General features: G+C 38.4%; 3 protein-coding genes and 1 long non-coding RNA gene across 16 annotated transcripts; 3 read left to right on the plus strand and 1 right to left on the minus strand.

Annotated features, from left to right (window-relative positions):
• Positions 1 to 3858: 3858 nt before the first annotated feature.
• Positions 3859 to 18922, plus strand: LOC308198764. 2 transcript variants are annotated; one of them, XR_013954184.1, is made up of 6 exons: positions 3859 to 4044; positions 9955 to 10031; positions 10595 to 10716; positions 13050 to 13245; positions 17810 to 17954; positions 18302 to 18922. It is a non-coding gene; the product is annotated as an uncharacterized lncRNA (long non-coding RNA). The 2 variants fall into 2 exon arrangements; XR_013954185.1 differs by lacking the exon at positions 18302 to 18922 and adding an exon at positions 18063 to 18278.
• ATP6V1G3 (ATPase H+ transporting V1 subunit G3) lies at positions 4546 to 15947 on the minus strand. The gene is made up of 3 exons (XM_080601756.1): positions 15706 to 15947; positions 8190 to 8290; positions 4546 to 4995 (listed from the first exon to the last, which is right to left on the minus strand). Exons 1-3 carry the CDS (start codon positions 15785 to 15787, stop codon positions 4822 to 4824), a joined length of 357 nt encoding a protein of 118 aa, XP_080457882.1. The 5' UTR covers positions 15788 to 15947; the 3' UTR covers positions 4546 to 4821.
• Positions 18923 to 20981: 2059 nt separating the features above from the next.
• On the plus strand, positions 20982 to 27588 carry LOC308198763 (uncharacterized protein). Its single transcript, XM_080601757.1, has 6 exons — positions 20982 to 21120; positions 21754 to 21915; positions 22272 to 22350; positions 24122 to 24246; positions 24355 to 24477; positions 26884 to 27588. The coding sequence occupies exons 2-6, from the start codon at positions 21910 to 21912 to the stop codon at positions 26890 to 26892; spliced, it is 342 nt and encodes a 113-aa protein (XP_080457883.1). The 5' UTR covers positions 20982 to 21120; positions 21754 to 21909; the 3' UTR covers positions 26893 to 27588.
• Positions 27589 to 36283: 8695 nt separating this feature from the next.
• On the plus strand, positions 36284 to 107306 carry PTPRC (protein tyrosine phosphatase receptor type C). 12 transcript variants are annotated; one of them, XM_080601746.1, is made up of 34 exons: positions 36284 to 36455; positions 43461 to 43565; positions 43893 to 44016; positions 75673 to 75768; positions 76591 to 76689; positions 77037 to 77063; positions 77526 to 77663; positions 78475 to 78561; positions 79917 to 79949; positions 80734 to 80967; positions 81459 to 81584; positions 82865 to 83005; positions 83916 to 84047; positions 85559 to 85714; positions 88614 to 88804; positions 91187 to 91247; positions 92576 to 92684; positions 93898 to 93929; positions 95080 to 95195; positions 95727 to 95817; positions 95913 to 95989; positions 96221 to 96257; positions 96685 to 96782; positions 97128 to 97253; positions 99113 to 99270; positions 99754 to 99889; positions 100589 to 100738; positions 101210 to 101300; positions 102299 to 102432; positions 103279 to 103413; positions 103741 to 103863; positions 104289 to 104467; positions 105133 to 105268; positions 106042 to 107306. In XM_080601746.1, the coding sequence occupies exons 3-34, from the start codon at positions 43944 to 43946 to the stop codon at positions 106312 to 106314; spliced, it is 3795 nt and encodes a 1264-aa protein (XP_080457872.1). In that variant the 5' UTR covers positions 36284 to 36455; positions 43461 to 43565; positions 43893 to 43943; the 3' UTR covers positions 106315 to 107306. The 12 variants fall into 12 exon arrangements, with proteins under 12 accessions (XP_080457872.1, XP_080457877.1, XP_080457868.1 ...); XM_080601742.1 differs by lacking the exons at positions 36284 to 36455; positions 43461 to 43565 and adding an exon at positions 43658 to 43807; XM_080601747.1 differs by lacking the exons at positions 36284 to 36455; positions 43461 to 43565 and adding an exon at positions 43658 to 43807 and having other exon boundaries at positions 76594 to 76689.
• The last annotated feature ends 36873 nt before the right edge of the window (positions 107307 to 144179 follow it).

Below are 144179 nucleotides of genomic sequence, written 5' to 3' on the forward strand. Positions count from 1 at the left end.
CTGCTCTTGTCCCTGAGCTGCCACCACATGTCATCTTGGCTTAATTTTAAGCATGAGTATGAATTATCCTGCTATCATCCCTGGGATTGCACAGGTATTTTTTAGTTTCTCTCAGGTAAGTGTGAATGGAAAGAAAACTGCCACAAAATGCTGAATCTATTTACCAAGGTGACACGTGCATAGTTCAGCTATACTTATCTTATATAACTGCTTCTGTTTTTTATGTATCAATCTATTTCCTACAATCAGTGCCATAGGATTGTAAAATAAATATTTATGTAGACTGTAAAGAGCAGGCTATACAAATTAGACAACCTTGCTGATTTGTTTTATACTAGTGTTATTTGGTTTGTTAAAAATGAATTGAATTCTAAATACTGTATTTTATTTTTTTTTAATCAGAGTTTATTTAATGCTAACTATTGAGATCAGTTTTCTGGCATGACATTTAATTTTAACCAAACTAGTTTCCTTTGGAGCACAGCTCTACTCAAAATTTCTGTGTTTCCAAAAGCGGTATGGAAATTTGGTAGCAGTTTGGAATATGATGTGCTTGTAAATAAATCAAATATTTTGGGCAAAAGGGGACTTTCAGGAATCACCCTGGGTCAGGTAATTCTGTTGTGGCATATCTTTCATAAAAGCAATGAGGAATCTCAGTAAGTTAATAGGCTTGCAAGTCATCAGATTTTCCACATGCAGTCATGTCCTGTAAGTGCAATGGAGTGCATTAATAGTCCTCCGATGTAACATTTTCCAAGTGTTTTGTAGTAATACTGGTTGGGTCATGTACTTCTAACAAGCGTTAACATTCCTCAGGGAAGACTCAGAGTCTGAAGTGCCTTATTCTACCATAAAATGAGGAATAATCAAATCTGTGAGGGACAGGCGGCTGTGAACTTGGCAGGAATATATGACACTGGTGTATTCTGTAGCAGGCATTTCCTCTTTTCCTGTGACGAGCTGGAGAAAATCATTTTGAAGTATATGCATTGTATATATTAAAGAATCACATAATATTACATAGCATTCATGCTTCCTACTTAATCAACACATGCCTGTGGTGGGTTCCTGGGACAGAATTGGGCTGCAATTGCTGCTGGCACCCCCAAAATCTTTGCCTGGTTCAGATCGTAGCTGCCTGCTGCCTCAGTGCTTTGGTGACATGACAAGATAGTGCTCTGCTGATGGCCAGGACTAGATACAAATGCGAGTACAGCGCTTATCTCATGTAAAGCTTAAGATAATCAATTCCCACCTCTCCTCAATGAAGAAGGCTGTCTTCTTAGCTAGTGATCCATTGCTACCCAAAAAATTATGACTATTTGTCCTAGGTCTGAAGCACAGGTGAGACAGGTAGGGCTTCTTATGCACCAAGAAGGAGCATGTTGAAGAGCTTATTCTAATTGCAGAGCATGTTGCTGTGAGGGTCATGCGTTGTTCTTGTACCCCACCACTTGTGCATATAGTGATGGTTGCCCTGTTTGGTGGAGAGCGCAAAACGAACCTCATGGGCCTGCCCAGAGATGTATTCCTGCAGGCTGCCGGTAGCCCTACTGCTGGGAGACTTTTCTTACAGCTCTGGAAGCTGGCAGAGCCCCCAGTGACAGTGGTCTGACAGCATTTTCAACTAAACTGAGAGACAGGGAGAAGTTTCCAGGAAATGCTTGGGCTTGTGGCTGTTGAGTTAAGCTCATCCCATTTCTGATCATTTTGAGATTTTTCATCTTCACTGATAAGTAAGTAGTACCAGGAAAAATGCATTCCTGGCATCCTGACAGAGAAAGTATTGATGGTAGGGATGTTTGCTTATTTTTAATGCATTTAAGAGCATTCTTAAATTAAATCTCTTTGCTTCTATATTTTCTTTTTCTTTGGAGTGGAACGATTGTTTACCATTATCCTGAATGCTTGAATGTTGCATACAAGATATTTTGCGCACTTGTAAACTCAGCAGACATTTTCTTGGCACCTCAATATCCTATTGATGCAGCTGGTACTTTACACTCTTCATCAAAAAAAAAAAAAGTATCTTGCCAACTTACACGAAGTCTAACTTGGCCTTTTACCTCTGCACAGCTAAAAGTGGCACTACAACCACCCTATCCCCATCCAGAAGTAGGAATGAATGTAGGAAGAGCAAATGCACAGAGTGCTCAAAGCTCTCAGATTTCTCTCTCAACATCAAACAATTTTATCGCGGGTACACGGGGGGTAGCAAGCTGCAGGTAGGTCACTGCAGCACTCGCAGTGTAGCTGTGTGAGAGCTGGCGCTGAAGTAAGTGGCTAGGCCGACAGTCGCGGCCTAGTTCTGCCTGCGAGGGACAGCGTGCTTTAGAGATGTAAATAAGAAATGCGTGTGGCCTCTAGGACCAGACGGGTAAAAAGCAGCCCTGAAAGGAGGACAGAAGCTTCACACAAGAAGCAATTGGCAACGAAGGACAGGTTTTGGCAAGACTGAGAGAAAGGGAGGGTGTCACAGATAAGTGATAACTGGCAGAAGGGGCGCTGAGGTAGCGCAGAGGGCAAGTGGAGCAGTCGTGGTCACTGCAAGGAGTGCTTGAGAGACGTCGGTGCCCGCCTTGAAGGGTGCTAACAGAGGACCTTGCTGGACTGACTGCTAAGTGTCTGAGAAGAGAAGAAGAAACAACTGAGAATTTGTTTAAGAAATAACTCTTCCTGCTTCCAAAATGCTGGTACAACTGTGTAAAGCAGGGAGAGGGGAAGGTATCAAAGGAATGTCATTTCTTTGCTATCTAGTGATGTCCCCTCTGAGAACCACTGTAGGGCCTTGGGCCTGCTTTCTAGCCACTGGAGGAGTTTTCATTTTAGATTTCCACCATAAAGAAAAGCAGAAAGTACTGCTATCTAATTATGTTAAAGATAATGCATCTTGATAACTACAGTCATTGATTCCACACCTCAAACTTTAACTTTTCAAAGAAATTCTCTCTTCTTCCTCAGTCCTTGGTTCGTCATAGCCAAAATTTGAATCAGTTTCCCAGTCAATAACTTCTTTCAGTTTTGCAAAATCTGAGTATTTGTCAGTAACCGCTGAGAAGTCAAACCTAAGCCTTTTTTCTTATACTGAGTATTCCCTTTGTGTGGAGAATACTCCCCTGGTATGGAGTTCAGGCTGTGTTTCAGCTTATTCCTTTAAACATGTTCACTTTTTATAGTGTTCGTTTAAGTTCACAGAAAATATATGCTTCACAGTTGACCACTACGCTGGGTCTGCAGCCACAACGCAAGTCAGAGGCGTGTGTGCCTGGGCAGCCCCAGCTGCACTGCGCGATGCAGAAGGGTGCCGGCCCTGGGACTGGGGTTCCTTCATCCCCTCAGTAAATCAAACCCTATCACAACATGATTCAAAGCACTCCTAAAGAAATGAGCCTTTCAGCTGATGTCAATAGGATTTCTAGTCTCTTTCCCATTCCTCCACATCCTTGTGTCTCCAGAGAATATAATCAAGCACAGGAGACAGTAACAATCAGGGCTTTGAGACTGTGTAGCATCAGGCACAGCCTTGAGGAGTCATGTTTGCTGACATTAAGTTGACTACAGCTTTATGGTCATTTTACACATGACAGCATGTCAGCTGTGTAAACCTCTCTGGAACAGGAGATTGCCTATGACTAGCTGCTGTGAAATTGAAATGATTTGTCTGTGTCTATGTGGACTGAAAATCATGGCTATTGTTTGCTAGTCATTGCAGTTTCTCAAGCTTGTTTGCTAATTCAGTATAATTCTGTAGTGAAGACGAGGCATTAACGAGGTTCATGGTGCAGGTTCTTTAACCTGCCCCCCCCCCCCCCCCCCCCCCCCCCCCCCCTTCATCAGTGCCTCCCGTCAGCCTTCCGTCAGATTTAACAGGCTTCCCCTTGGAAGCAACCAGATCATATTATATTTTCTTAACCTCAGAAGTATTTATTCCAAGGGAAATCTGTGCCATTGTGGAGGGAATTACTACTGAAGGTTGAGGTTGCTTTGGGTAACAGAAGTGCCCTGAGTGACCTGAATTCCATCAACTTCTTGTGGATTAAGGTAGTGTAGCAGTGGTGAAGCTTGAGCCACTGGATTCCTGTGCTTTTGGTCTAACTGAATAGATAATGATGGGCATGCTAGAGTGCACCTTGAACCAAGGCAATGTTATAAATCATGATTACTCCTGTTCTCATTTTTCAGCCTTAAAAAAGCCATATAAAGCTTGTGATGTATTTAAACAATAGGATGATACTTGGAGTATGGCTTTTGAACGTGATTCTGTACAAGTCAGCTATATATTGCTTTAAATTAGGGTTAAACAGTTGACAGTGTTCTGACCTCTTCTTTCTGACCAAAAGTGACAGTTCCTATATATTCCATAATCTGGCTGCTCCATGTGTCACAAGGAAAACAGAAATGCTTTATTTCTTATTTTTGTGGAGTTCTATTTCACATGACTAGGAGTACACTAAAGATTGGATAAACAGATTTTATGCAACAACACATCTAGTACAGAACATATTATATGAGAAAAAGAAAGAAAGACTCCCACTGAAAAGCTGCTGGTGTCAAATAATCGTTTATTCTGCAGTTATTGACTTGCCCCCGTTCAAATGACAGGGGCTTAGCTACCACCAGGAAAAAACAATATTCCAACAAATGCTTGTGAAACCCTGTATAATTCTTGTCACATCAAAAACCTTTCTGGAACTGTGCACTTTTGGCTTTAGTGTTCTTTCTCTCACAAATACAGACACAATAAAGGAGGAAATATCTATGGTTATCAAGAAAGAAGCCAACTTTTTACAAACATCTTTCTCCGGCACATAGCTGATCTTAAGCTGCATGTCGGAAGTTTGGGTGGACTTCAGGGTTGATGTCGTATATCATGTTCAAAAGCTTTTTCATCATGCTCTCCTTGTTCTTGTGGTAGCTGCTGGTGAGTTTTTGGATGGTTTCTGTTGTTTGCTCTTCTATTTTAGCAGAGAGGTTACCTTGGGAGCCCATTACCTGAAAAGCAGAAGCCCTCTAAGCAAAAAAGGCATTGTATATGGCTGTGTTTATTGTACTTCTCTTTATCATCTAGCATAAACATAATGCAAACATGTCACAGTGTTTTCTAACAGTAAGGGTATGATCTAGGTTGAACCGTACACATAAAAACAGGATTCAAGGGAACTCTTTCATATGCTCATTAGCAATGGGTATCTCCCCATGAAATGCAAGTTTCCTAGCTCACTGTGGGAACAACGTTGTACATGTTTTGTCTTTTATACCATTTATTTTAATTTGTTTTCTATTTTAATGACTAGTCAACTAAGTTTTAGCACTAGTGTGCTTCATTTGGCCTCACTGAGAATAAATGTGAGCACCGCTAAGGAGCAAAACATGGGAAAGCCTTCCTGAAAATGTATAATTAGAGTTTCAGAGTATTTGAAGAGTCTTCAGCAGCTACTGATGTATAACCCTCAACAGGCCTCAGACAAGGTCTTTTAATGTTACATTTTCTTATCTGGCAAAATACCAGACAGCTTCTGGCACAGTTAATATCAGGACATTCGCTTAGAATTTAATTGACTCTAGACTCGCTGAACATTTTAGCAAGGTTATGTTATAAACAGATGCACACGTTCCAAATCCATGGCTTTGTTCCTTCCTCCCCCACTGCTCCAACATCCCTTGCATTCTTCCCTTGTGGAAAAGTCCTTCAGATAGCAAGAGAGAAATTTGTTTTCAGCTAGAGAATTCCACGGAGGAGAGCAGAAGACGTTTCTGCACACAAAGTAAGAAAGGAATAAATAACGTATTCTTCTTATTGCTGCCACAGTTTTCTGGCATGGACTAGCAGCTGAACTAACCTGTGGTGGTAGTGGGGTACCTAGAGGCTGACCACAGACAAAGGGAGGGGTCATTAGCTTTATTTTCCATGTGATTTCAGCCCAACTTAGCACTTGACAGAAGGAAAAGCAGCTGAACGAAGATCTCCTTTTGCACAAATCACCTTTGCAATTATCTGTACCTGCAAATGTGGTATGAAGTTTGTCTGCACTCCAGATGCAAACTATTTTACGATTTGGAAGATATACAGGATGTAGACACAATAGTAAACACTGGGAAAAGAAGATTGTTTTCTATAGTAACTATTTTTAGCTGGCATTTTATTTTAGCTTTTCGACAAGTTGTAAGGGTCTCATGTGGGAAAGATTGCACAGCTTAAACTGGATTTATGAAGTTGATTTTTTTTCCATTGGGCAAAATAACTTTCTAGAGATCCCAGATGGTTGCGTGTTATCCAGCTACTAAATACTTTCGCAAAACCTCAAGGAGATTATTCTAATTTGAAGAAGATCCTCTGTAGACTGGGAACTTGCTCTCCTGGTCCATGCTAATACTGTAATCTGAGATTGATGATTCTTACTCTTCTTTATTTATTTATTTATTCTTTTTTCTGCTTCTGATTTTGAAGATCTTTTTCTTGTCAGCATACAGGCAACGTTCTGCTTAGTCTGTGATTTCTGCTGACCTTGAAGGTCTGTCCCTTATCTTGCCTATACTGGTCTTATGTTAGTGTCATTCCAAAGTTGGCAAAACATTACACATACACAAACCACAAATTCAGAGCCAGGGTTCACATCTCCAGAGTTCAGTGACCTCGGACCCCAAATACAAACACTATGAGCACTATCAAAATCAGCTTGAGCTCTGGGTTTAAATTTTATATGTTAAAAAAAAATCTTTCTAGCTGTCTCTAACCTCAAACTAATCATTATTTTTTGTTGCCATTGTTCGTTCTGGACTGAAGTGGAACTTCTCATGGTATGAGAGAAATTACCCCAGTAAGGATATGGCAACACAGAAAGAAGAGAAGTAACATGTATTTGTGTCTGAATACCTGAACCAGCAAAGTGAAGTGGGTATCAGACTTCACTGGCTTAGCTGGAACTCATGCCTGCCTTCCAGGCGCAGGTTAATAATGATGACATTTGTCTGGGGTAGATAAATGTTCGACATAATGGGGTCAGGGAACATGAGGGAGGACTGCAGTGATCAGTACAGATAGCAGCATACTGTCGTTTGAGGAGCAATATGTGCTCTGGCCTGCTTGTGTACTGCACTCAGTTGACAAACAATGGCCTTTTCTTGCAGCTTTGGTTATTTGTGATGAAAAAATTGAATTTGCACCAAAGAAAGGCTTTTTTCTCTTCTGCTATTCCAGACCTAAAGCAAGAAGTTCATTTTGACTGAAAAGGTGAATAAATTGTAGGCGTATTTTTACTTTATTTTAGTATCAGTAAAAATATGATATTGTATGTCTGAGACAACACCACCTGGCCTGGCAGTGTGATGGTGTGTCTGGTGGCTGACAGTGTTTGTTGGAGACGGTGTATGTATATCCTTAAGGCTTATGATCTCTGCTGGAGAATGTTTTATGTGAAGTGTGACTGAAATAGCAGGTTTATAAAGCAGTGTTCATTTGGCCTCCTTGGCTTTTCTTTTCTTTTCTGTTTTTGCACATGTAGTTTTCTTGCCTTTGCAAAGAAAAAAAAAAAGCAGAAAAAAACAAAACAACACAAGAACAAAAATGTAAGAGGGAGGTCACCAAGTAAAAGAGAATGGTTTGTGAATCTTCATGAAAATACTAAGGAAGACAGCAAGATGGCATAAATGTATAAAATGAACTGCAATTCAGATACGAAAATATTATCCAGACCACTTTTACTATGAAGATATGAAAAGCTTGCATGATTTCTGTTCATCAAAGGTGCAGTGTTGTATGCAGACAAAAAGCTAAAGTGGAACAGAAATAGAAAGAAGGATTTTAAATCATCACTATTACTGAAACATCCACCTTATTTCAACCTCCAGTTTCAGGGCAGAATCGAGATCTGTCTGGAATTGAAGGAGAACCTGAAGGCATTTTACTTGAGGGAGTTAATGTCTTCAAAAGGGCAAGCGTGAACCAAATACAGAATCTAGACAATTTTAGTGTTAAAATCCACAGTACCAGGTACAAATGCATTCCACACCAGTGAAAAAGTCAAAATGAAGCATATGCACGTCACAGGAGATGCCTGTGTGACAGCTGGGTTCAATCAGTGTGGTCAGGTTAGTTTGTGAAGTGTCCAGGTAATGCTGTTTGAAACAATTTGTTTTACTAGTCAGCATATTGACACTGCAAAAGCCCATGCAAGTTTCTTACTTACATTTGTTTGCTTATTCCTAAATTCCTTCTCCCTCTGCAGCCGGTAGTGGTCTATCTCAGCAATGGCTTCTTCTTTGGCCTGCTTCAGCCTCTTTCCCTTTCCTAATGGAGGGGAGAAACACGGATTTACTTCACAGGTGTCACTTCATCCCAAGAGGTGAATCTCTCAATATTACTCAGAGGTATTCCCCAGCAAAATATACTCAGAGGTATTTCTACCTGGTGTAGAAGTTTCCTGGTCAAAGTTGTGAGCAAAGTGAACAGCAGTGCTGTTTGCCTGGAATTGTCTGAAGGGGCAAAGTGGGCTAGTAGGGCACTTTGTGCGTGAGAGCCAGTCTCACCAGCACCCATCTTCTGAGCCCAGCTCCCTGGGCATCAAAATGAAAAGTGTGTTGGTTTGCTAACAACAGAAGTCTTTTTGCAACTATGCATTTCCTTATAACAGAAATGATTTTTTTTTTTTTATCACAGCTTTGTGTTTAAATAAATATCTATCTTTCCTTCATCAGCAATAGTAGCAGCCAGATAACAGATTTTAGTTGTCAGTGATTGGAAAAGACTTTATTCTGTAAGTTTTTCTGTATTGATTGGCTGCCAGGATCCCTTCATCCCGCACCAACTGGATGCTGTTTAGAGCTGGCAGATTTCCAGCATGCTGCGAGGTACATCTTAACCACTATCAAACTGAGTTGCAACCTTCAGGCTCTGTCCTCTTCTCCCCCACCCTGTTTCCCTAACATCTGCTAAACGCAGAGGTGAATGATTAAGAGGAAAAGGAAGCTGATGGTATTATTTCTACTAATGTGTAGAAAATCTGAAAGTGATTATATATATATATATATAATTTTATTTTTAAAAAGGATGGTGATCTTGCATCCTTATGGAAGTGGCATTTTAGGCTGTAGTGGAAACTAGACTCTTCTTTCTGGAAAGGCTTGTGTTTGCAAACTTAATTTTGTGCACTGATAATAGTTACTTTGTCTTAGGTAAAATCCTAAGGGTATGTAAAATTAAACCCATGTAAATCATTGCAGGGCCAGGCCCAGGTACATCCTGGGTCTCGCAGGGATGTTACACAAAGGATAAAAGCAGAAGGATTGATGGGCATGCAATACTGAAGTTCTTACGCAAAGCAAGTGCTGAACATGCCGTAACAAACTCACGGTGATAAGCCTGTCTGCCTGCTTTATAGAAACTCAATAAAGTCATGTGGATCTTCACAGGGCTCTGCTACTTTGTGAGGAAAAAGTCACAAACTGTAAAAACCCTTGCGTTGAATGTTGATGCGTTATATTTGAGGCTGCTGGGCTGATGCTGATTTGTGTTGTTGGTCTCTTTCCTCTGTACAACCTGAACTTTGGGAGCAAGAGAGGATATGCCTGCTCCCTCACCAGGGGAAAGGGCTCCAGAGGCTAAAAAAGCTATTGCTTAGTTGTGTAAATTAGGACATCACCAGAATGAGAGCGTGAAGACTGGACAACTGAAAAAGGCACCTCAATTTAGTGCATGAAACACCCTGATATTTATCTGTTAATTTATTTATTGGAACCACTTACTTGATGTCACTGAGCAATATGAATACTTTCAGAAAGTTGTTAAAAACAGTACCTTTTCTGAAATCCTAAACGTTATTCTCCAACTAAGCTAGGGAGAGGAGCATTAGTATTTCTGATTTGTTTTTCCATGCTGCTATGTCAGATTGGCTACACCTGTACTGGGCTTCTGAAGCCTTATCAGGTGTGACGTGGGGTATTCTGCTTCCCCAGGCGGGGCACAACAGCAAAGCCAAATCTTTGAGGAAGACGATTGCTGGTGATACCTCTGTGATTCAGCAAAATCCCAGGTAAAATTCCTGATCCTGCAGTAAGTTTTTTGCCCAGCTGGAGGCCCCTTCTAAAGCTATTATTTGCAGATCAGTGAGCAGAAGCTGAGGGATGCCTGAAACACGGATTTCCATTAGAAGCGTTGATTCCTGGCCCATTGACTCTTGTGGCTGTACTGATTGTGGAACCTGAGGAGAAGTGAGAGGTGATCGTGTAACGGCATTTTACAGCAAGGAGGAGTATGGTAGGGAGCTCAACAGATTTTCTGACAGTTCATCAGTAGGGAGTGTTCTTTTGTGTAGTTTATTGCTTATCTCAGAGTTCTCCTGCCACCAAGGCAATCTAATTTGTACAGGGGCCAGTGATGCAGGTTGAAACCTAGCACACACCTTCCCAAAGTTTGTATTTGTTTGATAAAAGCTGATTCCCTCAGCTTCTGTCTCTTGCTGTATGAAGTCTTGGGACCAGTATGCATGAACTGACTGATACATGTAAATGCCTGACGTCAGTCTGGACAGCAACGTTTAAAACTATGTTTAGGTTCGTGTTTTGAAGTTGTTCTTGTTCTCATCTCCAAATTTAGAGCTGACTGGCCTTTTATAGAGTTTTCCTTGAGAGAAGGAGCTGGGAGGAGATTCTCTGGAGCTGTAATTGGAGGGAGTGACTACAATCAAGCTCTGCCAATTTCACCATCTGAAGAACTAGGTCTCTGTAGCAAATTACATTATTTCAAAATCAGTGGGATTTTAATTTCAAATTCCATCTGGGGGTCCATCTGTAGTAAATATGTTGCATATTTGGCCACAGGATAGATAAATAAGTCCATTTAAAATGCACACAATAGAAAGAGATTAACTGTAAAACAACAGTTCATCTGCCTCTCACAAAGTAGCTAGTGAACAAAAAGTATACATACACATACGTGTCAGATCTTGACAGTGCACTGGAGTAAGCACAATACATAGGGTGTCACTGTAGGGTGGCAGCCATTTCTTTTTTTCCACGATGCCTTTAGGATTGGCACAGCAGGAACCTGCTGCTTCCTATTTAATTAAGTGGAAAAGCTGTGAGTAAATTACTGCTAGTTCAACAACGTTGTGGACAGAATCAGCAACTGCCAACATATGCGACAGTGCATATGCTGCACCTGATTAAGTTAAGCAGAAACTAGAGCTTAACCTGCTGTTTCACTAGAGGCAAACCAAAATTAATTAATCAGTCTGTTATTAACCACTTGTCTGCTAACTTAGTTGTGCAATAAGGGATTGCCTTTTCAAAGTCTTACTGATCTTCTGGACAGGATTCTCTGTATCAAAGAGCTGAGCTGAAATTAAAGCTTATATCCTTACAGGTTGCAGAGCACTGAAATTCAGCCAAGATCATACAAAAAGAGGGCTAGAAGTACAGGAGGATGGACAAAACAATGTGACCCTGAGAGATTTACTCCAGGATTAAAAAGAAGAGGTGCGGAAAACTCCAAGTTTGAGGAGACTTTTGCCCCAAGGGCTAGGATCACTATTGCCTGCTTGTCTTTTCTTCCTGTGCTTGAAGATGGGGAGCAGCAAATCAGCTGTGCTGCTCAGGTTTCCTGTCCATGGGTATGGTAGCTGAGCGGGAGGGAAGGGGACAGTCAGGAGGCTTCTAGGAATCACGTCAAATTGGCTTAATCTTAATCATTTTACTCTCTGGAGCAAGCCAGTGCTGTACTAGATATTGTCTTATCTAACCTGTGGGAAAGCATTATTAGCATGGAGAAAGGTAATATTCTTTGTAGGTACTGCTGTGATGTTAAGGAACTAGCTCAGGTTAAGTTCAAAATGATCAGTTTTGTTACTATTTTTTTAAGGTCCTGCAAAAGAAAGAAAATATTTCTGAAAATTTTGCATTCTAATTTGCTTAAACACGAAGTTATCTTACTTTCCCAGAACTGAGTTGCTAAAACTGGCTTTCTGTTTTCAAACAGAACATCTAGGTTTCTAGCTAAATTTCTGCACAGAATTAATGTCATATGCGTAAGTTGTCAAAATTTAATGACATTTTCTTTAAATAGGACCATTTCTGTTGTTTTTAAGAGTACTAAATTGCTAAATGAGATTTAGGAATGTTCATTTTGGGCAGACGTTTGCAATTTTAATGAAAATACAATAGAAACAGCTGATCAGTGCATGTATAGCTTTTTTGCTAGATGAAATGTGTCCTGGATGTTATCCAAGTGAGCGTGATGGATGTAATTGATGCAATTCTTTTTTTTTTTTAATATCTTACTTTGTTTAATAGCTGTTTTTTAACCTGACTTCCTGAAAGTTTTCATCCGAACTTTCACTTTTATTAGCAATTAGAAATTCAAGCCAAAATATAAAAAATCTATAGGAAACTGAGTTTTGCTAAATCCAGTGTTCACGATACATTTGTTTCCCTTGTTTTACCCAAAAGGATTTTCAGGAATTGACATCTTGGCTCTGATAATGTGAAGCTATTTCTGGGATCCAAATTATGCTTAAAGAAAAAACGATAGACAAAGCAGTGCAGTATACAAAAGGATGGAGAACTGCAGGCTCTTTTTGTTCATGTTTAATCAATTTGGTAGTTTCAGCCTTGCATATGGGCATTTACCAACAAACTATTAATAAATTGTCAGGTGTAAATGACATCAGCCAGTGATATGGTAAAGAATATTGCAAGGCCAGGTAAAGGGCATTGAGCAAGAAGTGTGAACAGGCGTGTACAGAAGAGCTGTAGCACTATACTTCCGCTTCACTTTATGAATATAAATAGAGTTCTATTGTCGATTTTTCAGTTGTGCGAAGTGGATTTTGCATTACAACAGCTGCTTGTGTCAGTAACTAGGTCCATTATGTGTTTATATACAGTATTAGGCGTGTCCATGCTACCTTTTGATCTGGTTATGTGAATATCAGCTGTAAACACTGAAGGTCTTGCATAAGGATGGTTTTGGTAATCACATTTCCTTGAAAATGACTTTTCCTGGTTGTGTCCCACAAACGACCTGCCTTTCTTCTTCCTTCTCACGTTACAAGGTAAATAGAATAACCTGACACCGTGGGACAGCGCTGGTGCTCAAGGGCTGTTTGCAGTGACAGCGGAGGTCATGCTTACAGCTCGGCGGGGCAGGACCGCGTGCTGCAGGCTGGACAGGTTCAGCGCTTTCACCTGCAGCCCAGAATTGTGTGTGCCCAGCCCTGAGCAGGAGCTGCTGATCTGAACTGGTACGAGGTGGGTCTGGGCTGCTGTTTGCTGAGTGAAGCAGCATCTCCTCGCCTCGTTCCTCCAAATGGTGTATGCAGGTTCACCAACGACAGTGGATTGCAATGCATTTCCTTTTATTTTAGATTCTGTGCTCAATCTGAAACAAACGAGGCAATACCTTACATTGACACAACTGCAGAATCGCTCTGGGGAAGAGGCTGCTGAAATTATGCTAGCTTGGCACAACAGGCTTTGGCCCTAAGAACCCCTTTAGTCCCTGTCCCAAGTTATTTAAGCCATGCTGGTTTAGTTAGGTCTGTCAGGTGGCGCAGTGACGCTACCGTGAAAGACTGAAGTGAAGGACAAGGAAAACTTCTGCCAGTACACTGGGATCAGTCTGATGTGTGAGAGCAGAGGCAAGGAACAGAGAAGAAAGTCATACAGATGAAATACTTTTACTCTGTTTTTACTGATGACAGAATTTTTAATAATTGGTTTTCTGTAGCTACTGAGTAACTTCTACCTCAGCACTGCAACACTGGTAGGCGCAGGCAATGGCTCAATTCAGGCTTCTGGCTCAGGGGCTGGGAGATAGGTTACCTGAAGGAAGTCCTGTGCTTATCATGTGTGCTGTGCGTAGGGTTGAGGTGGTGACAGGGGAGTGGGTTTGCCATCAGAGCAGAGTAAGTGCACCTGGAGCTCGTGCCTGGATTCAGCACGATGCTCTCATTATCAGTCATCATTTATGTGTCATTATCATACTTTGCATTTGGGGTTTCTTAGTTTATAAACCTTTTAAAGTCTGTTTCAGAAAAGGCTGAAGTGACTGTTTTGGATTAAAAAATATAAAATTAGGTAAGCAGCATCAAGCTATCATAGCTAAAGGCCTGATTCTGCAGTCCCTGTTCAGACCTAACTCACATTCCCTCCATGAGGCTGTGCCTTCCCAGATCATATGCTTTCTTGCTTCTTGGTCTGGGGAACTATTCATTTCCTCTGCCCTACATAAGAAGGGAGGCAATGTCCTACTGAGAGCACCTCAGCTGGCTGCATAAGGGCTGAATTGCCCCCTCATAATTCCTTGCTTTCAAGCTAGCAGCAACACCCCCGAACACCCTCTTTTTGTGAACTTTCTGTTTTATGAAGATGGGAAAACTTTCTTTCTCTGTTGCTTTTGCATGGCTACAAAGTGCAGGCAGTGGCTGGATGCTTAGGAAAGAGGTATTGCTTTATTTTTTGCGTGCTGCTGTACAAATTAACATGTTATACAATTAATGAGCACAGCAATGCTGACTGTACATAGAAGGGATATACAAACTACACAAATAATTTTTCTTTAGCTTCTATTTCTTCCTTAAAAACAAAATCCTTCACCATAGTCTCTTGCAGCACGTGATACCTTCATGCGTTTTAGTTGAGTTTGGAGGATGATGTTGTTTCCTGCTGCTGGTTTCTAAATCAAGATGTCTCCATGAAACAGTGTTAACGTTTCATGGTTAATGCAGGCCACTGACTTGTGTGGTCGGTATCTACGCTCAGGAGACATTATGGTGACTCTATTTTGTATTAAATCAATGAGAGATAAGTGCAGAAAATGAATGAAATATATAACAGTAAGACTGCCAGATGAATTATTTCTTTTATTTAGATTATTAGCAGATTCAACTACATTTTTTCCCATTTTATTGGGATGTTAATTTCCTTTTACTATTTGTTGTTACTACTTTTTGCTTATATTTGACTAGAATAAAAATGTTTGCTTAGATACCCAAGAATAATAAATTCATACTTTACACTGGGCATTTAGGCATTCAGCAAAAAAGGTGATTGTTTTAAAATTAACATTTGATTGCTCAGTGTTTGCTTATTGTTTGTAATAAGACTTATAGCAATGACCACAGTACTGACTTTTCTTAGGATTGTAGTGAGACTTTAATTATTTTTACTCTGAAGTCTCCATTTGTTTCCATGTATTTCTTCTTGAAGCCCAGCTGAGATTAAAAGGCAAGTTACTAGTTTTCATAAGTAAAGAGGAACACTGAAAATATTATGTAAAGAGAAATACAGAGTTTGGAGTCTGGTTCTCCAGAGCTGGCAGCCAGAGGTGTGCAGATTTCTAGTTTAAATGCCTAAAAAAGGATGTAATGACATTATTGGCATTGAGAAAAAGCAATAATAAATCTAGGTGACAGGACGAATATAACAAAGAAAACCTTGTTCAGTGTAAAGAGGCACGTGCATGCACGCACACACAAGCACACGTGTGCACAATTTGAAGCATGCTATGCACCTTCAGGCTTGGTTAAATGCCTGACTGCAGTCAAGGCACTGCACTAATGCGAGTGGGAGGAAAGTGGCACAGAAGAAAGAATAGGAGCAGCCCATCTGTGCTGTGTACAGATGAAATAATGCTGTTTTTCCATGAGCCACTGTATTTCTGAAGAGCTTACAGTAGAAAAATACAGTAAAAACAGGCCAGATGCTTACTTTTTTTGGCTTCCTCCAGCTTGTCCTTGGCACGTTTTTCTGCCTGCAGAAGCTGCTGGATTCCTTGAGACTGGCTGGTCATGCTGGTTGCTGGGGCTGGTGCCCTTTTGCAGGGACTGGAGCTCAGAGGGAGCTTTATACAGCTGCCAAACCCTTCCCTGTGTTTTCGGTCTGTCAGTTATTACAACAGCCTTCCAGATTGCACCAAACCAGCCTGCTCTGTCCGGATTGCTTCTGGGCACAAAGGGCTGCTGGTGTAACCGGAGAAATGCGGTGGCTGGGCTTACAGGGACGCTCCCTCCTTCTCAGGGTCACCGAAGCGTCCGATTAACGCTTTGGGAAAGAGGAGAATAACACTCCAAGTGTCTTGTAGTTTTATTGGGATTTTTTAAAATCTTCTAATGCTGAAGCAGAATGTGGTTAACCTTGTGAGAGGAACTGGGGAAACAATTTTGTTTCTTGAAACTTGCTTTTAATAAAACTTCCCATAACCTGAAGAATCAGATTCAGGCAGTCTGAATTGTTTTGATTGAACACACTGGACTGGTAGGCTTTTGTTTGGTGTTACTTCTTGAAGGTATTTGTTTTGTTTTGTTTTTGTTTTTTTTTTTTCTCCCATCAGGGACTACAGTTTAAATAAGCGTGTGGTGGACGAGGTGTGCTCCAAGCTGTAATCTTCCACGGCACAGCTGAGTGCTGTGGCGGATAGCCGTGGGAGTTAGCTCTAAGATCCAGGCTCCGGGATGGTGCAGGTCTTGGTCTAGGTCTTCCTCTCAAGCCCTGCTAACATGTGCAGCGGTCAAACAAGCGTGTGTGTGGTTGTAGGTGCACATCCTGTTCCCTAGGGCGGGCATGTGTCTTGCGTGCTACTGCGAATGAGCAGCACAATCATAGTTTTATTTTTAGGATTCAAACTAATCTCACTGACAAAGGTACTTTGGGCATTACGCAGGAGGGGAACATGTCAAAAATTGGAATGAAAACAGATCAAGCAATCTGTGATGTCCTGTTTGCTTGCTGCAGGGCTCTTACCTGCCCCTTGTGAGGAAACGCGTATTGCTGTTACGAAGGCTTTTTTCCTCCTAGTGGCTGCGGGCCTGAGGGAGAATGGGGGGAGAAACCTCTTGCCCTATTACTGCCTTCAGCTGCATGCCAAATAAGAGTAGTACTAAGGCTTTGAGAAGTTAGTTTGTTTTCTGATTCGTGATACTGTGGAGTCAAATTCCAGCCAGGCTCACTCTCGGCAAGATGCTCATTTCTTACAGCGCGTTACTTGCCAGGCTTCTTCCTTCATCCAGAAACTGCGAGATGCCTCCCCCTGTCTAGCACTGACATCAGAGATCGGCTCTAGCTGCAAGAGAGCAGACATGGCACTATTTTTAGCGGGTTTTAATGCATAGCTTTCAAGTTTATTTTATTTAGGAATAGAAAAGGAAGTTCTGATCAGTTGTACAGAAAAAGTGCAAGCTACAGGGTTGGGAAGCCCGGCGTGCTGCTGGGGCTAAGCTCCAAGTGTTCTGACCAGCAAAGAAAAGCAGAAGTAGAAAACGAAAGTAAAAAAAGGAAAAAAAATAAAAGATACTTGGTTTACTTGGGGCAGGAAATTTGGGCTCAGAACTTGAAAGCAAGTTACTTCAAAATTTAATAGGAAGCAGAGCAGAGATGTCATCAGGCTTGTCACAGACATCAGAAGTATATTCAAGGCAAAGGGTCTTGTCAGGCAAATCTCTGTGCTCCAAGAAATGTACCAAAGCTGCTAGCAAACTAGGCTGTTTCAGAGTCTCTGGACGTGTCGGGGTGAGACACTTTGATTCCTCCAAGCAGTTCTCAATGCTGTAATTATGTTACCTGGACCTCAGTAATGATCTAGATTTTGTTATTTACAACCTGCTAATTTTAATATTTCACAGAAAATAGTTCTGTGATGAATTTTTATGGAAAAATAGCACACCCTTGAACTGATTACTAAGTTATTCCACAGTTCAAAAATTCATATATTTCTCAAGCAGATCGTATGAGCTGCAGATGTCACATTCATGTATTTCAATGCTTTTTTTTTTTTTTTTCTGAATCAAAGAATCTCAGTTTATAATTTGCCTTGTAGTCAGTTTTCAGGTCTTGGCTCCGGGCAAGCGGGCTGGGGCAGCGCACGGTGGCACGCCGTCCTGGCATCACTCCTGACACGGCAGTACTGGAACGTCTCCTCGCGGGGGAAGAAGATGGTTTACTTTGGCTGGTGCTTATACAAGGTTTGTTAGGCTCCACACAAATGCTGCCACTTAGAACTCATTTTGAAGCCTGTCTGGTGATGATGTCAGGCTATTTTGACATGGCACCTCTGTGTATCCCACTTCTAGGATAATTCATTAAAATAAAGTAAGTTAAGCTACGGACTGACCAAACAGACTCCTACTTCATCACCCAAGTAAACGAGTAACTTTTCTGTGCTGCAGTCACTGGCTTTCTTTCCAAGTCAGCTCCAAACTCATTTAATTAGAGAAGAGAAGCTGATGGGATGACTGGTGATGGGAGGAGAGGTGTTAGCAGAGGGAGGGAGGGCAGAGAGTTTTCTAAGATGCCTCCCTTTCCTTCTCAGCATCTCGTCCGCCTGTCTCATGCCCAGAGTTTTCTGAGCCTTCTCTGGTTATTGCCACCAACAGAAAGGGAGAACAGGCTCAGTTCTGCCATTCTCACTCCCCCAGAGTGAAACTGCGGAGCTGGAAAATGAAGAGTCTTGCAAAGGATGAGAGCCCTGCAGAGAGCCCCCTGCTCATCCTCAGTTCAGCCAGCAGAGGCACTTTAAGTCAGGCGGTTCTGGTTCAGACTGAGCCGTGCAGCTGCTGTCTTCTGCCTGCAGTAGGGAGGTCAGGGCCAGTGGGGTAATTCACCCCAGGCAGTTCGTATTATTTTATTTGGAAAAAGGCCGCTTGCTGTTGTTCCGATTGAGCTTTACTTAGCATGAAAGTAACAACTTCTCAGTGCATCTACCACCGAGCAGTCGAAGCAGTCGAGGCCTGTGGCCTCCTTTTATTGTGGTTTGTGTGCAGAGGCTGTCCTGTATGTAGGGTGGGGGCAGGCAGCTTGCGCTGAAACATGTTTCAGCTGAACGTCTCCCATGTGTTGTCTCTGTGGCTGTATTTCCCTAAGCACGCATATTTTGTAATCGTTTTTTAAATTATAAAAAGTATTATTTCCAAATAGAGCTGCTATGACTACTAAGCAGTGTGCTTTGTTCAGGCTGCGGCTTCAAAGCAGCGACGCTGGTTCAAGGAGAAAGCGTTAAATCAGCAGCGCGCCAGGCAGGACAGCTGCCGCAGGTGCTTTTGTGTGTCAGCATGCGTGCCTTTCGTTTCGTTGCTCGAGAAAGGCCTCAGTACGGAAAAGCACTGTGCACACCTACGTAGCTTCCTACACCGCAGTGAGGACTGCTCCTCTAAAAATGGAGCACCTTCAAATGGACTAAGTTCTGCCATGGCACGCAGGTCTGCTGCTTCTGTCAGCATTCATGTCAAATAGACTTTAAAAGACTTTGTGCATAACTTAAACTGTATGCATTGGCGACCATCATATGCCTCTCAAAATCGTGCCCTTTTCTGTCATAATTAGACAACTATATTTGAAGAAAAATAATTTTTAACTTTGTATGGAAGTTGTGGTTATATCTGCAACCTGGGATTCTCGCTACAGCAGTTTCTAACAGTGACGTTCTTGCTCTGCTATTAGTGCAGTTGACTTCGGCAGCCTGAGTTTCACCCAGAGGCCTGAACAGCAGGGGAGCAAATAGGTAAGCAAAGACGAATAAATATTAATGTACTGCCAGAAGCAGGTTGCTGCCATAGTGTCTGGGCAAGCTCTTGGCCTGCTGGCCAAGTCTATTGACACAGACCCCGCTTCAGCTGCCATGGCAGCCTGCGTACCTTATGTTGAGCATCCACCTGTAAACCAGCTCACAGTTTTTCCTAAATTTGGCCTGTGCAGTCTAGATATGGGTAATTATGCTTGCTTCTGTAGTTGGTTCAGCATTCAGAGAATGACAGTGTTAACTATTTAATTAGTTTTTCTAAAAATCTCTCTAACTGCAAGGAGAACAATGAAATGTCTGCATTTTCTGTTAGTCATGTGATTATTCAGGTACAGTGAGCTTTTTTTTTTTTTTAAAGCAAGTATAGTCTTCAAAATGTCCAGGTTAATTTATAACTTGACTATCAATATGATTGTGATTACTTCCTATTCTCAGTGTATGGTGTATTCACCCTAGCCAGCAGCTAGGTACTCCCTCAGAGCAGGACGGGGGAGCAAACTGAAAGAGCAAAAGTGAGAAAACTTGTGGGTCAAAGTAAAGACAGTTGAAAAAGTGAGGCACAAGGAAAAAAAAAAAAAGGCAAAGTACAAAACCGTGGTGATGCAAAGACAAATCAGTCACCACCTCCCACAACCAGAGTGATTGCCATCTAGCCTCAGAGTAATGGCTACTGTGGACAGAGCAGTGCCCCAGTCTCATTGCTGAGCCTTGTGTTACATGGCATAAAGTACCCTTGGGTCATTTTGGACCTGCTGTCCCAGCTGGGTCCCCTCCCAGCCTCCTGCCCCCTTCAGCCGGCTCCTCGTGGGGGCAGAGTGAGCAGCAGAGGAAGCCTTGACACCCTGCAAGCGCTAGGTGTGTTATCAACACTGGTTTGGCCACAAATCCAAAACACGGCAACATGCAGGCTGCTAGGAAAAAAAATAACTCCCAGTCAGACCTGGCTTCAAATCATGTGTTCCTCCCTTCCCCCCACCCCCTTTCCTAGTGCTGTTCTCCACTATTTTCTTAACACCCTTTGGCACACAGAGCATGCCTCTTCTCTTACCACATCCTCTTGATGACTTTATAGCATTGCTGCTTTTCCAAAGAGGTTTGCAGCCTCATCAGTGCACTTGTGCAGGCAGGCTTGGAGTAGAGGGGAAGTGGGGGGTCATGAAAGTATATTTTTAACTGTGTAGGCTAACCAACAACTTGCATCCATGTCACAGCTCAACATTCACTTGAAGAAAGTGACTGTAGTATATCAGAAAATTTCAGTGCTGTCTAGAATTAGATTTACTGAGCTCAACAGAGACATCACAAAGTAAATAATTCAGCTTTGCTTGCAGCCTAGCTGAACTTATAATCTGCTGTCCTGTACTTATATGCTGCTGCTTCTTATATAGCTCAAAGGACTTCTAACCAATTTGCTGACCTTTGACTAAAACTTTAATTTTATACTCAGTCATCTCATTATTTCATTCCCGCTCTGAGTAATACCAGTTTAAACTGAAAATGAATAAAGGGAATAAGAAGAATTCCCATTCTTCAAGTGAAAATATTAATACTACAATAGGAAAAAAAGAAGCCTTTATTTTTAGTCTTCATAAAGCAAGTGAACATTTGGAAAGGTAAGGCACAAAACCTGGGGTGGAAAAATGCTGAATATTGGCAATCTGTATTTAAAACCAGAATAGACATTGCCTAGTCATAAAATTTCCTGATGTTATTCCTGATACTTTTAAGAGGGAGATGTGGTATTTTTCTCCTTATTTTTGTAACACCTGCTTTTGAATTAGTGTTCCTGAAAGGAGAAATGGATGCATGCAGTTATGCTGGTACACATATAGGTTCACATGCATGTGTCTGTACGTTTAGATTTAAAATCTCCATTTCTTCACCTTTCCATGCTTTCCAAGGTTTTCAGTTTAATAATAATAATAAAACCTTACACCCTCTTCATAAAAAAAAAAAAAAAGAACTAATTTTAGCCTGTTCACCACTTTACATCATGTCTCTGGTACTTCTATTCTACATGTCTTTTATTTCTCATGTGACTTTGAGAATAGCAAGTCTTGCATGTCAGTCAGTTCTTCATCTTGGGGAAAGGACTATTCTCGTCAAGGCACGGTGCAGTAAACTTGATTTTTTTTTTTCTTCAGTTCTGTGGTAACTTACAGGGGTTTGAGTTTTGCTTCACAGAAAGTAATTCTGCTGGTGAGGGTCTTTGTATGTTTTATGTATTTCATTTTTCCCCTTTACAGACTTGGAGGAAAGGTCAAAAATCACCATTAGTTTTGCTTTTCTTTCCAAACACTTCACTTGCAAGTAATTTCAGAGCTCAGCTAAACTAAGCAGTTACAGCATGTTGAACAAGTCCTGGCTCTCAGTGTCAGACTTCTTTAAAAGTTGGATGATTTATGCTGGTGAGTGCAGAAAGTAAAAAATGTGAGCAACGCAAAAGGTCTACGTGCGACACACATTGTTTTCCTTGCTGGAAAATGCAGTGAGGAATTTTGCTGCTTTAACTAGTAAGGGCATGCATCTAAGACTACTGATACAAGGTGGGTTTTTTTGTGTGTGTGTGGTTTTTTTTTTTGGTGGTTGTTGTTTGTTTTGTGTTTTTCATTTGTATTTTCAGGACAGGCACTGCAAAAATCACATCCGATTTTTTTCTGCAATCCAATTCTGGTGAATATTTTAGGCTCTGGCACAATGCATCATTAAGCAGTCTGTTTCTAATCCAGTAGGATCATTTTTTAAAACGTTACTTTACAAGTAGTATCTTTTAGGATGCAAATACAAAGGCAGAATTTGTGAAGAAAAAAACATGGGAGCTGCAATCAGAAAACTAGAACGAGGTAATGCTTCAAGCTTACAGAAAAGGAGCATTGTGTATGGGTTGTGAGGCCTTGTGCATAGAAGGAAGCCATCGTCAGTGGATCCAAAGGCCAACGTGTAGATTATTTGCTCTCACTGAAATGCAGGAGACGACAGGTCCATCAGAAAAGCCAGGGCCCTGGAAGAGCTCCCTGCTCCTGGAGCTGCTTGTTTGTTGGTACCGGAGCTGTGAGCAAAACCTGAGATGAGGGAGCGAGATAGGGGTTAGGGGCCTGTCCTGAGGCCTCCTCCGAAAGAAGGTTGCAGCTGGCAGGAGACAGCTTCAGAGAAGCTGCGGCCCTCATAACACCTTTACAGAGGAAGGGTGAGACTGGCCTCTAAATTCAGGTTTTGGCCCAGTGTTTCGTGAGACCTGTCCTTCACATGAGATAGTCATGATCCAGAGACTGGTCAAAGATGATGTGCATTGTTGTGCTGGAAAGGTTCATTTCTGGTAGGAATTATGCTTTTAATAGCAGGGGCTGCCATGGAAGAGCTCCTCATACATGTCTGTCGGAGCTCCTGTGTGGAGGAGCTGGCTCTGTATTTCTGTAGTTATTGCAGAAAGGTTTTGTGGGTCAAATTTCACCTGGAAGGTGCAAAGAACAAGGAGGAACAAAGTATTGTGCAGGAGGAACATTTTGGGAGTTCCTTGTTGACTCATAGCAAGAATTTTCAGGCCCTGCAGAGAACCACGAGATTTCTGGTAACACACAGTGTTTCAAAGGGGAATGTTCTGACCAGAGATGTGTGCTGGTTCAAAGTCATCATGAGGGAAGGGTGGATGAATTTTTCTCTACTGGACAAAAAATATAATTAGACTATTACGAAAGCAGAAAACTATTCTCTGTATCTCTGTCTGATAATATTGTGAATATTTGCATTGCTCTTTTTTGACACTACAGGGGAACAGCAGAAGCAGTGTGGATTAAACCTTTTCTCATAGAGCATCGCACTGGCTATAATAGAAGTGTTTCAAAAGAAAATCCATTGCTTTGAAAAACCTCAAAAGATGCATAAAAAAAAAGGGAAGCTTCATGCTTGTAACTATGGATGAAAGGCTACACAATATTGGTTTTCAAAATCCTCTTGAAATTAAATTAAATCCATTGAAATTCTTCAGTAAAGGCCTAAAATGTAATAGCTTTTATTCTGTCAACATGCCCCACTGGATCTTTTCCTTCCAAGCCACCTGAGCTCCTCCTCTTAATAGCAGAGGTGATTGTAGATATGTGTCCTAGAATTCAAAATATTAGAGCAGTTCAGCTGTGCTTGTTACTTCTCCTCTTTTTCCAGGTAGGGATGAACACCTTATGCCAACGTACTGATACTCTCTGAAATTATTATTTTTTTTTACCTCCTTCTGGCCACTCTACTCCTTCTTGCCTACAGAACAAAGATGACTGGCTTTAGGAAGGAACCTGTGATAATAGAGCAGCACCTGCATGTTGTAGGTATCAGCTGTTCTCTGCTCAGCACTGGCTGTCCACAGCTGTGTGCTCAGAACATCCTTTGGACAGCCTTCTGCACGCACATGCATGCAGCACCGCCAGCTCTTTCACTTGCCTGTGCAGCCATGTTTTTATGAATCCCACCAGGGAAAGAGAGAGAGAGAGAGAGAACGGTGATGAAAAGGCAGGACTTTCTCCTTGTGAACTGCAGCAATTGGGCGGGGGCGGGGGGGGGGGGGGGAGGAAAGCAATCACCTGTGTACATCAAATAACTATTATGTTACATTTTCAATCTCTTTAGATGCTGTGCAAGCTGACTCTAGTAGCAACAGATTTGATATACTTTTCATAATGTGCACATTATGTCCTACATACTTCAGGGAAAAAAACAAGGAACATGCATTATTATGCTTTGAAGCATTACAGGTAGAGCGCTCATTTCCCTGTAACGGTGCACTACAAATTACTACTGTCATTGTAATATCTTTGATATTGGTGTCTTCTTCTGACCATCTCACATTTCTGTTTTTGCAGTTCTGTAGTTTGTGGAACACTTGCTCTTTCAGCATTGATGATACTGAAGAAATAACAAGGCTCTGCAGTGTAGAAAGTTGTGTCAATAGGTATGCGAATTACAGGGTGGGAGGAGAGCTGACGGTAAGACGTTCAGAAACCTGACACTTTACAGTAACTTTGACTTCCTCTCGACAAATTTTAGCTGTTTTGAAGCTTGCAGATTAAAAAAATAAAGGGATGACTTAGTTGTGGGAACATTTCCCCTCCCCAGACAGTATCTGATAGCCTTGTACCAAGAAACCAAAGGCTTGTGTGAAAATGAACTCAAACCTGTGGCCAGAGGTATTTTGTGCTGGTATTGGTCTCAAAAATCTTAATAACATCTTAACACAGATTCTTTGATAGGGAGATGTGTTTATTAAAAAAAAAAAAAAAAAGACTTGAAAAATAATTTTGCAAGGGAAACCTTCACAGTTCTCTGCAGGAACATGACTTGAGAATCCTGAACCCTACCAGCATTTGAGGGTGAAAGATATTTTAGCTCATTGTCTGTCAGAACTTTGGTTGAGCTCTGAAGGAGCAGAATATTGGTGCAGCAAAAAGGCATCCTTAATCCCTGGAAACTAAAACCATAGGTGCTATGGCATGACAGGACCTCCACCACATGGTCTATGGACAGGCTGTCTGTATCCTAGTCTAGAGAGGATGCAGAGATGGCCCAGTCCTTTTCTGTACAGAATAATGTCTTTCATGTTGTGTAACAGCTGCAGGCAGCAGTAGGGAACAAGCAGTGTATCCACGTGGCTGTAATGAATTATTTCTGGTGTTCAAAGGACATAAAGTTGGAAAACTGCTTCGTACATTTAGTTTCTAAATCCTTCCTAGAGGTAGTGTTCTGTGGTTCCCACTAGTATCTGTATGGGAAAGTGGAAAGGCCTGAGAGGCTGTATTTCCTCCTGTGAAATCAGAGTTCAGTGAAATGTTTTCAGGCCTGTACTTTTCAATAATATTACTAAATCATGGTCTCTGTCACAAAAACCTTTAAGTGGCAGGCCTTGACATGTGAACAAAGAAATACCTGACTATTGGGAAATGGCTGGAAGATTTGTGTTTACTGCAATTATTGCACAAGTTCTTAGTGCACAGGGTTTTAGTAGAAGGTGAGTGGCAGTAGGCTCTGCACTTGGGGAAGCCCTCATATTAAAAGGAATGTTTAAAATCAGAAATATTTGAAATTCCCATAAGAATGAAATGATTTTGGTGAAAACAAGGTAGTCAGGGTCACTCTGGAGAATCATAAACAAAAACCTTTGATTCACTTTTGAAATCACAAAGTAAAAATTGTCTTCATAGACTGCTCATTCCAGAGGTGGCTATGTATTTAATTATTTTTGATTTTTAGCAAAATGCCATAAAAATTGAAAGAATTTCTAAGTTTGAACACGGTGTGCCTAGGTCTCTGTATTCATTGAACGCTGATGATCTTTAAAGTATCCATCAATGTTACCTTATCTTTCCTTCTTTGTACAACTTGGTTATTATATTGGTCTGTTATCTTAAATCATACACCAGGATTAAAAGATGAGTTTTGGAAGCCTTTTTTTTTCTTCCGCCTCACAGTCTGTGGTATCTTGACCTTCCTCTGCTGTCTGTATATTATTTGTGGTATCATTATTGATAAAATAATGGTATCAGAAATATATACTTATGGAAATTTAAAAAAGAACTGAAAATATTTTTATCTTGAAATCACCATTTCAGATAGACAGGAAATATCTATGTTTTTCTATTTAAAAAAACCCACCAGAGCAAATTGAAGTTTAAGGGAAGAAATGAAAAGAGCGGTACTAATTATGGGAGACTAGGTTCTAAGCAAGAAAAAAAAAACACAAACGAAAACAACAAACATTAGGGTTACCCCAAACAAACTTCATGCACAATTTTGCAAATGCTTGGTGGACTGCTTTCAGTTATAGCTCTGTATGCAAATCTATAAGCTCTAGGTATTAACAGAAAGCTGACTTCAGTTACTGATTCATAACCATCTTCAGAATTCACCATCCAAGTGCCCACAAGAAATAATAACACTTCAGCTTGCTAGTATTTCAGAGCCAACTTGTTAATTATGCAGAGAATGATTAAGGAAATTTTATTTTATTTTATTTATTTTTTTTGTCAGCAGTGTTGGTATTCGCGATTACAGAACCTTGATTTTTCATAGAATGCATATGTTGGGTATGATGTATAGAAAAAAATTTGTACTTTTATATTTTCAACCTTCAAGTAGGCAGCATATTTTTAAACAATGTGAAGCATTCAGATAATGTCATTAATTTAGTGGGATTGATGATTATTAATATTTTTTAATTATTTAGGGTAGTTTTCAAAATGAATCTAATTTTTGATTAAAATTTCTCTTTTGTGGTTGCTAAAGGAGATAGGTGGGAATGAATGCAGATGTTGGGTAACATTGTCTTACTTTTTAGTGTTCTTGCCACATTGGAAAATGTTGCTGGACTGAAATACAAAATATGTTATTGTGCATAGGCTGAATGATACTGCTGTGCTTACACCAGTGAGAAGAGAATCCCTTGATGAAATCTACAGAGCTGCTATACAGAAAGATTGGACACTTGCTGTACCATGGTTGGCAGTGTGATTTTAATTTTTTTTCCTCCAGTTCTTACTGGCAGTTACAGATAGGAAAGAAACCTCAGTGGAAGTGTGATTGTTCATATGTATGCCGGCTGATGAAAGCAGTCCTTCTCCTTGCTGCAATAACAATTTTAAGGTCTCTCCCCCCTCTTCCTGGAGCATTCTAGGGATAAGCCCAGAAATAATAAGAAACATGAAATGTTGGATGCAGAAGTATTTATGTATAAACCAGAAGTAGATTTTTTTTAAAAAGTAAAACCAAAGATAAGATGCAATGATCGCTTTGAATTGCCTAACTAGACACTCCTGCTTATCTGCATCTTTTATCTTCTCTAAACTGTTCTTCATGAAATACAGTTTTAATATATTCACAAAGTTGATTTAAAATATGCAGGAATAAGAAACCACAGAGAACATTCAGGGAGCTATTAGCTAATGATACCAGAGAACATGCAGGATCCAGTGTGTTATAACTAGAAACAAGAAGGGACAGGCTTTTTAATCTGGATGGTTTTATGTGGAATTAAGCATGTGTGTATTTATGTCCATATAAGTGTCTTTATATACATACAAATAAATATATAAATGTCAACAATAGTGTGAAAAGTTCAAAGCTACTCAAATACAATGTAGTAGATCTTTAGTGTTTATTGGGTGCATTTTAAATGCAATTTTTCTTTCCATATGGACTGTATTTTCAGTCTCCTTTTCTTTCTTTTCACCTCATTGGCATATTCATTTTCTCTGTATAGAAGACCAGCAGGAGGTCTGTAGAATAACTCTTTTAGTAAGGACTACAGGCTTTGGCCTATAGTTTTAGTGTGGATGAAAGAAATAATTGATTTCTTTGAAAAAACAATGAAAATCAGGAACATTTTGTTCAATACTACTGCAGTATTTGCAGTAATTGCCTTGTACTGTTTGTAAGTCTTTCCACTTTATGTAAATACATTAACTTCTGAAAATATCCCTTATAGCTGTGAGGTGGGGCCTTTTGAAGGAGGTGTTCTTTTGAAGGTTTGTGGGTCTCTTAAACACACGTGTTTTTTTTCTTCAAAGTAAATCTTGTAGTTTCCCTGTCACAAATCCTTCTTGCTAGGAATTCTGCTTGAAGAACTGTTTGAATTTCAGTATAAGGTATTTCAAACAAATACATCTAATGCCTCGATACATTTTTATGGCCAGGCAGTGGACCCTAATAAGAAAGAAAACCTCTGATAGTTTGAAATGTACTCCTAGCAACCCTTTGCAGAAAAAAAAAAAAAAGAATTAAAAAAAAATGCGTTTATAGTTACTTCTGGAAACTAAGGAGAGGAAGGTAAAAGTAAACTTCATATTTTTGAAGCCATTAAAAAACAAGCAACAAAATCCCCAACCTTTAGGAACAAACTGTCCCCTCTTCCTTCCCCCTCCCCACCAAATACTTGAAACTTTTCTGGTTTAGATTTATGCATTGGTGTTGTAGAGTTAGAATAACGTAGGCTGGCAGGGATCTCATAACATCATCTGTTTGTATTCCTTGCTCAGAGCGGAGCTTGTCTCCATGTTAGTTGATTATGGCCTTTTCTAATAGAGTTTTCACTCTCTCTGAGAATGTATGCTCCCACAGCCATAGCGAGCATCTCCTTCTACTGAATGATCATCCTTGTGATTTTTTTTTGTTGTTCTTAATGTGCAGTCATAATTTTCCGCAATGCAATTGGTGCTTGTTGCTCCTTGTTCTTTCACTGCACACCTTTGAGAAGAGTCAGACTGTCTTCTCTGTAACCACCAACCAGGTAGCCACTACAGCAGTAAGATCTCCTTTTAGCTTTTTTTTTTTTTAATCCAGATCAACATCAACAAACTTAGTTTTCTCGTTTTCTGTTTGCTAAACATGTGCTCAGGTTTCTATACTTTTATAATCATAGAATATCTCAAGTTGGACGGGTCTTACAAGGATCATTAAGTCCAACACCTGGCTCCACACAAGACCACCCCAAAATCAGACCATGTGTCTGAGAGCTTTGTCCAAATGCTTCTTGAACTCTGTCAGGCTCGCTGCTGTGACCACTGCCCTGAGGAGCCTGTTCCAGTGCCCGACCACCCCCTCAATGAAGAACCTTTCCCTAACACCCAGCCTGACCCTCCCCTGTCCCAGCTCCATGCCGTTCCCTCGGGTCCTGTCGCTGTCCCCAGAGAGCAGAGCTCAGCGCCTGCCCCTCCGCTCCCCTCGTGAGGGAGCTGCAGGCCGCCATGAGGCCTCCCCTCGGCCTGCTCTGCTCGGGGCTGAACAGACCACGTCACCTCAGCCGCTCCTCATACACCTTCCCTTCTAGGCCCTTCACCATCTTTGTTGCCCTCCTTTGGACACTCTCAAATAGTTTTGTGTGTTATATTGTGGCACAGAACACTGAACACAGGGCTTGAGGTGAGGCCACAGTGGTGCAGAGTAGGGTGCACCGGGGTAGAGTATATAAATGTGGTAAATGAGAGGTACAAAACTCTGTGACAGAAAACATGCAGTGTCATATCATAGGTTTATATCCTGACTCCTAAATAGAGGAAATAATTCATTATAAGCATGTCTGTCTTTATCAACTTAATATGTAAAGTGAGTAACACTTGTATTTATGGTTTCTGTTTTGGAAAAAAAAATTACTCTTCTGGCAGATTATGTTAATTGCAGTAGATTCTGTGTTGATACGGGGCATGTCTTACACATCACACAGGAGTGAGGCCCTAAGGTTTGAAAGTATTTAGCTCTGAACTATACCTAATGGTGGCTGTTTTGTTTGATATGGTTTTGAGAAGTCTGATATGCTAAAATGCAAAGGTTTGTTTGTAGGCTGCAAACCTGGAAAGAGAAAAGGTATTTTTAAAAGTTGGAACTGAAGACAAAGAATATCATAATCTCAAGACAGCTTCAGAATAAAAACTAGAATTTTTGCACAGTATCTCTATGTAGCTGGAGATATAAGGAAATACAAACACCAACTTGGATTTAAAGCACTTCTATATAAAACAGTTAAGGGAATATAGGGAATATGGAGATTATTAAGGGAATATGTAGATTACTTGAAAGCTTTTTCTGGTTTGTATTTAATTGTTACAAGATTCCGGGTTGCTATGGCTCAAAGACACATCTCATTTCTAAGAAAAACAGAAGTGAACTTTCTTGAAGTCAAACCTCAGTTTTCCAGTCAGGGTCTCCAGGAAGTAGAATCGTAAATCTGGAACATTGTAAGATTTTTCTCCTGTCATTCAAGGTCTAGCTACAAATCTAAGTTACCAAGTTACTTGCTAGATATTTTTTTTCCTGGTTATTAGACCCTAGAACCTTGAAGACATGACCCTTTAAATGCTATGTGTGGTAATTTTAGCAGGAAATATGAACGTTATCCATGCTGGGCTGGTCAGTGTGAGTTGCTTAAAACAAGTATCTGATGAAAGATTTTTACTTTTTAACAGACAAATGGAACATGCAAAAAATCCTCTTATCCTGATAAGCCTTCCATCTAAAAAATAACAACTATTTTGCAATTTCATACGTGTATACATGCTCATTTATACATTCCTGTGTATACCTATACACATTTTCATGATCCTGTATATCATTGTCCATTTGTATCACTGCTTGGAACTTGCCAAATGCATGTAGAGCAGTGAGTGTATAGTACAGCCATCTGACACCTAGCAGGAGGTGAACATAATGAAGCACGTCATACCAGCACTTGTGCTTCCTCTGCTGAGATTATTACAAGCATTTTACTTTCATTTGGAGTGCTTTGAGTGATCACACTGCTTACTTTGTGACCTATTCTTCTCTGCTTTTCTCCTCCCCCTTCCCTTCCATGCACATTTGCACTGTTAGCTAGAACATGAGTGCGGCATGGAGCTGGATTAATCAAAGTGTGCATTTCTCTGAAAAGTTGTATAATTACAGGACACCAGGTGAAAAATGAAAGATGCTGTCAGTGCTTGATCACTGTTTAGAAGAAGGACAACATTGGTCTTGCTACTAGTAATATATCTTCTAAAGATGAAAATGTTTAAATTATACCAAAGGATGCTGCAGATATAACCATAAAGCAACAGTTCCAGCTTTCTAAATACAGAAAACCTCACACCCCTTAGCTGATAAGGGAAGGAGGGAGGTACTCATTGTGTATACAGTAGGTAGATCAAGTGTATGGTTAAACTACAAACCAAAACACAATGAGATATAACAGTTTCTCCTATGGAGACAGGCTGAGGAAGTGGAGGCTGTTCAGCCTGCGGAAGAGGGCTCCAGGGAGAACTTATAGTGGCCTTCCAGTACCTAAAAAGGGTCTTATAGGAAAGCTATGGAGGGACTCTTTGTTAGGGATTGTAGTGATAGGACTAGGAGTAATGATTTAAAACTAAAACAGTGTAGGTTTAGATGTTAAGAATAAATTCTTTTCTACGAGGATGGTGAGACACTGGAACAGGTTGCCCAAAGAAGCTATGAATGCCCCATCCCTGGAAATGTTCAAGGCCAGGTTGGATGGGGCTGTGAGCAACCTGGTCTGGTGGGAGGTGTCCCTGTTCATGGCAGGGGGTTGGAATTAGATGATCTTTAAGGTCCCTTCCAGTCCAAACCACTCTGTGATTCTGTGACTTCTCATTGACTGCACTGCTGAAAAGTGGTATTAGGGTATTTCATTCTGTACAGCATGTTCAACTCCTCTCTTGTTGACTGGAAGACATCAACTAGCTGAAAGAGCAGCCAGAGGCCAAGCAGAGTAACAGCCATCCCCCAGCACTTGGACTGGACAGATCTTCAAGTTTCTGCACACTTCTGCAACTCCACCACCACCCCAGAGCTGGGTACAATGGTCCTGTAGGACCTGGGAGTCAGTGTCTTGTATGCTGTAGTTCAGTGTAAACTTGAAATAGTTTTGAGGTATCTCGACAAGAGATAAGAAGCCACATTATCAAAGTAGAAGAACATGAAGCAACTGATGGAAAAAAATTGCTGAATTTGGGTAGCGATTAACTGTCACTGTTCTTTTCCACTTCCATTGAAAAAGTGCTGGCTCTTGGGGCACTTCAGATACGAAGCCAGATTGGTGAAAATGAGTTTTGTACTTCTGATGTACAAAATGAAATCTGAGATATTAATTAGATCCTCCTGAAAGGAGCAATCTTTTTGTCCAAACAGTCCAAAGATAAGAAGGCAGATGCTGACATGAAGCATTTCAATATGTTAAATGAAGGCTGGGGAGTAGGGGGCTGGATGTCAGAACTGCTATAGTTTACTGCCAGAGTATTTCTTAGCAGGAACCAGCAGTGGGCTGCATCAAAATGCCTTAGCTGTTCTCCAGAAAGTCCATCTGCAGAGAGGTTGACTACAGAGACCATGTGAGCAATTGTGCCTTCACAGATGTAGCTTGGATTTCACTTAGCCAGAAAAGTTCTGAATTTCATTAGACCTCTGTTACAAACTTTGCAGCTCTGCCCCATTGCTAGGCCTTGCTCGTTATCATACAGGAACCAGAAAGTGAAACTGCTTTGGAAGGCTGACAGCAGCGTAGCTTTGCAGGCCAAGCTGAAGCAGAATCAGAAAGCAGAATTTTCATTGTTGTTCAGTTACATTGACTTCAGCTATAGCATATTTGAGCCTAATAGTTGTAATCAAATGGTCTTGATAACCTTGCTGCCAGTCTTTTGTGGAGAAATTGACAGCAAAGACATGAAGTGCATCTTAAGATGCAGTTAAACAAAACTTGCTTCCAGTACACAAACTATTGACAAACAGCATAAAAAGCAGTATCAACAGTAAAGTAGTTTAAGGGGGTATTTGTTGGATGCAAGATAGAAGTTCTGTTTAACAGGGCTTTCAGTTTTTGCTTTTCCTTTTGAGCTTTCGCTTGCTAAATAAGCACTTTTAAGGGGTTTTGAAGGTTGGCATAAATGATTATAAAATCAGATTTACAGAGTCTGGTTATTGTAGATCATGCAAACCAAACTAGTTTATTCCTTAAATAATTTGAATATTAACGAAAGCATAAAACTCTTTAAAAGAAATAAGTGAAGATGCATCACCTTCAGAATTCATGTTTGGATGGCTGTACAAAGAATACTTGCATTTTCAGCCTGTTCAACTTTCCAATACTGTCCTAGGACATACATCAAAACTAAATTTTCTCAAAACGCTTTTTCTACTTCCCATTGCCCTTTGGAGCAGAGCAAACACCACTGTGGAAGCAGCAGAAAAGGGCCCTTCCCATCTCATTTTGGCACTTCTCTTTTCTCACCCTGCTTGTGTTCCTCATGTGAACAGAAGGGAAAGAAGACTTAACTCCCCCTCCTCTCCGCCTTGCCCCTAACTCAAGGGTTTGACTGGAGCTTGGTTTCCTTGGTACTGGTATTGGGTGCTTTCACTGTCCAAATATTTTAGTAGCATGCAAAAGACTTTATTTGCAGCTAGAAGTATAAGTCTGACCTAAAGGATTATGATTTAAGAAGACAAACACTCTCTGAACAATAGTGAGAAAATTAGCATGGTAAGACTTTATGGGTCAGAGACCATGGAGGACAGGCTGGTCTTACTTTGTTCACTGTCTTTGTCTTTAAATTATATTCCTGTTTACAGCAGAAGAAGAAAAGGAAAATGAATACCAAATTAGTTGCTTTCCTTATAAAAACTCCTTTGTGAATCTGTGTTTTTTGCATAGGTGTCGGTCTCCTCTCCCTAAAATGTTGGTGTGCTGACTGAGAGGGTAAACTCTGTCAGAAGCTTCTGCTCTTTAGAATGAGTTTCGATGGATCAGTGTGGAGCAACTCGCTGAAAACCAGCAAACTGAAAACGAAGCTGATACCTTTCTCGCTCTACCGTTATCTGAAGAAAAAACTCAATTTTTTTGTTTACCAGTTTACAGGCCTGATAGACTGACTACTCCAGGAACTATCTATATTTAGCTAACAAGTTTTACATAAGAAGAGTTTTAAATAACGCCTCTGCATTTTAATTCAGGATTTCATGAACTCTAAAGCGGATCTTCTTTCAGAAGATGACAGAGCCTCTTTCCAAATAATTGTGGCCCAGAGTTTCATTTGCAATATTTCCTAACTTACTAAATATAGGAAATAACACTTGCTGTAAGGCAGAAAGAGGATGTGAAAATATTTTAAGCTTGTCTTTGGAGGGAGAGCACATTACCTCAGTTTGTCTGCCAGCCTGAGCTTGGTATGCGAAAACTTAGATATTCTTGCCATGCCAGTATTTATATTACTAAAACTACATCAATTGAAAGAAAAAAGAAAACAAGTGATAGTAGGTCAATATTTGTTTGTTTTTTGACAAACTAGAATTTTGGTTGTTTATATGTGAGCATAAATTATAAAATTAGCTGTCATAAAATTTTAATATTTCTATATTTCTTTGTGAGACATGGAAGTTTTTTTTTTCTTCCCTATGACTCATAGAAACTGATACTATTTTATTCCCATTGTGATGCAGTAGTTTATATACTGAGAATTCCTAGTGTTTTGGGAGTATCATGGCATGAACTGTTTCAGTGTGATGAATTACGAGCTTTTCCTGCTCTTCCTTCATCATCCTCTTTTGGCTTTTTTGGCCATTCTATTACACTATGTGCAATAAACGTACTGTATGCCTTTATAAGGGTCCAGCAATATGTTTCTTGAAGTTTTCTGACATGGTTAAAATAGCCAATTTGTGCTAAATATTTTTGAGTGTTTATTACAGAACGTCCTACACTGAAATAGAAATAGGGTATGAATCAAAAATAGTAATGAAACAAGTCTTTTTATTTCAGAGTGTTTAATTTCCCAGTGCTGTCTTTCCTCTTACCTGTCTTTAAATCATTCTGCATTTCCTTGGCTCTCAGCCACAATTTCTCTTGCACAAGAGCCTGCTGTTTACCTTGCTGTTGCTTTAAAAGTATGTGTTTCCATTATTTCTGCACCTCTGTCAGCTGACTTTAATTACGCCCATTAACAAGAAATGATAAAGAAGCATTTGAAATTGCATAAATGACCTTACAGAATACTCATTTTAATCCATTTAATTAAGTTGAAATGCTTAATTGAGCCTCTCTCACTTTTGCTCAGATTTATCTTCTGAAGTTCTCATTCAGACTAGAACCAGTCTACCCAATTGTGATGATTTTCAAATAAATTTCTGAGTACTGTAGAAGTTTGGAGAATGCCAAACGAATATGTGATCTAAAAAAAAATCAAGCAGACCATCTCAAATTAGTAGGTCCTAACTGTAGATCATAGTTTCCCCTAAATAATCTAGTATTATCTTCATTTTTTTCTCTTCCACTCTCATTTTTATTTGCAATAACTGCCTTCCGTGTCCCAGGACAGTATCATTCTTGATTAAAAGAAAGTATAAAGTCAGTATGGATGTAGCAGAGAAAAGGCTGATAATTTGGTAAATTTGGATTTAAAGTAACTGTTATTGCAGAGTCTTTACCAGCGTGAAATATTTTGACCAAGAAGCACGTATAACGTGTGGCAAATAACCTTTTTTTTTTTTCCCAAACTACAGCATTCCATCCCACATGTTTAATACCTCTGTCCCCACCTCATCCCCATTTCTTCTTACCTGTATTGTGAAACTGCGTATTTATTTATTTATTTATTTTAACATCATTGACTCATTCTGGGTCAGTCAGGGGAAGACGTGATAAGATCAGATTTTTAGCCTTTCTACTAAAGGAGCAAATAATCAAGGCGTGTACTTTCCCAAGACTGTGAATAGAAAATGTTGCTGGGACAATACTTTAAATATATTTTTAAAAAACGTGTTTCAGGATGCAGATTCATGAGATTTTCAGTGTTACAGAAATCTTTATATGCTACAGAAAGCTGTCAGAAAGGTTAATCTCTGCTTATAGTTCACTTTTTAAAAATATTTCAAGATTTATAATTATTTTTCTTTAAAGAAAATTTCAATTTACTGCATGTATTAATTACTGTGTTGTTCTTGTGATGTGAGGATAAACAAAGACAACCAATGTATCTTTAGATAGTCATGTTTTTGAGTATCCTCATTAGGAACTTGCTACATTTTGTGTTGGCTTAGTGTGTGTGTGTGTGTGTGTGTGCATGCGCATGCATGCGTAAACATACCTAAAATGAAGAGCTTACAGGCAGGGAAACTGAGGCAGGGAGCTGTGGCGTGGACCCTGATGTGCAAAGTAAGTCTGTGGGATCAGTCTGGCTTTCTAACTATTTCAAATTCAAAGATGCATATTATGAGTTAAGATTATAGAAATCTTCTGGACTCTTTTAGGTTTACAACGGTAGCTTCTTGACGAGTCACTGAGGAAGAAGTAATGCCTGCCACATGCTTGTCTTTGGAGACATGTATCTAAACCATTTGGACAGCCCCAGAGAGAAAAATCATGTCAGAACTTGGAGAATGGTAAGAGACGGGCTATCAGAAGATGGCCAGCAGCATTACTGCAAGCAGACCAGCCTTCTAGGTAAATATTTGTGGTTTATGCTTATAACTACCTTGCTGAGAGGCTTTTTTCTGTTTCTATACCATAATGACTGCAATCAGCTGTGGGAATACATTTTTATCCACAAAATGATCACAGTTTAGATGTTACAAAGGCATTTGGTATAGTCATCTGGTATCTTATTGAAAAGATGAACACAAATACTCTTGGATATGAGCACTGTCACCTGACATTGCAAAAACACGAGGAGGATTTGCCAGCCCTAGCTAATAGTATACGACAACGAATCTGGCATCCTAGGTGGGGAGCGGTCTGTGTGGAACAAGAACATAGTGCTAGGCTACTTGGAAGAAGCTGAAAAAATGAACAGAGAACTCACAGAAGGAAAGCTAATCTACTTCTTCAAGATACAGGCTAACCAGCAGTTACTCAGAGGTATCATTTTGTAGAAAGGCAGCCTAAAACACAGGTTCAGTAATCCACCCTGACACTGGTCCTGGCTTTCTCCAGCCAGAACCACACTGAAAATAAGAAGAAAAAAAATCCCCACTCTGCTTCAGAATAAACAGGCATCTCTTTAAGTATGCTACGGAGCACACAGGAGACAATGTCCAAGAGATAAGGGAACATCCAGTGAACTGCGATAAAGTATGTGACTGCTTTTTTGAAACCAAAATGGAAATAGTTTGGGAAAGATTGTTTCTATAGGCTTTTTTCTTTCTTTTTTTTTGGGGGGGGGTGGGGGGGGGTGGCTGGTGTTACTATTGCTTTGACTCATGTTCTGTCAGGCTTTCAGTAAACATGGCACAACTATGACTTTCCGTATGTAGCAGGTAAGACAGCATTTCCTGCAGAGTATCATGGATTATATATAATATATATATTTATATATCTGTATATTATTTTATATATAAATTTATATTTATGTACATTAGTTTATGTGTTTATATATAACATAATTTGGGAAAATTAACAGCACAGAGTTCAATACGGAGTCGTCCATGGGTAGCAAATATTTAAATAATTGTTCTGTCCCTCCTATTTATTTTCCCTTTCAAACTGGATGATGGAAGGATAAGAAGAAATCCTTTACGCCATGCATAAAAATGTTTATTTGATGTTATCTGCATAACTTGTAATGAACTCATTCATAGTGCAATGTCTGAAAGCTATAAAGCTAAATTCTGAGCTGTTCTCAGAATCTAGCCCTCCTTCAAAACCAGGAGGAGGAGCAGATGTTCAGCGAAAATCTGATGCAGTGCTTATGGGTACACTGGCACTGTCTAAGGGAGCAAATTCTAAAGGGGCGTGTTAAACAGAGCTATTCAAGAACACCCATTTCAGAATAGCTATGCCTAGTGTTTTCCCAGAATGATTTTAGGTGTAAGAAAGAAGCAAGTGCCTGGCAATTCTGAGAGCTTATCATAAATGTGTTGCTCGTTTTGGGCCAGATTGTGAATTGTGCCTCAGGGATACCAAAATCTGATCTCTGTCCTGAACAGGTATAATACAGATCATGCAGACAACATATGAAATGAAGATGTCAAATCATCATTGCCTGAGGGTTGATAGTAGCATAGCAGTACGCCTGCACAAAGAGATGCATTGTTTACTCTTGAGCTTAAAATAATTTGATCTAATATGACATATTAAGTAAAAATGTCTTCTTTCTTCAAGAAATGTTCCTTGGCAATCGCAAGCAAGCTTGAAAAAGTATGTGCAAAATAGATTCTTTAGCAAATACTCAACACAAATTTAAAAGTAGTATAACATATATTCTTTAGCATGGACAATGTTTTCACAGTTATCCCATCAAATTGATTTTACAGGATGAAATGCATTATGGAGGTGGTTCCCTTGATTTAAACAGAGTTGCCCTTGGGATGAATTTGTCCTGTGTCTCATAGTGTTTGCAAAGGTGTGTGACTTCAGATTTTGTGGAACTGCTTAATTCTGATGTGCAGCCATGGTTAATGTGAATGTAACAGAGTTGAGTCATATGAAATGACTTCCATGCAAGGAAAATTATGCAAAACAAAGAAAGTGTGCTTAACCTGTCATTTAAATCCAAGTGATGAATGGAGTATCTAGAGAATTTCATTTTTATTGAATTATGTCCTCTTTGCTTAACACTTTGAGGCCTCTGGACCAAAAAAGAAAACAAAGGTGGGTTCTCAAAAATAGAGTTTCATGAGAAAATTAATTTATACAACATTCTGTAAACACATTAGCATAAAGTAGCATCAGGTTATGTAACTATGGAGAACACCACCTCCTAAATTAAAATAACCATGCCCTAGTTAAAATTCTTTCGAATGAATGCTAAAGTGACACCACACTGCATTTGAAAATCTGGACTTGGAAGTGGTATAGGGTGAAGACGATGAATGCCCCATCACTATTTGGCTAAACTTTCAGGAAAACAAATACAGGGTGAAACCTAGCAGTATGAAATCATATGGAGAACAAAAAAAATGTGGTTTCAGGGTGCACTGGTAGCTTTTGGTCACTGTCCTGTTTTTGTACACAGCAAGCACCAGGAGTGACAGCTTTTGGATGGCACAGGCCCTGTAGGTGCATAGTGTGCATGTTGAGTCTGACTATTATTTTATACTTGATGGCACATACAGTGTCCCACAGTCTTTTGGGGGCATCCAATGACAATCCAACCTGAGACAAATTTATTTTGTCTGCGGCTGTATGAAAACCCTGCTCATACCCTGGTTACTATTACTCCTGGCCTTCACTCGCTCTTTGTTTTCCCTATCTCTACCTGTTGTACCAGGTGAAGATAGGGAACAGTTCTGGGAACACTCTGTGGGGGTTGACATGTGAAGTTTCAAAGTCCCCTGCGTGGATGAAGTGTTTGTGCTCTCTCTGCCTCTCGGGTAAATAGTGGTGGTTTTTATGGCGAGACTCTACTTTCCTCTGCCCTTCATGGGAGTAGGAACCAGCTCCTCCCCAAAGAATAGTAGGGGATTTTGAAGCTGCTTAAGCATGTGATGGAACTATTCAGGGGCAGGATGTGACATGACGCACACTCAATCTTTCTTTCTCTTTCTCTCTCTCTCTCGCCCTCCCTCATGTTATTTAGAAGGGAGAAAATAAAGCAGAATTCTGTACTGACAAGAGCAAGATGCCACACACGCCCTGAACCACCTCCTAGTAAAGCTATTGTAAAGCAGGAAGCTACGGAGCAGTTTGTGTGACCTGCATGGGTACATTTTACTCCCCCATTATTGCTCATGCTTGTCCTGTCTTAGATGTATTTGAAAACCGTGGTCTCTTTTTGCCTGTTGCCCACTCCAGTCTAATTCACTGCCTTCCTCCCTGACTTCATTCCTTGTGACTTCTGCATAAGCAGGTACAGCCCAAACTTTCCATTCGGTTTTGTTTGAAAGTGGGTGAAATGCACAGGGAAAGGAAATCTGCTTACCCATGCCATCAGGCACAGCCAGATGAATTTTCCCTTCCTTGCTTTTGCCTGCACAGTGTGATAAGACATGGCCGAGCAGGACAACTGCTATTTGATGATGCCTTCAGAAGTCAAAAATGTGAAATGCCTTGTGTAGCAGTGTTGAGGATCACACCATGCCTGGTGCACTCTAATCTGATGCTTTTGTGCTTGCCACAGCACAGCTTAAAAACAAGACCTTTAGAAACACCTCTTGGTAGAAAGGATGTTGTCAACAACTGGGGAGGCTATGAGAGAGCTTGGTCTCTTTCAGCAACCTCTGAGATTGTCTGGGACCTGGTCAGGGCTTTTGCACCATCTAGGATCAGTCTCTGAGTAACCGCAGTGTTTTTTGCTGATGCTTTATGAGAAGTTGTGCAGGAGGCACTTGCAGCAAGGACAAAATGTTTTAATTCTTTCTACTTTGAATTCCCCTTATTTCCTCTGTATGTCAAGGACTTGATTCTTTACTAATTTTTGACATAAAACAGGAGGCCAGAGTGACAAACAATATCTTGATGTCTGTAGATGCATATTAGTAATTACTGCTGTGAGCTGTGGGAGGTTCGTATTTATCTATTCCTTTGTCACCACCTATGATTTATAGCACAAAACTTTATTTAAAACTGTAAGAAAATATGAATGACTTCAGTGTACCTTTTTGCAATGCATTTGTGATCTTTTCCAAAGGTTTTGGGTATAATCTGAAGGGAAAATTATTAGCACTTCACTCTATTTTATTTTATTTTTTTAGATTTTTTTTCAGTTGTGACACAATTGCCCTTTGAACTGGTGTATAACTGTACAGACATTTATGCTAATTTAACACCTGTACTGCATAGTGAGGTAGGTAAATCAGACAATGAAAGATTTACTTGGCCTAGAATAGTTCAGTTAGAAGGGACCTTCATCCAGTCCAACTGCCCGAGCGCTTCAGGACTAGCCAAAAGTTAAAAGCACGTCATTGAGGGCATTATCCAAAAGCCTCTGGGCAGGTCTGGGGCATCAACCACCTGGCTAGGAAGCCTGTTCCAGTGTCTGACCCTCCTCACAGTAAAGACATTTTTACTGATGTCCAGTCTGAACCTCCCCTAGTGCTGCTTTGTGCCATTCCTGTGTGTCCTGTTATCTGTTCCCAGGAAGCAGAGGCTGCCACCTCCCTCTCTGCTTCCTCACCTCAGAAGGTGGCAGAGAGCAGTGATGTTGCCCCTCAGCCTCCTTTTCTCCAGACTGGGCAACTCAATTATCCTCAGCCTCTCCTCGTAGAACTTCTCACAGGCTTTTTGTTTGTTTTTACCACTTCATAACTTACAGAAGAAGGAGACTTATGCTTCTGTGCTATTTTAAATGTCATTTTAGAAATCCTTAATAGTAAAATTGATGGTTCTGGCTTTGATCCTTTCTGGCTCAGGGGAAGTGTACCTCTATAGTTATATACTGACATAATCATTTGGCTGATTAAAAGTTAAGGCACTGTCCTGAGAAGGGGTTTATTTTAGAAGACCATTGCTTAATCTGCAAGTAAATAAATCCTCTACCACCCCCCAAAATCTGGATTTATCTTTGGGAAGAAGCCTGCAGTCTGTGTAAGGGAAGATTTCAGAGGTTCTAGTAGCCTTAAACATATTTGTGATTCGTTCTGTCTGAGCCATGAAATAAGAGATGGAGTATAATATATTTGTGTAGCCATAATATATTAATCTACAGAAGGTTGCAGACTGATTCTATATTTCTGCTTAGATGCAAACTTTCTTTTGTGTAACTTCTAGCTTTGTGTATGTGTTTGATAATTACTGCTTTCAAAGGCTTATTATGAGGGGAGAAAACTTGAGAGAGTTTGCTCCTTGTCACACACTTCCTTCCTCCTTCTTAGACCAGGTACACAGCTGTTTTAAGGACTTGGTGAGTAAAATGGACATGGCAAGCTTCAGTAAAATATCAGCTTATTAATTAGAGTCTTTGAAATGCAGTGTTTTAGTACCATGATATCCTTTATTTCTCCTCCAGATGTCCAAACAGACAAATGTCAAATAGGCAGACTACTGAGATTTTTATTTTAAATGCATTGCAAGCAGATGGAATATTAAAACATCTGAGACTAACCTAAAATCAAAGGCACTACGTATTTTTTGTGAAGGGTGTTTGTTCTCCCTCAGGTACAGGGCAATCGTTAAACTCCTTGCGAAACAATGCCCACTGAAATAGATTTGCTGAATGAAGGGTCTGCTCTGGGAAAGATTTTTCTTTGCACATCACTAAGACTTGGTATATGGTTTGAATCAGTGAATCATGTATGAGTTTCATTTGTAACCTTACTCAGTAATTTTAACAGCTGATGATGGTTTATAGTTCCTCAGCTATTAAATGAGAGTAATAATAATATGCAATAATGGTATGATGGCTAGAGTGTGTGATGTTATCATTAAGTAATAATGCGATATGTTGCAATTTTTAAATGATGTGAAGGCTTTTTAAATATCACACAGCCAGGAAAGGTCCACTGTGAAGGAATTTTTCTTGAGGAGACAGCTGGAGAAGTCAAGCAGAGGTTGTGTACAGCTGCTGGGGAATGTCAGGTAGAAATGGAGCCTGGTTCTTGTTGAGAGCCTTTGCACAAAATTCTCCATTGGCTGCAATGTACTATATTCATCAGCTGGGACTCTTCAGTAGTATGGTTTCATCCAGAATAACAGGGACTAAGATGTCAGTGATGCAGACAGTATATGGCTATATTCCAAGTTCAACTTACAACTCTAGGATGATGGAGTTATGTATCAAAACTGGTGTCTCTGGGGTGTCAGACTTACATGAGTTTTGTTCTGAACACATTTACAATATCATTATTGTACTGTTTAATGGAAGCTAAGATTTTGGCCTGTGTTATAGGACTTCACTCAATGTTGGATGTGTAGAAGTTGGATTTAATTTTATGAGGAATTTGATTCACTTATATTATCTAAATTATTATGTGAATATGTGCAACATTTTCAAGTATGATGCTTTAGGAAGTCTCTGAAGTATTTATGACATGAGCAATAAACACAATGACATGAACAATAAACACAAAAATTTGTGGGACCAGATGATCTTAGAGGTCTTTTCCAACCTTAATGATTCTGTGATTCTAAATACATACTCTTCCTTTTTAATTTCATGACAGCATTCTGGTGGATCTTTTAAAAACTTTGAAGCCTCTAATAAGAAAAAGCAATTCCAACATTTATTCCCTTTGTAAGCTACCATGTAATGGGCATTTGTTATCCAGTTATCGAATCTTAGCTCAATGAATATAGTGGGGTAAATGCCTTTGGTCTACCTTGCATCTACTCCAGGAAAGGGACCGCAATCCTCTGGCACTGTCATGGTAGAGAATTGCACGGAGAATACCAAATTAAGAACTGACCATCTCAGAAAGCAGAATTAGATGACCTCTATCCATTTGTTAGATACTACTGTCATGCCTAGAATTGCATTCTTGCAGAAAGATTCAGAAATATATCTTTTTATGAAGGCCTGTTGCCAGAGCAAGGGTTTTGTTCACCGATTGTTTGGGTTTCTCTTTCTCTCAACAGAAATCTCAAGAGTCCACAAATGAGAGGTCTCAATGAAATGTATACAGTAGAAAAGTGAATACGAAGAAAAAGAATGACTGTTTGTTGGGTCCAGTCCTTTGAAAAGTTAAGTCTTATTAGTCCCCCAGTAGAAATGGCTGAAAACAACCTGTTTCATTTGAATTAAGGAAGCTGAGCATTACTGCAGCAACTTAAGAAAAACCCTGTTGACTTCCTGGAAACTGAAAGAATTTTTTTTGAAGAAGTAGTTGTCTCTGACATCACTAAACTGCATAGCAAGTTTGTGAGTGGTTAGTTTGGGGGTAACAGAGGAAGCGACTCCTTCACAGATAAGCAGGCAGTGTAATGTATGTGCCTGGTTATTTTCCTTTTTGGTTCAAGTTTTGCTGAGAAATTATTTTGCAGACAGATAACTTCTATTTTGCTTTCCAGTGAGAGACACATGCTACTTCACAAGGATACGCCTGATTTCCAGAAATAACCATGTTTTTGTGGCTTAAACTCCTGGCATTTGGCGTTGTCCTCCTGTGTCAGGATCAGGATGCTTTTGTCAGAGGTAGGTAGCAACTGATATTTCATTCTCTAATTTTGATCCCATAATGTCCTCTGTAGAACTAAAACAGATTCAAAACTTTGTAAAGTGGAGAAATAAGATCTTTATTCAGCAACTAGAATGCAATTATTTGCAATGGTGTCAGAACCTGGATCAAGAAGATTGGTGGGTAACGTACACGGCTAAAATGTCTTCAGCGTGGTCATTTCGTTCGTGATTTTTTTAAGAACAGCTTAAAAAAGATTTGTAGTTGCATTTAAAAATGAATACATTCAGATCTCTTAGGTGAAAGTGTTCAGTATAACCTTTATGTTTGTTTTCATCTCACAATGCAGTACTTTGTCTTCTGTGTTTAAAACCTTCAAAAAAAAAATCTTCCCATCCATTTAAGCTGCTCCCTGATCTTAGAATCTACTTATAGTTCCTCAAATTTTGATTTGTACTGCAGTGGGGTGAAGAAAAAAATCTCAACATTGTAAGTTAATTTCTATATCTGGGAAATTACTTTTATAATTAATTAGTTTATAAAAACTGCTTCTTAAAAATCTTTCAGAATTGTAGATATAGATATTAGCCCACTGCAGGTGAATTTGTCACAGATACTGTAAGTAGCAAGAAAAACAATTAATTTTGAGGTAGTACTCTATAGAAAGGTAATAACTTTATGGACCTATGTTTAAGAAGACATTTTTGTAAAAAGAATGTATAGCGTTTTATATTCATGTACCTGCCATCAGTTTAGTTAGTTAACGTAATTAGGGATTATAGCAGACACAAAGGGTTTTTTTTTTCCGTTAAGTAATGTTCACCTTAAAAGTGGCTAATAACATGTATTCTGAAATGGTAGTAGATTATATGCAGCACTGAAACCTCTTCTCACATACGTATGTATGTTTTTTTTATCATCATGTCACTGTAGAAACTCCAGGTTTATAGTGATGCGAACAGGAAAATTATCTGCCTTTAGTTGATTACTAGCAAAGAAGAACCTTTAAAGTCCAAGCATTAGTTTTTTTTTATCCTTCAAAGTACCTGAAGAGAACCAGCGCTGAATAAATCTGGTTAGTAGATTACATTATAAGAAAAGTGAATGCCGTACAGTAAAGGAAAAGCGCAAAGTCTTTTTCTTTTTTTCTTTTTCTTTTTTTCTTTTTTCTTTTTCTTTTTTTTTATTTTTTTCTTTTTTTCTTTTTCTTTTTCTTTTTCTTTTTCTTTTTCTTTTTCTTTTTCTTTTTCTTTTTCTTTTTCTTTTTCTTTTTCTTTTTCTTTTTCTTTTTCTTTTTCTTTTTCTTTTTCTTTTTCTTTTTCTTTTTCTTTTTCTTTTTCTTTTTCTTTTTCTTTTTCTTTTTCTGAATCTGAATCTGAATCTGAATCTGAATCTGAATCTGAATCTGAATCTGAATCTGAATCTGAATCTGAATCTGAATCTGCTGTCCTACTTTCTATTTTATAAGTCTTTTTCTAAGACTTCCCACTGGTCCCTTTTCTTCAGGTGGGCAGGTTAGTGTCTGCTCTCTCACAGCTACCTCCACAGTCAGTTGATGTGTTAGCTAACAGAGAGGGCTGGAAGACTTAAAGAGGGTTAGCAGTATTTTATTTCAAATAGTAATTATTTTCTTGGTCTGCACACAGCAGTCTAGCTTGAGCGAGTTCCTCTCTGTGTGTTTTTTTTTTTTTTTTAACTAATCGAAGAGCATCAAAGAAATGATGTCTTAATTCTTCATTAGGACACTTAAAGCAATTAACAGTCTGATGCTACAGTGTCAAGTACTCAACCTCATAGACCTTGTTTTCACCGTGTAGTTTGGCACATGCACTTGTGAGAATACAGAGCTCCTCTCCTTCTGTCTGGTATTACACTTTACATTTATGACCCATCTGCGTAACTTCCTCTTTTCGTTGAATTTTGATGTGGGACCCCTTTATATAAATAATGGTCAGAGTGGGAAGGGTAGGAGCAGGTGTCTCAGAGAGGTTGATTCTTCCATCAGGGTGACAGAACCATTATATCTCATCTTTGCTGCACAGATTACTCTGCCTGGTGGCTAGGGACTACTGTGCAGTCTTCTCTGAAGGAATTTGTTATTGGAGGATAAATGTTAGGAAATGTTGGCGTAGGCTTTGGTTTTATGGCAAGAACAATTTTCAGGCACTTATTAGTAAGAGTTGGGTGTGCTTTGGGACTTGTTTTCGTATTAGTATTTTACTCCGAGAGCATTGTAAGCATTTGCATTGCTGAAGTATCCCACTAAACTCATCAGTGCTTTGTGCGCTATTTATTAGTCTTTCATCTTCACCTGCGTGGAATAGCTAGAATAGCTAGCTTTCTGAAAATCTTTAGTAGACAGCTGCATGCTTCTTTAAAATCTTCAGTGTGAAATTGATAATATAATACTTTCAAATATCTAGGCCGACTTGCTTTTCGAAAAAGTAATGCTAACATAACTGATGCAATGCAACAACAATGTTGTCTTTGTAACAACAGCAGAACAAAACAATCAAAGCAACAATAAAAAATCCTTTACTCCCATTAAATAATAATAATAATAAAGAAAGCAAAATAAATGCTTGCAGGACTAGCACTTTTTTCCCATTTGCTTCTTCATTTAGGTTTCTCCCCTACAAAAGTATTAGCAATTTGACAGCTTTCAAAAAGCTTCCCCTACTGCTGTGCCACTTCCTTTATTTCAGGAAGTTAAAAAATTGCTTGGTAGTTTTTGGTGTGACTTTTTTATTCTCCAAGTAAAAAGTATTGAGCTTCAGCAGGCATGCAGAAATCTGAGGCAATGGAGTCTCTGTTCCCAACAGCTGTGGAGGTTTCCACCTAGAAGTGTTATGTTTTCTTTGCACAGTCATCAGCTTCTGTATAGATCATGCTATGGTTCTGACTTTCTGTGAAAAGGTCTATTCCTTTGGAAAATGTCTGGCAGATCTAATTTTTAAGTGGCAGAACTTTGTAATATTGGCTCATTTTCTGTGTACAGTAAAGGATAAGGGGAATTGTGCAGGCAGGAGGATAGGCATTAGGGTAAAAGCAAGTGAAGTCTGGTGTCTCCAGAACACCCCCTCTGAGGTTTTCCTCTTACAGGCACCCCACTGCACGTTTCCTTTAGGACTGTATAGTATTCTTTATTTCAGTGGTGAACTTGAGGCTTTCTGAAATACATATCTCAGAGTCCTGTGGACAGGGACCTGTTAATAACTTGAAATAAATTACCTGCTTTTCACATCTTGCATACTTCAAATACTTACTTCAAGATCAAGAGTTGATGTCTGCATGGGGCTGCAGGCAGTCCTGTTCACTTCCTGGGCTGTCTGAGATGCAAACTGGAAAAGCTCTAAACAGGAAACCATTCAGTTTGATTATGGTGGAGTACCTAAGCAGGATGCTCATGTTAATCAGAGCACAGTACCACACCAGCATGGCTACATGGTTTCTGAGCAAGAATTAGCTACAGACTTTGACCAAATGTGTAATTCTTCTTCACCTGTTCACCTGGTCCTACACAAACAGAATAAGCTGATGGCTGCGTTGTTGTGGGATATTGATTGGTAACTGCAGTTAGGGCAAGAGATATCGGTTCAAAGCTAATGGGTCTTTCTTACATAGTATGGAAATGATGTTTGCTAGTCATTTTGTGTTCACTCACATCCGTGTATTGACATACAGAGAATGTTTTACCACTGTAAACCTAAAGCCACAAAGCTGCCATGCAGAGACTCATTCTAGAGAAAATCCTACTCTCAGTGGCAGGGTGTATTGGAACCATTTCTTCTAGTTTTAGTTTTTCTTTGGTGAACATAAGTTTATATGTTTTGATTCTGAATAACATATCAATAGTGAATGGGTTAGAAAAATCATGTATATAATGAGGCAGAAGAATCAAGGGGAGGAAACAGGATGAAGTGACTTTTCAAAATACTTCTTGTATTAGGAATCAAGTTATATTTGTCTGACTTCAGTTGCCTATCTGCAAAGCTGTCTGCCTCCCTGAGAGTGCGTGCGTGCATTAAACAAGTAGGCAACCTCCACACTGAAACTGTGAATGCATTCTATATAGCGCATGGAAATTATCCTGTTCTCTTTTTCTGTGCAGATGCATTGTGGCATGCTCTGTACCATTCTGGAAGCAAGCAAAGGAGAACAGCAGGCCGTGAAAATATTCTGTCTTCTGTTTATATTCTTGGTCTACTTTTAAGAGTTACTATTAACAGGCATATATCTGGCCAACCAGGCAGGCAGAGCAAATTAACCAACACTGAGCTGTCTGCTGTGTTGGTGTGACTTTTCTTCATACTCATTTAACTACCTTGTTTAGCATTAGCTCAAGTGTCTCCGTATTACCCTGCATTTTGCAGAACACACGTACCCCGAGTCTTGCTGCTGTTACTCCCCCTAGTTGCGGTGGCTGTTCCTCCCATGCTGCTGGCCCTGGGGGTGAAGACTGCAGTGCGCCGGGGTGGCTGCAGCAATGACACCCAAGACAGCTGTGCAAAGAGGCAATGCAGGAAGGTGTCATGTGCTGGGCAAGGCTTGCTAGCATGTGAATGCCTTTCAAACCCTAGCAAGAACCGCTGTGTATTATGGGAACGTTAACAGATTAGCTAGGGTTGGACAGGATGCCCATGGGCTTCTCAGAACTGAACTGTCCTTGAGCTGGCTGCTGAGGTTGGGACTGCCAGCCCTGCCTGGGAAGCAGTGGTTGTCCCTGAGCTCTGCTGCTTTCTGCATTGTGTGGAGTTGTCTGTTGTTTGTGTTTATTCATCTTTAATTGTATATAACTAGAAGTCAAACAGTTATTTCTTTTAGGCAAACTTATGAAGTACAGAACATCAAAAAACATTTTGGGAGGTAATTGTCTACTCTCTTCAAGGCAAAGATTAGGCTCTGAATTCCTTCTGTGCAATCACTGGTAAAAAGTCTCAAAGTGGCAAAACTGACTTCCCCCTGTAAATATCGAGATTAAAGTAATCTAAACAGTAGTGAAAGCTTTATTTTTTTCCTTTTTTTTTTTTTCCCCTGCAACGTTACTGTTCTCAGACTGCTGCACTGTGTGTCCTGATACATTTCCAGGCTATCCATACACTTGTAAACAGATCATGTTCAATGCGGTTTCGGTAACATTTACAGCATTTTATCTATTTCTAGGCTTCCTTCTGTTTCAAATAAAGCAGTTTGGGGCCCTCAGTGCCAGGATTTTAGAACCTAGCTGTGAGCTGTGCCAGCGTATATTATCCATAGCGCTGCAGATAGCTAACAAAATCCAATCCTTTTCTGTTCTTTTATGCTGCTGCTTTGCGGTACTTCCACAATAAGATCTTCCACTTATTCCTTCTGTGTCAGTGCCTCCTCAGGTAGCCTGCTTGCTTACTTTTCAATTCTCTGCTTTCAAAGACTTCTGTTACAACCTTTTTGTTCTTCATTCATAATCCCACTGCCCTGCACAGAGCTCTAGAGGTATATTTTGTTGTGCATGAATAATTTTTGTTGTTGCAAAAATGTGGACACCACGGAGCAATATTTTTAATTGCCTTTGCAAATATATTTTTTCCCCTGACAAAAAAAATAAAATAAAATAAAATAAAACTAGCTGTGTCTAATAGAAAAATGAAGCCATACAAAGATGCTTTCTGTACAGCATATAAGCAAATAGCTTTTTGTTATATGAAGCTTATACTTCTTATACAACCTGACAGATTTTATACTCAGGAAAATGTAGTACAATACAGAATCTCAGCTGAGATGGTACAAAAGCATACGACTAGTTAAGCCTTTCCAGCTAATCATATACATTGCTGAGGCTATGAGTGGAATATTTAATGTGTTGTTATCTCCTGAACTGTTTCTGGGTGTATGTGAGTTAAAATGTATGTAGGTGGAGAAAAGAGTAAGATAAATGGCAGAACACATTCAAGCTTTTAGAATAAGATGTAAGAGACAGAAATCATTTGTAGTCTAGGCTGTCTCAGAAACTCATGGTATGAAGTGTTGTCTTCATTTTTCCAGATCTGTTACATCATCTATAAAGTTGAGGGTACTAATGATTATCATATTGCAACATACAAAGTCATAATTCCTTAAATATTCGGAGGGATGCTTGTCCCTTGCAGCCTGTAAGTTACCCCAAATTAATCTGAATAAACTTTAGAGTGCATTAGAATATTTTGAATAGTGTATCTGAGCAGAGAAAATGAAAAGCATGAAACAAATGACTTGTGCATAAAGTTCTGATCTGTTCTCCGTTCTAAAGCACAGGTGTTGTTAACAGGGAGTTGATACTTTTGTGCTAAATAAGAGCAACCCATACTGTGCTTAGCATCCGCAAATCTCTAAAAATTCTCTAAAATAAGGTCATGTCCAATGTAGTCTCCATTTTAACCACTGCTGGGTGAAAGAACAGAAGTCAGCGAGCCCTTGAGAGACAGAAACAGAGCTGCCAGCTTTTTCTTCCATTGTCTGCAGATGAGGTGAGATCAACATGTGCCAAATGGACCATAGTTGCAAAAGGCTTCACCTTACAAAGCATCCTCCCCACCTAGGGGTAAATACTATACTGAGTCTTTCTAGCAACTTAGGTGTTTTAGAAGTTGTAGTAGTAACATTTATAAATGTAAGTCAACTCTCCTAGAGAAGTGCTGGCCAAGCTGAATCCATTTAAAAACATATGCTTGCAAAACAGAAGGAAAGATGGCCGATATTGCTGCAATTCAATTTATCTTCTGAGATACAACTCAGATATCTTAAAACACATCTTTTGTTTTAATGAGTTTTGGTTAGAGTATCTGGAGGATTTCTCTATTCATAATATCACTCCTGGAAGCATTCAAATGATAATAAAACATTTATTTTTTAAATGGTATGCAAATTTCTTACTTGGTTCATGATGGCGGTAGTAGAATATAGCCCTAGGTCTCTTGTAAGCAATATAAAAGCTCCCCCATCCCAATAATATTTCCCGTGTGTGTGAATTTGTATGCCTGCACAATGTATCCGTGTATGCGAGCAGAGAGATCAAGTTTGCGATACTTGAGTCTGCCCATTATGTACACGAAATGGTTTGGCCTTGTTTGCAGTTTCATTAATGCTTCTGTGCTCAACTGTGCTGGCTCAACAGAACTGAAAGACTTTTCTACATCCTCCACACCTGCAGTCTGGTGTTCTAGTCTGGAGTATGAAATGTGGTTGAGGTTTGGGGAAAGATGTGAAATAGCAATAAGAATTACACATTAGTGCGACTCAGTGGCATAATGCGACAGTAGCATTTCTGGTTTTGCAGCTCTAGTCTGCTAATCAAAGGACATAGAAAAATGTTTCTAAGAGCTGCACAATGCACTCGTTTTCACTCTGAGAAAACATTAGGAATTAATAAGTGCTTAACCTAGGGTCCACTTGAGCTGATATATACTTAGCAGAATGACAAAATAGCTCTGAGTTCAGAAGCTTTGCAGTGGAATTGTGCTGAATATGAGGGATGCAGTTCAAGCAGATGAACGTGAGATCTGTAAGTAACTGTGTTTAGTTTGTGTTTTAATGTTGGGAAGAGAGCTGTTTATGTGTGAGTAATTCTGCTCGAGATGTCAACAAGTGTATTATCATTGCAGGAGTGTGCCTTAAATGGCAAGGGAAAGATTGCCTGCAAACCACAGGTTCTAAAAAACACTCTCCACTGAGCAATGAGGACATCTTAAAAGTAGCACGCATGTCAGATACGCCATTTTCAGCTGCTCTCTCTGCAGTCGATGCTCTTGGTTTCTCTTCGCAACAGAACTGCTGCTTACCTAAGTTTTGCCTCAGTGGTGATGTCAGTGGAAAGTCTGCAAAGGCAAGCCTTTGAAACTTTTAAAAGTGTTACAGGGTTTATTTTATCTTTGTGGTTTATACTGTGTTTTTTTGAATTTTCTTTGGCTTTATATTAAAATAAGAAAAAAAATATATATATATATTTTAAACCTACCTGAAGTCCTTAAACTTTAAGTGCTGTTTTCCTGTTTGCTTCCCTGAGAAAGCTGCCTGGAGGAGACACCCCTGGTTTTCACTGTCAGTTCCAAAACACTTGAGAGCAGTTTTTTCATAGTAGAAAATCTTCAGATTTTCAGAAGACCTCTACGTGTTGGTCACTGAGATAATGTGAAAAATTTGAGAGTGCAGCTGCAAGTTAGTCTTTTCTGAGAGTTTTGCTGCAGCTGTGAATACTGAACACTTGGAAAGTCAGGAGGGAGCTGCCAGTGTGTGTGTGTGAGACAGTCTGACCTGTGTGTATAGTAGGGCTAATGACCTCAGGCATGATCAAGCATTCCTCTTGGGCCAGGTGCTGTACTAACAGAGGATGAAGGACAGCCTTGTCTACAAAGAGTTTGATCTGATTCTGCACAGCATGGATGTTTCTTAAAAAGGAATGGTACAGAGGAAAGACAGATGAGGGGAAAAAGCAATAGTAGCACACGTGCCCAGCCAAACACCTTGCCCAATCCCATGTTATTTCTTTTTCTGAGAAAGGAACGTACAACACCTTATACAGAGGAACACATAACTGAATAAATTATTCGCTGGATCCAAAACAAACTCTCCTGCACAGATCCATGTATTGCAATTCTCACACTTTGCTCTTACAACTTCTTTACATGACAACAACTGATGCAGCTTTTTTATGGCAGATTATTCTTAATGATAAAATAGCCAAAGGTGAAAACTTCTGCTGCTCTAAAGCTCTTTTCTTGCTAGATAGAAATAATAAAATCAGTTCACATATGAAGGCACTATATTTGTTGGTAATGATTATTTTCTCCAGCTGTTTAATCCTTTCATTAACAAATTGTATTCTCTAACCAGTGAGTGAAATACGGAAAATAAACGACAGAATGCATGGATGATGTGTTACAAACACACACTCATACTTTTGTTTGGGAGAGCGTATAATTTCACCCCTCTGATACTCAATTCTTGTAACAGCTCATCCTCTGTAGATATAGTATCTAATGTGAATAACATCTGCATGTGAAAAAGAGGGACCACATTTCATGTTCTGTTCAGTTTCAAAATTTTTTACATTATGTTCAGCATTCTTATATCTGAGTGCTCATAAACAGTAACAACAATAGTTAAATGAATTCTGAGTTGTCATTGCCCTTAAATACTTATTTAGATTAGAAAAAAAAAATGACAATTTTTTTCTCTTGAAAAAAACTAAGGAAGAAGAAATACAGAGGTTGCTTTCAGGGGTGCAGAGAATGGCATCGTATTTCTTGGATATCACGTCGTGAACTTTGTAGACATGAGCTCTGGAATTGCCTCTAATTAATTCAAGTTTAGCCTGGATCCGTAGTGCAGTATAGAATAGTTTTGAAATACTTATTGAGCTCCACAGAGGTGGTTTGCGTGTGTGAAATTGGTTGTGAGTTGGAATTCCCCAGGGTATAAGGACTTTCAGGTTCTAGATCGCTGCAAGTTTGAGTAAAAAGATTTTGTTGTGAAATGCTGAGGGCTTCGAATGGCTGGGGTTGCTGTTAAAATAGCCGATCATAAGATATGGCTGTCAGTAGACTTCCAAATGAAACTGATGTAATATATTTTTAATAATACTGTCTTTCTGTAAAATCTGAGCTCCATCTGTTATGTCAGGCTATCCTTGTGACAATGTGCAACATAGGTAGCAGGAAACAGGTACACAGCCCTGCATCCTGCTTAAAAATCACTTAAAATCTTAATGGCAGCCTTTGAAAAGCTCTGCAGTGATTGATAGGGTGATAAATCTTCTATGTTATGGTTGATATCAGATCTTCACGGTGTTAGTGGATGTAATTATCTTCTTTTTAGAGTTTTTTTTTTTTTCCTGTAGTTATAAGCATATAATGTTCAGAAAGCAGTTCTAATGAGATATGAAGCTAAGTGATGAAACTGGTTTAAGAGAAGAGGTTGGATGCTGAGACTGAGATTGCAGCGGGGAACAGAGCAGCTGGAAGGAGCAGGGGAAAGACCTGAAAAACTGATAGCCAAGCCAAGACGGGGTATGGGAAAAGATGGGTCTGTGGTAGGAATCAGAAGCCTAAGGAATTGGGTCTAACTAGATGAGAAAACAAGATAGCTCTGTTTTGATAGAAAACATGACTTGAGCAAAGACAAGCCAGAAAAGATATACGGGACTGGAAGTAAGGAAGTAAGAAAAATTGTTTGTCTCTATGTTGTACTCAGCGAAAGTCTGAGTTTCACCACTCTTTTGCTGTAAGCAAATACCTCATTGATGAAAGTCTTCTAGTACTGTCCTGCATAGAGGATGAAAACATACTAATGCTATCAGTACTCCCCTAACTCCAGAGGCAGACCTGAGCAAGGAGATATATACAAGTCTCAACCTTGCTGATAAAGCCTGGGAGGAGTACTATTGTGCCCTCTCATAGCGTGTTTTTTTTGTGTGTGTGTGTGTGTTCTGTTTTGTTTTTGGTGGGTGGAGGATGTTTTTAAAAACAAAAATTCACACATACAGAGTGACGTTAAAGTTGTAAAGCCAAGCACTCACAGCTTTCAGGACTCAGCCTTCTCTGTATGTCTTACGGCAGTTTTTACTGTCACACGATTTTCCCCCTACAGGATTCCCTTCTCTGTGTAGAGAATGAAAATATATTCAGACAACATATTTGTCTGTGTTGTTCAATTCATAGTTCAGGCCATATTTATTGACTCTCTATTCAAAACCTTTTCTGCAGCTAGAAATAATAGATTCCTCTTGAGATTTTCAATGGTGTTCGTCATCTGTGTCTCAGTGCTGTACAAAAATGGATTTCGATGTTCGGGATGATAAAATGATCCAAAGAGAAAGCTCAATCTGAGACCTAGCAAGGACTATACTCCTTTAACGCATCCTTTCTGTTAATTTGCTGTTTTGAAGGCTCACCATTTCTGTAAAGTAGGTTGGTGTAATGAAAATAAGAACCTGTTAAATGCAGAACAGTTATTAACGGCTGCTGCATGGAAAATTTAGCATAAGTAGGTTTTGTAGTATCATAAGAATTCTGTGGCGAGCTGGTATATAATCCTCTTACCTAAAACAAAATTTTACTACTTAGGTATGAGACCTCCTTTTTTTTTGTGTTCCCATGGCTCATGCATAGCATTAGCTCTGCAGGCAGAAGGTATCTTCACTGCACGCTCTGCGGTGCTTCTAGGCAGTGCTGGACAAACAGAGCAATCTGTGGTCACAGACTAAAAGATCTCAGCGATGTCTGTAGGTTTTAGGAAAGAGAAAGAACCAAGGCTTTACAAGCTAAGGCTAAGACAATACTAATGGACATTTGCCAATTCGTGAATAATTACCATTGCTTCCCAAACAATGTCTTCTGAAACAGTTTGTGTGCGTAGGACTGTCATATAAAATAGTCATTATGCCTGTGAAAGTCACATCTATCTGAAACTTTCTAGAGTGTATTTCTGTGTTGAAATCCTTCTGGTAATGTTGTAAAACAAGCAAATTGAGATTTTTTCATAGCTACTCTTTGACGATCGTTTGGTGGTTGTTTTTTTTTTTTTTTTTTGCTAAGACATCTAGCGAGGTCTGGTAACACATCCAGTTCTTTGCAGTAGTGTAATGTCAATCCTGCACCTCTTGACCCAGCACAACATGCTGGCGGCTGTCTTTTCCTACTTATTTCTGAGGAGTGTGATTATCTCTATTGTATTTATGACCAATGAAACTGACTTGTGTATTGTTAATGTTTTCATCATTTTTGTATTGTTTTCTATTATTGTTTATCAAAATGGAAATGGCATTTGTTGTTGTTACATACTTGACAAATGACCTGAAATATTTTGAGGTATTCCTGCTTCCTGCAAAAAGGACTGAAACATTGTAAAGTGTATTTCCATTCAGTGGGGCATAGAAATGACATGGAAGCAGCAGGAAGATGCTTCAGAAAAACCACCACAGTTTAAAATCAAATCAGTCTCTAGTATGTTTTGTGTTTTAGCCTTTGTTTTTATATATTTAATCAGCACCAACACTTGCAAAGTTGAAAGATGTTAGAGAATACAGGTGCAAAATATTGTGTAGAAATAGTTGTTATCTTTGCTCAGGTGTAAGAGAGGTTTGAAGATAAAAAAGAAAAACTGTTTTTTTTTTCTTTTTGACTATTTCAATTCTTTCAAAGTTAAGACATCTAGCAAATTTTGTGTTACTGCTGTAATGCCAAAGTAAGAATTAAGTATTAAAAAATATTTTGGCCTCTCTGGATCAGGTTAACATACTTGCAGCATAAACTGATTTCTGTCAGGTTTCTTTGTATTGTTATTGTTGAAGCTGACAGAAGCTTTCCTGATGGGTATACTGGAATTCCTGAGGATCACTTAGGCTCCTAATTCCCTTATCTGTTTTGGAACTATAAGCCTTTGAAATGTCTTACTATGAATGTGCTGACATATTGATACCTTGTACTAACAATTGCAATCCTGATGTCAAAACAAACACTAGAGGTGTTTTTTTGTTGTTTTTGTTTTTGTTTTTTTTTCCCCCTAAGAAATAAGTGGAATTCTTTCATATGCAGTGAGTAAATAAGTATTGAGGCCACAATCACTATTTTACATGTTAGTGTGAAGAGAATAAAAATCTAATGACTAAGCTCCAACATTTTAGTGGTAGGACAAAGAAAGCATTTTTATTTATTTATTTATTTTTCTTTCTCCAAGGTAGCACTTGGAACCTGTTGCTCCCTAGTGACCTCATACTTTCCGAAATCCAGCTCTTAGCTTTTCCGACTAGTTACCCACTTACTGACTGATTTGCTGCTTGGTCACTTGTCTCCTGTCACTGACTTCAGAGCTAGGGAAGATCTGGGCCCACAGTGGAAGAATATGAAAAGATTGTAATTCTGAGCACAGTTAAAGTTATGGAAATAATGTCCTTCGTTTTCTCAGTGATTAAATCAGATTCATTTTCAGGGACAAACACTAACGCTCTTGAACTGATTCATCAAGATAGGTAGCATCTTTGTCTCTCTATGAGTATGGAAAATTACCTGACCTTTGATGGATATTTTGATAAACACAGACACACAGACCTATGCTTAGTTTCCAGGAAGTGTAGGCAGAATACTATCATTCTTCCACTTAAAGATTAAAGACAATTCTTACAGGGGAGGGGGAGGAATTCTTGCTCGAAGAAGTTGCTGAGAATGTCTCTCTTCTCTATGGAGTAAGCATATGTGCAGAATGAATGCAAAGGGGAAGAAACAATATCTAGTTAAGAAAAATGCATCCTTTTTCCAGGCAGGAAGGCATTTCTTTCATATTAATAATTGTTGTAATGATTATAGTCTCCCTTCTGCAAATTCTTACCTGGAGAAGCTTTCAAACGATGTGTATGAGAGGCTAACTGAGGAAAAAATAGCTTGTCTTTAAGATAAATATTACTAAGACTTTGGCAATTTCACTTATTTAAGTTCTGTGACTTTGAGAAAGCAAAGGGTTATTCACTACCTTAAATTTAAGAGGCAATTTCAGTGGGGTTCTTTAGAGTGAAGGTAAAATACTTCAGTGTCAGGCTAAATGCACAAGGTTTGATCCCTTATATATATTCATACAGCAGTCACTCAGTATTCCCAAACTTTTAATGGGCTGATAGTTCTTTATAGTGTGTAGTTTTACACAGAAGTAAGTAGAAACACAGTAACTTTTCCTAAATGCTGAAGGGTTCAGAACAGATTTCTGTGTTCAGGAATGTACTTCAGCGTCAAGTATTTCCTATGTATACAAGTGATTTTGAGTGAAACAATGTCATTGATTGTCATTTTAATCTCATAGGTGAGACAAAGAAATTGAATTAATTTCTTTAAGACAATCACGAATCACGGAAAATTTTCTTTACATTATTAGCTTGTGAAATGCTTGTGTCAGAAGGTATTGTGTGTATTTGCAGAAAGCAGACTGCATGTTTATTGTACTAAGTTGTGCTAAATAGTAAGTATTAGAGGAAATGCAAAAGAAAGTGCCTTGGGCCCTGTTCATCCTCACAAATTGTCACCTTGTGGAGTTGATATAAAATGTTTCTGCTTCAGAAATGGACTTCGGTGAACCTTCTTAAATATCTTGCTGTTACACAGAGCTCAAAACGCATTAGTTAAGCAAAGTCATTATTCCCAGGTTAAATGGAAACAGCTCCAGAGAGCTGACGTCCACAATGTCATCTGGGAAGTTGCTGGACAAAAAGAAATACTCTGTAACTTTTGCAGAGTAAGAAAAAGCAAAAAGAGGAGGGGAAATGAGGACACAAGAAGAACATTTTTAAATTAAAAATGGATACAAGAATGTAGCCTGAAAATCAGCAAGGGCTAGCGGGGAATGATGTAAGGGTAAATCCCTCTTCCTGAGAGAACATTGCTGTCAGCTTCAATGGAAAATTTCTGTCTACTTTCAGGCAGGGGCATTAAATTGAAGCACAAAATAACGTGCTGCTTGGACAGTTGGGTAAGATCAAAGAGTGGTAACTTTTATGTGTTCTGGAGCACAAGCAAGTTAGAGAGAAATGAGTAAATTAAGAGCAGGAAAATAACAATAATGCAAACAATGCTGGCCATTTTGCAGCACCAGTCCATTTAGCAGCTGCACTTAATTTCATGTTCTGGAATAACTGTGGTACTGCAGGAGGTGAACGCCAACAGGAATTAGTATGGTCAGGACTATAATGATAGGTCTTAACAATATGGATTTCTATTAAAGTTACTATCTAATATCTTTGTAAAACAAATGCAAAATCAAAACAGTTCAGCCATGCTGGTGCAGCAGACTCCTAATCTGTGCTTTAGGTTGGAGTGCCACATCTCTTTGAGTCCTGTCCGCATGTCAGTCTGTGTGCACATAATGGCATTTTCACTGGAGGTGGGAGTTGTTACTGTGTGCACGTGGTTGCAGTGTTGGTGCAGTTTAGAGACAGATGAGAAGTCTCACTACAGGAAACGTGATCGTTAGGGAAATGATCTGTCACAAAATTCATTGTAATGATATGTTTCAGAACAAAAAGTGCTTCAAAGCTTTTGCTCAAAAACAAACTCAAAACCAAATCTGTGTGACTTCTTCTCATACTGAGACAGGAGATTTCACTCATAATGAAGAATACTGGGAATGACTGACAGTGCCTGATGCTGAGTATTTGAAGTGTTGGATGTTGGTTTCTTGTCTGCACATTCCACTTAGAAGCTTCACAATGCAGTTGCTGAAGAAGAAATCGGTTTGACTGCAAATAGTTCCTAGCTTGGTCTCTCCGCTTATTGTCTTTTTAATAAGGTGCTTTTCATATACCTGCTGTTATAAAAACTGGAACACTTTGAGAATTTCAGTTCTTTGATGATTCTTTGCCTAAAAAGGATTAGATTTAATATGATTTAAATGTCCAGTGTTTACAGACTTACTAGTGCATGTTTTTGATATTGCTTTTGATACATTTATTAACGTGATTGAATTGGCAAGCACCAGCCAAGCTCATGCCTTCTTTGCATCTGAAGCCTTGCTATGAGGAAAATAGAGGAAGTAAAAAAGATTCCTTAGAATTTCTCAACTAGGACAGGAGTTCTCTGCACAGTACAGGAAAAAAAAATAAAATAAAAAAGACTTGAACATCATACCATACAGATTCCGCAGATCTGGGGGAATTTTGAAGATTCTCTTGAGATACAAGGGTTGTTCATATTCTGCAAAATCCATATCCTGCCGCTTTGTTGGCTCACAAGGACACATCCAGGTCTGTTGCATTAGCTCTGTACTGTCAGCAGGCTAATAATTAATCAGAATGAACTCTCTGTATTTCTTTATATAAATATATCCTTCTTTATATGGCACTTACGATCTGCCTATCAGGCAAATTCATTGAAATCAACTTTTTTTTTTTATGTTTTCTAATATTTATAAATCTTTTTATGTTTTCTAATATTTATAAATCTGTTAAGCAGAGAGAAACAGTTGTTTTCTAAAATTAAAGAAAGCATTTTTATTGCTACAGATTTTTTTCCAAAAACTCAGTAATAATTCAAACTATTAAATTAAAAAAGAATCCTTAAAATGATAAGGTAGATAGGAAATATGATGTGAAATACCTAGGTGTAAACATCTGTGGATCTCTTCTGCAGGTAGAAAATGCTCCAAGCTTCTCATTGCAGCCTGGCCCTGTGACTGTCGGGGGACATCCAGGCACATGGCACTGCTCCCTTCCTTCCTGCAGGTTTAGGCTTCCTCATGTAGCAGCCAGGGCATGGCAGATGGACCCTTTGCTCTCTGGTATGCTTGATCTGGACCTGCAATCTTGGAAGCGTTTTTGGATTTGTTGGTATAGGGATAGACTATTGGCTTTTTTGATGCTAGATTTTCTTTTAGGAAAGATCTCTGCATAAAGCTTGTGCATGTTGTCTTCAGAAAGTTAGCGTCAGAGCTGAATGATGTGGTGTTCACCCAAAAGTTCTTGAAGAGGCTTGTGAATGTGAACTTAAAATAAAACCAAAAAAGAACCGCCTTATCATTAACATCAGTTGTTAGAGTGGAGCTCGGTGGGGTAGTCAGTGTACTCCAGAAATCATCTTTTTGAGGGTGGCTCTTTGCACTTTAGATCAATGAACCTTCAGTAGTTAGTTAAAGAATACTTGAAATGTAGTATGGCATGGAAGGAGGAAAAAAAGAAAGAAAGAAAGAAAAAAAACCACAGATTCTATTAAAAATCTTTAGTCCAGCTTGTTGTACAGTGGTGGTTTAACTGATGGGCAGCTAAGTACCACCAAGTTGCTCTCTCTCTCCCTCTCCTCAGAAGGACAGGGAGAGAAAATACAATGAAAAAAGAAAAGCTCCTGGTTTGAGATGACGAGCAGTTTAATGAAAGGAAAAAAAGCAAAGGCTGTATGGTAGCAAAAGAAGAAAAAAAAAGTCTCTACTTCCCATTAGCAAGTGATGTTCTGCAGCTTCTTGGGAAGCAAGGACCTCAATGCGCATCACAGTTGCTCTGAAACACCTTGATAATGAGTGTCCACCCTTCTCCCCCAGATATATTTTCTAGTGTGGCATCATACAGTAGGGGATATCCTTTTGGTCAGTTTAGGGCAGCTGTCCTGACCATGTCCACTCCTCACCTCCTGCCCACCCCTAGCCTACTGGCCTCTGGGGGCTGGGGGGTGGAATTGGAGAGGGAGCCTTGATGCCGTGCCAGCACTGCTCAGCAGCAGCCGGAACATGGGTGTGACATCAGTGATATTCTGGCCACAAGTGCAAAGCACAGCACCGTATGGGCTGCTGTGGGGAAAGGTAACTCCGTCCCAGCCAGTCCCAGCACACATACGCAAAGGAAGTTGTGGAAAGAGTGAATAATGAAAAATTAGCTAATTTCATTTCGCTGAGGTTGTTTCCAGTCAGAGCTGGAAAGAAAATAGTGATAGTAAAAAACATTCATGTAATATTCAAACGCCAATCTCTTTCTCAAACAGCTGTCCCACTGATAAAAGTTTCATGTAAAGGTTTAAGGAACAATACAATGGGAAAAAGTGATTGTATGACCAGACACCTGGGATGGATACTGGATAACAGGCTATTTAGCAGTGCTGTCATAGTTTGTGCTGACTGGAAGCTGAATAGATGAAGGAAAATATAATACGTTCATTTTAGAAATACTATTGAACTGGTATATTTACTTTTGACTGAAATGAATTTTCTCAAAATCAGGTCTCACAAGGTGTTTCTGGAGAGGGAACAAACCCACAAATGTGAATAGGTATTTCCGGCAATAGCGTGTACTGTAAATGGTACAGCAATCCTAAAACCTGTCTGTAAGCCTTTGACTGGAAGAACCATCTCTTGGCAATGATTAACTGCATTTGTAGCCAGCTAGAAAAAGCAAGTAGATTGAGGTGAATATTTCAGTGTCACTTTTAGGGGTGGTATATAGTTGAAAAGAATCACATATTGAATACATTTTAATCTTTGCTAGTGGGTTGTATGCGTTTTTTTAATTAATTTCCCTATATCTAGTTTTCACAGGCCTACTTATTATTTCAGTGGCCTTCTGTAAGGAGGTGCAGCTCTTTATCCCTGTTGGCAGTGTGTGCTGGCGATGGTGTGGAGGTGGTCTGTCATGGCTAGGTGTGTTATCTGATGTACCAACTTGCAGAAGCAATAGCAAAACTATGAGAGAAAAAAGTACATCAGGTGTTTGTACTGGGCAACTCAAATAGCCCTAGTCCAGGACAGTCTTGGGATTTTCTGAGTAGAGTGTTATGCTCATAGAAGTTAAAGCACAAACCACCTTATTTGTTAGATGATGACTGTCTCGTACTGTGGTGTACCATGAGGCTTGTGTCATTGGAGAGGCTGCTTATGTACTGCTTTGTAGCTAAAAATGAAAGTTGAGTCATTAGGACAATTGCACTTTCTGGTAGTTTAGTTTTGTAGGATTCTGTGTTTTCAAACGATGTAGGCTGAAGTGTTAATATTTTTGTATATTGCTGCTATTCACCTTACTTACCTCAGTGAGGAAGTTTACTCATTTGTGTGTTGACAAGCAGCCTTGCCACGGGAACGGGAAGGCGCTTGCTTAAAATGCAAGCTGAGAGCTGGTTTGCTAAATAGAGACCAGCACACTGCAAAAAGGAGATAAAATTAAGACACCCACATCCTGTGATACCATATAGTTCTTGTAGGCTGCCATTTACCAGGAAATGAAAAGAAGTCCATTAGTTCCAAACACAGTCAAAACACCAAAGTGCTTATATTATGCTTGATTTCCTTTATACAGTTGAAAGCGTGCCTTGTGAGCTAGATCTTCTGATGCAACTCAGACTCTTCCTGGTGGTGTCAGAGGAAGAGCAAAATACAGCTCTGGCCACTTGCCTGCCATTTTAGTTCTGCAAATGAAAATAACTACATTACTGTAATTTGTAGTTAATGCATCTGTTCATGTACATCTACAACCATTATTTGCTGTTATTTCCTCTCTCAGTTCTTGTCCCTGTTCAAAAGACCACCACCACCACCAAAACAAAAAAACACCATAAAATATCCAGCCTTAAACCATTAAAAGATTTGAACTGTGTTCTCTTTCTGGAGCATGTACACATTTCTTAAGTCACAGACAAGGTGGAAGTGAACATTTCCTTCTTCGTTCTGTGGTTGGCAGGAACAAAGCTAGGAATTTAAATTTTTATTTATCTTTAACAATAGAGGGTTAAATGGGTGAATTTGGAAATTCCTTTGAAATTAAGTAGGTTATCTTTTGAAAAGAAACATAAATTTTCATTAAGCTTGCTAGTCTACCTGAAGTCAAACAGTATTCCCCTGGTGAAATCCGGTTAAGACTAGGAAGATAATCAGGGTGACATAGTCATGTCACAGGCTTGCTGAACAATCAGATTTAAACAACTTTATAGAAGGCTGAGCCAATCTCTTTGATCTTGTCATCTCTAAATCTCAGGATTTTTGGTCAAGTGGGAAGACGGAGAGAAAACTTTCAAGGCACCCCTTGAATATGCAATATGCATATTCAAAATATGCAATCTAGATTGAAATTCTGAAGCAACTGCAAGGTTGTAGTGAGACTTGTGTATCAAACAGTCAGCATTTAGGCTACGGAGACTGAACACATCTCTAAGATTGGAATATTTGGGCTGTGGAGGCAGAGACCAGTTTCCTGGAGCTTGACGTAAGCAGTTGCATGATGGCAAGAAAACTGTGCCAGGCAGGATGAGCCTTGCCCGTAACACTGGGGACCATTGCAGTTTAGAGGCAGGACACTGAAACTGTTCCAGAAGAGGCAGAGAATTAGGAACTATCTGGGGGGAGAGAGAGAAAAAAAAATGCTAGAAGTAACCAAACACTTCTTGTGCAATTTTAGGCTTCCCAGCTGACAGTACCATTGTCTGGTGCATGTGCACAAAGCATCAGAGCTTTGCTGGACCTACAGCTGTCCCCAAACCCCTCTTTTAGACCACTAGTATATTAGCATGTCATCATAAGCTGTTGTGTCAGCAGTATACATGGCCTGGACAGGAACACACAAAAACATATTGTTGGACGAAGTTACTACTAGAGACTAAGCCCATTTAACTACAATTTTGTTGTATTGAAGTGCTTAAATAATTTTTCTTCCATTTCCTAGAGAGGTGGTGAGTTGAAATGCATTTTATTTACTTTATGATAGTTCAAAATCTCTGCCAAACTAACAGATGAAGACCAAGCAAAACTCCAAGCTGACTGATGGGTAACCACCAAAACTGACCTCTCAGTTTTGTCCCCTAGGGACAGAGGAAGAAAGTTCACACACAAGACAAAAGGAACCCTCCCATAGTTTAGCCACTCAAATCCAAACTGAAGCTGACTTATACTGAAATGGGTGTTTAACCATCTAGCCGACTAATGACTCATAGCCAAATAGAACATGACTACAGGGCACAGCAAAGCAAGACAGACAAATCCCTGAATACAGCTAGCTGCATAAGCAGGATCATTAACACTACATTTGGTAATGTAGTACCAAAGCTCATTAGCATCGATGTGGTAAAAGATGGTTTTCATTGGCAATTGCTAGTACCTTAAAATTGTAAGACAAAACATGCTTGGCTATGAAGCCATTGTACTACCTTTGCACAAGTAAAAGCACCTGCACTCCTGGCTGGAGAGCAGATGCTCTGGCAAGAGGCCTACATTCCTCACGTAATGTAGACCCATGCTCACGGGGGGAACGGTGTGGTCAAACAGACTGCAATTGGTCTCATTTGAGAAGTTCCCCATGAGCACTGGGATCCCGCTCAGCCATCAGCCCCTCACCTCTGCACAGCCATCTCCTTCACTGCAGCCTGATTCCCAGTCACCCATGAGAAGGCTGAGGGGATGTCAGCTGGTGTAAGAGGTGTTAGGGATCCTACTGTTGTTTCTTGAGTTCTTTGGAGAATGCTTTCATAATAGTTCAATTTCTGTTCTCATTCATTAGAGAACCATATTCCCTTGGGGCAGTTATCTACCCCAGGCATCTGCCAAAATGAAAGGACAGCCTTTAATTCAGTTTTTTCTATACCTTCTATGTTACACTGGGCAGAGCGTCATCCATTCTTTACCATGGAATTTGTTACAAACCCATTCTGTACAAAACGGGAACCCAAAGATAGAGTTTTACTTTTGAATAGATTTTTCAGACTTTCTGGGTGTGAAGCTAATCTTGAAAGTCCAAACTGAGTAGCTGCAGCTTTCTCAAGGCTTCAGGTGTAATGGTCTCAATTGCTGTGCTGATGTTGGGCACCATTACAAACTGTTATAATTTCAATTTGAATGAAATTACCTTGAAATTTTCAGTTTGCATCACAAAGTGTTATAAAAATAGACAAATTATTGAAGTTTGGCAGTGGGTCCTGTAGATCATGATGGGTTTTGATTGTAGTTCAGTTTATCCAAGCATTCACGTCTGGTGCAGATGAGCCCACAGAAAGCCAGGCAATTCCACGCTGGAACTGGTCTAAGTGCACCAAGCAGCAGGCAGAGGAAAGGCTCACATGCCTTCCCTAACCAGCAGAGCTGAATGCTGAATTCAGCCCTGACAGTCCCTGATACCCATTTGTATTTGTTGCAGGGGTGATAGTAGGGATCTGTCCCGTGCTTATACCACAACCTTTGTAGCACTCCTCATTCAGAACATCGTCTTAATTTAAACTATGGGCTTACTTCCTACTGAAGGCATTGATGAATTTGGGTGTGGAAGTGAACATTTACCAGAATTTTTTGTCTTTTTTTGCTTTGTTCATATAATCATGTTTCTGTGGCTGTAGGGATGCTCAGTAAACTCTGCAAGTGTCTTAATCTACACACTGAAAAAATTCTGATACATTCCCTTAGCTAAAAAGAAAAAAGCAGTTAATTTTACCAGGTCAAGTGGTCATAAATTCATCACTATTTCAACCAAATGCTGGAAAATTATAGACCTTCAAAGAATAGAATCTTACCCACATTTGCACATTCTGTGTCTTTCTGTGTCAGCTTTTCCATCTGTCCTCACAGGAGACATTATACATGCTACTTCCACAGTGCTCTGTCTGCGTGTATGTCTGTATACAAACTGATACCCATTTTCCTGCTCACATAGCTTTTCTGACCTCCCACTTCCAAGTGGGAGTTGTACTTGCTATTGTAAGATGTTTAGTTGCCACTACATACATCGTTCTTTTTATTAGACATCAGAAACGTTTACAGGTCTGCTTAATTTCCTGGCCTGTGCATTTCTGTGTCTAAATCAAGAGTTTAAATTATCTGGAGCATGTAATTGGATGTTCTCTTGGCTTTGGCCTGAGGGCTTTTTCTCTGGGTCCCTATACTTTGAAAAGTCAATAAAACTCTTTTCCTAAATCACTTTTTGTCCAGCATTCTTTACCTAGTACCTTTGATTTTAATTTTCTTTCCCAGACCACTCACTTAGCGTTTTTAGGTTACAAAATTGTAGTAAAGAAACAAACAAAAAAGCAAAGATTTATGAAACGCTAATAAAAATTACTTGCTACATACAAAAGAAAGAAACAGAGACTGTGTTTCTGTTGCTTTGAATTGTTTAAAGAAGTACTGAAATTAGTCTCGTTCAGATCCTCAGAAATGTGAGCTTTACATTTCACAGGTTCTTTGCTAGAATACTGAGCACCGCTAGCCCTGTGAGCCCAGTGGAGTCATTCTGAGCCTGTATTTTCATCTCCTGACATCTTCAGCACACAGTCTTTTAGAAAAGGATGGCCAGCGCAGAACTGAAAGCAAAATCAGATGAACTATTCCACCCACTCACCCCCACCCCCTTCTTATGATTCCCAGATAGATTGGTAGGTTAAAGTTGGGGCTAACATCTCATGATTGCTTTAATTAAAATAGCAAAAAAGAGCAAGAAAAAAAAGGTCAGGTTTAAAATGCACATAACTGCCCAGGGTTGGGCACCAAATTTGATAATCTGATGTTTCAAAAGAAAAAAAAAAAGAGGGAAAGGGGATTGAGAAATCCCTTTCACTCAAAGTTTTTACTGACTCTAGGAGGAGTTGTGGGTGCTCAGCACTGCTGTGTAAGCTGTTCATCACCGTTGCTTCTGCTGCGACATGAATCACAGGTCCATTCTCCTGAGTGTTGGCTCAGCTTTCCTGAAGGGGCAGAGCAATCCAGATTTTGACATAATGTGAGATTTTGTACGTACATGCATGGCGTTCTGGGGAGTTCAAGATTGAGTTGTTTCACTCTTTGCAGTCTCACGGCTCTCCCTGTTTGTGCCATTAGACAGGTCAGAGCATATTTATTTTTTATAGCGCTGTCAGGTTTGACTGCAAACTTTATGATTTTTAATGAAAATGATTTTCTGACCACAATATGCCAGTTTAGTAGGATAGTGCCATTGTCTCCACTTTGCAGATGATGTTATAGAGGCACAGAGATGGAGGCTATGTCCGACTGCTCACACAGTAGTAAAACTGAAGCAGTGTCTATGTAATCACCAAGCAGGGCACAGACCCAACTGTACTCACGCTAGCTGAGTACAAGATGGATTTCAGGTTATCCATCAAACATTGGAAGTTCTGACTAATTTAAATACTAGTAAATGTCTGCTTTCACATTAAAAAAATAAAAATGATTCCCTATTATTTTACATAGGGAACATATATAACTAATTTTTAACTGACAGTTTTTCTAAAAGATATTGATATGCTTCAATGAATAATTTACTTTTCAAATTATTTTCTGTGTGTGTAACGGTGGTAAAATCTGATCCTTAAAGGATGCTTCCTATTAACATTATGCGTAACTATTTTACTGTACTTTAAATTGTAATCTAACAAGTGTACAATTGACTTATGTTGATCAGTGAATGCTATTAGTCATAATACTTTATGAACAACAAAAAAGGTATTCAGTAGTGTCTTTGATGAATGGTATTCATTTGACTTTGCTGGTCATTTCTGGCCTGAATGTCTGTAGGAAAAAAAAAAAAAAAAAAAAAGAAAAAAAGAAAAAGTGAGGATACTCACCAAGTAAAATCACTCTCCCTTGAAACACAGTTTGCGGGCTGCAGCTGGCAGCCCTGGGTGGGCAAGGGAGCTGCCCAGCAGGCAGAGTTGGCATGGGAATGGTTCTCCACTGAGCCAGATGAACTTTTATCTCTCTGTACTCTCTATCCTTTTAAGAAACAGAAGCTAGATGTATATTAACCAATTCTGTTAGGATCTTCTATTAATGCTGCCAGAAATTTGGGTCATGGGAGGTGACTGAGAGTAGAAGGATAGTTTGGGGCACTGCTGATCAGCGATGTCTCACTGGGACGTTGGCTCATGGGGCACAGGAACTGCTGAGGGTCCTGTTAAGCTAGGAGCAGGAAAACAAATGCCAGATCACTGGAAAAAATGAATTTTTAGTGGTGGCTTTTCAGTAGGAACATCTTTATTCTGTTTCATGCATCTCTTCTAAGTTAAGGATCTTGTAAACACCTGGGACAAGTTTTCTGTTTCTTTTTTTTTTCCTTTGTAAAACTAAAAATATTTTTTTCCTTTTTTCCATTACGTCTAAATGAAAACTTTGCAGGCATAACTTCTTGTACACAATCTCCACAGAACATAGCACCAAGCAGTTATATTTGTGATTGACAAATGTTGATATTCCTGCATTATAAATAAAATTAAATTAGTAGGAAGCAACCTTGCCTTGAAAGTTAGTCTCCCATCTAAAATTCTTTATTGGCTCTGAATACAACACACTTCTAAAGTTTAAAAAAATAAAATTAAAGGAAATGTTATTGTGTCTTTTCACAGCCTGTGAGCTTTCTTTCCAGTTTTGATTGTACTTTGATCCTATTTTGTAGGAGAGCTGAGTGTTTGCAATCCAGGTGATGCCAGTTGGAGACATAAATGTTCAGAGCACCTGAAAATTATTTGTTTATCTCTGTAAGCTACACTCCTCCCTCAGAACCCCTAGGACAGTTAGCCCACTATATTTGTTTGGGTCTTTAACACAGAAACTGCTCAGAGAAAAATATTATTACGTAGAGTGAAAACTCATAGATGGGTATAATTTCTTGAAAGAAATGTTCGTTTATTTTTAAAAATTGCTAGCTGCATTTTTTTTTTAATTCACTGATTAAAACTCACTGATTTTACCTCACTGAAATAATAGTTCTTGTAGATACAGAGCTGTTGATCGAAGTACTTCCTGATAACAGACCTATAACAAATGGGAGATTTATGATTTTGGTTGATTTTACATTATCAGCGGCTCAAATGCTGCAATTCATACAGTATGAATTTAAACTGTTTATGGTTTGTCATTTGAGCTGATTAGGGAAAGTTTAGAGAAACATTTCCAGGACCCATTCATTTTTTACTGCTGGCAAAATTATGTAAAAAGCAATTTGTAGTCAGGAGATGTCTGCAATACAGCATAACACTTTTATCTTGAAGCAGCTCAGAGGTGGATAGAGAAGTAAGTCAGATATTTAAATAAGCCAAGGTCCAATGAGATAGTCCAAGATAAAGAAGTTTTGCCCTTAGCTCGCACTCTCGCCAGTAGTCAGCCAGTTCTCAGTTGCAGCTTCTTTTTGTGGTCAAAAATCTTGGGAACTGATCTGCCTTCAACTATGCTGAATACATAGAACTAGTAGAGGAGGCAATTGCAAAAACATGGGCACAGAAATTGAGAAGAGAGTGTAATTGTTGCATGTCCTTCCTTTCTTCTGTTTGCCATAAACAGTATGCACTCAGCAATTCCAGAACCAGCCTGTCTGTATCATTAAGCTGACAGTTTGGATCAAGTGTTTCTTTCTGCTCATGGTAGATTTGGAGCTAGAAGAGTCATACCTGAGGTTAGGTACTGCTGCTTGATATACGGTAAGTTTAGCACATGTACTCTGGCTCTTGGCTCTGTACATGCACAAACACTGAAAATATACAAAAGGCAAAGCAACATTAGCACATTTTTTCTTTTGCACGTATCACAAAATTACCAAGCAAGTATGACAGCCAATCTTACATTCCTCATGTATAGGTGTTTCTTAATGACTGTGGATGGTAGCCAACGTTTCACAGCTGAATTAACTGTTACATCAGGATTTGATATTCTCCCCTCTTACAGACAATTCACATCATTTCACATTCTCCCTGCAAAGCAGCCTTGACTGTATCATATTAATGAATTTGTACAACTAAAAATAATTATAAATGCAAATTTGGTGAAAAGGAGTTTAATAGGGAAATTTCATGACTGCACTAGAGAAGTTGTGGTTTAGCACTGAGATAGGTCTGATTGCTTGAGCATGTGGGTGCTATGGTAACACAGTTTCACCATTTGGAAGTGCTTAAGCTCTAAACCACAGTATGCTGCACCCTCTTCCTTTTGAGTAGGGTTCTGTAGAAGAAAAACAGAAGTAAACAGCATGAGAGAAACCACAGAGCAGCAAAGGCGTTGTTAGCTGTAGTCGAACAAGTGGGTTACTGTAGTTAAAGTATTCCTATGAAGACTGAGGATGTCATTTAAAATACAGTGCAATTGATAGAAATGCCTTTCTTCTGCTTGATAAATTCTTGATATTTCTAAATTTTTATTTTAAGTTTGCAAGAAGTGTGTACTTGGCAAAATGAATTGGAATTGGTGCCTTTGGTTCATGTTCTACTCTAGGTTTATGGTTTTGTGAAATTTCAGATATCATTCGTAACAAATGTTGCTTCCATAAATGTAATATTCCTTGAGGGAAATTTCTGTTTTTCTCTGCATTTTTATTTTTCTCTAGGAAAATTAAACTCTTACATTGTGTAAGTGGAATCAGAAAACTCTGGTTTTGAAATTATTTTTGAAATTTAATTTCAGGTTAGCTGAGAAAATATTTCAGCATTCGTATGCTTTTCTTCTTATTGTTTCCTTAAGACAGGCTCTGTATAACAGCAGAGTTGACAAACTTTGATGTTTGTCCTTACCCCTCTTTCCTAAGTCTGCAACATTGCGGAACACAGTATTGAATTCTTGTATCTGCCAGCTATAAATTTTTCTTAATTCCATCTCCTGCCCTCATACTAGTTATCCCAAATTTCTAGTTATCCCAAATTTCTGGTGAAAATAAATGTTGCGAATATGTCCCGTGGGAATATAATTTATAATATTTGCTTAGTTTTAATCCTCAGCTGCTGTAAATTCATATCATTCCTATGACTGCTGTACAGCTATTGAGTTTTTCATCAGTTAGGATTATAGATTATTTTGAAGTGCTTTCGTTGATAAATCTGCAATGAAAAAGTACTAGGCACTTTTTTTTAGGACCATCTGAAATGTCCCAGCTAGAAACTGAAAAGTTTCTACATGTTAATCCTAAATGAGTATTTATTTATTTTTAACTCAGGACATGCAAAATTTCACATATTTTTTGTGTGTGAACCTCACGTGGCTTTCTTTTAATCAATTTTCAAAAAGCAGCAGTTTGTCCAGAAAACAGAAACACTTTTTTCTTCCCCAAACACAAAGATAATGATAAAGACTAAAGTTTAGTTCTGTACTCTGTGTTTATGAAAGCACTTCAGCACACGTGATCCTTATAAAATCTGAGGGGTCTTCTGTGGTATAGAGTTACTCAGACATTGAAGTGTTTTCAAGCCTATTCATAGGTTTGCCCAGATTTATTTATAAAGTAGCAAAGGATCCCTTCATTTTGTGTTTGCTGCAAAAAGTAGCAGTAACATCTCTAGCCCTGATGCTCGTTTACTTTAAGGTCCTTTTAGCTGGTTCTGGCAGCAGAAAGGAGCCTTAAAATAGGTGTGAATTATATCCCACTTGAAGTTTAAAAATAAAGAATGGAGGTTGGAAGCATTTTGTGTAGTTGCCTTACTCACGCTTTACCTCCCACCAGGAACTGTTTTGTTTTTTTTTTTTTTTTTTTTTTTCAATTTAGCATTGGCTTGCAGTGGAGCTGACTAATGTCTGTGCTGTTTGCTAGAAGACCCCCTCAAAGAGCTTTACTCCATCTGAACAAGGAGACCACATCCTGTTGCTTTCAGCGCAGATGTGAAGAGCCCTGACCCTGCTGAGGCAGAGCAGTACTGTTCAGCTGTAAAAGGAGGGTAGACCAATTCTGGACCTACACAGGCTGCTTAGTGTGAAGTCCTGCTTGGTGGGGGATGCTGGGGTCTGTCCAATATGCCAGAGGGTGAGGAGGTCCTGGGAAAAGGGCAGCAGCTCTGCAGAATCACAAAGCGCTTTTCCTGGGAGAGAAACCTGGCAGGCAATAGTCTGCAGACATGAGGCTGAGAGGAAGAATGACTTCCTCTGCCCCTCCCTTGGTCTAGCAAAGTCACGCAGAGTGCAGCTGGTTGTGAAGAGCCAATAGGTATGGTACCATGCTAGGTAAAACGCTAAATATGCTATTAGCAGAAAGGGACCATCTTTCTCCTCATTCTTCTGTGTTGTGTGCAGTATGGGATGCAGTACTGCAGCACTTGTGTGCACGGAGGAGAAGCTGCCTGAAATACCTGCCTGCAAGCTCAGTCCCCTGCCTAGACCAGCAGGAAATAGAAAACTGGGTCCATTTTACCCACTGTGCAATGTAAGAAGCAGAATGTAGTTAAAAGGCATGTTCCCTGTCATCAGTTAAGACATTTTTGCCTATAAAAACATGTTAATGTTTTTAGGCTTTTAATGCAGATTCTCCAGTTTCACTATCTTGTCAGTTGGAGTTTCCTTGAATAACACACAAGCACAGGAAGTATGTGCTGGTGCTTCCTTCTGCTTCAGAAGATCATACCCTGGACTTACTTGAAACACAGTATCTTTTAACATATCCTAGGCCTGAATTGTCTGCTCTTGGGTTGCTTGGTCCTTCCAAATGGAAAGTGTTTTCACTTTATTCTCTTTCCTTAGAGAACAGCAGCAAACATTAACTTCTTATAAGGGTGCAACCATGGTTCACTGCAGCAGGTGCAGAGTCATGACTGTGTCAGTGATATAGCTGCTCCTGGACCTCCAAATGTGCCTTACAGCTTGTTTTGCTTGGAGATTAAGATGTTTGGCTTTTTCTTTTTCTTTTTTTTTTTTATTATTATTTTCGGTCTGATTGCTTTCATAGTTCTTCCATCTACTCTTCTTGTTGAACATTGAAGGGCTTCTTCAAAATATAATAGTCCCATATTTCAATCTCAGGGTCTGCATGCCTTCAAGCTTTCAGGAGAAAGGATGGTTAGCTCATCCAAGTTAGGAGTATTCCTTTGAGAACCTGTCATCTCATCTCAAACCTTTCTTTTAAGCAGCAGTTGCACTTTGTCTGCCAACCAACAGAGAGACATTAGAGAGAAGAAAAGCATTTAGCCAAGCTGTCTATTTGCTGGTTGTATGTGCCGGTGGTATCTTTTTGCAGGGCACTCGACCGAGGCCAGAACTGCTCCAACACTACTGGTAGGTCTTGGCTTTTGGGTAAGTCAGTAGGAACCAGCCAGTGGCGAAATCAAGAGAAGGTGAAGGGAAGCTTGCATACACCTTCTGTATTAGCAACTTTTTACGTACTTCAATTCTTGCACTTGGAATGTCTGAGACTATCCTATGTATATTATCTTAAAATGGCTTATGGCTGGGTGCAGTTTAAGATGCAAGGAAATAGGCCAACTTGCTTAGTTGGTAATCATCAGGCTTTTATACTGCACATAATGTTTTCTGGGGGCTGAACATCCTTATTAAAGATATTCTCAGATTTGAACCTTTAAGTTTCCAGGTATGTGTTTTAGAATTTAAGCATGAGCAGACAGCCATGACTTCGCAGTTAACTTTGTTACCCAGAGGTTAGATCTGACATATTTGATAGCTGTGGGACATTTTGGGAAAACTAAATTCATTTTAGCAACGTGTCTATTAATACTGGAGAAATACAGTCCGGTGTGTTGGGATCCTTCTTTTATTTTTTTTCCCCTTTGTTTTATCAAATATCCCTGTATAAGATTATATGGGGAAATGTGTCTTGCTGTTTCTGCAATACCTTTGCTGTTTGAGAGGGTTTTTTTTTTAGTGTTCTGGTGCCACCTACTGAATTCTTATTAACTGCATCCTATTTCATTGCTATGAAAATTATATAATATCATTGAATCACAGAAGAACAGGATAATTATAAACTGCTTAGAATGGCACAAAACTGCCATGAAGTTCTGTTAAAATGTCGGTTATTTAGAGGAAAAAAAGGTAAGGGTGATCTAGGATGGTTATTTTCCGAACTGTTTTAAGAGCTGACCCAGGTGTGAGCATGAGGATTGGATCAGACGATCTCTTCTGGTCCCTTCCAACCTCAACAGTTTTGTGATCATACGTGGCATGTGGTATCTGTCACCATGAGCAAGCAATAAACATCACACTGTATTTAAACTAGATGCTTACAGAAAGCTAATTTTGGGCTTGAGGTATCATTTATGTGCTGAAGTAAGATCTGGGAAGGAGAGGGAATTACTGATTTTTCAGCTGGTAAGCAGGTTGAAGAAAGAAAAATCATATTATGAAACTGAAAGTGACCAACTGCCAGCTTTCAAACACCGAATTTTAAAAATATAAGAAGATACTTTGAGATTGAATTGATTATGGCAAATATGATTACACATGTTAGCTTTACGTGGTTCTTTGGCAGCTTAATGCGTATAGTTAGATTATACAACTCCTGTTAACAAATTTCCAGTCCTTACCTGAGATTTCAGACACTGAAGTGATATACGAAGATCATCTGTACTTTTGTTTCTTATTTGTAACAGGAAAATAGGGGAGGAGAACTAGTAGAAAAAGGGCAAGAAAGGAAGAGACATGAGTGAATGAAAGTTTGTGGACAATTACAGTATGTGAACAAGTGGAATTTTTCTCCTTTTGAAAGCCTGGCAATAGTGTTAGAGAAAGATGTCTTCAGGAAGCAGCATGGCTTTCAAAATTCGTATTTCAAAGTGGAAGATTCTAATCCTCTAAATGAGTAAAAGATACAGTGATGAGAACAAACTTCTGTTTTGATGGTGGACACTCTTACGAGTTGTCCTTATTCTCCTGGTTCCAGACAATTGCCATTTATTTTTGTCTCCCTTTATCCTGAGAGAAATTTCACATTACTCAAATTAAGAATGTTTTGGGTCAGGATTTCAAAACCGAGTGTAAAAGTGAGGCTTATTTTTATAGCTGTGAAAAGGGCGCAACTCCCAGCTGAAATCAGGCAGTAGTTTATGAGTGGTTAACCTGGAGACAGAGTTCTCTAGAGGGATTCTTACTATCAGCAGGATGGTCCAGGAAGCGTGCTGGGATTTAGAGAAGAATATTAGGTAAAGTAAAGGTCTTTTAGGAATACCGAGCCTTGGATTACTGGCTTTTGTATAGTGAGGATTACAGACAGGTAAGATTTTTCTTGAGAAGAGAATTAGTGTTGGTGTCTCTTCTTGCTAATAAAGTCATTCTTCATTCATCAAAATCATGCTCTATTTGTTGATGTTACTTGTACACGCTGCTGTGTGATGAAGAGAAAGATTTTGAGGGTTTTAGTTTTGCTATTGCAAAATGCATCGATAAGTATGAAAGTGCCATTTAAGTACCCTCCAGCCTCACCTGTCCTAAGAAGCATGGTTTAGAGGAAGTCATACAAACTACTACCCTTTTTCTGATGTAGATGGGCTTCTCACCTTCATGCATTGCTCACTCAGTGGTATTTTTTCCTCACTAAACTGCAGGAAATGAAAATGGGACATCTTCCAGCTCTCCCCCCTCCCTTACATCTCCTCCACCTGCACGTTCCACGTCACTCTCACCTCCAAGCACCACTAAAGGTAATACTGAAAACTGGGACCACGGCACTGCTACTCTTCTGTTTCAGCTGAAGTGACATCTATTTCTATCAAATATTAACTCCATCACTGTTAAAGCAATCTGGTGATTTAGGTTGTGTGAGGCCAATTATACTGCAGCAAAATTTGTTAATATGATGAAGACATATGTAGTTTTATTTATTTATTTATTTATTTAAATAAAAGGTGGAAATTTGAAGCATGCGTTTTAAAGAAAGAAATTACAATTCCAGCTACAACATGCTGTTGTTATGGGTTCATGTTTTCCTTATGGACACCCCTTGCCCTTGAGCTCCCAGCTGAGAATTTCACACTGAGCTCTCACAGTGGTACTTACCTGCAGTTACCTCAGGTGCCACAGCGGTATCTGAGGATCTCTGGAAAGAAGGTCCTTCCCAGATCAATAGCATGAAACAAAACAGCCCCAATCAGGTTGTACTTTCTGCAAGTTGCGTGTTAACTCACCCCCTTTAGCTGGTGTTTTCAAACACCTGAAGTCAGTACATCCCCCTACCTTGCTAAAGGAGTGTCAAATCTCATTGCCACAAAGGCATCCCAGAGAAATTGATAGGAATTTGGTACTTCATGGTTTTGCAGATCTGATTGTAAGCCATGCTCTTGGGATAAATCCAAGCAGGTGTGTTACACGGTCTGTGCAGGAACTGGAGAGCAATGCAAACTTGTTCTTGCCAGTGCTAGAGGGAGGCATTTGATTCAGAAGACAACTGGTAGTCTTTCTGCTTGCAATGAGCTTCTCGTGTTCACACATTGCTCACCCAATGATATTTTTTCCTCACTGTTTAGCAGGAGATGAAAATCTGGCACCTGCCAGCTCTCCCCCCTCCCTTACGTCTCCTCCACCTGCACGCTCCACGTCACTCTCACCTCCAAGCACCTCTGAAGGTAACCGTGAAGTCAGGACCGTGGCACTGCTGCTCTTCTGTTTCAGCTGAACCAGCATCTGCTGCAGCCGTCCTGAAACTATGTCCATCCTTCAGGATGCACAGCAGACTCCCTGCTCAAGGAAATGGGACTTCTAATATGGAAAATAACAGCCTACATATATACTTGATGTTTTGGGGGTCTAGTAGTTGCTACTTATCTTTAAATATTACTTTAAAATAAGTAATTCCCCGGGGAAATCTCAGCTGATAGGAGGAAAGAATGTTTCTTTTTAAAAAAAAATCTGATATGGTTGTGTGTGATTCCTTGAAAATGTAATTTACACATTTTCTCTTTGTCTTTTCCAGGAGTTCAGGAAATGGCAACAACAACTGGTAAGAAACTTTTAATTTACATTAAGAAATTCACAGACACTTTTTTCTGGTTGTTTCTTCTTTCCTGTGTATAGTTGTCTTGTGTAATGTGTGCAATACATATAATGCTTTTTCATTCAGCCCAGTGAAATGAAATACTCTGTTTTAAGAGGGAAGAATATCAAACCAGTTTGGTTCTGAGTCATGTACTTGAGTGTAATTTAAAACCTAGCATTTATTATGGAAGATGTGCAGTCCGTGCCGTAACGGGTTATACTTACTGGATGTTCGGTTGCCACCTGTTGTTCTCCCTTACACCACGACCCTTGTGCATTCAGCGTACCTTTGATTGCTCAAAACTCACAGTGCCTCAGTGCAAGAGAGCTCCCAGTGGGGCCATCCTGTGCTGTTTGCAGTTTTGCTTCTTTCTGTGAGTGGGCGACCTCCAAAACACTAATGAAACCGCTGTACCTCTTGCCACAGGTGGCTTCCCCTCAGACAGCACACACCTCTCCATGCACACAGGCTCCGACCCAGCCACGGCACCCAGCAACTCACCACGCAGCAGCCCTGCCGCCCTCACCACACGCACTCCCACTGACTTCAGTCATGCTTCATCAGGTTTGCCGACTTCTTTTAGGTGCCACACACTGCCCTCTGAGCTGTAGGGGAAAACTGAGTAATTTAGCCTCAGGGTAGCATTTTCCAGTTTGTGGTTCATCAAATGGAATAGGTACCTGCGATTCAGCATTTGGCCAGAGCCAAATTAATTATTTTCAGGATCTGGTATCTGATGGCCAAGTCTTGTAGTTACCTCATTAGTATCAAAACTCCTACTAGTGTCAACGAGGTTGTTTGCCAAAGCAAGAATGGGAACGGACCTAAGAGAATAGAGAAACCTGCCTGAGGCTTATAAGCAGGGAGATAAATAATAAGATATAGTAAGTGATATAATGAGCAACGTATCTTATCTGGCAAATAAGCATTACTGGATTGCTTGTTTCTGAAAAAAACCAGGCACTGTTCATAATTGTACTGTACTGTCAGAACATAGCAGAATGTTTTTGTTCCTAGTTCACAATTACTAAGGTAATTCTTATTCTACTCTATTCTATGCTGTTGACTCCAACGCAGATTATGCCTAAAAAAAAAAAAAAGAAAAAGAAAAAAAAAATGTCCCTGTACATTTCAAAGATCATTAGTAAATGGTATATTCCTAAAAGTTTGCTGTCTCTTTATATAAAGTATTTTCTCATTTTCTGGATATATGAACATGATCTTTTTTTTCAGCACTCTTCTCTAACTTACAAAAACTCTGGAAGGAAAAAAAGGGGATGGAGGGAGTGTAGTGTAAGACATTACTGATGATGTAGCCATATGAAATAGTGAATTTTACTTTTTTAATGTTGATGTATTGTTTATTTCCTTACAGATGATAACAAACCAATATCCTTGCACAGCACCACCTCACCAGCCAGCATGCCAGCAAGCACTGGGATCATCCCCAGTCACACAATAGGTGACAAACTTGCACACAGTTGTCACAATTATGATACTGCAACCACAGAAAATGTGTTAGAATGGGGGAAATAATCTTGATATGTATTTTTTAAGTCATACAAATTAGGTATGCAAGTAGGCATACAACTGCATTAAACTTAAGGTGTTTTTTTAAGGAATATTATTAATAATTTAAGAGTAGGATTAGAGACACCAAATTTACTGCTTGTCAAGGAAATGAAAAATATAAACTATTTCCATGGAGTGGAATAGTAGGAAAGTAAATCTGTCCAGTTACTCGGTCAATATTACTCCCCTCGATACTCATAGAAGTTTGCTCAAGCAGCAAAAACATGAGATTACATCCAGCGACCTGTGCACTTCTGTTTTCCAATGGCTTCCCTGTTGTTTCACTCAGCATTAATATTTTCTTGGGACCTAATATATGAAGCATTTACACATATCGTTGTTGCAATTGTGCTGTAAGGAATTATTCAGGTCATTGAAGTGTGTGTGTGTTTGAGTAAAGTAGATCCAGGTGTTTGACTCTTATTATCTTCATAACTGCTCTTCAAGTAGCTGTAGGCTGCCATTAGCTGTCTTCTTTCACAGACTGAGCTTAGCTTCTACCTGTGGGTCTCCTGCCCTGAGCCATCTTGGCAACTCTCCATAGCCCCTCTTAGCTTACCCTCTCATTAGGGGCAATGCTCAGCCATCTGGTTCCTAGGCCAGAGGGAGGAGACAAATCCAAGGCATTTCTTCTGTGAAGAAAATTAGATATGTCTCTTTTGATAGTACTCATACCTTAGTATATTTTAAATAATTGGTTGCAGGTTGAAGTTCTTTGCGCAAGCTTCTGTACAGATTTTCTAAATACCAGCTCTTAATTTCTTCTGGATATTCCAGTCTAACAATAGCTGTAAAACGATCTGTACTCTTGAATTAGTCTGTTTCCAGATACAAGAGTAACTATGCATAAAGTAGATAAATTTTATTTCTTTAGTGACATTGGAAACTGTTCGCTTAGGCATTCCATAGCATTCGTATCCCAGTAAACTGCTGTAGCTTATCTGTGAGAACATGTGATTTTGGAATATTCTTGTGTAATTTTTTATGTTGAAATGTTATGAAAAAATACTTTGGTATCATTGGAGAATGACGAAATGCACATGATTAAAATAGCTTGTAGAAAAGTTGGTATGTATGTTGCTGATATTCTCCCTTTTTCAAATATGAATAGGGTGCTGAATATAATTACTTGTAATGTGTTGAATGAAGAGTACCAGTTTAGACAGTACCAGTTGTCTTCCTCTAATGCTCTGTGAAAATCATACTTGCTGAAGTACACCTTCATTTTGTTTTCTTTTCTTATAGTAAGTCCCTCAGTGACAACTGAAGAATGTAGTGGTAAGAACCGAACCCCTTATTTATCTCAGCCCTGATATTTGAACAAATACTAAACTCAGGGAAAACTGATCACCAAAACAAATGAGTTACCATTTCAATTTACTTTATAAACTGTCTCATGCTTCTGTAAGATTTGCATTAAAGTTATTAACAGTTCTGGTCTTCTCATCTTCATTTAGAGTTCTGTTGAATTGCCTTTGAACTACGCTATTGATGTAAGGGCTGCAGAAGAGATCTGCTTTCATTCAACTAGGCCCTCTCTAATTTTTCCCCATAATGCTGATAATCACATGCTGCAAAGTGCAGTTCATAACTATAGTAAATCCAAAGCTTGGATATTGGTTTCTCTCTCTTCAAAATCGGAGAGCTGTCCCCTCTCCAGTTTTCAGAAGTGGCTTTTATTGTTTCATGGTCATGAAATATTTTAAATGAGAAAATATAAAATTTCTGGAGAAACAAAGGATTTAATGTTTCAAAATAAAATATTTCACTTTGAATTGACATTTTAAATTAAAAAAAAACCCACATAGTTCTAGAATGTTAACCTTTTTAATTATTTGGTTTTCCTTACTAGAGAATGATTTAAAAGAATATTTTCCTAAGGAAATTTTCTGTTTTAACAGAAGTATTTTTAAGGTAAAAGTAAAATAAAAATAAAGCAAGCAATTTTGCTCTGTTTACTGATTCTTAAAACACATATTGTGCTGAGGATACCATAAAACACAGAAGAGTTCTTAAAAATTGACATAAAATTATTATTTGTTTCTTTATCCTTCTTCTTTAGATGATGATGTTTCCTACGATATAGGAAATATACCAAATGAGACTAACAAGGTTAAAGTTACGCTGAGAAATCCCAAGGAGAACAGAAAATATGTTATATTGTTCGATGATACACAAGAGATACCAGTGAATGCCAGCACGTACACATCAGAACTAGACAGATGCCATAAGTATCAACTTATATCAAGATTTAAAAACTGCAGTGAAAAAACTATTCCTATGCCTATTCTACCTGGTAGGTATAGAAGAGTTTTACTAATTTTAAATTCTTTTTTTTTTTTTTTTTTTTAACATGCAGTGATACAGCTTTTGTGGATTTCATAATCTATTCTTGTCTTTACAGAGATTAAGGCAGGTTTTCGTGTAAGATATGTAATTTCCTCATTGTAAAGGAAAAGTCAACTTCATCTGCATTGGCCTTATGCAGCATGGCTAGCAATAACAAGGATAGCCAGCACTTGAAAGCTACTATTTATGTTGGATGTTGTGTTCACCAAAGTTACTGCTTTTGTTGAATTAAAATTTTCACTTATGATTTGAATGCATTGTTTTTGTCTCATGAATACTTTTTAAATTTCAGCTTCTTGTTTAATTCTTTGCATATCATTCTGTGCCAATCATATCTTAATACTGCAGAACAAATTAACAAATATAAAAGAACAAATTGATATTTAAAGAATCAGTATAGCTAATGTCACATTGATATTTAATATTAATCCATTCTAGATAAAAGCAAGTGTTCTTTAGAAGAGAAGATTGTTGAAAGCACGTATGCAGAGTTATGTTTCAAAGACAATACCTCAGGTACAGATTGTGCACGTGCCTGTGAGAATGCGACTGTTAGCTGTGAAGGTAAGACACTTCTAACATAATTTTAAATGCTAATTTATTTATTAATGTAATAATAAATACATTAATATTAATATATATGTTGTCTTTGGATGAGACTGGGAGATTTAAATTAATCATGCCAGTGTGAGGGAGGAGATGTTCAGAATTTCTGGGGTGGTCAGGTTAGGGACTACCATTACACACACCGCAGAAGATCTGGCGTAGAGTTCAAGCCCAGAGAGCTCATTCCCTGAGTTTACCAGCTTCACAAATTGCAGACTTTTGGAGATATTGAGCTCCTGCTTGAAGGCCTGAAGGGGAGCTGAGAGCTTGGAAATCTGAGGGTTTCCTGTGAGCTGCTCCCTTGCAGACTAAGTGGGCAGCTGGCTTTGCAGGCTCCTGGATAGCAGAGTACAGGCACTCTGGCACTCTGCTCTTGGAGCTTGCCAGCCTTGGAGACTGAGAAAACATTGGCTTAAAGGCAAATAGTGTGGTAAAGAAGATATGCATGCTCCATATCCTTACGTCCTAGAAAAATGCCCGATGAATGTTCTCTTCAATGTTTTTATCAATGACCTGGACACAGGAGTTGAGTGCACACTAAGTAAGTTTGCAGATGTTACTAAACTGGAGGAGCTGTCAGTTGCCTTGATGGTAGAGAGGTCCTGCAGAGAGATCATGATAGATTAGAGCACTGGACAATCACCAACTGTATGAAACTTAATAAGAGCAAATGATGGATTCTGCACCTGGGGTGGTGTAATCCGAGATGTATGTATAGTCTGGGGGACAAGTTGCTGCAGTGCAACCCTCCAGAGAGGGATCTGGGGTTTTGCTTGATGGTAAGCTCAATACAAGTCAGCAATGTGACCTGGTCACCAAAAGGGCCAACCGTATTGTGGGGTGTGTTAAGCAAAATACAGCTAATCGCTAGAAAGAAGTGATTGTTCCACTCTGCCTAGCATTGGTGTGGCCTCACCTTGAGTCCTGTGTGCAGCTTTGGGGTCCACAATATAAAAGGGATATAAAAATAGGAGTGTTAGTGATGGAAAGTAAAGATCTATGCAAATTGAATTGATATAAAAGAACCTAGATCTCAGTCACTTGGGTTCACTAGGTCATACACTTTTCTGTTTGGGATATTCTGGTAGTGTACTAAAAATGATGTTGAATAAATATAGTAGAGCAAATCCCAGTTAAGATGGTATAATATATTTTTAGATATGATTTGATATACTTTTAGATGTATAATTTTAGAGTTGTGAAAAATATTGATAATATATTTGTGTCTATTGTTCCAGGAAATGATATGAAATTTAATGGATCTTGCATACTAATTAACAAGTTATTACCCAACTCTACTTACAATTGCAATCTTATAGTACACTATTTTGAAACAGTGTTTGTCAACAAATCCTTCACTATAGGAACGGAATATGATGGCAAGTATAATGCTTAATTTTGCTTTGCATTCCACAAATTTCTAGAAACACCCATTACAAATCCGACTGTCTGTGCTTCCTGGAGGATGAAGATAAATTTTGAGCAGTATGCTCAGCCAGTCTCAGGTTCTCCTCCAGCTCTTATCACCCCATCTCCTGTCCTTGTGGTAGTTCTTTGACCACAATCACAGTTGTCCTTTCTCCCTCCAACCCCAGACTCAGACCTGCAGTCTCAAGCCTTCCTCTCCTTCCCTAAGAGACTGTGACTTTTTATTTTTAAGGATGAGAAAGTGGCAAAATGTAAGCAAGTTTCAATGAAGATGAAGACTAAAAGAAAAAAAAAAAAAAACAAAAAAAACCTGCAGCCCTAGAGAAAAAGAAGTATCAAATTCTTGCTTGTGAAGAAAGATGATAGAATAATTGCAAAGAATGCGTCCAGATAAAATGATAAAATATTATACAGCATTGTCCTTGGAAATGGCTTAGCATTATTTTATAAATTAAACAGAAAATCACCTTAAATCAAGTAACCTGCAAAGAAAATTTCAGGATAGAAATTTAAAGTTGGTTAAAATTATAAGGAAATCAAAACAATGTATAATAATTGGAAATGTTGAAGAATTTTAGTAAGATGTGATGTTGCTGTATTCACCTATATCCTGAATCGATTAAATTTATGAAATTAATCTAATTTGATGCTGTTAGATGTACTCTATAATTGTGTATAATTTCTTTAAATGAAATAGACTATGCAAAATCTTACGTTATTGCTATCTTGCTTTAATATCCAATGAAACTGAGTTTAAATAAAGTAGATATAAAAAGGAATATTTTGCATTTTAATTCTAACTTTTCCCTCCCATCCCTTTTTTTTTTAAAAACAAAACAAAACAACAACAAAAAAAAACAGCTCCAGGAGCACCAGAAAATCTTACAGTAGAAATTTCTGTCGAAAATGTAACAGTTAAATGGAGACCACCCAGCAACACTTCAGTGAATCTTATACGTGGCTATAGGGTAAACTGCAATGGCACTGTTAACAGTAAGTGTATCCTCTCTTGGTACAGAATAATTCCTCACATGTTTTAATATTTACTGGGCACCAAGCGTGATGCAGTGTCCAAACATTTTGGAATTTCTTAAAAATGTCCAGTAAAAACACTAAATTATTATTGTTGTTGTTCTACAAACCTTTTTTAAAAGTTTCTTTACTTTGAGGTTGCTCCAATTCAATGATGTGGTTATTCAGTTTATCATTTCAGGGCATCGCTGTCATCCTTCATTTCTCAAGTATCTTGTATTAAAATGTGACAAGATCGTCAGTTGCCTGATCAGTTTTTCAGTTTTTAGAAAGGTGTTGTCTACCTCAGAAAATGCACCTATAGCTTGACAATTTATTCTCAGAGAAGATATATTCTCATCGAACAGTTTTAATTTTTCACAAATCAGAAGTTTGTGGGGAAGTGGAAGAATTTTTCTAGGTGAAAACTTTTTTTTTTTTTGTTGTTTTCTCTTTAGAAATTTTAAGGACAATTAATACAACAACTTCTTTTAGTTATCTTCCCTTAGGATTTTTCTTCCCTGTTTCAGCTTAACATAGTAAGCTTGGTGGGTTCTAGTAACGCAACACTGAACCTATTTATTCCTCCAAGAATGACAACAGGAATTGAATTTCTAAGAAGGACTATTATGGATCTGTGTACACTTACTGAAATGGCAGGAAGAGCAGAAAGGGAGCTGCCTTCTGTGTAACATTAATGTATGTAAAAGTCAGGGGATCCTAAGTACAGAGGGTGGCATATTCATGCTTACAGAGGTAAAGCCAGGTACTTGTCTTCTACTAAGCAGTCTCTCCTTTCATATGTGCTGCTTCTGTGGTTGGTCTGGCTTGGCCAATGTAGGAGACCTAGGTAGTATGCTTGGCTGTGAGGAGGTCTCATCTGAAGCAGCTGTGCTTCATGGAAACATCAAAAAGCCATTGCTCCTCAGTTCCCTAGGCCACCAAAGCCCCAGTTGCAGTGTTGGTAGTAGCTTTGCTCATGTTGCTCCTTGGGCAATACCTTTCTGTCCTGCTTGCCACCAATGAAAGCAGATGGCATCTCCTGCATCATTACCAGAACAAGCTTGTCCAGTATGCAGAGTGACTTCAGACATTTATCTAGTGACCTCTTCCCAAGCTTTACAGAGTTTTCACTTTTTTTTTTTTTACAGAATTTCATGATACCCGAAAGTATCAGCCTCTCTTTGTCTATGTGCCTCATGTTAGTTTTTAATTATGCTTGTTTTAATGACATACTGAGGATGTAAAACAAAACAAAACAAACAAACAAACTCAACTTCCTACTTGTTCATTTGAGGAATATATATATTCTTCTTCCTGAGCCTTCCATTAGCATTAATGAGCAAGACAAACCAACCAAGCCTCCTTAGGACAAAGTAATTAAAATGGAAGTATACAACAGTGGTTTTAGGTAACTCTGACGAGGTGAAAGAGTTTCTGTGCTCCTAACATACATATCTGTATCTCTTTTTTTTTTTTTTTTTTTTTTTAAGGGACAGATAACACAACTGCGTTTACTTGTGATAAATTAAAACCTTATGCCAAATTTAATGTGTCTGTAGCTGCATATATACATAGCAGAAATCCTGGGAATAATAGGGAAATTGAGGGAAAATACACCGAAACCAGTTCTACAACAGAACCAGGAGGTAAGTCTTGTTTGCTAGCTGTTATGGACAAGGTTGACCCTAACACAGGAAATATGTACTTTCTTATTGCACTTTACATTTTTATATATGTTATTACTACTACTCAATAAACTGATTAACATTAGATTTTTTTTACTAACATTTGTATCATTAATGTTTCATTTCTAATCATTTAGTTTTAATCTATTTTTAATTTATTCATTTACTGTTTTTATCTATACTAAATTTTTCAAAAAAATTCTGCGTTCATTTGGAATTCTTTAGAAGACTTAAGAAAGCTTTATGTCTTCATGTAAAGAGAACATTCAAATTAAGCAAAAAGAGAAAGAGAAACATCTTTGTGGAATGAAAGCTACAAAGAAGTGCAGAACATACCTTCTATTCTGTAGCTGCCTGGTTGCTCTAAGCAGAACTGCATGGCCAAGGATACACCAATACTAATGTCTGTACTGTGTTTGTTAGTTTGGATGTACATATGAGCAGTCAAATTCTAAGACTCCTCATTAGGTTATAGCCAAAGAGCATACCTAGCATCGTGCTGTCAAAAAGGTCTGTCCTCCATGGGAAGCCTATCCCCTTGGCCATGATTCTTTGTTACATATACACATTCTATCAATATAACTACAAGAAGAGCTGAAAAAAAACCCAGATTTTAAAGATATTTCCTGATTTTCTGATGCAGACATTACTACTTTCTAATTTATTGTTGCTGTTTAATTAGTTTGTTAGTTTGGGGGGGGGGGGGGGGGGGGAGTTATTTTAGTGGTTTTTTTTGTTTGTTCCTTTTTATCTTCAGATGTAGGGGCTCTTACTGTTCTCATTCCTTCTTTGAGAAAAAAAACACATCATGTTTGTCTAATTTCTTCCAGTACATTTTTTTAGCTCTAGTTCCACCACCTGTAGGCTCATCTAAAATAGAGGTACAGCTACAGGGAAACTATGATGGTTTATACCTGCTAGGATACTAAATTGATATTTTCTTTATTGCACTGAATAATCAAAAAATACTTTTTAGTGAAAAATAAAATGTTATTTTTGTGCTAGTGATGGTAGGCTTTTTATGTGTGTGCGTGTGTATTTTTTTTGTTTGTTTTTGTGTTTTCTTATTGTTGTTTTCCTAATATTAGGAAAAAATAAAAATCTTTCATTGCTTTTAGCACTTCTGGAAAATATGTAGAGTTGGATATATAAGAACGCTGAATCTGTCTGCTATTGTTATTAAATTTGTTTCAATAGGTCTTTGGGAAATAGTTCTGGCAGTCTATTCTTTCGAATTTTGAATCCTATCTCTCTTTGGAATATGCAGAGCTTTTGCATCCAGTTTTAAATATTATCTGTGAAAACAGCGGAATTTCCCTATTACTCTGGGTCAATGGGCTAACAAGTTTTAGATTCTATTTGGAACAATATAGAGATCAAAATTATCACCTGAAGCCCCATAGGGAAACAAATAAACAACTGGTAAATGAATGGATTGATAATGTAATATATTTGATCTGAGACTTAACTGTAACCAAAACTGAAAAATGTACTTAATTTTTAAATAGTCCTAATATCAGCGCGATGATCTTTTTTTTTTTTCTTTTTCTTTTTTTCTTATGATTATCTAGTATGAGCATATTTGCATTTTGGAGACCCCACTTTCTGGGGCTATACTCATATTTTAATACCTCGGGTGGAGGTTATGTTCTGTGACACAAGTTTAAGGGTCTAGAAAATCAAAACAAACCAAAAAAACACACAGTTCTCATATTTTTTGAGGAAGTAAGACTTTGTTTGCCTTCATGAATTAATGGTATTAAACATTCTCCAGGTGATACAGCAACAGATAACATGATCAATCTGATACTGCAAGAGTTTTATTTCTTGAAGAGGAGAATATATCATTAGAGCTCAACTCCTTGGGACTAGAAAAAATGACATTTTGTAAAATATTTTTCTGTCCTCAACAAACACATTCCCTCAAGAAATGCTCACTTTCTCCTCGCCACAGCTTTTTCAGTAGCATGCTGAGTAGGAAACTCACAGACTTGCCCTGTGCATAAAAATGAGCAACTGCCACCCGCCCAGCCAAGTCATATGTCCTGCTAGCTCCTAGATGAAATCTGCTCGTAAAGCCACACACAGCTTAACTCTTCATATGAAGAAAAAAACAACTGCACTTTTTTTTTTTTTTTTTTTAATATAGTGCCTTGCAAGTTGAAGTAATTTTGAAGAAAATTTCTATGGTGGCCTTCTACTGAGATGTGGCTAATGAAGCTACATTATGCTGAAGGTTATTTACTTTCTGACTTTCTGAAAGGGTTAAAAAACTTTCAAGGAAAGATCCCGTGTCCCCATTCTCAAACCCTTTTGCTGCAACATACAAAATCAGAGCTAAGAAACAAATTAGCCTTAACAGATATATAATCATTAAAAAGTAAAAAGTTTCTGTTGTTTTTTAGGCCAGTTTTAGGACAAGGTGACACTTGAAGCAAAAGAATACTTTTGCAAAATACAGCAGTAAGTTCTGATAGGAAAATCAAGTTACAGCAGCTTTGAAACTTAGACACTGACTTACACTGAAAATTTTGTTTGTTCTCATGTTTTGTTTGTTGTCTCATGTTCCTGAAATGAGAAAGTGATGTCAGTAGCAAGAGGTGAAGCTACTATCTTATTATCTCTGGCAGCTTGACTTTTGGTAGAGTTCTGGTCCTCCCAGCTGTTTCATCTCCCCTTTACAGCTTTTCCAGCTTGGATAAGGCTCTGATTAACCCAGCATTGATTTTATTTATCTTGTTAAATTGCGACTGAAATTTTTAAGGAAGAAGATAACAAATAGACATGAACACATGTGGTTATTAAAATATTTGGTTTCAAGTTATGGGAATGGAAGGAGTAACACTTCTTTTATAAATAGTACCAGATCCAGTGACTGACGTCCATCTACATCTGGAAGGCGATAATGTCGTCAACATTACCTGCAAAAATCAACAAGTGTACGGGAAAGAAACATGGTTTCTATTATCCTGGAATGCTGGACAAAGACTTGAAAATACATGTGCTTTTCAGATACGAGATCTCTCATACTTGACAAATTATAGCTTTAGTGTAAGTAAGCTTATGAAGCTAAACATCTAAAAAACCTATATTTTCATTGTTTAGGTGTATTATACTTGATCTTTGAGAAAAAGGCAAATATGGTGAATCTGTAGGCCGGAGATGTAAAGAAGTAGCTGTTACTTATGAAATAAAATGTCTCTGCATATGTTTCTAGCCATATCAATCAATTCCTTATGTGCTATTCCATATAAGTTCTGCCAGCATGAAAAGTACAAGCTGAATAGCATGGGACAGAGAGAAATTTGGGTGTCTTAAATGTATCTGATATTACAGTGTTTAAAACACATTTAATGAATATCTGGTTGTCATTTCTATCAAAGAGAATAAATATGGAACTTAAGTCTTGAGATAATTGCTCTGAAATTAATTGTTCAAAATTTTTCATTGTACACTGTTCTTCAGCTGTCCCTAATGCTTTAGGGACTAGTTATCATAAAGCGGTTTGGATTCTTTTTGTGACGTGTTCTTACATCAGCCTTTCACAAACCTGCCCATGTATCCATCTAAAATATATCATCCTCTGAGTTCCCTGTTTACAGGCTTCACTTTCCTGGAGGCTTCCTGCTATGTTGTCATCTTTTAGGCATTTCATCCTTTTGGCTTTTGTTTGTGAAGCCAGTGGCCTTGTGTCCATCTCTTAATGTGGACAATTGTAATATTTCCTTTTGTCCTGACAGCTTCTCTCAGGAAACATTAGGTTAGAAAGTAACCAGTAGGAACGACAGAGTTTTATTACTCTTAGGAACCAGTTTCACTCATTCTTCTCCTTTTTTAAAAACTTTTTTTCCCCCCTTCATGTCTTCCTGAGGATCGCACTGTCAGAGAGCTTTTGTAGTCTAGACTTGGTTCTGAGCCTTTGTCAATATTTCTCCTACAGATTATGATCAGAAAGCTATGTATTTGGCAAACGAAGATGATCTCCAATAGGAGCAAAAATACTTATGTCCCCTGTAGCACAAACCACACACCCCTGTAGGCCCTTCTCCACAACTTGCAGCGAGCAGCTTGTCTGACAAAAAGTTGGCTTCCAGTTGTCTCAGAACACTGGTTTGTGCTTTGAACATATTTTGCCGAATTCTTACTGGAGAAACCAGGGAAAGCCTTATGGCCTTAGATAGTAATAAAAAGATTCTGGGTCAAGTTAGGAGAGGCGCAAGAAAAACAGATCTCCTGTGAAAGCTGGCAGATGTCGCAATTTCCTTCTGTCTACATGCTGAATCGTTCAGGGAATAAACAGAAGGGTACCCACAACACTCTTTGGTTTAGTGAGGTTTTGACTCTGCTGCGATGGGTTTCTGGCTTTTGCAGTTGGAGAAGCTTTTTGCTTGATTTCCCTGCTGCCCCTGCTACTTCTCTGGGTGCTGCCACTTACCCACTGCTCAGAAAATGTTTTTCTTCCCAGCTGCAGAACTGAGCAACCACCAGCCCCCAGAACACATCAGCCTTTTAGAGCAGAGGTGGAAGGCACAGCCCTTCCAGATTTCTTTCCAGGGATGGGATAGGCTCAGAGAGAGCTCAGCCTGCAGCGAATGATGGCACTGCAAGTCATTCTCCTCCCCTTCCTACTCATTTGCTTCAGGAGACTACTTTAAAATCACAATTATTTAATCCTGCTAGTACTCTCCCCTGTTCAGTACTAAATCTTTACGTTTAATCCTAAGATTCATTTTTCTTCACAAGCAAGTGTAAAATCTTTGATGCACAAATGTCCAGCTGCCTATTAGATCTAATCAGACTTTCTATTAAGAAAATGAAAAAGAATGGCTAAATGTAAAATAGCATACAAAATAGGAACACATCTAAATAAAGCCAGTATTTTAATATCAGTTAAAGTACCCAAAAGGTAATGTTGCAAGAACGCAGCTTATTTAAAAGTTTTCTTTGGTATTTATTATCTAACCTTTAATGAATTATTTCCGGTACAGGAACGTGGGTTAGAAATATCCAATTCAGTTAGCTATTTAGATATTTACTGTTGAGGCAAATAAAATGATGTTCTATTTCATATCATTTGGTTACTTTTCAGAGTTGAGAAATTTGCTTTGTGATAGGTTGGATTTTGTTGTTTTTGTTGAGATGCATCTGATTTTGATTTTGTAAACTGTCTCTCCTCTTGCACTAACATTTTTATTCAGTCACACACATATTTCTGGATCTAGATCTTGCTGTAACGTAAGTGGAAATATGAGATGCACTGTAAAGGGCTGTATGAAGATTGACAACAGATCATGCTGGCAGTGAGGTTTATTCTTTGAAAATAGATGGATGCATTTCAAAGACCCATAGTTCTTTGGTTCTGAAAACAAATTATGCAGGCATTTTTACTTGCTATATCTTAACATTGTTATTATTCTCACCTGCTGCATGCAGATCAGTGTGTCTAATGGTGAACATACAGGAGACCCAGTAATTCGGAGTATAAAAACCAGATGTAAGTAAATAAATATGGCATTTTTACTTTTTGTCTTTAGCATAGTATAGCGTAATAGTGTAGATTGTGAATTCTATTACAATCATTTCTAAATACAAATCCAATCTGCTTATTTTTATAGTTAATAATTAATCTACATTCAAAAAAAAATAATATCCTCCTTCAGCATTAATGTAATGAATGATGTTGACAAGTCATCAAACATGACTCAGAACAACTACATAGCTCTGGCTTCTTCAGGAAATGTTCTAATGTGATTAGAAATTCATTCTTCTTACTTATATTATTCACTTTAGAATTATTTTCCTCTGTTCAGATACTGTGTTTCAGGAGCTGAACATGTGTGAGTTGTCAGGGATTCCCCACTCCCATGGAGTTTGTGTGTCCAATGCCAAAAATTATGAGAAAGTCCAAGTATTGTAGACATGGGAAGTATTGTAGACAAGAGAAAGAAATAAATAAGATTTTTATTTATTACTTATCTCAAGTAACTTATACACCTGGAAGGCTTTTTCCATTGCATCTTTTTGGGAACTTTACTTTCACATCTGCCATTGGTGTCTAATCAACAGTAAGGGTCACAGGGAACCTGTCATTGATGCTCCCAAATGAGAAGGCCTGTTTTGAACTCAATTCAAAATGACAGCTGAGTTAAAGAAATTTGATAAAAGACATTTTTGTTTAAAGAATATGTTACTGAAATGTCCTTGTAGCACTGGCAAGAGCTGACAGAAAAAAAAAAAAAGATTAAAAAGAGGTAAATTAAGAAATTAATTTAGGAACAGATCTTTTTCTGACCAAATACACAAAACTTCACATATTATTTCATATAATGAGTAACTGATTACAGGATAATTCAGTCCTGCAGCTGGGCAGGCTGCACTTCTTGGCTGAGCTCCTGGGGCTGGGGATGAGACACCGCATTCCCTCTGTCACACAGTGCGACAGCCTTGAAAACCAGGAGCAGCTGGCAGCTCCCCTGCTCACATGTACAGCTCACACAGACCATGTCAATGCCAGGCCAGTGAGTGAGAAGTAGCATCTCGACAGGTGGACATGAAGAACTTAAGTGAAAGTTTTCTTAATGAAAAAGTTCTCTCCTTGTCAGTGAGCCTGACATTTTTTAACTTTTAAATAACAAACCTAAATTCAATATTTAAAGATAATTGCTTAGTTCTTTTTATCAAAAAAAAAAAAAACAAACAAAAAATCAAGGATGGTTCTGTACAGAGATTTTTTAAAAGCAAAGAGAAAAAAAAGTAAAGTTTTTATGCTCTTAATTATTTATTTAAAAAATAATATATTTTTTTTCCTTTTCCTGTCCCTAGATAACTCTAGGGCCCTGATCATATTCTTGGTGTTCTTGATCGTTGTGACATCAATTGCTTTGCTATTGGTTCTGTATAAAATCTATGACCTTCACCAAAAAAAGCTTAGGTAAGCTTCATATTTCTCTCCATTCCTTATAAAAATGTTATTTTTTATTTTTTATTTTTTCAATGATATTTCACAACAGGTAGTGCAAAAGTGTTAGGAAGTTTCGTATTTCACTAATACGTGGAAAAGACATCCTTTCATCTCTTCATCCTTTCAAAAAAAAAAAAACCCACTCAAAATCGCTCTTGGTGGTTTGTCTGGCAATGCAAATATGATGAACGAGATTTAAAATCTCTCTAGTGTACCTTTTTTCAGGCCACAGAAGATTTATTCTGCCAGAACAATATGCTTTGTTACTACTTCTGTGAAAAAATATTCACAAGTATCTGCAAAACCTTTCCTTCATAAAGTAAGTCAAAAGTATTAAAAACAATACACACAAAACAAAGTGGCCAGCAGGTGTAGAAAGGTGATTGTCTCCCTCCACTCTGCCCTTGTGAGGTCCCATTTGCAGTGCTGCTTCCAGGTCTGGGGCCCCCAGCACAAGAAGGATGTGGGGCTGTTAGAGCAGGTCCAGAGGAGGGCCACAAAGATGATCAGAGGCCTGGAGCACCTCTCCTATGAAGAAAGGCTGAGAGAGCTGGGGCTGTTCAGCCTGAAGAGAAAGCTCTGGGGAGACCTCTTTGCAGCTTTTCAATACTTAAAGGGGACTTATAAAAAAAGATGGAGAGCAAATTTTGCTTGGGCAGATGATGATAGGACAAGGGGCAATGGTTTTAAACTAAAAGATTTAGATTAGATGTTAGGAGGAAATTCTCACTCAGAGGGTGGTGAGGCACTGAAACAGGCTTCCCAGAGAAGTTGTGGGTGCCCCATCCACAGGCAAGTGTTCAAAGCCAGGTTGGATGAGGCAACCAGAACTAGTGGGCGGCATCCCTGCCCATGGCAGAGGGTTTGGAACTAGGCAGTCTTCAAGGTCCCTTCTGACCCAAGCCATTCTATGATATGATTCTATGAAAATTACGCAAGCAGTAAGATTCTTTGATGCAGCTCCCTTGTTTCTCCCCTGTGATAGTGCTCATTGTAGGGCAGGGATCCCAAGCTCCTCTGTACAGGGTCTGTAAGTCCTAGCTGTGTCATTTTTATTTCACAAAGAGCTTGTAATGCTGTCTGTTTACTGAACAGTCTTGTTCATAAATGAAACTGTATTTAACTCATTATCAGATACGTCTTACTAGTCAAAGCTTTTACAGATGCTTTTGGTTTTTTACAGCAATTCTTCTGAAGACATCAGCCTTGTAGGAGGTGAGTATCTATATATTTAGCAGGTGGAAATAAGATTAGTCACGTCTTACTGCCACTTTTGGATCGTTTACATTCTAGGTTTTATATGTAGATTACAGATATTGACATGATAAAACCTACTTTAGAGAAAAACAAACAAACAAAACACACATTCAGTATTTCTCTACATATTGAAATATTGAACTTCAAATATATTCTGGAAGTATTTATACTTAAATGAACTGAAAGTTTACCAGTTTGAAAACCTGATATTATTTCATTAAAAAAAAAAAATGTTACCCCAAATTTCCTGTTTCCCTATACCTTCTTAAAACCAAAAATTTTAACACAAAGCAGTACTTTATCACTGTAAAATTTTGAAGGCTTTCGAATTCCAAAGACTGAAACTAAGCATAATGTGTAGCTTTTTGTACAGGATTTCAAAGCTTATGAAGACAAACTGATTAAGTCAACACCAGAAAACTTCAAGAAAACATCTTTTCTTACATTCAAGCCCACAAAAATTAATTACATTAAATTGGAAGTAATATTGTGTTGATATCCAAATCCATTTGCTCAGATACGCATAATTCTTTAAACAATCTTTTAAATGGAACTGAAAATTCAACAGATGTCCAGTTAGAGATGTTAAGCCTTGTTCAGTCATTATTATTAAAGATAGTACAGATTATTACAAGTCAGAATAAGTTGGAGAAAATTAGGAAAAGTAGGCAACATTTATTGTTATATTTCAAAATAAATGTTAAGCAGGTTGTTTGTATAGTAATCCATTTAAACATTGCCAGGAAATGATTAGAACTAAAGTACACCCCCGTAATTATTGTGGGTGTTTGGGCTGTCTGTTGCTGTGACCCAAGTATGACAATTGCCACTTTGTGCAAAAGTGCTGTTCATGCAAAGTCCCTGCATATGGCCTCCTCCTGATGCATCCACAGTTCCACAGCTGAACAAGGTCTGTTATTCCCAGGACCTGTTTGCTTGTAGATTGTCTGGGGAACAACAGTTTTTGAAAAATAAATATACTCAGTTGAAATAACCGGGTTCATCCTTTTGTTAATTTAACTGACAATTTGAGAAGCACATTACATTACTGACATGTAGTTTACATTTTAAAAAACAGTAAAAATAAATGTTCAACATATTTACACAGTTAAAGATGATGAAAGACAGCTTCTGAACATAGAGCCAATACCTTCTGAGAAATTGTTGGAGACATATAAGAGGAAGATTGCTGATGAAGGAAGACTTTTCTTGGATGAATTTCAGGTTTGTCGTTGGCTCAAAATATACCACAGATTTGTAGCCAGGTGGTTGGAAAAATTCTGTTCAGGAGCATGTCTAAAGTATATGCACTAGATATGCACTAGTTATAAATAAATAACAAAGAATCTAGAAAATTGAGTGAATTCTTATCTGAGGTCAAATACGGCTTCAGCTAATTTTGCTACCAAGTTCTTATGATCCAATGAAAATACTTTTTTTTTTTTTTTTTAATTTATTTTTCTTTCTGGAGTGGTTCAAAAGTACTTTTTGAGGTTAACTTTCTATAGTCTCTTTCACTATTTCACTAGTCACTCTTTCAAATAGGCATGGGGATATAAATAATATATAATTGTGGAGATATATAATTAAGGGAGAATACTTTTCATTTATTTTAAATAGAAGAAGTATATGAAATAGTACTGTATGAAAGTTATCTTCCAGATTCTTAGTAGCAAATTTCTTTCATATATATTTGATTGTAAGTAGCTCTTTTAATTACATGATTACTAATTAAATAAACACTGTATTTTACAGAGTATTCCTAGAATTTTCACTAAATTTTCAATAAGGGAGGCCAAAAAAAGCCATAATCAGAACAAAAACCGTTACATTGATATCCTTCCATGTGAGTATTTGTTACAGTTTTTGCATGTTCTATAAATATTTGTTGTCTCAGTGCCTCGAGACAATATAATTATTTTGTTTAAATACTTTAAACAGATGACCATAACCGTGTTGAGCTCTCTGAGATACCAGGAGATCCAGGATCAGACTATATCAATGCAAGTCATATTGATGTGAGTGATTTCTACTTATAAAACCTCATAGGCTCTATTGAAGAAACCCTGTAATCTGCACATTTCGTGTATGAGACACTCTGAGGATTTCCATTTGAGTTTTTTCAGTCTTTGTAATGTATTTGATATTATTGGAGTGTTGCATATTTAGTTGATTCCTAAATTTGCAAATCTTTTTAAAATGTTCGTATTTTCTTTTTAAAAGTTGAATAATGTTGTACATTTTTACAGGGCTTCAAAGAACCAAGAAAATATATTGCTGCACAAGGTAATTTCTGAACTTAAAAGAATCTGTTTTTTTCATTCAACCACTTAGGAAGTAGTCACAAAGTATTAGTGAATTTAAAGAAAAATTGAAAATCTAACATTTTGAAATTAAATGTGAAAAAAGTTGCCAATGAGATTTGACTTAGGGAATTTTGTGAAGATGAACAAATTGTACTTCACAGTCTGATTCTGTGTAGTTTTATGCAAGGGATTTTCATATTTCACAGATATGTACTAAAGATATATATATATATAACTTTTAAAATGTTTTAGCCTAATGGCTGCAGTCATAAAGAAAGCAAACCTGTGGCTGTTATTAGCATGATCTCTGGTTAGTTTTTCAGACTGCGTGGCTAAACATATCAACAAGGCAGCTTTAGTGTAGCTGTACTCTTTCTGAAAAAATCCCTTAATATATCTCCTGCCAGGCCCCAAGGACGAAACCACGGATGATTTCTGGAGAATGATCTGGGAGCAGAAGGCAACAATTATTGTCATGGTTACTTGCTGTGAGGAAGGAAACAGGGTGAGAAATACCCATCCATCCATCCATCCATCCATCCATCCATCCATCCATCCATCCATCCATCCATTCTTTTGTGGATTCTTTTTGTGGAACAGAACGGGTTGCTGTGCACCTATTGTATAGTATTGTCGCTTTATGTTACAAGTTAAATTCCATGGATATTTGGAATTATTTGGCAGTGATGTCCTAAGTAGTGACCACCTTTTCAGGAGAGGACAAGACCTATGAGAAACTGGAAAACTATACTAAGTTGCTGTCTATTTAAAATCAGACTTCCTTCTAGCTCTCTACTGTCTGCCACTTTGCTGTCATGTTTGCTCACCAGTTAACTTCATGTCTTTGTAGAACAAATGTGCCCAGTACTGGCCATCAATGGAGAACGGCTCTGCAACATATGGGGACATTATTGTGAAGATCAACGAAAGTAAAATGTGTCCAGACTATATAATTCAGAAACTACATATCACAAAGGTAAGTTGACTCAGGAGTGTAAGACTGACTGGAGTTGGAATGTGTATTTGGAGTCTGTAGGTTTTGTTAAAAAATTCTTTTAAAGCGTGAGAAGAGTCAGCTGTCATTGGAAGATGCCTGCTGGTTTTTCCCAAGCAATATTTGGTTTAAATAAAGACTTGCCACATGTAGGTGTTATTCGTTACAGAAAATATGAGTTAGACATGCATTTCCCAACTTAAAAATGTATTTTCCCTAGTACTCTGGAATCTACTTTTTAAGAGGACACAATATACTAAGTATGGAAAACTTAATGTTGTGTGTTTTCATTAGATATTTAGCTTGTTTCTAATCCAGAAATTTATCTGGTTTATATGTATCTCAGCATTGTCTTTTATGAGTAAAAGTAATGTGACTCGCAGACCACTATTATCTACTTCATAATAGTTGTGCAGTTGTACAGTGTACAAATTCTGGTAATCTCAAGTGCATTTATAAACATAAGCATTTTAAGATTACCATTTGGCTATGTGAAAAGTCACTAAGGCTGGTTAACCAATCTTTTTTATACATCTGAAATCATATTAGTTGCTCTATTTGTAATTGAGAAGAAAATTTGCCATCTAAGGCTAAATGCTCCTCTAATACCCTTTGCAAATATATTCCAGTATGGGGAAGTGGAATATAAATCACAGATCTTCAGCAAAATACTCAAGCAACAGACTCCACCCATCTTGATCCATGATTACAGCTGGGAATTCCTACTCTGCTGTCTCATTGCATTTCAATAATGCCAAAATTGCAACTCTGTGTGAAGACAGTGAGAATATGATGATGTTAAGAATTAACTGTTAAAGACACTGCTCTGTGACTAAAAAAATCTAATAGCAGAAGGGAAAGATTGCTGCAGGCTGAGGACTAATATTTTAGAGATGTCTGCTCTCTGGCTGACATCGTATTAATACAGATAAAACTGAAAATGGTTGTGGAATTTAAGAGTCATCCCTGCTAAGAAATTGGAGACTTCTACAGTTCTGGTGCAATAGTGATGTATGATTCCTGAAAGAGTGGTGAATAACCGTATGAACAACTGTGTCACACCTGGATACTTCAAGTCTGAGCAAGAATTTGGGGATTAATTACTGGGGAGATACCCGTGTAGCCATACTGAATCTTGGCCAGTAAAAAAGCCATAGGAAGTCTTTGTCATTTTGTTTTATAATGATGATTATCAAAATGTGTGTCTTCTCTTTGAATCTAGCAGCAACATATGAAAATAAGACCCAACCCTAGACGTGGTTTAAGCCTTAATCAGGTGACTTAAAAAAGAGAGTCAGTATCATTGAAAATCATAGGTTCTCCTGTACCTTTTTCTATTCTGAGTTAGTTTAATTTTATTTATTTTATTTTTAATCTGTGGTACCCTCAGCAAGGTACTTCTAGGAGACATGAGAGAATTACTAGCCAGTATCCCTTGAAGCAAGCAGAGTATAAACTAGCCAAATTATTCATGAATAGAGTGGGGAGACATCTTATACTCTGGATCATAAGCTAGCCTGAGAATAAAGTATTTGTAACAATGTTTTGAACCTCCTGTTTGTTCACTGTATAAGTTATTCTGAATTCCTGATTCACAGCTCTCTTGACTGCTACTTTTTTAATTTAAACGGAATATGAAAAATGTTGTAACCTGAGAGACCATTGAGCACCACATGACAGCACACTATTTGAAATTTCTGCTTCAACATTTGATGACTGTTGTCGTTATTTTTCTTTTGCTTTGTATATCTGCACTTGATTTTAGCTTTGCATATATAGATATGTTAAAAAAACAAAACAATCAAACAAACAAACAAAAAAACATACTTCTTTTTGTCTAGGGAAGAGAAAGGACAGCTGGTAGAGAAGTCACTCACATTCAGTTCACAAGTTGGCCAGACCACGGAGTTCCCGAGGATCCTCATCTCCTTCTTAAACTCCGACGCAGAGTTAATGCTCTAAGCAACTTTTTTAGTGGCCCAATAGTGGTTCATTGCAGGTAAATTTTAAATATAGATATATATATATTATGTTAAATGAAGTGAAACTATTCACAAAAGGGAGCTAGGAAAGTTTAGTAGTTTTGATACTGATCCCAAATTTTGTGATTTGATTACTTAAGAGTGAAATAGCTAGAGAGGCATTGAAAGGTCTGTTTTCTGAAGTCCCTGAAGACTGATTCAAGTCAACTAAACCTGAGGATACATAAACTTCTGAAAAGCAGCCAGGTAAATGCCACGCTATTCTGGCTATAAGCACCATGTTTGACAATATTGGCCTTATTTTCATTATAAGATGCTAAAAATCCAAACTTATAATTTTTAGTGTTGCCAATTAATTCACTACAAGAACTGTTTTGATTTCCTTTCTATCCACTTCTCATGGGTTTTCACTTTCTCTCTCTCACTGACTTCCCCCCTCTCAGGGAGGGACTGGAAGATGCCATTCCCCTTCGATAACCAAATCCCTTTGTGCTTTGCAGTGCTGGTGTTGGACGCACTGGAACCTATATTGGAATTGATGCAATGCTGGAGGGGCTGGATGCAGAAGGCAGAGTGGATGTTTATGGCTATGTTGTGAAGCTGCGTCGGCAGCGGTGCCTCATGGTTCAAGTAGAGGTATCTTGCTAACATTCCTTTCACTTGGAACTCTCTTTCACTAAGTTCTTCATCAGTTTTTCTCAGAAGTGCTCTGCTCAGTCTTGGGTACTCCTACAATTCAGGTGAAGTTTTTCATAGAAAATATAGCTCTAAAAATATTAAGAGAGAGAAAAACTTCCAGTACAATTTTTAAGTTTTAGAAACTTTTGCTTTTTAAGTTTAGACATTAGAGAAAAAAGACAGTAACATTTTGGATTTGATAATCCAGCTTTTGGCATACACTTCATAAATAAAAGCGAACAAAGGTTAACTTATATAATCAAACTTAATGTTCATATTCAAAAATCTTTCTGTCTCCTGGGATTTTCAGTTGAGTTGAGAGTACAATAAAAGTCATGGATTGATGGAATGTATGTTTTAAACTTATTTAGATGTTTTTCAGATCAAAGTTTTCAAATCTGAGTTGCATGTTTTTTGAAAGATATGATGTTTATTTACAGAACACTTTTCATCCAACACACTGTGCTCCAAAATATTTAATTTGGAAGCCCCTATGATTTTCAACACTTTAATGCCTATATAATGTTAATGTTTACTGTTATTACCACCAATAACATCATATAAGTAGTTGTTTTTTATAATTGTTTTAAAAAGTGCTATGATTTTTTTTACTCATCAATAACTTCATTTTTAAATCCTTCAAATGGGAAATACCAGTCACAGTACATCCTTATCCATCAAGCGCTAGTGGAATACAATCAATATGGAGAAACAGAGATCAGTCTCTCAGAACTGCATTCCTATCTTAACAATCTGAAAAGAAAAGATCCTCCAAGTGATCCTTCTCTGCTGGAGGCAGAATTTCAGGTAAATAAGCATTGCCTTCTAGTGCATTAACCTGTCACTCCCATTAACATTAAAAAGTGCCTTGCACAATAGCCATGAAAAAGAGGTACCATATAAATAAAATAGATCACTTCTGGGCTATTTTCCTTCTCTGGTACAGAAACAATTTCTTTACCTTCATGAAAGAAAACCATCCTGTAAATGAATTAAATTTGATTCTTGCTTTTGATGTTAAAATTTTAAATAAAGTTTAAGGGCATAAAATGATTACTTGTGTCTACGTGCATATTTTCCATGCCATTGTACATGTAGTACAATGTAGTGAGACCAAAGTAGTGTGACCAAAAGACCAATCTAGTGTGACCAAAATTTATAGAATTATAGTAAGAAGTGATGCACTGGGAGATGAAGACGAGATATGGGTGTCCAGAGGAGACAGTGATCCTAGAAACCATTTTTATTCCAAGCATAATGCCACATTTCTTTCTTTAGAGACTGCCTTCCTACAAAGGCTGGCGGACACAGAACACTGGGAATCGAGAAGAAAATAAAAGCAAAAATAGGAATGCCAATACAATTCCATGTAAGTATTTTCTATGAACCTTTTGTTATTTTATCTATTATGGAAACCTATTAAATTTTGAACAAACAAGGACAGTAAATTACCTTACTGAGATGTATTCGATTAATTAATTTTCTCAATGTTGTAAAATTAGAAACTTCTCTTAGTGTTTTAAAAAAGATTTTTTTTTTAAACTGTGAATTCTCAGGAGTGTTTAAGTTTATTTCAAATAAAGTGGGCTTTATTCTGCAGTCTGTTATTGAAGGACTGGACTTTTTCTGCTTACAGACTCCATTAAAACATCAGAAACCAACTGCCCTTTCCTTTGGTGAAAATGAAGAACTAGAACTTGATGTCTCTGACAAGCTAGTGAAGGATCACAGGCGCTAGGTTTCAAAGAGCGGGTCACTGTCTTATGTATAGGGTAAAACTTTGCTCAGTACTTGTATGCAACGCATCCCAAAACGTCTGTGGCTCACTTAAAAATTGCATTAGGAGAGAGAAGGAAGTAGTCTGATGGGTGGGAATCTGGAGGAGCCTTTCTCAAATCTAGAGTACCTCAAGGTTGGCTTTTGACATTACCCAAGGTGGAGGAACCCTTAGCCCTCTTCTGTCAAATCCTTTTTTTTTCTGATGCCTTTGGCCTTTCCCCAGTAAAGACACAACTGCCTGGGAACGGGTCTTAGTATGTGTTGCAAGGGTTTTGCAAAATCAGCCACCAGTTCCCTGACTCCCTTCTACTGCTTAGGAAGCCACAAACATACTTGGTAGCACAACACCAAGTTCAGAAATTTGCTACAGTTCAGGGTCATTGGAAAAACTTGTCTTTGCTCTTCTCCCAGAGCAAAGCAACCAAGCCACAAGGGAAGCCAGGCCACCATGTGTGTGGCCGTCTTCATCCTGCAATAAAAACAGTAGCTGGGATTCCCTGGAGGAAGCAGAATGGTGGTGTGGAGACAGCCCCCCTCTAATGCTGTATATGAGCAGCAGTGGCATAACTGTGACATTATCTCACGCAGATGACTTCAACCGAGTGCCAATCAGGAACGAAGAGGAACAAACTAAGGAGGGTGAACATGATTCAGATGATTCTTCAGATGAAGAAAGTGACTGTGAAGAATCAAGCAAATACATCAATGCTTCCTTCATAACTGTATGTAGATAGAGGGTCCACTCTAAGCATCTCACAAGCTTTCAGATAAAGCTTGCCTATGATAACTATATACTAGCTTGAACTCATTCTCTTATTGGCTTCACAAATAGAATAAGTTTACCTGAACAGAGGAGGAAGACCTGATGGTTGATTGGCAAATCCATTTAGAATTTTAATAGTCAAAATCTTCTACATTTCACTACTACAAGACAATCCGTATTAATATTTTCTCTGGGAGTGAAATGTGAGTACAGTTATTCAGATATACAGAACTGTACTAGTAAAAATTTGGGCCATCAATTTTTTGGTGTCATATTTACCTCCAAAGAGAGCAGTTATCAGTTTCTAATTAGATAATAGATGTTATGGAATTATTAGGTAAATTAGATTTATCTAGATTCTTTAAAATGTGACACAGTTACAGTAACTACTAAAAGTAAATGTATTTTTGCTTTTGGATAGCTCAGTGTCAACTGACTGATGCACTAAGTCTAGAGTATAGTCTAAACTTCTCATTGGTGAAATTAAACAACTGTGTAGAATTAAATATTTGTTTTAGCTCTGAAAAAATATGCTTTGTAGATAATGGCAGGTCTCACCATAGCATGAGTATATCTTGTTGTCAGTCTGGAAGTAATACTTTGGAAGTGATACTGGGAGTTTAATGTCATTTGGCTGTTACAATTCCTGTAAGATCATTCATTGCCTGTTGTGATAGGCATATTTTCCCTATGAACAAATGGATAATTAGTTTACTATTCTTTATATAACAATGAGTTCTGCTGCATGACAATCACATTTCAAATGAATTTAAGGAAAAAAAAATACTTAAAATCTCTTTTATAGGGTTACTGGGGTCCAAAAGCCATGATTGCAACACAGGGACCACTACAGGAAACTATCTCTGACTTCTGGCAGATGGTATTCCAAAGAAAAGTCAAAGTCATTGTTATGCTGACAGAGCTAAAAGAAGGAGATCAGGTGAGGGCATCATTTTCACACTGATGTATTAAGGGTCCTCTATATAGAAGGAAAATACTGAATTTCATTCTCTTACTCTGTTCCTCCACTTAAGTGTGTTTCATGAGATGAGGAATTTGTATTTCCAATATAATTTTTTTCTATTGTTTACCTCCTTAATTTGCCTTCTAATTAATTTTTGAGGGAAAGTGTTGTTTGATGCTATATTTAAAAATACAGAGAAACTTCTACTACTTTGAAGTGAACATGTTCTGTAAGTGCATGTGGAAGATAAACTAAAAGGAAGTTTGAATGGTAAGCACTGACATGTACTTTTATCTATTTTAGGAACACTGTGCACAGTACTGGGGAGAAGGCAAACAAACATATGATAGCATAGAAGTTCAAATGACGGATGTCAACTGTTGTCCTAGCTATACGATACGAGCATTTGATGTTACACATCTGAAGGTAAAAGTTTCTTTGCAAATTATGAAAGGAAGTTTTACACTAGTTCTTCTAATTATAAACTTAGCACAAAGAAAGAGGGGAGGGACAGTTCCAAACACACGTACCTCCTGTGCTAAAAAACTGAAGTATTTTCCTCTTCAAGACCAGCAGTTAATCATGATAAATGTTACAAACTGGCTAAAATTTACCACTTAGTGAATTGCTGAGATGGTAGTAGTGTAGTCTCAGGAGGTCAGCTCTCTTTTGTACTTTAAGCAGTGCTTAGACCTCTGCCTAGCTCATATTTGCACAAAGGCAGAACTCAGATCACAATATAGTTCCCCAGGGATAAAAGCTTTCTTTTGTAAAATAGTTGCAATGGGTGTTCTACATGTATCTTTAATTTTAGCCTGAACTTTAACTATGACTCCACTGCTGTTTTGCAGAGGAAAGAAACACAGAAGGTGTATCAGTATCAGTATCACAGGTGGAGTGGCTTGGATGTTCCAGAAGATCCTAAAGATTTAGTCAGCATGATTCTAAACCTTAAACAAAAAATCCCAACCAGACCAGCCTCTGAGGACAACAGGAACAACCGCAGTGTCCCACTCGTCGTCCACTGCCGGTGGGTCTAAAATGCAGCACGCTCTGTAACCTGGCTCTAAGTTCTGGATATACTTAATAATCACAATTTTGTGATACCCACCTTTTCCCACAAGCCATGGCAGGGCTTGTGGGAGACACTCAGCTCTCTGTATAAAATTCCTCAAAATGCTCAGAACTGACCTTTTTGACTATAGTGCTGAAAGGTGAGTGCAATTCTCTTCAGCCCATATGGATGTGGAGTAGGCGGTTAGAGCTGGGTGCTTTTGCCTGGTACATGTATTTTGAGAAGAAATGCTAGCTCAGAGAGTTCTTGTAATGTATTACTAATGAGGACCCAGAAGAGCTTTTAGTGCAACCCAGTGTATAAGCCCACTTTTTTAGGATCATTTCCAGGAATTGCCTTGCATACCGTTTTAAAGAGAAGATAATCCTGATAATGATTGCTAAGATTTTAAGACTGAAACTTCTAATTTCTCTCTTATCTGTTAAGTGTTCAAATGAGTTCCAAATGGAATCTAGATAAACTGTCTTGTGTGTGTCCTACAGATATTCTTAATTGTAACAATTTCTGTCCAGTAAGAAATGTTTTGAAAATGTAATTCATTATATAGACTTTGAATTAAGCTAATGTTTAATGAGAAGTCTTGCTGATTATACATTTTAAAAAGGTGTGTTTTCTTCTAGTGATGGATCGCAGCAGACTGGTGTATTTTGTGCTTTAATGACACTCTTGGAAAGTGCAGAAACAGAAGAAGTAATAGATGTTTTCCAAGTAGTAAAAGCTCTCCGTCGCACCAGGCTGGGAGTGGTCTCCACCTTTGTAAGTAAATCCTGTGACTTACCAGGACAAATCACAAGATTGCTTATCACAGTCACAAATATCCTTATGATGTTATGCATCGTTTCTGCATAGTGAATACTCATTATAATCAAGACATTCACAGCCACTAATCACTACTTGGGAATTGGCATTACTGATAAGAATAAAGAAGTCTGTGAGATATCCAGAGCTGTAATGCTATAACACCTAGTGGAAGGTTGCACATTGTACAATTACAAATTGCATAAATTGGTGTTTCTACAGTTGGTTTAGAGACGTGTGCACAGCACCCTGGGTTAGGAGGCAAACTTAATTTCACAGGTTATGAGCCATCAACTTTTTTTAAGTCACTCCAGAGAATTTGTGTCTCTGTGGCATACACTTTTTATTTACTAAAAAAACAAACCAGGTTTGGTTTAAGATAAGATATAAGATAACTCTCCCAGAGTCCTTGTGATAAATGTTGTTTACAATTTAGGTACTCTGAAAAACATATCTGGGGGACTTTGCCTTGTGAACCAAGAGGGTACTGAGTGACTCAACTTGGAGCATCTGATAGAAGCAGCTACAGAGACATTATATACACATGAAATCAGAATAAACCATAGAACCACTATCCTGTATGCCAAAAACTGCGGAAGCTGCTCCATATGTGGTCCTCCATGTTCAATTGTGCACTATGTTTCTAAAATTCAAGAAAAGAAAGAATGAATGGGCTTATTTGTGGGCTCTGTGTGTTCCATTCATACTAACCTCTTCTCTTTATATTTAAGGAACATTACCAATTTCTGTATGACACCATTGCCAGTATCTACCCTGCACAGAATGGACAAATAAAGAAGAACAGCCAGCAGGAAGATAAAGTTGAATTTTGCAATGAAGTAGAAAAAAAAGATCAGGAAACTGATTTGATCACTATTGATCTTACCCCATCAATACCAGAGGAAAATGGGGCTTCTGAAGTTTGTGAGGATTCTAAGGCTGCAGATACTACTAAGGGAACAGAAAGCTCAACAAATGGCCCCACAACTCCAGTTTTAACTTAGATTTTTTTGCTAAAAAATAAACAGTGCATTTTCATGTGAAAAAAATCTTAACCAAAATAAGAAGTATATGATTTTTTTTCCCCTCTTCATACCTTTTTGGAAGACATCTATTTTTATATCAGATTTTCAAAGTTACAAATTTAACGGAATACTTGAAACTTGTAGAGAGTGACAAAGAACTGTGAAAGTTCATTTTTTTGTGTAGATTTGCATTTAATTCTTCCAAAACTTTTCACTGTTTTTATGCTTTTCATTTAAAAAATATGTACAGTGTAATACTATAATACTATGTTCTTATGTTGAGCAGTGGGAAGTGTTTATTTTATTTTTTTCTTCTGTAACAAGGAGGAAAACAAATCAACACAGCAAGACTAGTGTATTGCTAAAACGGGCCTGTCTTCAAAACTATTAGCAAGTACTCTAATTGGTAAGCATATGTTCGATCACTTCAGGAGTGCTGACCAAGCACTTTTAATAAGTGGAATTTATGGGACTTTGCCAAACAACTTCAAGAGCTTATTGTTTACACTGTGTGCTAATTCCAAGGATCAGATTTTCAGTAAATCCTCCCAAATCAATGTGGAATAGAAGTTTTGCATTTTTCTAACTTGCCTCAAGATGTCCTTGTTACTCCATATATATTCATCTGAGATTTCAATATTAGATTCAAAGCAGAAAGTTTGGAGATTTGAATGATTACAGTTCTGACAGAAAACATGTTCTGTTTATTCTTAGAGCTTGAAATACTGTGTGCTTGCACATTTATTTTGTATGCTTATATCCTGTAATTTAAAGAGACTACTTCCATGAATGCATATGACTTGTTTTCAGAGTAGATGCTTTTCTCCAAACTGTGTAGATTTCAACTAGTACAAAGATTTTTTTTTTTAATTAAGAGATTTTGTATGTTATAGTTGTGATACTTCTACTGTTTCTTGCTGAATTTTAGCCTACTGTTTTTAAAACAAATAAAAAGATTAATTAATAGTTAACAAGGTGGAAATTGTTCTAACAGTCTGTAAACTGGTCATTTCTTCTAAATGCACAAAATTTTGTGCAGTCCAATATATGGATAAAAAATACAAATTTCAGCAGGAAATTCTTATAATACTGTGTATGAATCCAGGTAAGTGTTATGATTCTCTCATTACAGGTGAACAAAGCCATTTTTCTCTTGCTTGAAGTCATTAAAGAAACAGTTACTCAACAGACTTAGTGCCCCTCCACTTATCACTGCACGCTCCTAATTTCTCCTTACAAAACAAAATTGAAAATACTTAGAGAGCTATGTAAAAAACTTATATGGTCACAGTTAAAACATTAATTTAATTTTGCAGCTAATTGAGATCAAATAATTAATTCACAATTATCAGTTAAGTACTGCACCTTGGTAGTCTTACTTGAGTAAGTGGCAGCAAACACTCACATATATATATATGTATATATATGTGTGTGTATATATATATATATATATATATATAAAATAACTCTTCATACAATCCCAATGTGACAATTGAGGGAGTCTGCTTTAATACGTTTTAGAAGTTCTGATTACTTCTAGGAACTTGCTATGTATACATCAGGCTGCCTTTTTTTTCCTTTTTTATTGTCATTTGAGTTTCAAAAATCCAAAAGGTGGTGACAGAATCTGTAGAAGAGTGTCATTATGCTGGGATGCTCTGTATTCATGTGGGTAATCCGTGGTTGTATTTTTATGTCTCCCAGGAACACAATGAAGCACATCACAGGTGAGGCACAAAGCCCAAGCAAATAATCTGCTAAGAAACTGCTCTGGCTTTGTTAAGGCAAGAACAACATTGTAAGCAGGCCGGATACCTGGCATAGCCTAGAAACTGAGCAACAAACATGCCAAGTAAGATACAAAACTTTGCTGACTTTCTCAAGTAGAGCTAAACTGAAAAAAGACTGGTAACCACAGCCTCAAGCTAAGAGTTAGCTGTTGTTCAAAAGTATTTTATAATCCGAAATCCAGGATAGAAAGAGCTAAGCAATGGGTGAGTTTAAGCAACAGGTCATCTGGGAGACAAATTCGGTTAATCAAGGCCTAATGTGACCAAAGGGATTGGATTTCTGCCACAATTTACTGGACAGAAACCAGTAGAAAAGTGGAAGAATGCTAATGAGTTAGTGGAGTCAGGTGTAGGAAGATGTGGAGAGAGGAAGGGTCTCAGAGCCTTCACAAGGTCTTTCTTGGTCAGGTAAATACAGCTGGGGATGAACCTTGTGTTTTTTCTCTTTTTTTTTATATTTTTATAAATTTCTTGCACTCTGTAGTGAAAGGTAGTAATATTAATATCTTTTGCAGAGAGAGTATGTTATGAATATCAGCCATATCATGATTCTTGACGTGAATGTTATGCAACATAAAAATGTCCAGCCCACTGAGCATGGGACTGGTCCAGGCTGCGGTGGTCAGAAAAATGTAAGGCTTCATAAGAAGAATGGGACCCAGTACATCATAAACGTACAGCAAGGTATAAATGAAAAACTTTATACAAAAGTTTTATTAGTTGATCTTTCTTTTCAATGCAAATGAAAGGAATATGACAACTGCAAAATTATTAAAGAAATTTAATTTAAAATATCTCCTTGCTAGGGACAAAAAGGAATTCTACAGCAATACAGTAAGTTACTGTAAATAAGTCTTATTTTTTTCAACCTTAGTGAAAAATGGGGGTTTATTAAATAGCTGTGTCCTCAGACTCAGAATTTTCAGCATCAGCAATACATTGAATCTGAAATTTGTGAAATTAAAATAATAAACCTTTTTCAAAGGAACAGGCATATAACCATTTACAGCCAGGTTGTCTTTTGAATCCAAAAGTGTGACTGTACAACACAGAGGCAAAAAAGAAACAGGAAATTTACTTTGGACCAATTTTCGCAGTCAGTATCACAGTTTTGGTTTTGGAGGGCAAACCTCATGCTAGCCTGACCTTGCCTGACAGTTAGCTGAGATCCCGACCACGCAAAGTGTGCCCACAGCAGTGCTCCCTACAGTCCCTTGGTGGCCCTGCTGCATTTTCTCAGTTTACCCGCCAGGCTGTGCTGAAATTCTTCAAACACCTCTGTTCAGAGCTCTGCGCTGCGTTCAGCTTGCTCCATTTCAGTAGCATGGAGCCATTTGAGGTAATGAAGATGGCATTTGTTTATACAAATGCATAGATTGTGTCTGTGTAAGACAAAGCTCTGGTTTGGAGTTGAATGTTGTAGCTGAACCCTCTATACTTAGCCTTGATAGTTTGGTTGTGAATATCATTCATTGCTGTATCAGTGAGATTACATTCCCAACTCAAAACTGCTGATTTTTCAGAAGCTTCTTGGACTGAAAAAGAAAAGAAAAGAAAAAATGGAATGTAGTGTGCCCGTGATAACTTTGTTTGTAAGGCAATACAGCATGGAGTCAATATTGGATTGTGGGGCTGATAGACTTTATAATAGTGGTTCTCAAAAATGACTTTGCAAAAAGTAAACTACAGGTGAGGTACAGCAGACTGCATACATACAGAATAAATCAGTGGTGGCATCACAGTCTACCAAGAAATCATTTGTCAGCTCTCTGCTCTCCCTCTGTTGAAATAGAAGTCATCGCTTATATTCTTCAACTTCAGAGAAATGTGGTTAAAAAAAAAAAAAAAGGATAATAGTAAGTTTTCACTCAAAAATGAAGTTCTTGCCAAATGCAGAAATTTGGCAAGTGTCAGTTTTGAAATTTAAAAAAAAGAAAAAAGAAAAAGAAAAAAATGAATCATTTTTCGGCGTATTTTACTTCATGTTAATGTCATTTTGAGAACAACCATATCTTGTTATAATTTTGGCACTGAATTATTTGTCTTTTATGAAATATTTAAATGTCATATTTTAATGTTATATCATTTTGTCGTTGAAACCACTTCAGGACTACAACAGTTCAGCATCTTTAAAAGTGTTTCCTTTGTCTATGCTGATTTTTAATATAATTCCTATTCAGCAGTAAAATGAAATTCTGACTTTATGTATTGATTTAGCATAAATAAAATTCCCACAGAACAGAAATTCAATTTCTTAAATGGCATTAAAAAATTATTCCATAAGGAGTTCTGTCTCCTTCCCAAGAGAGCAAGCAATTTCCACTACCAAGTCATGCCTTGCCCCTTCTCCAACCACAATGGAAACACTTTTTCTGCGGACATGCCAGGCAGGCAAAGTTTGCAGCCCCCTTTCCAGCAGACAGCCCCATTCTTGTCTCCTCAGTCCAATTAGTCAGTCTCTGCCTTTTCCTTTGGTAGCTCTTGCTTGAGTTACTGAATGGTGGCCTCTTCCTGCCTGAATACTTATATCAAATGTATAGGTTTTCTTATTCTTTGGAATATTCAATATTTCATTGACGTGAAGAGATGTCTGTTTTCTGCCACAGCCTTTCTATCCCATCTCCATCCACATCTCTGTCCTCCCTGCTCTTTTCTGGCACAGATGTCAGCAGTGCAAGGTGCCAGGGAGCATCAAGAGCTGGCTGCCCTGCCAGGGAAATAGAGCCTGGATCAAGGGTGAAGCAAGGCAGACAGGGAAGGGATTGCATTGAGGGCACAGTTCCACGGTGAGCAGAGCAGGGCTGGTGACAGCAACCAGCATCAGACAGTGAACCACTGCTCACCATGCAAGTGCAAAGCAACGAAGCAGCTGTGAGGCTAAGGAGACGTGGGTGAGTCAGGATCAGCCATGAGCATGGCCAGGTACAGGCAGCCCTTAAGGCACAGCAAGTCTAGGCAGTGCTCCTTACCTTAATGCCACAGGCTTCCTGGCTTGTGTTAAGAAAGAAGCTTATGTTACATCTCTTCTAAAGGTCTTATGCTGCTTTGGAATCACTGACTGTATGAAGTTCATATGCCTCTTGGAAAGATGTTACAGAGGTTGATTACTTGTGATAGCATGCCATTTGTTGGGGCCTGTGGCTCAGCCTCTGATACCAACCTGCAATTGGTAAGGTAGGAGATGTCAGCACAACTGTCATATCATGGTGCAAGATTCCATGGGCTCTGCTTTAGGATTTCTGAAGATTGCCGAGATTTTAGATCTTTCATTTTTAGCTGATAGGACAACCGCTCACCCCTATAAAACCAATAATGCCGGCCAAGTGCTGACTGAATATTTAGACCAAAACTTGAATCTTTATTGATATAAAGTTTATGACTATCTATGTAGAATTTAAAGTTAAGCATATAGAGATGTGAGAAAAACAAGTTAGCTGAATTCATTGACTTACAGATAGGAGGTTCATAAATTTTCATTCTAGGCCCATTTCTACTGTGTGTGCTACATCTGCACCTCTGCATCCCAAGTGAATACCAGCTGAGATTTTATTGTGAAAGATCATCTTAGAACAGTTACAAAAGAAATAGCCGCAAACTAGAGATCTTGTTCTCAACTTTTCCATCTAGCAGGAATAGTTTTCTGACAGTGTTTTGTGAGAGTCACCGTTTCAAGAGTACTATTTTCGATTTTCCAGCTCAATACTCCTTGAAGTCATGGGTTTTACACTGCTGCACAGAAATGTATTAACAATCCCCACATCTCCTTTTCTGGTCTCTCTCCATAGCCTTCCAGTAGGCTTCTTTTCATAGCAAGAAGCTTCACTAAGTTAAAGCAGTACAGGCACGAAGCCAGCAGTGGTGCTTGCTGCATGGCAGGAGGCTTCTAGCAGGAGGCACTGTTGGAGAAGGAGTAAGGAAGCTTGAACTGAGATGGCCTCACACTTGCATGCTTTTTATGTAAAGAAATACTCAGGAGTCATCAAATGAGTGTTATTCAATAGCCATTTCAATCTCTTCTCCCTTTTCTCCTCCAAAGCTTTTGGATAGAGCAGATGGGTATGTTTTTCCTTATATTTATGGAATTTTCTCTTGCTTTGGTTCCTTTCTATATTGCTTTTTTTTTCCTTTTTTTTTTTTTTTTTTCCAAATTGCAGCTAGCACTCTATTACTCAGCTTCAAGCTTTTGCTTGTAGCTAAAAATATAAATAAATCAAGAGTTTGTTTAGTTTAATTCCTGGTGCTGCGATTTTTTTCATCCCAACTGTCATTATGAATTAGTCATTTCTTTGCTCAAAACCATCAAGTACAACAGCATCCAAGGTAAATACTTCAATAAATCAAGTCTGATAAATTAAATAGTTATAGCTTCAAAAATCTAAGATAAATAGGAAGAGGGAGAATATTTTTATAAGGTTTATTCAGGTTTCCTTGGCAAGAGCTTGAGCTACAGTAGACATCCCAGCCAACACATTCCCCTGCAACCTGACACTCTTGGCTGAGAGACACCACAAACACAAACGAGTGACCCTGTGATGGTAACTGCTCTGAACAGCTACAACTGTGTGCTGATGGCTCCTCTGAAATGATTCACAGCCAGCGCTCACATATAAAGTGCTGTTAGAAGGTAGCATGAGTAACCCAGCCCAGAAGCTAGAACAGGATATATCTCCACATTAGGGAAGTGGGCTGTATGCAAGAAATAAATGCAGGTGTCTGGCTGTTCTGCTGGGCTTCTACATGGGAAAAAGGTGTACCAGATTTAGTGCAAAGAATTTTTAGCCAATTATATCATTTTATAGCAGCATTTAAGGGAAAAAAATGCTAATCACACCAATCACTAGACACTAATCATGTCTACAGCAAAGTAATAAAATCACGTGGTAGGAAGGAACTTGTTCGCTCCCATTGCTCTCTGGTACTGGTTCCTTGCTTTCCTGTAAGTCCAAAGCACACACACTCTGTAAGGCTGCTCCGTGATGGTCACAGAATCACAAAATGTTAGGAATTGGAAGGGACCTCAAAAGATCAAATGTCAAATGATCAAGTCAGTTTCCACAGAGAGGACTAATATGCAGGGCCAGCAGTACATGTTGTAACAAATATCTAAGCAGCCATTGTTTATCAAAGACTAAGAAGAGTGGAAAGTAATATTAAAGAAGAAAAGAGCAAAAATTCCTATGGTGATTACTTTGAGGTAAAGGAAGAGCCCCAGTGTGTCAGGGTTCAGACAGAAGAAGAGATCTGGAAACTGAGGATTTTTTTATTTTTTATTTTTTTTTTCATGTAGGGACTGCCCAGAGTGGGGATTCTGTGACAGTAAGGACATGGTCTTAGTCCTCTGTTAAAGAGCATTTCTGATGACGTTAACCAGACTTTGGAGGGCAGCTGTTATGAAGCACAGCTCAAGAAACCGTGCTGCCTCAAGGCCCTGAAGCAGCCTTTTTACTTTTATGTCTTGGCTAATGAATAGTCTGCCCTTTGGCATCTCTTACATAAGCTGAGAGCTTTTTAAGCCCAATGCATTTCACATTCTCTAGAAAAAAAAAATAATTAAAAATTGACCCAACAGGATAATGCGTAAGCAATTCCCTGAGTTATAGCCTTCCCTCATTTTTCCCAGTGTGGGTTTTTACTCCACAAAGCACATTATGAGCATGGGGGAAGCAATTCCATGGATGAACTGCTTTTGCAACATTGCTTAAAAGTGTCCAGTGACGTCAATATGATCACACCATTCTTCAGAGCCAGGACTCTGTCCTGTATCAATGAAAATTAGTGGGATTTTTCCCAGTGATTTTGCTGTGTTGTATGTTGGGGTTTAAATAAGAGAAGCAAGCATGAATAGGCTACATTCAATATATATTTTTTGCCCTTCTGTACCAGAGATACTGACATTCACAAATATTGCCTCCATGCAGAAAGTTTCCCTCCTGTAATAAGCTCTTTCTTCTCTCCCCAAAGCAAGGGAGAACAGAGGTCATCTACATAAAAATGTGCATTTGGCACACTACTGTGCCTTGAAACAATTCAGTTTTTTGATTCTGTTGCCCTGTAAGTGAAGAACAACACAGGGTATGTTTGTGGTGGACTCGTAGATTTAACTTTCATATTCTGCTTCTTTAAGAAAAAAAAGGCACAAATAATCGGTTTCAAGTTTTACCTGGAGCCCACTGTTGAATTGGCCCCCAGCCAACAACAGTCTAAGAATATGCCTTCCTGCTAATTTGGCTCAGTGATAAGATCCCTGCCAGCAGTATATAGCAGGGAAACTGTATGTGGTTAGCCTTGATTCCTTGGCAAACAGGCACAGAATTTGAACAGCAAGTGGGAAATTCCTATTGACCTGGTTATAGTGTTTTTCAGAGTCTAACACCTGTTTCTTTTTCAAATCCTCTCTTCCTTTGCATAAGGTTTTTGTACGTGTGTCTGTGTGTAAAAGATCAAAGCAAGAGGCAACATGAATTTGCCCTTAGAAGTGGCTTCTTTTACATCAAGATTCAGTCCAGCATATTAAAAATCAACATCTAGTTAAAACCAACCAACCAACCAACCGTCATCACAGATACAATTTCTGCTACCTCCTGGTTTATTTTTGGATAGGGGCAGTTACAGGAGCATAGTTGGAGGACAAACAAGTACCTGTTACAATTTCAGAGTTAAGCAACAGAGAAGTATAATTAAATGTGCTGTTCTGATGGGCTTGAAACCCATTTGCAATCAAGCAAACGATTGGGCTTTTCAGCAGATTTGGCACTCCCCTCAGAAGAGGTCCGGTGCTGGGACAGCAGCCATGTTTCACTGCCCCTCCTGACTGAGATGCATTGATGGAGATGTGTGGGAGTTTACACAGCGTGCTTTTGCAGCAGACTTTGCTCTGACCTGGATTAATCTCCCACTTTTGTGAGCACTAAATGTCACCAACATTTACACCCCAAACAAAAACTAACCAAACCTTACTGATAAAGCAAATAGGATTTTATTATTATTATTACTATTTTTCTGCATAAATGAAGTCTTAGTTAATCTTTGTTGCCTTGGATGAGGAGGACATGGTGCTAGGAGCCAAACCTTTCACAGCTTCCTAGACATACCTGAAATTAACTCTTCAAGAGGAAAATGAAAATTATGAGTCCACATCAGTTTGCAGTTTCTTTTTATCCCCTGTATAACTAGGGCAAAATTGTCAAAAGCTTGAATGTTAGCAAGAGTCTATATATGATGTATGTTCACTGCAATGCTGGTATCTGAAGGCTTCATACAGACGAGCACAGCATAGGAGCTCCTCAACCAATGCTGAGCCAGTGAGCTCGGAGCCACAAATCAGATGCAGCCTAGCAATGTTATTCCAGCACTCTCATCAGAATTAATTAGCCTGGCTGAGAGGCAGGACAGATTTGTCTGGGGAGACTGCAAAGACAGAGCAGTTATAGTGCTTAGTACCTGAGTGAGTGAGTTTGGAGCAACACGGAAGTGCTGTCAGTGCTGAGAAAATCGTGCTGACTGAAATGTGTGTCAGATCACACTGTTCATTAGATCAGTTGTCTCAAAGACACATGCACAATATTATAACTAAAATAAACATTTTTGCTCCTGTGCTTTTCCTTTTTTGGTACAGCTTCAAGAGAAGCAAGAGTCTGATTTCTTGAAAGAAATGAAATCACCTTTGAAATCAGCAAAAAAAGATTAAATTGTAGCAAAATAGTTCCCTCTCCCATCTCTTACATTTCCCATCTCCTACTTCAGATGCTGCAGTAGTTTGGCAGAATGAGCACAGAATAGGAATTAGGACTTTCAGAGCTATCTATTAAATTTGCATGTCCATTTCACTTCAGTTAACGGAATCAAAATCCAGGACTGATGATGAAAACCAGGAATCTCTGGAGAAACACAAGGTATATAGAAGATTTAGGTAGCTCAGAAAGTAGCAGTTGATGTCCACATTTATGTCCAAATCCATTTTGAAAGTAAGTGAAAATAATTCAGAAGAACTTAAGCAAGACTAATTAAACTTCAGAAGAGCTTATCTAGGCATATGTTTTTTCTTCTGCATCCTTGCTGTTTTTGAATGCTGAACTCAGTCTAGAACGCAAAATCAAGCTTGAGAAGAAATTACTAGGAGATGTTCTGTGGCTTGTTGCGCAGAATGTCCGACTAGAAAAATCTCAGTGTTCCTGTCTCCAGAAGCACCAAAGCTAGATTTCATTTCTGATACAAAGATGGTCCTCTTACTTTCCAATTAGCAGCCTTTATTAGCATACGCTTTATCATGAAACAGAATCATACCTTGTTCTAGCTGTCTGAATTGTTTTTCTCTCCTGATGTTCAGGAGCATCCATTAAACCTTAATAATTGCAACTCTATGCAAAAAAAAAAAAAATATATATATATATAAATTAAACATTTTTAACAGAAGCAACACTAATGAGGAAATGTGTTAACAGGAGCACTGATTCATATCATTAATGCAGGCAGGCAGGAACTGTAGAGAGTGAAAGAGCTGTTGCAACATGCTTTTCTTGAGAGCACACCTAAATTAAGAGGCTGTTGGAGACATATTTCATAGTGTTGGCAACCCAGGTGTAGCAAATTTCCAAGAAGACTATTAGTGAGTACTTACAGCTAAGAAAGCACTTCTAATTTCTTGATGAATATGGAGTCTTAAGCATCAAGAGGAACAGGCGACTGTGAACAGAAGTGAAGGTCAGTTGGGATAGATGTGCAAAGTAATGCCCTTTGGCAGAGAAAACACAGATGACCTCCATACACGATGAGATTCAAATCAACTGTTCTGGTTTACAAAAAAGAATCAGGACAGGAGGGAATGGAAAGATCACTTCCTACTCTCCTAGTGCAGAATTGTTTTGCTTTCAATGCCACATTTTTTGTCTTAGACAAAAAATCTTGGATCTGGTTTGGCATGGTGATTCCTATCTTCCTCTATTTGATTTTCTTTTAATATATTTCAGAATAACATTAATTGCACTGGGGAAAAAACCAACACACACACTCACTCCAATTCTTTTTCTTTTCTGAGTGCTATACTGTTCTTCATTTATAGATCAGTTTCTTATTGTAATGGAAACAAAGAAATGCTCGGATTCTCTTTCCTGAATGTGACTGATCACTGCCTGAAGAGATTACTTTATTTCACTGGGGCTGTTTTACAGAACAGAAGCAGAAATTAACTATGACTTCCAAGAATTTTTATCACCTGTATTACCCTGTTCCTTTAAGATAGTGGCCAATAATCTGCAATGGTAAAAACACTTAGGCTCATGACATAAAGTAGACTATATCTTTGTGCATTTTTTGATATATATTAGGTATCTTGCTATTAAAACATTAAGCTATATCACATTTTATTGCATCTAAAGATGAGAGATTCATGCTATTGATTTTGAAAAACATTTTATTGCACATTAAAGATGTATTAATGCTGGTAATTATAAAGTGCTGAGCAGTTCACAAAACAAGGCATGAAGACCAATGAAAATGGGGATGCTCAGACCTCAGAAATGGAATGTCCCCAGATCACATCTGAAATGCATAGGTTGCTTTTTCCAGAAAACACTGTAAATCACTGGTGCTGCTTCCAGAACTCTAGCCATGCAGGCAGATCATGCAAGATACCTCCATGTTACTCAGGCTTCAACACTGTTTTCTGTTGTTTTGTTTTTTACAAAGGTACTCCACACTTATGTAATTCTGCAAGTTTTATTGATTAATGAATCTGATTTATAGTGTTAATTAAAATTCTGTCTGGGAACACTTTGGAAATGCATGTTATTTAGACCCTGTGTTGAAAACCTCTGAAGGACAAGGGATTGTTCGTTCCCATGACTTTTCCACCTGTCTTTCACATGATGGCTTGCAACGTGCAGTGAATTTCAGTAAGTAGTTGAGCTATGCTTGGAATCTGTATCTGTGGTGTCTGGTGGAGATGGCACCAGAAATTAAATTACAACCTACTATGTGTCTCTGATCACTTAAAAAGAATTTGCTGGTGTTGTCTCAGCTGGATAGACAGCAGGGTCTTAGTTATCCCTCTAATATATTTTCTATATAGTGCTTGTCATAAGTGATGATTTCTGGTGTCCATCCAGGGCTTGCAGAATCTCATGCTCCCATGGTTACTCTTAGGAGATGTATGCACAAATCTGAATATGACAGAATAACCTTATTTTCAGTGTTGACGTAGAAGCCTAGCATAACATTTTACACTGTGTCTGTCCTGACCATCTAACAGCATCTTTCTTCAGACTAAATACCTTTGCTGTTTGCAGTGGTTTGAGCTTGAACCGCTGTCAGGCACAATGGGAATAACCAGCTGGAAAAGGAATGAAAAGACAAGCAGAGTTTGTAATAGCCGCCGAGTGACCTCTGAAGCAACCCAGAATGGAGGAGAGCCCTCACCTGCCTGTGAGCAAAGAAGACAAAGTACGTGGCCTTAGGCTAAAGTAAAAGATTTTGGCTTTTGCCAGGAAATTTGTATCACTTGCTGATCTGTGTTATGTTTGTTGACTGTTTGCCCTATTACCTTAGCTCCAGTATTTTTCCCTCACAAAGAGATGCTCTGAGGCATCTGTGCCAGCTTCTGCTGCAGGCGCAGGCCATCTAAGAGAGCACTGGTGGGACATGCAGGCCCTGCCTCCTCTTCCCCTGTCACTCGTTCCTGGGTGAAATGGGCTCAGCAGGCAGGGGTCTGGGGATGAGTCAAGACCAAGACAAAGGCTAGAAAAGTTTATGCAGACTGAGCGCAGAGCAAACACCATGTCTGATGTTCCCAGTGTGAATGTGTTTAGGATGTCTTACGGCTCTGAATTTCAAGGGGATTGTATCATAAATCCCTTCTAATACTTAATGAAACTATTTGTAATAGTTAAATGTCAGGAGTTTGGGATATTTTTAAATAGTTATTGAAGTACCTTTTCTTTTTGCCCTTCCAATCTTGTGTTTCTATGGCAGATGGATAACATGGAGTAGATGTGTTACTATTTCAAGTTGGCATGTTCTATTAAAAAAAATGAGTCAGGAGCTACCCTATAATGACTCCTGACTCCAACAAAGCTAATGCAGATAATGTTAACATTTCTGAGAAGCGAAATTGGCTGTGCCTGAAAATCAACATTTTCTAGGCAAAGGGATAGGCAGCATCTCCAATAAGGCTTCATAACCCCTCATTAATGGGATTTACGTAATTTGAAGAGAAAATGAACTGCTGGGCAAAATCTTTATTCTTTTCCATCTGTGCAGGCTAGTGATACATATCTTAATTATATATATTTATAATTACATATATTAAAAAAAAAAAACACCTGTCTGGAGCATTTTCTACTGTTGTGCTTGTTATGTGTACTGTATTTGAGTAGTTTATTTCTACTTATATCAGAGAGCTATCTTGTTCATAATACAACATGCTACATATAAAAACTTTATACAGTGCTTAGCAACGTTCTGCCTCCTAAAACTGGATATTGGAGTTCTCAAGTAGGGCATTTTCTGCAATAACTTTCCATCATCCCTTCCAACATTCTTTGTCTCTTTTGAAAATCGTGGCTGATTAAAAGTCTAATGCAACAGCTGTTTATGATCATATATGTTTTCTAGACAGATGATGAGTATTAGAAGCAGAAACATTCTGAATTCTTTGTAATGCTCAACAAATTTTGGACTGATACTTTTTTAAAGTCACAGTAGGACAGAGCTGCCAGGCAAAGCAGAATCTTTAAGTACTTAATTAAGAATCGTTGCAACTCAAAAGTTCGATCATGCCACACAAGCATATACAAACAAACAAACAAAAAAACAACAAACATCAGCATGACTTTAGGAGGTGAAATTCTCTTTGAATGAATGAAAAAGTTCTCTGGAAACGTTTACATAAACTACTATGGTTTTTTTTTTTTTTTTTTTCTGTGTAGCATCTGAAGTCCTCTTATGGTAAGGCATTAGCTAGCATTAGCTGAACACTACGTAACAGATAGCCAAAGGGCTGTGAAAGGAGGAACACAGGTAGAAATAGGACATTTAAACAAGCTGTAGTATGGTCCATGTCACGTTTTGTAATCACTTTTAAACAAATAAACACCCTAGAGGTCAACCAAGGGCAGAAACATTCCCTGTGTGTGTGTTACTCAACTTTGGAAGCGCAGGGCTGCAGAGGCTGAGCCTCGCTACCACCCCGTGGGCGCCATCTTCCATGTGGCATGGGCGGGTTTGCCCTGAGGGCTGGAAGAGCATGCAGCTTCCTCCGCTTGTTCCGGGTGTTTCCAGAAAGTTCCTGTGACAATTTCTCAGAAATTACAGGCAAGAGCTGGGTTTCTAGCACTTCATAGAGAATACCCTGGTACTGGGCAACAAAGCAGCTCAGCAGGTGCAGCTGTTAATGAAGCACATTAATTTGCTGGAAAGCCATTTCACTGTCAGAGATAACCCACACCTGGCAGCACACATCCATGTGGATTTAGAGACTGCACCTTGCCTTTGGGGGGCTTGGTGGGGGAATATTGAGGAGCCTGGTGGCTAAGCTGGCTGCAGCAGTCAGTTCATGTTTAGGCACTTCCCTGACAGGAGCCCGTTGTTCTGGGCAGGGGAGGCATTTTGGCGCTCTCACCACACGCAGACCCACACCTTCAGGGCAGTGCTGAGGGAAGCCTGCGGAGAGCAGTGCCTCAGGGAGCTCTCAGCAGCACCTGCCGGGCACACCTTCTTGACTACCCCTCACAGCTGTGCCACACCACGGTATGGCATGCAGGGAAACTGAAGAAGAAGCTCAGACCAAGGTTTGCATGGTATCACAGCCCTGAGGGCACAGCTGCTCTGAGGGCACAGCTGCTCTGAGGGCACAAGAGCTGAGGGGCAGCACCTGGACCCAGCCCACAACTGTGCTGAGCCCAGGCCTGGTTGGAAGCACAGTCCCCGTGGTGGAAACTATTAAGGCCAGTCCCGAGCAAAGAGCAAACCTTTTTTCCTCGGGTAGCTCCTCAGGAAAAGGCTGAGGTACTTAGGTGGGTTATTTCTGTTAACATTCCTTACAGGTATGACTGGTTATAGTTTTCACTGAGTGAGTGGGAGCAACCGGAAGGGAAGTTTTCCTTGTTCAGAGGTGATGTGGGGTCTGAGCTGTTAAAGGCTCATGCCTTCAGGTTAAGGTTGCTCTTATTACAGCCATGTAGATGTGTGAAAACTTTAGTGTGTAAATGTGGTTTCTGCTTTGTTGTTCTAGGCTTCTTTTTTCATCCAACCTCCCCTGTAGGTTGAGGACACTGAGCACCCCTGTGGCTGTGCACATATGCTGTGACGTGAAGAAGAGTCTTGGGCCTGCAAATGGTATGTATGTGGAAAAAGTTTGATGAAGCATTGTTGTAAGTGCGGTGTGATATGATTCCCAACAAGTACTTACAAGGGAAAATTGAATGGTGTTGTAAAGACACATGTTTGTATTATTGGCTGTCTTGTAAGGAGTTGTTTTTCTGCTGCTATCATAGATCATGAGCTTGGATAAGATGTTCTTACTATATCAAAGTGGTTTCTGAAAGGTAAGTGTTTAATACTTTTAGGGAGCAGAAATCTTCAGCAGTACAGCTTTTCTTCTAGAATAGATGTAAAGTTGATAGTCCAATTGTACATACAGTTTTTCTTTCTTGTTAGTAGGAAAACTTTCCTTTCTTTTTCTTTCCTTATGGATAGGACCAGAAGTTCTATTTGCAATTTTTTTTTATCATTGACCTATGCAACATGGCCAAAAAAGTGTGAAGGAAACATATAGCTTGCATTCACATTTTATCAGACCTATTTCTTAAATCAGGTGTCAGTGACTTTGGATTAGAAGAAAACTAAGGGGAAAATAAAGTGAATTTATTCTTTTTATTTTTTTTAGTTAAAATCTGTTGAATTTGTTGTACAAAAATAATGAAGTTTGAGAACCTAGATGATCGCAAGCTTAAAACAAAGTTATGATCCATTTTTTGCTATTTTTTCCATGGGGATTACTATTTATTGATAGAAGAACTCAGTCATAAAATGGTTATTATACAACTTGAAGAAGCAACATCAATATGTTTGTTAACAAAAACCAGACAATGATGTTTGATTCTGAGAACAGTGCAACTATTTACACTGTCATTAGTCTTTGTGTGTACGCTATGAGAACAAATATATGAAATGCACATGATATGGAATAAGTTTTTTTTGCTATGCCCAAGACAAATATGTTGTGTGTATGTTCAATTTGTGTTGCCTTAATATAGAGCTTGCAGAAAACTTCTGTTCATGGGAATCTACTTCTCATAGTTGGTTTGAACCTAATTTGGCAGTGATGACTTTAAAACTCTGACTCAAATACAAAAACAAATCAACTTGTTTGCCACTTGGGAGAAATTCAAGGGAAAGAACAGGATCCAGCACCAAGAAATGAACAGCCAATGGCTCTGAAAAAAGAGGGAACAGGAATGAAAAAAAATAAAGCATGCAGCTTGTGTATTCCTATATTTGTGACAGCATACTTTTGAAACAGAGAGGGTTGTGCTTCCTCTGTAAGTATCTATTGCATTGCCTTTCAAAGAGGAACTAGTTATAAACAGAAACATACAAAACAAAATAAAATTTATGTAGGTAAAGCAGGCAACTTAAAAAACAGATGCATACTGTTTCATTATACAGGGTGGAAATACTTGTGAATATTCCTAACGTACAAGATATTCTTAAAATTGGGCCAAAGTGATGCCTTCGCGAAAGTGCTTTCAGTAAACTTAAGCAGATCCATTTAAGATTGGTTATACAACTTAGAGAAGCAAAAGCACTATATTTTTGTTTTTCTCCAAAGTTAATAGAGCTAATGTGCCACCATTTTCACATCAGGACATCACATGCTTAGTTTGCCTTTACTAGCCAGAAACAAAGAAAATGGGCAGCTACATAACCTGAATGATATTACTGAATTCAGGTTGTGTGCCTAGAATAGCTTGTTATATGTAACTTTAGTCCCTTGGAAGTTAACAGTCTTGAAAGCCTTTCTTGGTGTCGAGGAACTCCTTTGGATAAAAGGCCAAGCTGTTCATTAACTTATATGAGGCATAGCTTCTCTGAAAAAGTTTCACTTGCTTTACTTCAGTTTTCTGGCGGCTTCTATGCTTCATCAAATTTTTTTACACATGGATGCAATTGTAATTCCTAAACATTCATGGAACTACTGTGGAGAGAAGAAATACAGTAAGTTTGGGGATTGCTTTTCATGTGGAGTATCCATTAATTGTAAAATTCTAATAACACCATTAGAGTTGATTAGCTGGTTGATGAGTTATCTTCTAAAGGATCATTAATGTAAACATCTGGGGAAACAAGCAGTGCATCTCCTGAATGCATCTGCAGGAAGTGGAAAGCAGCATTGAATGTCTGTCCTGCCTGAATCCAGAGACTTTTACTGCCCGTTACCGTTTTCCTGTAGTTGGTCCCAGCTTCTTAAATGGGGTTCTGGCCATATCTGGCATTGTAATTATTTAATATGCCACCTATGTTCCTGGTGCTATGGTAAGAATTCCGATGTCTAAAACTTGAAAGACCTCTTCCTATGAGCTTTAACTCCTAGTGGATTAGATTGAAAACAATTTAATGCAGGTGTAGGCCTTAAAATGTGGATGGAAAAGCTCAAGGGAAATAAGGGATCCACTATGTTTCCATAGGGGAAATTGCTTAACTGGAATGAAATTAAGCATTGTATCACAAGATATCTTTGTGAATATGCATTTAAAGTACTCTTTAACTTGTATATGTATATTCTGGTAATGTGGGTACAGATGTAGTCTGCTATACGGCTTTCTTTATTAAGCAAATGTGTTTTTTTCGGGGGGGGAGATCTAATGTTATGTTCATAAAGACGGCTTTGCTGTAAAGCTGACTCTGGGAATTTAGGACATGTTTGTTTATTAATGGTATACTTTGTACTATGTATATAAAGAAAGGCCATCAAAAAGTGTATTTCTGATTTGTAGCTTGAAGTACAGATCTTTAATAAAGTTTGTTTCTGTGCCAAATATTTGCTCATAAAGATATATGGGTTTGTGGGCAGTTTAGATATTCTGAGACTAAACTAGTGAAAGGAGGCAGGCTTGACTGCTTTGTTTATTAATACACAAAAGCAATGTCTGAAAATTTTACAATAGAAGAGTAGTTCTAGACAGACAGCAAGGCACCACTGTGGGAGCTGATTGCTCATTATATTTATAGATAAGCATAGAAGCAATGTGTGAAAGATTGCTTTAAGGGGTGAAGTTTTCTAGTATATGTTATGAAATGCCAATCACCGCTTCAGAGTAGTTGAGAATATGGATTTAGAAAAAGTATTCTGTCTTTAGTGGCTGCTTAAAGATACCAAGTGAGAATTCCTTTTTTTTTTTTTTTTAGAAGACTTTTCTTTTTTGGTAACAGCTCTTGTGTGAGTGAGGGCTTTCTTAATTAGCATCTAACTCTGCATGCCTGATGAGCGATGAGGAACTTGTGAGCTCTTGAATAAAAGTTTATAGGAATGTTGCATAATTTAATATATGGGGCTGATCATCACCACCAGTACTTTAACTTAACCTAATTTATTGTTTGGTATAATTTGTGTCACTTTGGAGCCTGTTGCTCAATTCAGTGAAGAGCTGTCTTCCCAGTTGACCAGTTCAACCCACCATGTATTTAGGTAATACTTGAAAGCTTGGTGATCAGTATTATATCTGTTTTAACAGTATCATTTTCATGGGGAATTCTCTGACCTATCAAAGAGCAGTAATTTGTTTTTAAGGGGAAGCCTTTTGTAGCATTAACTATGATTTTGAGACTTCAGTCTTTAATTTTCATACTTTATTGAACTTAATGCTATGATCAATTCAACTTCAAAATTAAACTTTCTCTGAATCTTATAAAACATTAAATCATTGTAGTTGATGGTTTTAAAAACAAAACAAACAAAACCCACACTTTACTGTATTTTCTCTTTTCAACTTGGCTGAAAATGCACACCATAAGTAATTTTCATAGGGGAACTCTATTCAGGAATGTTGTTCTATAGTGTTAATATATAGGCTTAAAAGTATTGCACAATTACACTATTTACAAAATTATCATTCTGAATTTGATGCAACTCTTTTTCCAATAGGTGTGTTTTAGATGTGTTTGAAGTTTATAACAATATAATCTATGTTATGAGGTTGTGTGGCTGGTATTTATAAAGAGCTCAGGGATTTTCTCCAGAATCTAAACTGTCAGCTTTATCACCTCTTGCTGTTTGTAAGTTGACTGGAAAGCTAGCAAACCCAAATGTGTTCAAGTGCTAGTGGTATTGCTGATGGCCTGAAATGGAGGTCTTCCAGCAATGAGTCTACACAACCCTTTCCTGTTTTGTATAGGGGCTTTGACAGATACAGCAAAAGTATCTACTATGCAAGTCAGCAACATCCTTGCTCAGCCACTGGGGGCAAGCTCTCTCAGAGGAGGTAGTGAGCTCCACTGAAACCAGTACAGGCATGCTCACTTATACCTGGGGCCACTGTTCAGTCCCAGCAATGAATAAAAACAGTGTTTTAGGATAAAAATCTTACTCTGTGCAAGTTTGGAGAACTTTACAGCTACTGTAGTGAGCTAATCCACAACAAGCATGCATGGTAAAATCCTGCATTGCAACCTGGGTTCCAAAAATATCTGATTTTTTTTGTCCATTTTTGCATACCTTATTTTTAGAACGTTGACTGCTGTTTAGAGTTGACTGCTTTTGCTTTGTTTTCTATTGAAGCATTGCTGTGGTTTAACCCGGCCGGCAGCAAAGCACCACACAGCTGTTCACGCACCCTCCCCCCTCCCTCTCTGGGATGGGGGAAAGAAATGGGAAAGTGAAGTGTGTGAGTTGAGATAAAGACAGTTTATTAAGGAAAATAACAATGATAATAGTACTACTAATAATAATGTGTACAAACAAGTGATGCACAATGCAATTGCTCACCACCCGCTGACCGATGCCCAGCCTATCCCCGAGCAGCCGGCCCCCCCACCCCGGCCAGCCACCCCTATATATTGTTTAGCATGACCCCAGATGGTATGGAATACCCCTTTGGCCAGTTTGGGTCAGCTGTCCTGGGTCCGTCCCCTCCCAGCTCCTGCTGCACCCCCAGCCTGCTCGCTGGCAGGACAGAGCGAGAAGCTGAAAAGTGCTTGGCTTGGTGTAAGCACTGCTCTGCAACAATTAAAACATCAGCATGTTATCAGCACTACTCTCATCCTGATCCAAAACATAGCACCCTACCAGCTGCTAGGAGGAAAATCAACTCTATCCCAACTGAAACCAGGACAAGCATGAAGTGTTTCGATTTGCCAAAGAAGCCATACTTAGAATCCCATGTTCATTGAATCTTCAATCTAAAAAAAGCAAGCCACTCAATGAACTGTGAGGCATGGCAACAAAGATGTAAGTTCCTCTCCAGGTTTCTGATACCAGTTTGTGCTCTCCTCTCTTGTTATCTACATGGATTTATCTATTCTATATTCCTATGCACCATCATTTGGGGTTTTTCATATCAAATCCATTCAGATGGAATATTGAATTGGATATTACACATCAGAAGAAAAGAGAAAAGGATTTTCCAGAAGCAGTGATTCAAGTACTACTGCTCTCCTTTCAGTTTCTGTTTTTAGAGTACGGGTGGCAGCTCTGGAATCAGACTGAATAGGGTATTTTTGTCTTTATAATGGGAAGAAAGCAGCTCATCCTGCCATGCTTTCAGTACCTGAGTCATTACCTGGGTGGAATGAAGCAAATAGTGTATCTTCTGAGCTAAAATAACAGATTACATTTATATGCAAATTATGCTTGTTTGTATGTAATCACTGCTTTATTACTTCGATTTTTCAAAGGTGACTGAGTTAGTCGTGTTCAGTTTTCACTCCTAACAGAAAATTCCTGCCCAAAAAGTAATTGAACAACCTAATGGCAAGTTTTCTGTCTCGTGCAGACCACCATGGCAGTTGAAATTACCCTGTGAAATATTTTTTCATTTGCCATCCTTCATTATCATACCACTTGATTTTGTTTATCTAAAATGCTTTAAATGTAAAGTACAACCATGGCTGTCTGTAAATAGCCTTGTGAGGCCTGTTTCCGTGATGCTTGCTGTGAATGATGTAGGCTTAGTTCACTCTCATAAGAACCATAGTTTTTCTGACTTGTACAAGCTAGCAAATACAGAAGCTAAATTAATTTTGGCCAAGCTGCCTCAGAGTATGCCTTCAATTTATAATATTTTGAATGAAATTTAAGTGAATCACCTTGTGCTGTGCCACCTCCCCTCACCCTTCAAAATCCACATTTAGCAGGTGTTTATGCAGTTTGTGCAGGCTACTCAGACTTTGAATAAAATCTTGTACAGGGAGAAAAGTCTTGCCTGGAAATTTTTAGAAGGGAAAGGGGAGCAGTGGTGGGAGGGGGCTATTGAGTGCTATCACTGACAGTTTATCACTGTCTTCATTTTGGTTGTCTTTTTCTTTACTGCACATTTATATTGGACTCTGGTCTAGTACTATTTTTGTGTGTACATAAAAAATAAGTATATTTTAGTAACGCCTCTGTATAGAGGGAAAGTAGAAACATTTCAGGAAATTTTCTGCATTGACACAATCTCTTTTTTTGTGCATGCTTTTGTATTTGTAAATAATGTTTATAAAGTCATCTGCTTCCCTTTCCTCAGTTGTAACCCCTGAATCCAAGGAAGCAACTTTTACTACACAATGGTTAATTTATGTAAGTGAGATCAGTTCTGCCTTTTAATGTAGACGATGATTCTTGGAGGTACTGCATGTCTGTCTCGATTAAAATAGACTATTTGGGTCCTAGAGCTTTCATGGTGGCAGCAATGGCCCTTTCCTGACAACAGTGAAGGCTACTGAAGAGTAAGGAGTTTAAAGCGAATAAGAAAGTAACACAGTTTTCTCTGAGTTCATTGTGCAGCAGATTAAAGTGATGGTTTGTCCACTACAAAGTTTTCTCTTTGTTGGTGCATGGATTCTATCCGCAGTTGATCAGTTTGGTGAATGGCCCCCAGTGACATCTGATAAAAACCTAACATTTTAAAAAGTTCCTTGCCGTATAATTAAATACTGCTTAGCAAAAGGCTTTGCAATCTTCCAGTTATATATGTGCATCAAAGCACAGATGTTAAATAAAGCTGGACTTTTTCAGTTCAATGATTGAATTAAAGCATTTGAAAGGAACAGAGGGAAAATGGTTTCAGGACAAACCAAACCAGATGGGTGAAGGTGGGGGGTTAGCTTTCCCATCAGTGTCTTTTGGGTGAACGCAAATTTCTGGTCTGAAATCAGTGTTTTAACTTAGAAATTACTTTATAATGGTTTGACCTATATTAAAATATAGCTTTTTCTTTTTAGATTAAAAATGTTCAATATTTTTTGCCTGAAAATGATAAAAACAAATGACTGAGCTTCCATTATTTCCCACGTCTGTTTTGGTTCAAGTTGATCATGCAATTTGACTGGAAATCACTAAACGCTTTTTCTTCTGAGTAAACATTTGATGGTGAATTCATTATTTTATTTGGGGGTGGACAGGGAAGTTTTGTTGCTACACTGAATGCTTTGGCTTGCCTATTATATGTTTGAATTCTGTTATGTTCATCAAGGCTGTGATCTAAGAGAATAGGGATTTCTAAGTTTGAGTTGCAATGAATGTCAGGTCTGCCCATATCAAATTATACAAAAAATGAACCTGTCATAAATCTTTATTTTAATTTCCCTGATGTTTCATTGGTGGGAATTGAGTTTTGTCTCAACATTCTTTTAAAAAATTTATTGAGATACCAAATTACTGTCTCTTCCCTACATTGTGTACAGCAATACTAGATTTGGAAACATTCATTTTTTATCTCAAATAGAATTTTTGATGAGAAAAGAGATGTTAAATCTTTCAGATCAGCAGAAATACCCACTGCAATTCTAATTTTGGAGTCTCTGTTGGTTAGATGATAAAGGCAATATTCACACACGCTAGTTGATGGAGCTATTTTGATCCCAGTCATAGAAGTCATCACTGACTTATGCTAAGTATTATTCACTTTACCTAGAGGTTGATGTGTATGGACATTTGGGAAGGTTAGTGCTGTGGTTACTGTACTGAATTTTGTAAGGCACTCTGCAAATAGGGATGTAAAAGAGCTGCACAGATTGTTTCAAATAGCGGTGAATATTGTGGTTTTGGCTGAACACATTTTTGCCTTTCTAGATGAAAGCAGAACATAAGTTTGCTGGAAGCCAGAAGTTTTTTTTATGAACTCGAACAGTCTGGGGAGAAAAAAAAAAAGTTGGCTCAAAGAAAAGAAAAATGAGATGAAAAAAATTAACTTGTGGAAAACAATTTTTGCCTCTTGCAAGAATATCATAAATGCCATCATTGTTCATCTGTTCCCACGTTCTCACTAAGTTTTCAAGTAGAAGACAACAACACTCTGACTTCTGATGTCATAGGACAGGTAACTGAAATAGTACTTCAAGAGGCTAAAGTTTATCTAGGTACTGCTGCAGCTTGTCTAAAGCCAGTGGGGTTTCACAGGATATGCTTTCTGCATGAGACCAGTCCTCTTCTGAATATAGAAATGTGACTGAGTTGCTATAAGTCTGATCTGTGAACATCAATAATTACTGCAGTCACAGTCCAAAAAGATAGTTATTAAAACAAGAACAATGAGGAAATACCGATTAGCCAAATCAGGAAACAAAAATTTGGGTTATTTGTGTTGATGTGGCAGTGTAGAAAACTGCACTGTGAGACTGAATCAACAGCTGTGCATGGGCATAGCTGTCCGAGCATGTTGGCAGGAATGGGATGTTGATCTTCAAAAAATCCACCCAGAAACAAAACATTTCAATAAATAAAAAGAGCAATGAAATGTGTAAGGATTTTATCCTGGAGCTGGCTACAAAAGGACTAGTATTTATTTGCCAGGATTCTCAATGCATTTCTGAGACAGTTTTCCTTCAAAACAACTGAACCCTTCAGTTTGCAAAAGACCCACAAAGAGGAAAAAAAGTGGTTATACAAGCAAGCTTTAATTATGTTTTTGACCCTTCTAACTCTCATCTCCCATTGCAATATTAGAAACAGAAAAGCTTATTTTGACAGTGAGGCAGCAAAGATTCTTCTTTGTTACATTAGCACATGATATCTCGTTCAGGGAGCAGAGAGGGTAGGGCAGACCTGTTTAGCTGTGAGTAAGGGTATAAGGCCAATGACAGATTTCAGCTGCTGATTAAGTATAAACTTACCTTCATAGTGGTTTAAAAAAGAGTGGAAAAGGTGGATATCTGGTTTTGGAAAATAATCCATGCGCAGGCAGGCCCAGCTGGATGTCAGTATTGTCCTTTTTAGCTAACAAAGGGGTTAATGATTGCTGAAGGGCTGTTATCAAATGTGGAAGTGAACAAGAAGAGGAGTGCAACAGCTGCATGCCATTTATTGCATCTCTGTTCACAGTCCTTTCTCTGATACATTTATTGACTTGTTTTCTCCATTCCTGCAAAATGTTTCACCTCTGCTGCATTATATTTTGCTCTATACTGGGATACCATTGACACTTCTGTGTTCTCTCCTCTGGATTTTTTAATATTTCATTTTACAGAGCCTTCCTACACATTTCCTCACTGGAATTTGTGTACCAAGTGCTCTTCTTTCTGAGCTGTCAATGTTCCTTCAGCCTGATCACATCCCCTCCTTCTGCCATTGCTACCTGATCTAATCCCCAGGCACCCTACTGTGTCACGTCAGTGTCCACAGTGCCCAAGGTACTTGATCATGTCTGTGCTGTCTCCATGCAAGGCTACCTAAGACCCAGCAATGTCTTCCTCCAAATTTGCACCATATTAAATGTCACTTATTCCATTTACTGTTGGCCTGTGCTGAGAAAGTGGGTCATATATTTTTGTCTACATGTTTTTCTTCAGTTCTGGTATATTTTAGCTCAACTAATTTGTCTCCTTTCCTGCCAAGTATCCTGTGCTTACAATGTCAATCATCTGTAAAACACCCAGGGTTCTCTCCCAAATGTTTTCCAGAAAAAATGCATGAAAGCTGTTCTTCTAAGGAAAGATGTAAAAGTTGCAAAGTTGAAGAGGACAGATGATGGCTAGAAAGTAAAATAATCTTACCTATCTTTAGGAACTGGGGATGTAGTAAGAGGAGTCATGGAATTATAGGTCTGCTGGCTGAAGTTAAATTTCTTGAATTAATATTGGAGTAAAGGGTCCAACTTTTTAAGCTCTTGAAATATGAGAAGTAAGAGTCAACATGGATTTCTAAGGAGCAAACTGTCAAATTAATTTTCTTTACGGTGACATAACAGGACTTGTGGAAAGCAGAGAAGCAATAACTTATCTCCATATTAGTAAGGTTCAGGGTAGTTGCCAATTATTCATTGTCCAAATTAAAAGCTATTGAATGGCAGTATGCAAGGTTCTGTCCTGTGTCTGGTGTTCTTTAACAACTTCAGTAAGAACCTGCTGTTGGACTCCTGGGCTCAAGCATCTTCACTAGCTTTACACATAACAATTATGTTGGGAAAGGGGTAAGAGAGACCTGCAAGTCTGTTGGAGAAATTGAGGAAAGGGTCTGAAAATATTTCTATTGTAGCCAGCACTAATAAAGCATCATCTAAATTACTTCATAAAGTCTAGGATTTGGCACTTCCAGAAATGTGGCCCCGTTGGATGGAGATCCTAAAAAGGTTATTGAAAATGATCAGAACTCTGCTGAAGAATCTGAGTGTTTTGGCATAACCCAAGAAAATTGAGGAGAATGTCTTAAGATATAATTGTCCCCCAGATAGGAAGGGGAAAACTTGTCCTTTATGCCTGAGTGGATGGAAAGATATAATGGGCTTAATCATAGCATGAGCAGTTTAGTTTAGGCATTGGGATATACTGCCATAGATGCCAGCACTGTAGGCCTTTAGGAAGAACATGGACAAGTGTCTGTCAGGCATGATATGTATAGCTGCTTCTGCCTTAGGGTTGGTAGATGGACTTCATGCAATCTCTGAAATTCCCTTGTGGTTTCAAAATTCTATATGCTGTTAAAAATGTGGGGTGAAATAGAGCTATTTTAGCTGAAAACAGTTCTATAAGTGATATATGTGCAGAATAAAGGGAAAATTGTTACTGGCTTTTTTGCTGATACTGTATTGGACCACACCTCAGGAACAACATTAAACCCGTGTGGGTTAGGAGTATATTCTGACGTGTTGCAGATGATATGTAGCTTAGAGAGATTAGGTGAACCCCCATGATTTTTATGGGCAGCTGAATCCCTGTTGTAGGCATGAACGTATATTGATCTTCTATTGTAGCTGCTGTGTAGATCTGAAAAGAGAATTCAACTGTACAGTCACAACCTGTCTCCCTCCCACTTAAAGAATATATGCTTCTATACTATAACATACCTGGATTAATCCAAACCTGAAGTCTGAACAAGTCTGAAGTTCAGAGTGGAAGCACAAACTGTTACCTCTTCTTCCCTTGTACTTCAGGGGCCAATGCTAAAGCTTTTTGAATTCTTGAATGCATATGTAAAGTTATGTTATCTTGGGCCACTCCCATGCAATTAAGCTTCATGGATTTGGTAATGCTGATTTTTGAATTTTATAACTTTCATTTTTATCTTACTGTCAAGTGAATACAACTCAAAATTATTTTCTTCATCTGGGTCCATGAAGATCTACTAAATTTAATTATCCCAAATTTTTATTATCTTAATGGTACTTCTTGTCCAAACTTATCATTCTTTAGGATTTTGTGTGTTGAGGTGATTTAACGGTTAGAGATAGCATAAGAAGAATTGATACTAGTGCTTGTCCCAATAGGAGTACATTTCACATCTGTTATTTATGATGTGAGGTGCCACTGGGGACAGATCCAGTAACTATGTACATAGTAATACTTTTAATTAGACTAACTGAATAAATATTGCACACAGGCTTGAGGGATCTCATAAAAGTTTTACCCCTGTTGAAGAGGAAATTGGTGCAACTGGAGAACGATAACTCCAATAGGAACTGTACACTGGGAAGATCAATATCTCCTAACTTCTTGTGCATTGATTCTTGTGGCACTTATGGATAAACTTACGATTCCTCTCTGACCTTTCAGAAAAACCTTCCTGTGAACTTAGCTTAGGTATAAAACTTACTTGTCAGTCAAATGACAAATGTCAGATGACCTTCTGCTATCACTGTGCATATACCAAGGCTTTTTTGTTTGCTTTTTAAATCTCATTTCTTTTGTAAGCACTACAGAGACTAGATTATTGGAGCAGAAAATATCTTTACCTGAGACTATTCTGCCTCTCTTCTGGACTGCACTGCCTGCAGTATAGAGCTGAAGCTTGGGGGTATGAAGGCTTTGAAGTTAAAGCATAACAGCCTCTTTGTTTTCTCTGTTTTCCTTGCCATAAAGAGTGCATAACTGGAGTGACAGAGTTCAGTGAATAGATGCTTTACATGACTGCCTATTGCAACACCTGCTGGCAGCTGAGTGTGACACTGCTGCAAACCTCTACTCATGGCGCAGGAACGGACACAGAAACCCCTTGTTTAACCTCATGCTTTATAATAGTCAGAAATATACATGTGGTGGGTTGCATTTTCCTCATTCTTGAAGCCAGTTTTTCCATGTATTTCAGCCAAAGCAATACCTGCAGATGTTAAGACTGATTTTTCCAGCTCAGTGCTTTAGAAGGATGTATGGCAATACTACAATCATTTCTTTTTTTTTAGCTTGTGGGGCTGGTTTCAGTGTCCTTACAGTGGTCTGTAGGCAGTTAGGTGGACAGTATTTTAATAATATACAGCATTTGGTTGTGCCTTGTAGCTTGTGTCTAGCTCAAGGTGGGGTGGGGGGGTGGGGAATGCCAACAGCTCAGGCTCCGGAAGGAAAGATAAAATAGAATTTTAACGTTGGACCTCTTTGCGTGGTTGTTACAAATTAAGGACTTGCTCTCGACTGTTGATTTCAGACAAGGTGGTAGAGAAATTAAACTAACAAAAACCTTGAGCATTGAAGGTGGGCAGAAGAAAGAACACCTAAAATGGTGGAATCCCAGTAATCACTTGTATGCCATCCCAGACTAAGGCTTTATTAAGCTCTATTAAGTTCTTCCTGTTATCATTTGCATGTCTTAATCCATCAGCATCACTCCTTAAACAGGTTAAAAAAAGTCTGTGTTCCTTGAACAGTTTTAAGAATTATTGCTCATATAAAAAGCATATTACCCATCAGATTTTTCTTAATGTTAATTTTCAGATGGTAGGCTTGAAGAGGAGGATAAAAAGCAGACCTACTATGTTTTATGTAGTAGATGCATTTGAGCCATATTCTGAAATGAAATGCATTTTTTAAAATATTCAAATTTTAACCCTTATTTTAACACTTAATATACTAGATTATCCACAATAATTTTAATATACTTTATATCCATGTCTTCTTTTTGCTTTTGAAAGCTTTATCTGAAGCAGCATTAGTGGCTATTTACATGACATGTAGGCCAAACCCTTAATGAAAATAAAAGCTGAGCACCATTACAGTATTTTGTTCTCTATTATTAATTGTGAGAGCTTTCTCGGTAAGAACTTATTTTAATACCATGAGAAAAATAAATCTATATATATAAATAAAGCTTGTGTATAGGAAAAGTGAAGAAAAGTAGGTCAGTCCCTTAGTCTGTTTTTTTTTGCTACGTCTTAAAGATTTTCCTCTGCAGTGATTTGCTTGCACTTATTTTTAATATCATAATCCTTAAATTTATAATCCTCAATGATAGTTAATGATTGTTAACACGTGTAATTTTGCTCATCCAGTGTCAGCAGCACCAATGATACACTTGGTCATGTGTTTGTAAATGGCTGTCTGTTTCAGAATCTGGTTATTTAAAGTGAATCTAATTTAATTATCAAACAGCAAATACACTGTCTGCAGAAGTCACTGACCTAGAATATTGCCTCTAAGCTTTTGAGCGTGGCTGTTAGTGCAGTGATGTAAAATGACATGAAAGCTGAAGCCATAATTGCTCATTGTGAATCTTTTTTCAGTAGCTAACATTATTCTGAAGATGAAAAGTGACAGTTATGTATTTTTGGCAATGTTTCCCTGTAGGAAAGGAACATGCAACCTACTTATTTTTGCTACTGTTAGGGCTGACTCAAAATTATATTCATAGAAAGTTTATTTACTGACATTATGGACTGAGTTTTCAGTGATCTCTACTCAAATACTAATTTAGGGCTCTTGTTGTCTAGGTATGTAGTCATGCAAAATGAGTTGTTAGAGGTTTATCCACAAAATATCACAAGAGTTATTCCTAGGAGCAGACACTGTGTTTTGGGAGTATCCAAAATAAAAGAAGTGAAGCATCCAAAATTCAGATGCTGCTTTTGACTATGTGGCCGCACAAAACTCAAAAATGCCGTCTGGTGACAGCTTTACCTTCTCACTGCCTGATGGAATCAGTGTAGCGCGTGTGTTCTGGTTGCTTGTAAATTTACACTTGTAGCTGATGGAAATGATACATATGTGAAAACTTGGAAAGCAGCTAGTGAGCAACCTTACTTTAAAAAGAGATGACAAAATGCAGCAGCCAACAATCTTAAAGTGAACGTGGAGCCTGTCTGTGCTTTTAAGCACACATTGCAGCGTTCTGTGCCTGTAAGCATAGAGGCTCTGAGTTCACTTTTACACTGGCTGTTGCAGCTTCTGACAATGATAAAGCTATATGAGCTGCCAGTGGCCTAGCAACCTCCCGGTCTCCTTTACGTGCAATGCAGAGATACCAACTTCATTGCTCAATGTGTTCAGAGGGCCTGTTGGGAGGATAGTGGCACCAGTGCCCGTACTTATTTAATTTTAATGACTACAAAAATCCTTAAAATATGGCCTATTGTTTGCAGACACTTTAATGAATTAGCTTTGTTTCAGTTCAGCAAAGGCTAACGTATAGTCATGGCAAATGATTTTATCATAGGTATCCTGGGCTAATGTGATAGCACGTTCATAGAAAATAAGGTAGGAAGATTCTCTTTAAGGAAAATGTAGCTCAAGATGCTTTGTCTAAGTAGAGCACTTGTGCTAGGCATTAATACTTGTCAAAAACAGCAAAGGTATGCATCTAGGTTCTAGCCAAAAATACGTGTGCAGGTATGCGTGCTGCAGACTTGGATTATTCCTGACTAGTTAGCAATAGATGCAGTAGCACCCCCAAACTCTCAGTATGAGATTTAAAACAGAAGTCAGGTTCCCATACAGTTAAGCCTCTCTAAAGAGGAAGGAAACCTACTGATTTTCTTCTTCTAAAGCATGATGTGTCTTAAGCGACTGTCTGCATCCACAAGGACATTGAAGGGAGAATGGGTGGTGGAGGGTCTCAGTAGAGAGAGCAAGAAGGTTTAGTGTTTTCAGCATTAATTTTTTAAATTGACTTTTAACAGTCAGTTTGTGGTATTCGCTTGAACAGACCTGTGGTTTGGTTATCTTACACTCGATGCATATTATCTGATTCCAGAAGACGCTTCCAGTGAGCAGTTAGAAGTCTTTGTACATATACCTGCACTGTCTGAAATTTTGCCTGAAATCTCATGTAAAGGCTGATAAACATCTGAAGTCAGCGCATAGTTCTAGGCTAGACAAGGGTGTCAGCAAGCATGCTGAAAAGAAGCTCCTTCATATTGTGAGAGAAGGTATTTTAAAGACTCAGGTGGTGGTGTTTTGTTTTGGCTTCCCCCGTCTGTGCAGTGAGAGGCTTTTTACCGTTTTACTAGCTCTGGTTTTTACTGTTTTACCATCACTGTGCAAGAAATACTGGAAACTGAAGTAAAGAGCACAATGTGAAAGGAGAGAAGAAACAAGCTGCCATTGCTTCAAGTGTGTACACTGGTGGTGTGGGAGCCATCGTCAGACACAAATATGCTGTGAGCTCCTTCCACCCACATACCTCAAGCTTCACGAAGTGAAGGAGACTGTCATGTGGTGGCAAAGGCCAGATTATCATAATGTGGGTGTGAAGTTTCTGCCCCAAAATGCTCTCCTGCTTTGAAGCTCTGTATCTGTACCTGCAAGGCAGTTATCTGCACAAACAGAGGAGTTAGGTGTCCGAGTGCTGTGTGTCCAGGGCCACCCACAGACTTTTTTTCTGTGGGCAGAAATGCTCTCTGTAGGTGGGAACATGTGTTTTTAAAGTACGTGTGCTTTTGTTTCTCTCTTCCTCCTCCCCCAAGAGTGACATCTACCTCTGACTGCATTTTTTAGTGTAGGATGTACAGGACCCATTCTACTTTTATATTTCTCTTGCATGTTGGTTTGCCAACCCTCAGCTTGTATAAATTGGCATAGTTCCATAGAAATCCATGTGTGCTGACTAAAACCAGCAGAGAATCTAAGTTCTTTAGTTAGCTGACCATGATTCATGCAAATCTCTGGAATGATGTCCCCCAATTGTTTTGGGGGCTGTACACAGATCTTAGGCCATGGCAGCTTCTGTCTTTAAAGTATTGTCTCTTTCTTGTTGTCTTCTACAATTGTATCCTGAATATATATGAATTTTTTTTTTTTTGGTATTCCTTTAGCGGTTTGTGGCTTCCCTAGTCTGCAGGGCAGTGGCTGCAGTAACTATGTCAGTATGTTAACCAGGGGCATATTGATACAGGACGGTGAACAGCATGACATTTAAATGTAAATCTATCATCGTGAACTCTGGGCTTGTTATTGCACACTATTTGGAGGCAAACAGTAATTAGCACAGGATGTACTTTATGATAATTAGCAATGTTTTACACCTCAGATGGTGATGTTGACTTTAGAGGGCAACCACCTGGACTAAGCTCTCACTAGCTAAAAATTCATATTTTTGTGGTTGTTTTGTTTGTTTCAAAGTGTCTATGATAAAATATTTTAACTGTTTGATTACTGAAGAGTAGTTGCATACAATCAAATAGCTTAATAGCATGATTATTGGGATAGCTTGCCATTAATGACAAATTATACCATAGTTCAGGTAAATAGCTTATGTATAATGTAGTTTATCCTGAATGCAAGGTGAAATTTCCCCATCTTAATGGCCAAGGGAATGTTATTTTCCGACTCTCTTGCCTCTTTGCCTGACCTATTCTGAACAGTGGTACCCTAGAATTGTGGTATCTGGTCCATTTTGGATTTGTTTTTCATCTAGACCTAGTGTAGTATTTCTAATAGGGAATAACAAAAAAACACGCACAGTTGACTTGCGCCTTCAGGTTTCATGATAACCTTTTTACAAACTTGATAGTTTAGATTTAAAAAAAAAACAACACAACCACCATCAAAAACTTTAGGGCTAACTTGCATGCAGCTGTAACTCATGAAACAAAATCAGGAAAGGCCAGAATATGTATTGTCCCTGCATATTCTGGCTGCAAAGTTAGGGGACTTAGTTCTGGTTTACTGACACATATAGACAAAGTTTTTGTTGTAACTTATAGCTTTTGTGGATGCTCCTACATTTGGAGCATTCCCTACATTATTGGGTATCAGTTCAGATCCAAGTCTAGAAGGAGAAGACTATTTGTAGTTCCAGTGACAATATGAAGGCAGTGATATAATCAGTGAATGTAGAAATTGCACAATTCTTTCAGTCTTTTTTTATAATAAAGGTATATTTAGAAGTTGTGTAATTTTAATACTGGCCTCGATTCCTCCTCAGATCAGTATTTCTTAAATTAAAAAATAAACCTTAGATACATTTATGCCAGGCTCACTTGCATGTTCATTTTGTGATTATTGTTCCTTTCAAAGTGAAGGATCTAACATGGCAATGAAAATACTGAGCTTGTAAATAGGCTTTCAATGCAGACTACAGAAGTACATTTATGGGAAAACGATCTCACTCCTCATTTGTCTTGGAGGGGCAGTTAACCAGAATGCTGCAATATGAAAACAGAAGAGGATACAACAATGCAAAATAGTTATACTACTTTACGTTTAATAGATTTCTTATTGAGTAGTTAACTTTTGTAATTGAATTTTAGATATTCCCTTTACTTAAACTGAGACAGTATCTGCAACATCTCCCAGTTGTGACAAATAGCAAATGTTTCAACAATTCTTATGTCTATGTGTCTTGGAAACATAGCTCATTTATAAGCAAGAGGGAATGTCTTTAAGCTCATGGAAAAAAATGTTGGTTTTGTAGTCGTTCTTTCCATTGCCCCTTTTGAAGTCTGTATGAGACTTTTAATTATTTAAAAAAGGTGAGTGGACTAGATGATCCTTGTGGGTCTCTTCCAACTCAGGATATTCTGTGATTTTTTTCAAAGTTTATTCCATGTGTGCTGCCATGGTTTCTACTTTTTCGAAAGCTAGAGTTTGTAGAAATTTTAAGTTCAAAAAATGGCAAGTGTTGCATTTCAGGGGGATGAAATAATCTACTTCAAATAAGGAAAACTTGTGGACAGTAATATCTATGGAATAATGTTAGATAAATTTAAATGTGTTAACTGCATAGTGCCATTACAAATGCTATTTTTGGCTGGAAAAGATCAGTAGTTCCTTGTAAAATAAGGAGACATCAGACTATTTCGGTTGGCCTTGGCTGGGCTGTTTGGAATGCAGTCTGCATATCTGGGACTTGCACTTAAGTAGGATGCACAGGACGACTTGAAACAAAAATGAGCAAAAAAAAAAAAAAGAAAACTTGAGACAAAATTATACAATGCTAAGTAGAAGCAAGGGCAAGACATAAATATTAATCTGGACAGATGGAGTGGATGACAACTCTAGCAGGAAACAAAAATAAATATCAAATGAAAAGAAAAAGGGGATGGTCAGGAAGAAGGAAAATATGGTGTTCACATTAGGGAAAAGTCAGTTACAAGATTACATTTTTTCTTCCCTAAAACAGGACATGAGTGGAATGCAAGATGATCTAGATACTACTTCCAGCCCAGCTATAGACTTCTTATATTTATCTCCTTAGCTTACTGTATGTCATTTGGCTATTCGTAAGGAAGAAATGGTAGTGTGGTGATGTTTGGCTGTGCCGAAGCCTAACATTTCCATCCTGCTATGGTCCTGAGTCACAGCTGATTTCTATTGCAGGGATTCAGTAGTTTTAAAGGTAAGACTACCTGTCTTTGTGTACTCACTGAACAGAAGTTACAGACTTGATGCAAAAATTGTTGGGATAGATGTTTTCACTCATCCTATGCCAGAAGTCAGGAAAAATGCATGGACATTTGGAGGTAACTAAAACCTCAGTGACTGCAAACCTAATAGCAGCCCTTTGGTACTACCTCTTCTGTCTTCAAGCACAGCATTGTGGCACTAGGAAACAGTGACTGATCTCTTATGTACAGAAACTATGTTCCTTTACCTCCTCTTCCACCGCTGCCATGAAGCTAGTGCTCCTATTATGTCAAGGTCCATTGCATTTGCTGTAACCTTTGATATGCTTGACCTGAAAATATTGCTGTGAGTGAATTATTTACAATGACACCAAGGAGCAATTTTCTAGAAGGTCTCTGTGGCCCGTGGGCAGTGCAATGGGTACATATGTCTTATATTTGCAAAAAAATCTGAAAATGACCATGAAACCTCTCCACAGTATTTCACAGCTGCTGTTACTGCCGAGATCACTCTTGCTTTACGGTGTAAGGAAAGCCTACGCAAGCCAGTGTCTGTTGTTGGGTGTGGAGTAATGACATTGCTTTGCCAATAAGCTTTCTGTAAATTACTGTTCTGCGGACATTACCTTTTAGTTAACAAGCTGTATGAAGTATATATCTGTTCGCTAAGAAGACTTTTTAGTCTTGATAAGAAAATGTGACAAATAACTGAAAAAAGTTATACTTTAAAGAGTGGAAAAAAAGACTGTTGCTGTTGAGTCTGTTCTTCAGAAACTGGTAAAAGCTTGCTATCCAGTTGAAAATATTTGTTATATCCTTGTAACGTGTGTGGGCCAATTATCTGTGCCTGGGTTGATGCTGACTGAGGTTTCTGCAACCTGTTACAGTATGTCATGAATTGTTGCTGTTTAATATTTAGCATAGGCAACGAAATCACTGTAGAAATTTTTTAACAAGCATTTGTTTATTTTGAGGAAGAGTATTGTCAAAGCAATCAAAACCAAACAAAAAACGATTTTATTTCCCCCCTCCCTGCATTGGAATCTGTCCCTACACCAGATGTAATTGTTCAAGCATTATCAATTGCAGTGTGAATGGCTTCTGCATGCATTTTTTTCTCTACTTGAAGTTGATTATGTGCCAGGACACTTTCTTTCCAGTGCTGTCAAATTCCACAATCTTCTATTATTGAATTATCTTTGTGTTTATAAATGCATAACACAATTATAAGTAGCATTGATAAATGTATTGCAGAAACAAGTCTTGGTTTTTATTTCAATAACAAATTTTGATGCATGCTGTTGCAAAACATACTGGCTACAACTTACCTGGAAAATTTCTCCTTCTAGGTAGAACATACGAGTCCTGCTTTTAGTATGATCCTTACGTGCAGTATGTAAGCCAATAGTAATTTGGGTTCCCATTGCTCTGTAGAAATGAGAAAATCTAAAGATAAAGGCTTATCTATAAACAGTGTTGCTGAGAAGCCATGCATCCATAGCAACCTTTCCTTTTAGTACTCAATTCTGCTGTCTGTGACCTCAATAGAACTCTGCAGGTTCTTCTCTAACAAATATTGTAACACAAAAACAGTATTCCCAACCATCAAATAAATAATATCCACACAGTTCTGGCGTTTAATGTAATTCATTATTGTGGCTCTCGTGGAGGAACTGATTTTTTTTTTTTAACGTAAGTATCAGTCTTGCATGTGATCAAGGACTGATCTCTTCCATGATTGAAATATATTTTTATAATTTAACTAGACCGGTTTCCAAGTTCAAGAAGCAAGTACAATTGTATCTGCCTGTGACAGCCCTGATGCTTTTATCCTGTTTAGCAGTTGCTATATGATAAAACCTGGATAAAACAGGCAAGTACAGTGAGCAAGAGAATTGTGTAACTGAGGTGCTGAAGATACTTTGTAAATAATCAAGCTAAAGTATTGTTATGAGACTGCCCCCGTTAGAAGGGGAAATGATGAATGACATGTGATTAGCTAACTTTGGAAGCAATCCCTACTGCAGAATATCAAAATTGTGCTGTCTGAAGGCTGAACTTACCTTGGATGACTTCTGAAATGTAGATGGGTCTCGATGTGTGTCTGGATAAATAAGGGTTTTAAGGAAATAAGGACAAAGCAGTGAGCTTTAACTTTGTTTATTTTCTTATTACTGTTAGCAATACTAAGTGTGACATTGGTACCCGAAGTAAACAGTAATTTTACAGTTTAACTGTTTATTGTTCAATTATAATTACTGGATATACATCTATTTCTGTAATCCCTCTGACCACTAGAAAAGGCAAATCTAATACTTGCTAACACCATTTATTTAGGTGCATAAGATTAGTTTTGTGCAAAACTAATTTTTTGATACATCTATATATTTTAATTCCAGCTTTCATTTCTATTTTTGTCTTGACAAGTATAAAAGGCATTTTTGTGAACTGTTCCGCAATGCCTAGTTTAGATGAGATTTAAATACCCTTTCCTCCTATGCTGAGTCTTGAGGAGTACATGTACACAAAGTTCCTTATTATTTGCTTCTACATACATATTAAACAAGAATTTTTATGGTTTCAACCATGCCAAACCTTGCAAGGACAATATTCCAGAAAAAAGGCAGCAGTGTTTTTTCAGTCAATAGAGTTAAACACACTTCAAAAACAAGGAAGTGAAAATTGAGTATCCTCAACTATTTCTCGACCAGAAAAAAAAATGTAGCCTATAAGAAGTGTCTACTTCTTACTACTCCTTTCAGAGCTGATGTTCCTCTCAATGGCAACTGTAAAATGTGGGGCCACAGTTGCATTCATTGTTCAGTGAGCTTGTCCACATAGTTAAACCCACCGACAGCAATGAATGTTGATTGTGACCTTTTTTTGTAAAGCTGGGCAGGGTGGGGGAGAAACCTCATGTGCTGGTTAGGTTTCTATCTTCGGTGTGAAGGCCTGAAAGCATGAAGTAAGGAGGAGGATGGTTAGCTGGAGGGTACAATCAACGGTCGATGGTTTTCACTTTAATTCCAAACTCACCGACAGCGTTGAATGTTCACTGAAGCAACCACTACAACAGAACTCCATTGACTTGACAGCGTCCTTAAATGTCTGAAAGGAGGGGGGAAAATCAAAATTGACACAATCATTTTAATCATACAGATGATGCAATTTCAGTCATTGTTCTCTTACCCACACCAGCACCCTTTTCTGCCCATCCTGTTTCAATCTTCGTGCAAGAAGCTGGCAGTTCTCCAAACATCTTTCTAGGAAAAGAAAAGACAATTTCACTTATTCAAGCTTTAACTATATACATTGGACATTGAGGCAGAAGTGGATTAGTGTTGTCTGTTATATTACAGAACTGAACTTTATAACAAACCAAAACACAAGATCCCATGTATTAACAGATCTGGCCAAGAAAGAGCGTTATGAATCGGTGTTGCCAATTATAATTTGCCCAATAGAGTAAAATCTATTCTGCTGATATTCTCCTCTTGATATTACATCAGGGTTTTATGTTCTAAATTTCTTTTCGTATGTTTTCTAGGTGTCAACATGCTGTACGTATCCAGAACATGATCATCATATACAGTAAATTACATAGTAAAGTTCATAATTTCCACAGTAGCACAGTACATTTTCTCTAATATCAGAGCTTTCCAACTAAGTTCTCATCTTACGTGGTGTGCATGTGAGTAGTGTGTATATAAATATATAGGATTTAAAGTAATGAGGGCACAACAAGGTAACACAGGTATTTTACCTTATTTGTATTTATAAGCAGTTCTCCTGCAGAAGGCTGTTCTCTTGCAGCTTTGTTGGTCTGAATTCCTTTTGTTAGGGCCTCTTTTAGATTGTTGCATTGGAAACTGTGACTGATTCA

This window comes from Anser brachyrhynchus (assembly GCF_964034855.1).
Source record: "Anser brachyrhynchus genome assembly, chromosome: 8".
NCBI classification, from domain to species: domain Eukaryota; kingdom Metazoa; phylum Chordata; class Aves; order Anseriformes; family Anatidae; genus Anser; species Anser brachyrhynchus.

Excerpts from the sequence above, each read along its gene's own strand:
- PTPRC (XM_080601746.1), top strand. The coding sequence starts at position 43,944 with ATGTTTTTGTGGCTTAAACTCCTGGCATTTGGCGTTGTCCTCCTGTGT. Across the intron at positions 78,562-79,916 it reads CATCCCCAGTCACACAATAG|TAAGTCCCTCAGTGACAACT; the intron begins GTGACAAACTTG and ends CTTTTCTTATAG. Across the intron at positions 95,818-95,912 it reads TTACATTGATATCCTTCCAT|ATGACCATAACCGTGTTGAG; the intron begins GTGAGTATTTGT and ends TACTTTAAACAG.
- LOC308198763 (XM_080601757.1), top strand. Across the intron at positions 22,351-24,121 it reads AATCAGAAAACTAGAACGAG|ATGCTGTGCAAGCTGACTCT; the intron begins GTAATGCTTCAA and ends CAATCTCTTTAG. Across the intron at positions 24,247-24,354 it reads TATGCTTTGAAGCATTACAG|TTCTGTAGTTTGTGGAACAC; the intron begins GTAGAGCGCTCA and ends CTGTTTTTGCAG.
- ATP6V1G3 (XM_080601756.1), bottom strand. The coding sequence starts at position 15,787 with ATGACCAGCCAGTCTCAAGGAATCCAGCAGCTTCTGCAGGCAGAAAAA. Across the intron at positions 8,291-15,705 it reads GCTGGAGGAAGCCAAAAAAA|GAAAGGGAAAGAGGCTGAAG; the intron begins GTAAGCATCTGG and ends CCCCTCCATTAG. Across the intron at positions 4,996-8,189 it reads TTAGGAATAAGCAAACAAAT|GTAATGGGCTCCCAAGGTAA; the intron begins GTAAGTAAGAAA and ends TCTGCTTTTCAG.